General features: G+C 38.5%; 2 protein-coding genes and 1 long non-coding RNA gene across 3 annotated transcripts in view; 1 reads left to right on the top strand and 2 right to left on the bottom strand.

The window, feature by feature from the left end:
- The first annotated feature begins 51,166 nt into the window (after nucleotides 1–51,166).
- LOC147035735 (extracellular calcium-sensing receptor-like) lies at nucleotides 51,167–96,736 on the top strand. Its single transcript, XM_085869329.1, has 6 exons — nucleotides 51,167–51,529; nucleotides 52,519–52,893; nucleotides 53,063–53,290; nucleotides 89,117–89,240; nucleotides 93,834–94,220; nucleotides 96,272–96,736. Exons 1-6 carry the CDS (start codon nucleotides 51,167–51,169, stop codon nucleotides 96,733–96,735), a joined length of 1,941 nt encoding a protein of 646 aa, XP_085725455.1. The 3' UTR covers nucleotide 96,736.
- On the bottom strand, nucleotides 54,891–60,913 carry LOC147035736 (uncharacterized). Its single transcript, XM_085880581.1, has 3 exons — nucleotides 60,748–60,913; nucleotides 59,193–60,623; nucleotides 54,891–54,948 (listed from the first exon to the last, which is right to left on the bottom strand). The coding sequence occupies exons 2-3, from the start codon at nucleotides 60,518–60,520 to the stop codon at nucleotides 54,891–54,893; spliced, it is 1,386 nt and encodes a 461-aa protein (XP_085736707.1). The 5' UTR covers nucleotides 60,521–60,623; nucleotides 60,748–60,913.
- Nucleotides 96,737–117,971: 21,235 nt separating the features above from the next.
- LOC147035737 (uncharacterized) overlaps nucleotides 117,972–144,179 on the bottom strand; it is a 29,110-nt gene continuing 2,902 nt past the window's right edge. The window contains exons 2-3 of the long non-coding RNA XR_015062498.1: nucleotides 123,582–123,705; nucleotides 117,972–119,002 (exon numbers count right to left, since the gene is read on the bottom strand). This is a non-coding gene — a long non-coding RNA (uncharacterized LOC147035737). The remainder of the gene's footprint in view (nucleotides 119,003–123,581; nucleotides 123,706–144,179) is intronic.

The raw sequence follows: 144,179 nt of genomic DNA on the forward strand, positions 1-144,179 counted from the left end.
ATGGAATCACAGATAAGGTATTCTCATCGTGCTCCATTTGTTCGTCTGCCCATCTGTCCGTCTCCTATTTTGACTTCTCCGGCCAAACCAATGGGCCGATCTTGCTGAAATTTGGCAGCAAGGTTTCATTCCTGACCGGTAATGGGGATTTAAAAGCTCGTTCCAGTTACATGACTTTAAATAGGTAAAAATGGTGGAGAATCAATTCCTTCTAAAATATTTTCCAGATCCACCAGTCAGAATGCAACCAAATTTGAGTTACAACATTAGCACAGGGTACTGAAGTTAAATTCCTGAAGCCAACCCAATCATATGACGAAAACTCTGTCAAAATGGCGACTTAGTAAATTAATGGGAAAATATATAAATTATTTAAATAAAAATTTCTTTTCCAGACCCTCCTTAAGAATGCTACCAAATTTGGGTCACAACATTAGGCCAGGGCCCAGATAAGCTACAGATGCAGTGGTCCTATTTTTATAATGTTTTTTTTTTTCTGAGTGAATAAGTGTTTTTATTTTTTTGGAGTGTGGAGGAGAAAATAATTAAGCTGAGGGATCAGAAGTATCAATACCTGGGGAAAAAGGAGAAAGAACGAAGCAAGTGGGATAAAAAGTGGAGGCAGAAGCAACAACTTGACGAGCACTAGTAAGCTATACTTTACCAGGGACATGAACTTGACGATTGAACACAATAAGATGTGGATTGGCATTTAAAATTCAACGAAAAACATGACCAGCAAAACAGGAATTAAAATAAAACAGTAAAACACAACGTATCTGTTCCGGGAAACTTGACTTTGATGAAATGGAAGGATGAACTGCCGATCCGACATCCATGTTCAGCAAACCCTGAAGCAAAAGTTTTCAACTTCTATTTACGTAAAAGATAAAGGACAAGCAGTGCATGAAGAATACTCCCAAATAGCTGCAAACAGTAAAGCAACTGTTGATGACTGAGTCTTCTTCTCCCATCTCAAACTTTCTTACCCCTTAAGTATACACAAAGCAATTGGTTACAATCTGGAAGTACCCAGAAAATAATTAAACTCTTGATTTTTCCATACAGTTTAAAATTCCCAGAAAATAATTAAACTCTTGATTTTTCCATACAGTTTAAAATTCAACGACAACATTATAAATCTTCAACCTTTTATTCTCCTCAACTTTTAGAATCAACGTCTCGTCTGAACAAATATGAGGCAGTCATATACATCCGAAACAATTTGTTCTTCAATCTACATCAAGTCATCGGTGTGCAAGCATTAATATCTTACTGAACCAACACTGCCAAACAATTACACATTAGCAATTTGTGACATTGTACATGTTATCTTTATGTATTTGTTCCCTATTACTTTTGTATCATTCAAACATGCTTTGCTGATTCCATTCATCCCTTTACAAAGAGGATAACGGATATGTTACAAACAAGTCTGAAGACAAGAATGGTTCACGAGCGCTATTTGACGATGTAGATTGTTTCAGAAGTCAAGGATGAGACAATGTGATAATTTTTGACCAAGGTATAAAAATGATCAACATGATGTGGTATGGTGATAGGTTGTTAGCTGAAAAATGTCGAAAACCCGGTTTGGTTCAACAACTTTCAAAATTTGACCTTTGCATAACCTCTAAATGTCACAAAGCAATGTTGTGGACATTAAAATAAGGAAACAGGATACGTGCTATAGCTTATTGGAGTTCGTTCGTCGAAGAAGGTGGAAAACCCGGTTCGATTCCCACAACTTTGAAAAGTTGGCCTTTGTGGCCTTTAAAGGTCAAAGGTCAAGGATTATGACCTTTGGTGCAAAACTTCCTCTGGAACATTCCAGGGATAATATAAGGTCATATAGGCTATATGACATTTCGCTCTCCTCGGATTATCCATACTTTGATGAAATAAGCATAAAAACAAACTTGAAGGGGGCGCCACGTGTAAGGTGTTTGAGATAGAGCAAAATGATTCAAGACTTGAGGTGGGGAATGACCTCAAGATTATGCATAAAAAATATTGTCATCCTAGCTCTCAAAGTTTGGGCAGTCGTATGATTTTGGTTCACGAGAGCCAGCCAGAGTGACCCCTATATTTGTTATGTCTGTGTGTCTGTCTGTCTGTCTGTGTGTCTGTGTGTACAGAGCATAACTCCATGGATTTTGATTGAATCTTGATGAAACTTGGCTATTTGTTCGATATCAATGTCGAGTTTCGTTTTCCTGGATGAGGGCATGCTACGCCCATTGTGGGCGGAGCCACGCCAAAAAAATCGCCATTTTTCGGTGGAAGTCGGATTAAAAATCTATCTTCTCGGGAATTGAATGAATGGAAAGGGTTCTTCGGTATTTGAATAGCAAAATGAATTATCTAAAACCTGTCTTTGGCCGATTTTTCATTTTCATCCAAAGGTCAAGTTCACAAGGTCGAAAACTTAGTAAATTGCAAATTTTGACAAAAATAAATGAATTTTCACCCAGGAAATATATATATATATATATATATATATATATATATATATATATATATATATATATATATATATATATATATATATATGTATATATATATATATATATGTATATATATATATATATGTATGTATATATATGTATGTATATGTATATATGTATATATGTATATATATATATATATATATATATATATATATATATATATATATGTATATATATATATATATATATATATATATATATATATATATATATATATATGTATATATATATATATATTGCTATGTATAAGCCTGGTGTTGGCGCAATGGTTAGGGCAGCGGCTTGGGACCCAAAAGGTTCTGAGTTCACGCCCCGTTGGGCAACTGAATTAATACACCAGGGGGTTGACTCAGCCTGTCATCCTTCCGAGGTCGGCGAAATGAGTACCAGTGTACTGGGCCCAGTGTATGCCCCGGTTAGAATAGGTGTACCATATCCCTGTGTTGTAAGAGGCGACCAGGGTTGCGTCAGGAAGGGCATCCGGCGTAAAACATGTGCCAAATCATGATGTGGATCATACGGATGATCCGCTGTGGCGACCCCGAACGGGAGCAGCTGAAAGAAGAAGAAGATATATATATATATATATATATATATATATATATATATATATATATATATATATATATATATATATATATATATATATATATATATATATATATTGTTACGGCTGTGGAAATTGACAGAACACCATAAAGGTCCCAAGATCAGTTAGGCCGATAAGTCCGTGTCCAGATAGATTTCCTCACCATTGTTTAAAGGGAACTATTCATGTTAAATGGGCTGTGATCTTTGAGTTAGTCGTTATTCTTTGCTATCGTTATTTTGGACCAACCACATCCACCACCAACATCTTTCTCAACAACTGCTTTACAACAACCACCACCACCACCAACATCGCTGTCAACAACCGCTTCAGACCAACCGCCTTTCCCCACCACAACCACACCTGCCTCTCACCAAACCACTCCATCCTCACCACTTCGCCAGCAACCGTCAACATCTCCACACCACAAACATCGCTTCACCTTCGTCTCCGAAACGACGCCATCTTTGCACCAGCCGCGGTGAGTCAGCATCGAGCGGCGTCGCTGCAGGCCGACGCGGGACACTTGCTCGTCGGATCAAGGTTGGTAATCTCGTGCATGTCCGCTTTCCGCGCAGAGGTCAGAGGTCAGAGGTCGAGGATCGGAGGCCAAACCGCGTCTCACCAGCCCTATAAAAGGACGAGCAGAGCGTCAAGCTCCCGTTCGAGTTGGGTCACGTTCGAGTCGGGTCACGTCGAATCGAGTCGAGTCGAGTCGAGTCGGATCGCGTCGGGTCGCGTCGAGTCGAGTCGAGTCAGGTCGCGTCGAGTCGGGTCGCGTCGCGTCGGGTCGGGTCGCGTCGGGTCGAGTCGGGTCGGGTCGAGTCGAGCGCGGCGAGTCGAGTTGATCGGTCGGTTTGAGTCAGTCTGGAGAGGTCGGGGAGTCGGGAGGAAGCCAGAAGCCAAGGAGCTGCGTGGAAGTCCGGGCGTCGCGAAGGAGACGCGAGCTGGAGGCGCAGCCTTGCCTGCTGTGTCGCACAAACCGCGCGTTCGTGTGGAGAGAGCCGGAGAGAGCCACACGGAAGGCCCGAGCTCGACCGCGGCTATGCTAGCTGCCATGGGGAAGGAGCATCGCGGGTCGCCCAAGCGCGTTCGTGTGAAGAGAGCCGGAGAGAGCTCGCCTGCCACACGGAAGGCCCAAGCTCGACCGCGGCTACGCTAAATGCCATGAGGAAGGAGCATCGCGGGTCGCCCAAGCCAGACACCACGAGGGTACAGGTAACCTGCAACGGTTTCGTGGGACTCGTTCGGTCTGCCAAGTCCCACGCCATAAAGACCCAAGAGGTCCAGTCTGACCCCATTGCCTTTGATGGGGTCTTTTTCCTGCTTTTTCTTTCGAATGAATGTTGTGGCGCCGACTCCCGTAAGTAAAACTGTTAGTGACTGTACATTAATAATTATTATTAATTATAATTACTTATAGACGGTTGTGGCGCTTTGTCTTGCCCACGTGCCGTGCCGCATTCATTGCTTGTTCTGTATACGTGCATATTGGTGTTTTTGAATGATGCATGATTGTTCCTGAATACGTAGAGTGAATAAATGTGCTGGTTTAAATGTAAACCTGTTCGTCACGTCCATGCCCCCATTGACATGCCATCTTGTATTGCGGAATATTAGTTGGTTTTTAAATAGCCAGTAAAGTGATCGGGTCCAACGGGACTGCGCGATATTACCCCGCTCGGTTATCCCAAAAGGAAGCGGGCTGCTTAAGCGGCTCGTTTCCAAGCGGTCCCGTTGAGGTACAACCTCTCGATAACCTACCTGCACGAATAATTAGGTAAATCGAAGATTTGGCGATCGGATCCTGTAGCGCGTGGGTAGCGTACGGACAAGGTTGTGGTGGGATTGAAAACCCATCCGTGACTGCTTTCTGATGCCATTGCAGAAAGTCACGACTGGATTGCTCGTTCGGTGGGCGAAGCGGCCGCTATTGGTTCGACGCGGTCGTTCGCACGCCGGGCGGGCGCGAATACTACAACAATATATATATATATATATATATATATATATATATATATATATATATATATATATATATATATATATATATATATATATATATATATATATATATATATATCAGGGTGGTCCTTCGTTAGGGGGTAAATTTTCGAATTCATTTATTTAAAGCTCCAACCACCGGAATTCGTTGGAATAGTCGAGAAAACTCTTCTGGTGTTTTTATTTCAAATTCCAACAACACTTACCTCTCCCTCATCGACCTTGAAGTTTAGCCTCAGTTTCTCGGGGCGGTTGACATTAGAACGACGACGTATCGATCTGTGCTGAACTTTAAAACACTTCTGTAATGTCCAATTGTCTCTTTTGATGTGATATGTCGATCTGTGTGTTTGTGTAATGTGTATTACTCGTTATTCTCACCGCCCCCCGAACAATTTTTTTTTTTTCAGGGTGAAATTCCAAGGCCGATGAGGGAGGGGTCAATGTTGTCCGATTGGAAAAAAAAAGTTCACCAGGAGAGTTCTCTCGACTATTCCAATGAATCCCAGGGGTTGGAGCTTAGAAAATCCAAAGTTGAGAAATAAGGACCACCTTACTCCCCCATCCAACTTGACAGAGCTTGAGCAAATCTGCAAGGAAGATTGGGAGATAATCCCAAAATCCAGTTGTGTAAAGCTGATACAGACATACCCAAGAAGACTCTAAAGTAATCGCTGTCAAATGCAATTCCATAAAGTACTGACTCAGGGGGTTGAATACTTATTGATGCAAGACATTTAAGATTTACATTTTTCATTAGATTTGTAAAAAATTCTTAGACCATGTCTTCACTTTTTCATTATGGGGATTTTGTGTCGATCGGTGACAATTTTTTTAATTGCATCCATTTTAATTTCAGGTTTAACACATGAAAAGGTGACAAAAGTTAATGGGTGTGAATACTTTCTGAAGGCATTGGAAAACCACATGAACCAACAAGTACAGAGCTTCTGAGAGACAGATCCCTGCCATATCCTCTCACTCTCTTTGCTGAAGCATTATTTCAATGGGATCAACAAACAATGCAGAAATGAATGTGGAGTCATGTTAAAAAATCAACAAAATTTGAAATGTTCCAGGAAGCTCACCTGAGCTGTGGGTGATACCTTGAGATATTTTGTGACAGCTGAGTTTCTCCAATTCCAATACGACTGATATTTTGTGTGCAGCCTGTGAAACTAAATACATCATTGCTGGGAATGCATCTGTGCTCTGATGCAAAGCCCCTTGTTTCCAGTAACCTGGTATTCATTTTGCCGACCTAAGGAAGGATGACCGACTGAGTCAACCCACTTGGTGTTATTTATCGGAAGACGGGCTCAAACTCAAGAAACAGATCTTGAGCCAACACCAGGCTTTACAATTCCGAATAACAATTCTTTTTAAACACTGTATTCACAATATTAATATCTGAATCGTCGTTAATAGTCCGGGAGCAAAAGGCAGATATTTTAGTGAACCTGGTTTTGCCGGATAAAGTTTTTTTTTCTATGCTGTTTATTGTAGCCTTGGGGTAGCTCTTCATGATTCGGGGGGGGGGTGGGGGGGTGACCGTTCGTAACCCTTGGGCAATTTGCTATATTAACCCTTTTATGCTGGTTACACCCAAATGCGCCCCAAGTACTATTTTTGTGATATCTTGTAAATAGCTGTGACCAAAAGTCATCACATTTATTTTTCATCATTATTATTTACAAGGCAAGTATTTTACAGCAGATTTGGACACAATTTGTCCAAACTTGATGATTAATAACCCTTTCCTGGCATTCCTAGGGGATCATATATACCCCAAACGTAGGCCTACATTTCCTGCTTTGATCTCTTTATCACCCATGCATATTAAGATGAAGTATTGGCTGAGAGACTTCATTAGTTAGTTAAACTGACAAAAGGTGGCACCATTGCATTGTTTCAGATATTAGAAGCACATGGCTGGGCACCACTCCCACTCTGCTGTGCAGGTTTGTCATGGAATAGGCTACCACACTTCCAGTTGTCAAGCTTTATATGAATTAGTTAGTAAAATAGAATCTCCAGTTTAAAATACTAGACAAATTCAGATTGTATAAATTTAGTTTTTACAATGACAGTTATCAAAATGGGCATGACAGTTGTTGTTGGGTGCTGCCCTGTTTTAGCAGGGAACCGTACTAATAAATGTGAACCTTTGTACGGTACTAGTATTCCATCACAGTTATAAAATGCTTTCTCCCAGGTTAGAATCTAATTTTTCACTTATTTATTTTCAGGGTTGACATTTTATGGAGTCTGATCAGGAAAGATGTTTCTTCCAGTGGAAGTTTCGCTGTGAAACGAAGAGACCCATTAATCACCGCAAACACTGTTCAAATAAGTAATATCATCTGATGTTGCAAGATCTATGGTGATGGGAAGCATTTTGACCTTCAGGAAGCATTGAACCAGAATAGTGAACTTACTATAAAATGCCATAAAACCTGTATGTCTATATATACAAGCAGAAGACAAACAGATCGCTACAAACGGCAGAATGACAGAGAAGCAGACTCTGCAATACCTAGGAAAGTCACAAGACAGTCCCTGTCAAAACCTGGTCGTGAAACGTTCAACTTCAGACAGCACTCTCTATTGTGTGGGGATCATTGTGACATTGAAAAGGCCAAAAGGCACCAATCTAGGTGGAGAGCAGCATATTTATGTTGAGAAATTGACAACAAACAGTCTTTACTGGAGATATGTGAAAAGAGAAATGATGCTGCTGCAGGGTTGCTAAATACCTGAAGGACAGTGATGTCTACTTGATATTCGATAGGTACCAGGATTTCAGCATAAAGTCGGTCACAAGGGATGGGAGAGAAACAGGAGTAAGCCGCACCCACCAACGGCACCTGACAACACAGCTGCTAGCGCAAAAGGTTGTCTTGTCTTCGGTGGACAAGAAGAAGCAACGCATCAAAATAATCTGTGATGAACTGGCTCGAGATAGGTTGTTCCACACTATTAGCACCACCAATCACAAGTTGGCAATCACAGAAGACCCTTGCCAAGTTCAAGAGTCCATTGAAGACATAAGCAAAAGACATGACCTTGAGACATCCCACGAAAAGGCTGATATTATTGCACAACAGGCATTGAAATGTGCAAGCGTGACCGGCAAACTGTCAGTCGTGTCAGATGACATGGATGTCTTCGTGCTCCTTGTCCACTTTTACTAGAAGACCAATCTCACCCTCCAACTTACCATAGAATCCCCAAGTAAAGAGAAGACCATTGTGGACATAAAGCAGACGATGGTAAAACATGACAAAATCGTTAATGAACTTCTCCCTGCCCATACTCTTTCAAGATGTGACACAGTTGCTTGCTACTTTGGGCTAGGGAAGGGCTGTGTACTTAAAACACTGATGGCTGGCTATGAGTTATTGGCTGTAGGCGACATTGAAGCACCATTCACAGCTGTAATGGAACAGGCCACAACCTTCATCTCTGCATGCTATGGTAAGAAAAAGGCCAAAGACATGTCTGAGACAAGATTGTTTGTCTGGGGTAAAAATAATGGGAAGGGTCACACATCATCATCCAAACTGTGCACCCTGCCACCTACAAAGGAGGCTTTCACAGAAAATGTCAAGAGGGCTCACTATCAGGCAATCTTATGGCGAATGCTTGAAACTAGCCATCCACCGGCACTGAACAATGAGGAATATGGATGGATGAGAGATGTCAAGAACAAGTCGCTGTCACCAATTACAGTCCCAGATGATGTGAAACTGGCCCCAGAATATGTTCTTGAAATGATCAGGTGTGGTTGCAAAAGTGAAAGTCCCTGTAATTCGAGAAGGTGTGGTTGTCAAGTCAGAGGTCTTTCTTGCACAATTTTCTGTGCCTGTTATGCAGTTGGCTGCTCACGTGTGCAGTAGCAAGGTTTGAGGAGATTGGGGAAGCAACTAGTAGTAGCAGATTAATTGTTTGTTTCACGAATTTAATTGATCTTACGGTAGGTCAAAGTAAACACATTGAGTGTCTAACCCAGTCTATTTCGCATCAATGTCAGCAGGTCGGAAAGCAAGAGATTACATTAAAATCCCATGCCATAATTTTGGAGTGTTTTCTTGTGCAATAATGCGTCAATGACCCCTGTTGTCTATAGATGTTCAAATGTTTTGTGCTGGGTAAAATCAGTCAGGAAAGGGTTAATATTGAGTATTAAGTCATTATTCTATCTTTTAACTTGTTTTTGGTTACCTTATTTGTGACTAAAGTAAGGATGAGGTGGTTATTGTGCAATCATATGTTGTCTGTGTTCAAATTTTATGTCCTGGGTTAAAATAGCCTGGAAAGGGTTAATACTGAGTATTTCACAATTGTTTTATATCTTAAGTTGTTTTTGGTTACATAATTTGTGAATAAACTGACACAAGCAAATGTGATGATGCTGGTTGGGTTCATTGCAATAAATAGTGAAAAAAAACTGATTTTTTCATTATTTATGCGTTTACCGGCACAAAAGGGTTAATATAGCAAATTGCCCAAGGGTTGCAAACGGTCACCCCCCTGAATCATGAAGATCTACCCCAAGGTTATAAGAAACAGCAAAGAAAAAACCTTTATCCGGCAAATCCAGGTTCACCCCCACTTCTCCCAGACTATAATGAAAGCTTTAAACCCACATCAATGTATCTTTCTCACACAGGTAATTAGGCCAGAGAGTCAAGTAATTATGTGAATGCTTTGGTGATTTTGGGATCTGCTAATTCAGGTGGTGATAGTTTAATTTAAATTGAACATTGCCAAGGTGAATAACAAGGCAATTCAATCGGGAGTTTAAACTCAGTTAAAAACATCATGTGTGTTGGCACAGCTTTGGAGTCAAACATTTTACAATATTCACTGAAGAGAGAACACATTGTTACCTGAAAGTGACGTCTGTATTCAGCATTTCAGTATGTTTGTATTTGAAGGTACTTCATTCATCACACAATGTTTTAGATTCGTACTGTGTCTGTTCGTACCGTTTGTGAGCGGTAGGACGTGCATGCCTCGGACTCATGTTGAACGATATGGGATCGAACAACATGGAGATATCATGATTGGTGGACTTTTTCCAATTCATGGAACAATGGCAACACCTGAACATTCCTTCAGAGAACCTCCAGGAGATGTTCATTGCTTAAGGTATGGTGTGTTGTTTTTATTTCAAGTTCGAGTGAAGAAACCATTATTACTGACAAAATATTTCCCTCACTTCCATAATATCTCAAACATATTTTTTAAATGATTTGTAATACTTGCTTCATCACACATTATACATTTCAATCAAGAGAATTTGGTCCCAACACACACACACACACACACACACACACACACACACACACACACACACACACACACACACACACACACACACACACACACACACACACACACACACACACACACACACACACACACACACACACACACACACACAGTGAAACATGAGGACGAAGTTGTTTTTTTTTTCCCCAACTTTTTTTTTTTAAATCGTTCTCTCCAAGTGTTTCAGTAGTTCATAGAAGACAAACAAACAACCTACAAAAGACACACACACACACACACACAAAGCTATGACAAACCGATACAGTACTTCACTAATTATATAAAGAATGATTTTGTTTATCTTTCAAATTATCAATAATACAAGGGTTGTTTTCTTATCAAATAAAACAGAACACAAAGAAGGAAAGTCCCGGTCATGTCCATCTTGTTTACCCCGAGTACCCTGCCCCATCCCTCTCTCTTCCACAGATCTCCTGATGTCCCTGTTCCCAACAGTTGTGCTTCCCTCTCACGCCCTCTCTTGTCTCATCTCTATATATTCTGTGTAACAACTCTTATGTGATCCTTGACAAAGTAATCCAAAAAAAAGGAGGGAAAGGCACCTGCAGGGAATATTTTAAATTTATATATAATATTAACTATCTACCGGGCGTAGTGGCGTGCGCCTGTAATCCGGCTACTCGGAGGCTTGGGTTGAAGGATCGCTTGAGGACGGGGGCTCTGCACTGGGCAGGGTGTAGAGCAGCCCGGAATCATGGCGAAACACAAATCCTGATCCCTGTGTCGTAAGAGGCCACCAGGGTTGCATCAGGAAGGGCATCCGGCGTAAAACCTGTGCCAAATCAGTATGCGGATCATAACGTTCATAACATAACGCTCATCAATAATCATCTAAAAGTCACAATTTTAAACCGATCTTCTTCAAACTTCACCAAATGGTGGAGTTGGTGCTCCAACAAAATCATATTTATTTTTCATGTGAAAAGGTCAAAATTGGCCAAAAGGTAAACATCGGCCAAATTTCTAAAATCTTCAATTTTAATATGACTAAGTTGAAATTTGAAGAGCATTTGCATATCGGGTCACCAAATTCAACGAACAAGTATTTTTCAGGTCAACATAGACAAAAAGGTCGAAATCGATATTTCTAAAATTGTCAATTTTAATTCATTTGACTTGAAATTTGAAGAGGATTGTGTATTTTGTTATTTAATTCAACCACCAATTGTTTATTAAGGTCAAATTTGATTTTTGGGTTTCAGAAGAATCGTGCAATGCATGACGTCTTTTTTGTCTCTTTGTCTGTTTTTATGTTTATCGCCTCGAAGTCACAATTTTAAACCAATCTTCAGAAAACTTCACCACATGGAGGAGTTCGTCAAAAGCATGAAGCCTTTTATTTTTGTTGTCAAAAGGTCAACAAAGGCCAAAGATGAACAGCATTTTCAAATTTATAAAATCCTCAATTTGCTTCTCGTTCATGAGAAAGTTGAAGAAGATTTGCAGATGTGGTCACTGAATTCACCCACCAATTCTTTTTGAGGTCATCTTATGCCAAAAGTTCAACATAGACCAAATTTCGAAAATTGTCAATTTTCATGATTGATTTGTAATTTTAAGGGTAGTTATATATTTCGTCATTAAATTCAACAACCAGTTATTTTTGAGGTTAACATCGGCCAAAGGTCAACAACTTGGTGAGATTTCTAAAATCCTCAATTTTCATCCGATTGACTTGAAATTTGAAGAGGATTTATGTTTTAGGTCACTGAATTGAAACATTAATTAGTTTTGTGTCAACATAGGCCAAAGGTTCAACAACTAAGGTGGAATTTCTAAAATCCTCAATTTTCATTTCATTGATTTAAAATTTGAAGATTTGCACATCAGGATACTGAATTCAACGAACAAGTATTTTTGAGGTCAGCATATGCCAAAAGGTCAACATAGGCCAAAAAGTCAAAATAAACCTGATTTCTAAAATTGCCAATTTTCATCCATTTCACTTGAAATTTGAATTGTATTTGTGTATTTTGTCATTGAATGCAACTACCAATCATTTTTTAAAGGTGAAATTTGTTTTATGGATTTTGCAAGTAATGTGCAATGCATTGTATCTTTCTTGTTTGTTTGTGAACAAAATATCTCAAAAAGTTATTGTTGGATTTTGACAAAATTTTGTGGGTATGTGACAAGGACGAATGATTAGATTTTGTGATAATCCGATTCTGGATCTGGATCGGAGAATTTTTAAAGTCATTTTTCACAATTTTTCACAATTCACAAGTGATAGGGCTTATTGGATATCTCAGAAATAGGATATCTATAGAGCAGAATATCTCAAAAACTTATCTATGGATTTGGACGAAACTTGGGGGATGAGTTGGTTCGGTGATAAGAATAAGCTGATTAAATTTTAGTTCATGTCCAAATCCAGATGTGGCCTATTAGTAGGACACAATACGTAGACTATCAGCCTGTCAGAGGTGTACTCTCTTCTGAGTACCCTTCAAATTATTTAATTATTTGATCCATTCCCATTTCATGATTCTGTTGAAATTAATCCATGATTTTTATATCTCATAATAATCTCCTGAAATTATAATTGTGGATGTTTTTTTTTTTACAGCTTTATAAAATAACAAATAATTCTTGCTAAATTTTATTGTCAGTTTTTACTTCCACTGATTGCAGAGATGTGATTTTATTAAGTTGGAGAAATGTTATTTTCATTATGTTATTTAATCACAAATATATACCCCATTATGATTACAGAAATTAGCCTGGTGTTGGCTTACTGTGTCAGGTGGCTGTCTTGGGATTTCAGGGTACTGAGTTTGAGCCCTATCAGATGCTCATTTAACACAAGGTGGGGTTAACTTAGCCTGCCATTCTTCTGAGGTTAGTGAAATGAGTACCAGTGCACTGGTATTTGTGCACAGCATCAGTGGCATAGTTGCACAACATGAAAATCATAGCTACCCAGCAGCCAAGCTGCCAGACACAAGGAGATTACAGAATTTTTTTGTTAATTGGTGCATTTGCAATTCGCAATGATTTTGGGTTTGTGGGATAGGACAGTTGAGAGATAGATGTGCACACTGTCGAGCCTAGATTTGAATCGCTACCCCGCTTTAAAACTGACACCATGTTTTCTTTCCGGGGCAATACAATTTTTGTGTCATCCATCAGATATGCAATAAACTGTGGGCCAGTACACCAGTATGAATTGGAGGAACCCACTCATGAAGAGTCGGTGAGTTATCACCAGCACCCTGAGCAACTTCCAATTTCCTCCTCTGACCTGCAAGGGCACTGCATCAATGGCATAGCCACAATACATAGGGATGCTGTTAACCAGAACCTGGAAACTTAATCTGAAAGAATACTTTTTGTGCAATGCTTTTTTTTTAAGTTGTAAGTTTTTAACTTTTAACAAAAAAGAGTTGTACTCTTTTTTTTTTAAAATCCAAATCAGTCTTGTGATGAGACTGCCACAGTTCTTTTGAATTTGAGACTCACCTTCTTCTATTCTACTCCCTCCTGTTCTCCCTTCTGAACAACAAAGATAGAGGTGAAACAAGAGAAAATTACAATTCTAAATTTGTGTCTGCAGCTTGATCGGCTTGAGGAGCACTGCATAGGAAACCTAATTTTATTTGGCTTTTTTATTTTAGGTTTGATCAAAGGGGATTTCAATGGACCATGAGCATGATCTTTGCAATAAATGAAATCAATAAAAGTCAAATGTTACTTTCCAACATCACTCTTGGTTACGTCATCCATGACAATTGTTTCCGAATGCAAAAATCAATTGAAAATTCACTAAAGTACATCGAGCCAAGTTCAGAAAATGTGGATCCTTGTTTTTACCAAGTCGTGGTGACTGTATTGAGCTCTTCACAAACAGTGGCGATTGATCATCTGTTGGAGATTTTTCACACACCGCAGGTACTTTCGCATTCATCGTCAGATACAAAATTATAATTTACTTTTGGCAATAATAGCCCCAGACATTGTAATTGAAAGACAAATTAATGATAATTTGCACACTTCTGTCTCAAACAGTGATTAGCTTTAACGAAGCAGTTACATTAAATTATAATTTATTTGATCATTTTGGAAAAAAAAAATTAAAATAATACTTTTTGAGTCTCATCACCATGCAGTTATGCCATGTTCGTCCCTCAAAGTGGGATTAAGCAATAGGTTCACTCTGTTTATCTTTACACAGACAGACAGCCCGATGGCAGTCTTTGAATGAGGAACAACTTAAATTCAATTGAATTTTATTGTTTGAACAATGTATATCACAAATGAGAACATGAATCAGAATTTGAACTTGCAGTTTAGCAGTAGTTTTGCTCTGAATTGTAAAATTGTATTGAATTTATTCCTGAGTGCACACACACCAGAGTCGTAAGGTAATTGTTTTAGTCCATCTGTCTGTCTGGCAGCCAAATAATAATAATAAAAAAACATTCCAAACAGAAAACGCACTGTATTGGGGTTGTCAGAAAGGACCGAAAAATGCATAAAAATTAATGGAATTTGTTAAGTAAGTTGGTGTAAAAGACGGTGCATCAACGATCAACGATGGTTCTCCTAACCTCCGATGAAATGTTTTTTTTTCCCTACAGCCTTTTTTTTGGTATACATTATCGAGGATCGTATGAGTGCCAACACACAACGAAAAAAAGGGGGGGGGGAAATAGACAAGAGGGGTAGGAGAGAGAAGGACAAAACAGTGAGGAACAGACATTAGGAGATCTGTAGAAGGGAGAGGGATGGGGCGAGGTACACGGGGTATAAAAGATGGACACCACAGGGAGGTCCAGTACCTTACACGACAGGGAACTTTCGGGAAGGAAGGCAGGGAATTTGTAGGAAGTGTGGTTTGCGTTGATTAACAAGGGTAGAAAAGATCATGGTTTTGGATGGGGGAAGATAAGACGTGGTGGTGAACAGCTGTTTTGAAGACCTGGAGAGAAGAATGTTATTGAAAAGAGTGTGGGAGTTTGTCCCAAAGGTGGGGAAAAGGATGAATGAAAGAGTGAAGGTGAGCAGTGTTTCGTGATTTTGGTAGTTTTACCATAAGGGGGTTGCTGGCGGCACGTCTTCCTCGGCACGTCTTGCTCGAACCGGCTCACTCTACTGACTACGGTAGAGTTCCAACTTCCGACCACAAACTCCGGTTCGGGTGCAATCGAGTGGAACTGCCAAAGCCATGCCGGCAAGGATGAGCAGATTAACGGGAACAAAGACCCGGGTAAAACTCAGATCCGAACCATGCTTGACCAATGAAAGAAAGGACGGAAACTAAATGGGAACATTTCTACAATTGTTTAATTTACAGAAAGAAGGACACAGAGCAAGCTTATTGCGGATACACAGGAGATTTACAATCAACAAAAACACTTCTGCAGTTGTAGATAGCAGACAGTTGTAAAATCCAGGTGAATTCCAAGGAACCTCGCAGCCAGGAAGAGAGACGAACTGGGGTCGCGGCTCGAGTGGGCACCTGCACGTTGGAGGGAGGGGTTGCTCCGTGGTGCGGCACCTGCCAATGGTCGTGCAGCTCGGCCCACATTCACATGCGTGGGGCTCGTGTCCGCAGAGGAAATCGAGCAGAGCGGAGTGCCAGGGTGGCAATCAGGTTCGTGGACAGGAGTAGGGTGAATATACTGATTCTGGCTCACTTTTCCCCATGTAAATGAATGGGGGATTTTCAGCGATTCCCTTTTTTTTCCCTAAAAATAAACCCCCTTTTTATCCCAAGGTATATTTATTTGTCTCCCCTTTTAACCTGGAGGTTGAACCTCATTGAATTGAACACTGGGGGTTGAACAGCTCACTCATTGAACCTATAAAGATTTGTTCATTCTCAAATTCCTTCAATAGTTTAATTTTCTTTGCACAATAATCCCCATCTAAAATATTGACAAACAAAACATTTGAATCTTTATATTTTTTAAGATACCCCTTTTGTGCTATTACGAAATGATAAACTTCTCTTAATGCTCTTGTTTGACCACCTCCTGAGCCACATATCATTTTGAGATTATAGTAAATTGTTTTTTCATTGTTCAATTGATAACCATCAAAGTTTTCAGTCCATTCAAGGATATTCATTTTTTTCTTTACATCCTCTAACTTACTAGTTTTTAAATTGATTCGCTTATTTGTTTTATTTACCTTTGTTTTAGTTATTTTTTCAATAAGACTTATTTGATATTTTTCACATTCATTATGTTTTCCATTTATATATCAAGACTGAGATTTTCTCCACTCTTTAGTTTGATTAATACTTGGTTTAACCATTTATATATTGCGAAAAAACGCGGCGGTAGCCCTTAAAAAACCCTAACCCATCTTCCCATCGTTAAAACACAATCTATTCTATTCACTCTATCATACAATATCCATATGGAACACAATCTATTCCATTATCTAAAATAAATCTCTTATCATCAAAGGCTCCTAATGCCTTTTTATTTACTTCTTCACTATATATGTTATGTTTATAACTTCTTATTGTATTCATTTTCCTATATTCTTCTTTCTTATTCATCAAACAATTATAATAATTTCTAAAAGTTATTGATTTCTTCATTACATATTTCTTTATTCCCTTTAACCTCTTATCAATCTGATCACCATACTTATAAGCATATGCCTTTGCTCTCAATCCAATAAACTCACTCATTACTTTTCCACCCAACTCATCCTTAAACTTACCAATAACCTTTTCATTCTTTTTGGAAAATAACTCACTCTTCTTGCTGAAATTACTTGTATCATATACTCCAATATTTTTCTTCATATCTTCAGAAACATCATCAGTTTTTATATCTAGGATAAAACTATCAGTGTCCATATACAACAATGAAACATTTTCACCATACTCTTTCTTTAAGTCATTATACAAATAATCATACATCAATATCTTTGATAAATCAAGAACTGCTGTTCCAATATAAATAGGTTTATCCATTACAATACTTTCCTTTTTCATATGAATTGCAGAAAAGTTCTCTGAAAAAACCTCTTCTCTCTCAAAACTTGGTTTATTTATCAATCTCGAAGCTTCTTTCCAAGATGTTGCGAATCTAATGTTTTGCCTGTTTCTAACATTTTCCATAGTCTTTCCAAATACAGCATTATTCATTAATTTATAAAAGTCCCCTTCAAATTTTACTTTTGTATTTGCTCTCATATCTGTATTGAATTGAATATACTTTTTCACCCAAGGACTTTGTTTAAATTTTAAAACTCGATGAATTTTAGCTACTCTCAATCCTTCTCTCAAAAACTGTTTTAAGCTTCTCTGATGTAAAACATATCCCTCTTTATCATAGAATGTTGTTAATAACTTTTCTGTTGATTTGGCTTTAATATTAAAACTTTTATGATAATCACTGAACCATTCTTTCTTTGGGGTTTCTTTCTCACATGCAAAAGGAAGGTCTTTATGCTTATTATGAAGAACACTCGGGTACCTCAAATCAACTTCAAAATAATAACCTTCTTCTTCGTCATTCAATTCCTCTTGAGAAGAAATAACAATATTCATCAAAGCCTTTTCATAATCCTTTTCTTACACCCACTCTAATTTACCATAAGGCAGAGATTGAGACATTGCCCATCCATACAAATTATTAGCATCAAAATACATCAAATAATTACTATCTTTTTCACTATCATAATTTGGGAGATATTTATTATTTGCTTTCGCATATCTTTTTGAACATACTTGTGATATTCCACCTCTCTTGGACTTCTCAATCATCAAAAGCATATCAACATCACTGATTAAATCTATATCTTGTTTTGTCATTTTCAACATTGCACTCCAAGCTAAACCAGGAGCTGTGAAATAGTGGGTAGGATCTAATCCATAACAATTTTTATTATGACAGAGTGTTCTAAAAGCCTCAAAAACATCAGCTAACAATAACCATCTGTTTTTAGATATAAATCATGATATTCTCCAAGGTTCTTTATCTTAAATATTTTCCATATTTCTTGTGCGTGTTTATATTCCTTATCACTTATCTCTTCTTCATAAAGGTTATTATAGAAACTTTCTTTTGAAGGAAGTTGTGTTTCTTTAAATCTCATAAATGAATCCATATAATCATAAGGATAAATTCCCTTACTTGTAAGAATTTTCTCTTCACTTTGAATTTCATTCCTTGTTTGAATCTCCTCTCTTGTAAGAATTCCTTCTTTAATCAGAATTTCATCTTTAATCTGAATTTCCTCTTTAGTTAGAATTTCATTCATTGTTCGAATTTTCTTTATAATTAGAATTTCATCTTCAGTTAGAATTTCTTCATTAATTAGAGTTTCCTCTTTACTTTGAATTCTCTCTTTAATCTGAATTTCCTCTTTAGTGAGAATTTCCTCTTTTGGAAAGAATGAATTAAGATTTGGAAAAGAGTCCGTGGAGCTTAGATTTGATGCGAGGTAGGCTAGTGGTGTTCCCATTAACTTGTAAGAATCTAGAAACCTAATACGAGTTAAAGGTTTTGTGAATATCATTTTTGAAAATGAAATATACTTTTGACTTGTGTTTGTTATGACAGAAATATTCCCTGGTGTTTTTGAAAGTTCATTTATAAATAGATGTGTATCATAGTTGGCGCTGTTGTGAAGAAAGACTGGAATAAAAGAAGGTAATTTATAATTAAGATTACAACAGGAATGAGCGGGACCTCTATATTTACCAGTAAGATGACAATGGTCTCTAACTTTAGACTCCTTAATTTCCCCCTCACAAATATGACAGATATTGTTCATTTTAAATTCTAATTTTTCTTCTTTGGTTAATTTCATCGGTTCATTTGTTTCTTTCATTAATTTAGTGAGTCTTATACAATCGTTTTCTAATCGTTTTACAAACTCTTGTGAAGCATTTTTTCCACGATAATGTTCAAGTTTGTTATACTTTTCTCCAACAGATGATTTGATATAATAACAGAAACCACAAGGAATATGTTTTTGATATTTATTTGTATATGACTCTTTTGGATTAGGAGAAGCAGTATTTATCTTTTTAAGGATACATTCAAAATCAGCGTATATCACAAATGGGTGCATGATAGATTTATTATAATCTTCAAAATAAATCTTTTCACCAGGTTTAGGCATTGTAATTACAGCTGATTTATGATTACTACAATATTTTGAATGTTGTTCTCATCGTTCTTTTGTATGAAATGAATTAAGACATCGCTTACAAGGATATATTTTGTTTGCTGTACTGAATACCTGAGAAGAGATTAATCTTGATAAATTATTGATGTATGTGTAATGTGAATTCTTTCCAACACTAAAATATAAAAGGTCAATGTGTGTTTCTTCATTTTTATAGTTGTTTGAAATTTTTAATATTTGAACTTTGTTTGTATCCGTTAATCCATATACATTAATAGAAAGATTATTCTTTTTCTCAAATTTAGGAATATCTGTTAGTGGCATTGGGAATTTAAAATCTGTAATGTCCAAGGTATTCTCATATTTCATATATTGTTTTACTCTTTCTGAATTACATTTTGGTGGATGAAAGTGAGCAAGAACAGACCAGAGAAAACATTTATTATCATTGTTCTTAATATTAACAACTGCCTTCTTTCGTTTTATTTCTTTTGGTAATTCAATATAAGAAGAAGCTTTAAGAGGGTTTGATTTTAGAATGTGTATATCTAAAAAGATGATTTTTTTAATATTGAATCCACTTCCTACCACTGTATTATCAACATCCTCCTCTTGTCTTGATAGTTCTTCATAAACCCCACGATTCAAAAAATCTTGAAATGATGTTATAAAATGAAGACCTGTTCTCATATAAGGAGTATGTTCTTCATCTTGTCTTTTCATATTCATTTTCACTCCCATATAAAACTTTAAAGTTTTCATTTCTTTTAATGTCTTTTTAATAAATTTTTCAACATCGGGTTTCACTATTTCAATTGATTCAGCTATTGATGATGGACCGGGTTCTCCAAATTGAAAAATCCTTATTTTTATATGCCCTTTAAATACCCCATCAGTGTTTTCAATATAATAGTCTCCCTTTACTTTAAACTCATTTTTCTTGTGTTTTTGTGATTGAAGATGTTTATTATAACTACTCTTCAAAACATCCTTTGAACAGATATCACAATGTTTTCTTTCCAACTCAAGAGGAGATATTTGATGAAATAGATTAAATGTGTGTTTGTTGGTTCGGAGGTGTTTTCTATAATGTTTATATTCGTGATTACAAACATCGCAGTACGTTGTATTCACCATATTTATAGAATAAAACTTTGCTTAAACTAAAATTTTCTTGATGAAAATTTCGTTTAATTTATAGGTGAATCTGTGCTTAAAAACATTTTATCCTCCAACTTTTTCACTTAATAAATACAATGTTTCAAGACACAAAAGACAAGTTTCAATCAATCACTTCATCTGTTAAAGATACTGAGAAATATGTCAAGGATGTAAAATTGAACAAAGATAAATATAACAACTATTGGATAAAAACTATTATGGTAAATAATATGAGTTCTTCAATTTCCTTCAGTGGAAGGGCTTTTAGTATACCTGGTAGAACATCAATTAAAGTATCTCTAACAAAAGTTTCTCCTCTCCTTCTAGTAATATATTCAAAACTAGAAAAAGCAATGAAACAAGAAAAAGTATCAAAGAACAAAAACCTTATGGATGAAGCTTTAGAAAGAAAAGATAAGACCATCTGTAATATGCAAGGAGAAATTTGTATTTTTTTCAACAACCCTAAAGATGTAAATCCTGATGAAATAAAGGATGTTAATATATCAGGTGAAATGACATTTCGTTCAATAGTAGTTAACGATAATTTTAAAATTACCTTTAATATAAAAAATGTTGTCGTTGAATCTGATAATGAAAAAAAGTATATCGATATAGATGGTAATATACAACTGAAAGTATAGATGAATTTCAGTTTAAGTAAAGTTTTACTTTATAAATATGCTAGACTTTCCTGATTCTCCATATGACAAATTTGAGAATTGTCCTGCGTGTGAAAGATGGGGATTAAACACAGAGTCAAAAGCCTATAAACAATGTATATTCTGTGATTATCTTCTAATTAATGATAATAAAAAATATAAAAAGGAAAATAATTCTTTTAGATTTACACCAAAAATGAATTACTTTACAAGATTGATTAGAGAAATGAATGTAAAGTATGAGGGTGATAACACACCTTTCCTTACAAGGGAAGAAACTGAACGTATAAGAGAAATGTTCAAAGGATTGGTGTTATCTATTATTCATGGATGTAATTTTCAGGGAAATATCAACACAAGATATTGTATAAATAAAATAATGGATTATCTTGAAATTAAACCTGAACTTAGGATAAAATATAGAGTTTCTAAAAAAGCCAATAATAAATTAAATAACTTGTTTTCTAAATATATAAATGAATGATTTTTTACCTATTTGGGAAAATAAGATAAAATTTAACAACCATAAAAATCTCCCAAATTCATTAAGATGTCTCATAGTTGGTTCAAGTGGATGTGGAAAAACCTGCTTACTTTTAAAAATGCTCCTCACTCCCAACTTTTTAGATTATGATAATTTAATAATTTTCACAAAGTCGAGTTTTCAACCAGAGTATCAACTACTCTCACAAGGTTTTAGTGCTGGTCTTCAAAAAGAAGATATAATCGGTTTATTTAAACGTCAAAAAAACCTAAATGATTATAACATTGAAGATATAATTCAACTATTTTGTGATACACAGAGATGTAAAAAGAAATCAAATCCTATAACTTGTATTCTTGGTGATAATACGGATGATATACCGTCTCCCCAAGATTTGGATAAATCAAAAAAGAACCTCGTTATCTTTGATGATTGTGTTAATGAGAGAAACCAAACGGTAATGGACAGCTACTACACAAGAGGGAGACATTCTTCTTGTAATTGTATTTATCTTAGTCAATCGTACTTTCAACTTCCTCGTCGTTCCATCAGAAACAATGCTAATACTTTTATTTTATTCAAGTTAAATTCAATAGATATCAATAATTTTTGGAGAGATAATTGTTCTACATTATGTAGTAAAAAGAAATTTGAGGATTACATGAAGCACACGACTGAAAAATATAAATATATTGTTGTGAAACAAGATGAGATATTAAGGGATATATTTTTTGTTTTATAAACAATTACATATATAAATGACAACTATTATTATAAATCTTGTGGGTAAATCTGCTTCTGGAAAAAACTTTCATAAATCAAGGTTCTTGTGTAGTACAAATGAGAATATTGTAAATTTACTTAAAAAACACCCCGTGATACGCATTGTATCAACAACAACTAGAGCAATAAGACCTGGAGAAGTAAAAGGTGAAGATTATCACTATATTTCAGTGGAGGAAAATATGCGATTGAGGAATGAAGGACAAATATTTGAGGAGGTTTCTCTTGGTACAACAAAATATTCACATTGTAAGAGTGAGTTAAGGAAACTAAAATCTGGTGGTGTTGGGATATTAGAAACTAATCCAGAAGGAACGAGACAAATTATTAAATATCTGAGCGGGGTGAAGATTTTATCATTCGGTTTTGATGTTGATGAAGAAACTCAACGCAAACGTATGAAAAGCAGAGATGCAAGGATTAGTGAAGAAGAAGTTACAACTCGTATTAATGTTAATAAAGAATTTGATGAAATATTTAAAGAAAAGGATTTATTTGAACACATCTACTTGAATGATGAAGAAAAGGAAAATTTCCCTGTTAATCTTTACAATTCATTAAATGATATTTTACAATAAATAAATGGATACAAAAGAAAGAGCAAGAAGATTTAAGGAACATCAAGAGTTGGTTTCAAAAGTTGTAAAACAGCAGGAAGACATAAAGAAGAAACGCAGACAGAAACTAACGGGCGAAGAAGTATTTGAAAGAAAACAAGAGAAATTTTTTAAACCACTTTTAAAAACTTCCCAAGAAAAAATGAAAGATGTTTCCACAGTTCCCACAGTAGAATATACTCCCAGAAAGCTCCAAATGTTAAAAGATTCAGTCAAATGACGGAGGAAGAATTAGAGCATATTGGAGAATTAGAATATGATGAAGGTTTATTTCAACAACTGGAAGAGATTAATCAACCCCCTGATTATATTGTGAATGCTGTTCAAAACAATGAATATTCAGCGGATTCAAAAACCAAAGCAGGACTCATTCCAACAGAACAACCAGCAATATTTCATCTTGTTCAAGAAAAGGTATTGATATTAAATGATGAATTAAGGTTCTTAAGTTCTGCTCAACCCCCTGTAAAACTAACTCTGAGATTAATGTTTCTTCTCACAAAAGATGGAAGACAAGGTTCAACTGTGAGGGATGAATCAAAGTATATTGATAAACCAATGGATATGAAAAATAATGATGATAGAGTATATATTGATTTGCTGAACACTCTAAATTATAAGGTTATTCTTTCTGGTAAAAGTAGGAAGAATGAGAAGGAGAAACACATTATTCAGGCTTTAAGTATCCTTGGTTCAGGTCTTAGTTTTCTTCCAAATGACCCATCGCAATTAGTTAATAGACTGTTATTGTTGTTAGGCAGTAAGAAGGCTGGAAATAACAATTGTTTTAATGAAGCATCAGCCATTTTAGACCAGTTGATGAACATGAAAATAATTAATAAATCTCAATATAAAGACATTTTATCTCATATTAAATAAGATGAGAAGCACAATCCTGAGTTTTAATTTCACAACAAGCGACCACACATCTTCATTCCCATACCCACTACAACTTGACACAACAAAAGAATATGAGGCATCTTTATTGTCCATGGAAACTTATAATACCTTATTTAATATAACCGAGAAAAATGACAAGTTTAGTTATAATCCGGGAAGTGGATACAAAACGATAACAGTCTCACCCGGAGCATACGAGATTTCTCAAATATCTTCCGAAATTGCTCGTCTTATGAAAGAACAGGGTGATGAACCAAAAAATATTGTTATAAACATTCAAAAACATACTTCAAAATCAACGATTAAAGTTAAAAATAACTACAAGGTTGATTTCACAATTGATAATTCATTTAGAGAGTTATTGGGTTTCTCCTCAAAAAAGATTGAAACAAATGGGACGTTTTACAGTGATAATGTCATTCAAATATCCTCAGGAATAAATTCGGTGTTAATTCACTGTGATTTGATTGATGGTGCTTATAATGATGGAAAAAAAACAAATACAATATTTTCATTCAGCGCATACTCAACCCCAATTGGTTATAAATTCAATATGGAACCTAAAAATTTGGTTTATCTACCTGTGTCAGGAAAAACCATACACAGAGTAAATTTTAGGATAACCGACCAAGATAATCGTGTGATTTCTTTTAATGGAGAAGTTATATCTATCAGAATTCACCTTCATGAAGTTTTCCAATAAATAAATACGATGGTTATTGTGAGGAAACACGAGTTGGGAAAATATAAAATAATTACAGGGGATGCGATGTTCCTTTCCCCGTACTACAAGGGTGAAGGTATGTATCTTGGTAGAGGATACTATAAACCTAAGAGACAAAGGGGTGTCGGACATCAATTTAGAGGAGATGGGATAATTGATACTCTCATGGGTATTGGTTCAACTATTCTTAAACATAAAGACCTAATTGGTTCAACTGCTTCTGCTGTGGGAAATGTAGCAGGTGCTATAAAGAGTATAAAAGATGCTCAGAAGGAATCTCATAAATTACAAGCAATAAAAGAAATTAAGAAAGGTAAAACTCAGTTGTCCCCCCAAGAACGACAGAAAATAATTCAAATACTTGGATCAGGGTTTCAAAAGTTTTAACATCTTTTTTCCTAAATAAATACAAGTATGGAAGCAATTGATAGTATCTATGATTTGGATGATACTATTATTATCTCAAACTCCACTAAAAAAGATTACTTCAAGGTAAATGCAATAACTGGAACAGACTGGAATACAAATGGTACAAAAAGTTTTGAAATAAATAATCAACAAACCTATTTGAATCTCTCCGAAAGTTTCTTGTTGTGTAAATTTAAATTCACTAAGACTGGGAATAACACAAACGCTACACTTGTAAATGATTTCTTCTGGAAAATGTTTGATAGTGTGCGATTGTATATTGGAACACAAGAAGTTGAAGCGGTTGATTATGTCTCTGCTGTATCTGAAATGATGAAATTTACACTCTATACATTCAGTGATAGAATGGGAAAGGGGTCTGTCGAAGGTTTTATTCCTGATATGTCAACGGGAACAAACACAGACCCTGGATATATTCAAAGGAAAGCAATGTATAATGATGATACAAAAGCAGAAAATAGTTTTGCTGTGGCAGTTCCTCTTAAAGGTATATTTGGATTTTGTGATTATGATAAAGTTCTGTATGGTCTTAAAATTAGATTTCAACTACAAAAGGAATGATAATGAAAATAGATTGCTTTTTGGTGTTGGTAGTGCTTTTGGTGAACAGAATAAATTTGTAATTGAGGAGATGAGTTGGTATATCAGTGAATATACTCCTCATCTTAAAACAGAAGAGATGTTGAATCGAAGACTAAACTCAAAGAAACCACTCAGTGTATCATACCTCAAAAGAAGATGTCAACATGTTAAACTCAACCAAACTACTTACACGTGGAATTTGGGTGTTCTGGAAGGAAAGCCACGATATCTGTGGATCATTTTTAAAAAGCCAGATGGTGATACCGCGACTGATAAGAATAATGCATTGAGTGATAATGCTAAGGTGAAACAACTTCGCGTTTCTCTAGATGGAACATTTTATCCACGAGATAGATTGGAAATTAATTGGGAAAAAAATGATTTTGCTGAAGCATACAAGTCTTACCAAAAGGTGTGTGAAAGTAATGGAAATAAAGAACCTATTTTGGATATGACAGCATTTAAAAGTTTGTATACAATCTATGCGTTTGACCTGAGCGCTCAAAAGGAAACTATAAAGTCTAATCGAGTGGATACTTCCCTATACATTGAAAGAGGAGAGAGTGAAGAAGTTGATACATATTGTTTGCTTTTGGAAGAAACAGAATTGCAGATTAATACAGATAATGGTATGATGATTAGTCTCACATAATTTTTTGTTAAATAAATGAGTGGCAAAGTACCAACTGGGGTATATGTTAATCAAATCAATCTTCATAAACTATCATCTTGTGTTCAAAATCAAAAGCCTTGTACGATTAACGTTAATACAATTCAGAGAAAAGGAGCAGTAAGAATTGATGTTTTGCTCACAAGAGAACAGGTTAAAATCTTGAATGACACTGGCTCACTTAAAATTAAAATGACAAAACCAATGTTAAAAAAATATTCAATAAGAGAGATGAGTGGAGGATTTCTCCCATTTCTAATTCCTTTATTTGCTGTTTTAAGTGCGGTTGGAGCATTGACGGGTGGTATTTCAACAGCGGTGAAAACTGCCAACGAAAGGAAGGCTCAACTCCAGGCTCAAAAAGAATTGGAAAGACATAACAAAGAGTTGGAGAAACAAATTAGTGGAAGTGGTGTAATTGTAGATTTTGCTGAAAAACTTGAAGGTCTGCCTGATAAAGCGAGATTATTAGTTGGAGATATGCTTTCTTCTATTGCACAAGCAGGTGTAAAATTGACGAAAAGAGGTAATGGATTATATCTTTCTAATAAATAAATGAGCATTGATGAGTGGTTGGAAAAATTTGGAAAGAATACAACATCAAATTTACAACTTGACAAATATTGTAAGAAATTAAAAATTCATAATGTGGTTATTTGTATGAGAGATGAATTAACAAATGTGCTGAAACATACAAAGAATATTATTATGAACTTAGAAGATAATAATGGGAACGGTTCTCATTGGGTTTGTATTTTTAATAGTCAAGACAAATATTATTTTGATAGTTTTGGTCTTCCACCACCTGTTGAAGTTATAAAATTCTTACAGAATGGTGTTTATCAAACATTTCAAGTCCAAGAAATAAATTCCAAGTGTTGTGGTCAATTATGTCTATATGTGTTATTTCAACTCAACAAAAATAAAAATTTTTATGATATTATTTTTAATCTAATATAAATGACTTATGTTGGTAAAGATGGTTCTATCTTTGGTGTATCTCAAGAACTGGATATTGATTTATCAAATTATTACACAAAGGCACAGGCTGAACGACATAAATATAAGAAACCAAAAATATTAACATGAAAAATGCTTCTAAATTAAAAAATTATCCAACCCCAACTGAAGCGAATGACTTGGTGAGATTAAGTGATTTATCACAATATATATATATATATATATATATATATATATATATATATATATATATATATATATATATATATATATATATATATATATATATATATTTATATATACTTAAATAAAACGGCTGTGTATTCCAAAGATACATTAGTGTTGATATTATCTCCAGGTCATACAGAATTCACAGTTCGAATTAAAATAAATTTTTATAAAGAAGGGCGTATCGTTTGTATGAGAATAGAACAATGGGGGTATGATATGAATGATTTAGGGTATAATTGGTCATTTAAAATTAACCTTGAAGACCTGGAACAATTAAATCAGTCTCGTAAGGAAGAATATTATCCACTTGGTATCGAGAATGAGTTTTCTGGAGCCACGATTAGTAAACAACAAATAAAAGAATTTAATAAGGGTAAATATAATAATGGTTTTGCCCTTGTTTATCTCATGAAAACAGAAAAAACAGGATTATATATAATAAGTAAGGAAATACAAAATGATTTAACTATGGGAAGATGGGGAGGTGTTTCATGCCATAATATTAATCTAACATATATTTCTAATACATAAATGACAGCAAGAAGGCTTCAAGAAAATTATCATTTCTGTGTCCAAGCATACCTTCAAGAAAAGGGTATTCGGTATTTTAATAAATATGTTCTACAACATAAGAATGAGGTATTTTCAATAAAAGATTGGCATTATGCTGATGTTGACAAACCGACAACTTTAGATTTAATAAGAATGTTAAATAATGAAAAAATTATAAAGTTAAGAAAAGGTAAGGCTCTTTTAGAAATTCAAAAGAAATTTTATTGGTTTCCTGTTGTAAAAAAACTTATTTTGGATACAGGAATAACAAGAAATCCTGATGAATATATGTATAATATTCTATGGGGTGTAAGCGATTCAAGGATAGTAAGGGATGAGGAAGGAGTTAAAGAAGAGAGGGAAGAGGAGGAAAAGGAGAAGGAGGAGAGGGAGAAGAAAGAGAAGGAGGAAAAGGAGAAGAGAGAGAAGGAGGAAAGAGAGAATAGAGAGAGGGAGGAAAGAGAGAAGAGAGAGAGGGAGAAGAAAGAGAAGGAGGAAAAGGAGAAGAGAGAGAAGGAGGAAAAGGAGAAGAGAGAGAAGGAGGAAAGAGAGAAGAGAGAGAGGGAGGAAAGAGAGAGAATGAATAAATATCAAAATATGGAAACCAGTGAGATTCAAAAAAGATTGGTGGTATTACAGAAAATAACTCAACCCACCGAGGAGGAAAACAAAGAATTGACAAGTCTATTTGCAATACTTTCGACAAGACTATTGGCATCGAAAAGATATGGATTTTAATTCAAGTTTTTCATTTTTTTTTTCTTAAATAAATGGAGGAGAGAGTGAAGGCATTTCTAAGGATTCTTTATGTTTTAAAAATTAAGATTCAAATGTGCATGTTGGAAACTAAAAAGGTTTTTGCACTCTGCAGGAATTTTTCTCATAAATAAATGAGTTATTGTCTCAAATGTAAAAAGAAAACTAATACTAAAAATATTTCATATATTAAAAGTAAAAATAACAGGGTTATACAAAAAGGTATATGTTCGGTGTGTGGTTCAAAAAAAATCAATTTATCTCCAAACACAAACTCGGAGGAGATATACAAAAGTTTTTATCAGGAAGTAAATTTACAACTACTGGAATACCAGGGGAATTACATCTTCCAGGGTATTCTTTCTGTGGTCCAGGCACAAACTTGGATAAAAGATTAGATGAGGCAGACAATCCTAAATCCTGGAGTAAACCAATCAATAGAGTTGATGAAGTGTGCATGAGACACGATATTGATTATGGGAATACCACAACGTTGGAAGAAAAGCATGAAGCCGATAGAGAAATGTTGTATAATTTGTCTCTGATACAAAATCAAACCTTGAGAGAAAAAGTTGATAGGTTCATCGTGAAGAAGATGATTAGTGCTAAATTGAAACTTGGACTTGGAAATTCAAAAAACTTATAGGCTCTAATGATGCCATTAAGACTGAAGAGCAATTAGCTGATGAATTACATAAACCAATATTCACAAAGTTTCAGAGAAGGAAAGTTTATTCTAAGGAAGTTGATTATATCTGGTCTGCTGATTTGATTGAACTCAATAATGATAAGGGGTACAAGTATGCTTTAACCGTTATTGATTTGAGGAGTAGATATGCGTGGGTTGTCCCTTTAAAAACAAAACAGGTAATACTCTTATGTTAGCTTTTCAACAGATATTTAATAAAAGTAAGAGAAAACCTAAAAAATTGTGGACTGATGAGGGTAGAGAGTTTTATAACAAGACATTTATGAATTTTCTAAAAAATAACAGTATTACATTATACAGTACCTTTAATGAAGGGAAGGCAGTTGTTGTTGAACGTTTTAATCGGACCTTAAAAGAGAGACTATATAAAAAATTCACACAACTCGGTTCACAACAATGGTCATCTTTTATTCAGGATATTGTGGATAAGTATAATGACACGATTCACACGTCAACAAATATGAAACCATCAGAAACATTTACTAAATTAAAATATGAAAAAGAGATTAATGTCAGAAAACCTAAGTTCAAAGTTGGTGATATCGTAAGAATATATAGGTGGAAATCTCATTTTGAAAAGGGTTTTACTGAACGATGGACGAAAGAACTTTTTAAAATTGTTGATGTAATAGATACGGTTCCTTGGACTTATAAAATATATGATTTGGAAGGGGAAGAGATTTTAGGTTCATTTTATTCACAGGAATTACAAAAGACAAAACTAAGCAGATAATACACCTTTGTGGACACTAGAGGGACAAGTCCGAGGTGTATTACAGTATATAATGTGTGTCAAGGGGTGGACGTTCTTAGATCTGTGAACCCCAAACACAGAATCCTCAACTGAATAGTCAAGGTTTAACTTTTGTTTGTGTGTGTGTGTGTGCACTGGGAGCAATAGGTTGGCGCTTCACTCCCTCCTACTATACACCGTTGTGGACACTCGAGGGCCAAGTCCGAGGTGTATAACAGTATATAATGTGTGTCAAGGGGTGGACGTTCTTAGATCTGTGAACCCCAAACACAGAATCCTCAACTGAATAGTCAAGGCTTAACTTTTGTTTGTTGATGTGTATGTGTGTGTTTGTGTGTGTCCCAACCCTCACATTCAAAATCTCAACCCCAACCCTCATGTTCAAAATCTCAACCCCAACCCTCACATTCAAAATCTCAACCCCAACTCAATCCTCACCCAACACAATGTCTTTTTCAAAATGAGATTTCCACATATATATATATATATATATATATATATATATATATATATATATATATATATATATATATATATATATATATATATATATATATATATATATTTTACGTTTTTTTTTTTTTCTCTTCTTCCAATTCTGTCTTTTAAGGCTTTCAGGTTTGATGACATAGAAAGAGGGAGTAAGAACTTTCTTGATAGGTTTAAATCCCAAAGAGTGGTCGCATTTCAAGTCTTCAAAATAAACCCAACTTTCCAAGTCTCCAAGGTAGTTATTTAAACCATCAAGGCAGAACTCATTTACTGATTTTTTCAAAATTTGTGAGTCTCCAAGGTAGTTCCCATATTTAGAACCATCTTGGCAGAACCCTTTTCCTGAGTCTCCAAGGTAGTTATTTAAACCATCAAGGCAGAACTCATTTACTGATTTTTTCAAAATTTGTGAGTCTCCAAGGTAAAACTTGTATTCTGGCTCATCAACGTATAACTTGTTCAGTGGGTATTGTCTTGATAACTCACAATGAGTACTATTGCTGTAAAACTCTTTTTCAGGATTTTGCTGGTCTCCATGGTATAACTCTTTGGTTGGGTCATCAAGGACGAACTCGTTCTGTGGGTCTTGGTCGCTCATAAGGTCTTCAACCAAGCCAACAATTTCGCCCCAAGTTGTAGCAAAAGCAGTATTTTCATTTCGTATTTCAGACACAATTTCCTGTGAGAGAAAATAATAATGTATTAATTAAGTTATTTAATTATTAAATGAGTATGCTTCAATCAAAGTTTGAAAATAGGAAAATAAAAATCTTACCTCAACAGATAAGAGGTTTGAATCCAGTTCATCAACTTGAAGGTTTAGTTCCATACAAGACAGAGAGTTCCAGGCAAGCACACAGCACACCATTGTCAGCAAAAACAAATGTTTAAAATGGAGCCTGGGCTTGAAGCTTTTATAGGGAAAGACTGGTGGGTGTGGTTTCCTTTGGAAATTCCCTGGGCAAGCCTAGGCAAGCCTTCATTGGGAAATTTTTCAAAACCATAACATCCTGTAATTTTCTTGTGATTTCTTTGTGAGTCAGAGATGAACTGGAAATGATTTAAGAGTGGGCGGGGCTTAGCAAAAGTAGGCGGGGCTTAGAAAAAGTGGGCGCGGCTTAGAAAAACCCACATGAAAAGTGGACGGGGCTTAGCAAAGTGGGCGGGGTTTAAAAAAAGTGGGCGTGGCTTAAAAAAATACCTCACGAAAAGTGGGTGGAGCTTAGCAAAAGTGGGCGGGGCTTAAAGAAAAGTGGGCGGGGCTTATTGAATACCTTGTGGAAAGTGGGCGGGACTCAGCAAAAGTGGGCGGGACTTAAAGAAAAGCGGGCGGGGCTTAAAGAAAAGTGGGCGGGGCTTAACAAAAATAACCTGTGGCTCAGGAGGTGGTCAAACAAGAGCATTAAGAGAAGTTTATCATTTCGTAATGGCACAAAAGGGGTATCTTAAAAAATATAAAGATTCAAATGTTTTGTTTGTCAATATTTTAGATGGGGATTATTGTGCAAAGAAAATTAAACTATTGAAGGAATTTGAGAATGAACAAATCTTTATAGGTTCAATGAGTGAGCTGTTCAACCCCCAGTGTTCAATTCAATGAGGTTCAACCTCCAGGTTAAAAGGGGAGACAAATAAATATACCTTGGGATAAAAAGGGGGTTTATTTTTAGGGAAAAAAAAAGGGAATCGCTGAAAATCCCTCATTCATTTACATGGGGAAAAGTGAGCCAGAATCAGTATATTCACCCTACTGACAGGACCCAGCGAAAGACCCTGTCGAGGTCGGATGTCCTCGCTCATTATCAGAATCGACCAGATGGTCACTCCACCAACGAAGAACGACCATGCCCCACCACCCACAGAATCGTGAAAAAACTCTCAGTCAATCCTCCTCGTACACCGAACTCAAAACTCCAGCAAAGCTCCAACGAATGCCCCAGCGAATGCAGAACTGAACTGGGCCTTTTGACTGAACTCCAACAAACACGCATCTCAGAGGGTCCCTTCATAGCCAATCGACATCACTCAGTGGGGTGGGGCCTTGGACAAAACTGATGTCACTGTCCACCCTGATTGGACAGGGCCTACATGGGTCCGCCCCTTCTGGGTGGGGTTTTCAGCCATGCCGGGAGCCCGCCCCCTCCACGGGTGACTGCACTCGCCAAAAAAAGGTTACCTCACAAAGATTTCACCTCGGAAAGCGAGAAAAAGCTACTGTGGTTCAAATAAGAGGGGAAATAAAGATTTATTACCCAAACTAAAAAAACATCGCAACGCACCCCTTCGATTTCTCACGACACACAAAGAGGGATTCTGTCTACACATATACTTAAAGGCATAACTAACTTCGAGGCACCTGTATGTTTGAATGCATACGGTTCCTTGAACCATAACAATATATATATATATATATATATATATATATATATATATATATATATATATATATATATATATATATATATATATATATATATATATATATATATATATATATATATATATATTATATACAGTATATATATATATATATATATATATATATATATATATATATATATATATATATATATATGTATATATATATATATATATATATATATATATATATATATATATATATATATATATATATATATATATATATATATATATATATATATATATACTGTATATAATATATATTTGCATTTTAAAGACCTTATATCTATTTTCTGTCTTGAAAGATTATTATCAATCTGCCCAGTGTAGGTGTCCAAAGCAGATTGAGCTTTGAAGTAAACTTTCTTCATTATTCAGGAAAATGGAATTCCTTATTGTTTGAACTTATTCTGCTTACCAAGTGATTTTTATGAAATCATTAATATAAGGCACCGGCAAGTTTGGTTGGATATATTATTGTCGCTCAACTGGGATGTTGGTCTCAGGAAATATCCAGATTGGTTCTCGATGCGTTTGACAGCTTCACATTATATATCATTCCCTCTTCTGTTCAAAGCGGGCTGAACTTCTCCCCTTTGATACTATAGAACTTTGTGTAATCCAGTAACATACCGAAAGGACTGCAGTCTTAACATCATTCTATGCCAGGAGAGAATTCAAACATCTGGTGTCTGCAATTATCTGTTATAGCCCTGCAAAATTAAGCTGATTGCTGCACAAAAGCTGAAAGTAATTGCTTCCAAGAAACTTCACCCTGCCGACTATGGTGCCAGCATATGGGGAAAGAAAAATACACTTCATCTCACTGAACACTCTGTAAAAATTAAAAGTTTCTTTGCACTGCAGAATTGAAAGGAAGACTGTGCTGCATATTGAAATGTCTCTCCAATACTACGTATTGATATGTCCATGTTTGTTTGTGTTTGCTTATGATTGTTATTTAGAAATGCATCAAATGTACAGAAGGAATTGAGAATTTCTTCAGCAGTGATCTCCAGCATCCTTCCTGTTGTGCTTCCTCTGCCCCCTTTCTGTGCTCTGTTACCCCCCCCCCCCTTTTCCCTCCACTCTGATGTTTCCAATGTGCTTATGTCGTCCACCAGTATCCCGTTCTTGTGAAACTCAATAATCCAGAATAACTGCTCACCTCCTCCCATTTGTTTCTGTCTTTGTCTTCTTGTGGAGCCAACATCCTCAGTCTATTCAATCTCATTCTTCCCTCCAGCACTTCAACACTACTGTCGACCACCACCTTATATCATACTCAATCCAAAACAATGATCTTTTATACACCCATTAACCCTCCCCACCCCATATCTTTTTAAGTTTACAGTTTTACACTTCTGATAGTTTGCGGCTCTATTCATCTTGTTTACACCTTGTCCTCCCCGAGCCATCATTCTTCCCAACAATCCCATATTTATCCATATTTCACGATATTTTGTCCATAAACCCTACTGTCGGTGTGTTTCTCCTCTTTTTTTCAGGGTCTCCAAGCAGCCATCAAACTTCACGAATGATCTCCATTCACTACTTTCCCCATCATCAACTCATCCTGTTAATTCTTTCAAAGAAACTTGCTCTCCCTCATGCACAGATTTATCACCTCTCATCTTAAGTTGTCCTACCCTTCCTCCCACCCATGCATCACTGAATCTTATGGCGAGGCAGTTGTCCTGAAACAACTTACGTTTGCTTCATGGAAAGAAAACCCAACTGAGAGTAATCTCAGTTCCTTCTAAAAATCTCTGAACAAGTGTGTGTCTACCTTCAGGAGAGCCAGAAAACAACATTTTTCTAATCTCAAGTATCAACTCTCAAACCTCTCTCCCTCCTCCAAATCCTGTTGATGTCAAATCCAATCTGTTTCTGGTGTATGTTCCCCCTCGATCCCCTCCTTCCCTCAAATGACCACACTGCTGACACCGCATGTGAAAAGTCTGAATGCCGAAACACGATGTTTGCATCAAAATGTTGTGTCAGAAACCGATTGTTTTATGTTTCAACCTTACCCAGTCGCACCCAACTGTACCTGGATGTTGTGTCCTTTTCTTCTGACAAAGTGTGGAGTTTGCTGTCAAACCTAGACTCGGATTCTGCAACCGGTCCAGATGGCATCAGGCCATGTGTCCTAAAAACCTGCTCTTCTGCTGTTTCTCACCCTCTCTCTGTTCTATTCACCCTATCATTTGCTCAAGGTTATCTGCAATCTGCTTGGAAATCAGCAAACATAAATGCCCTGCATAAAAAATTGCAAAAACAGATTCTTGCAACGACAGACCAATCAGCCTTCTCCCAATCATCAGCAAGGTTATGGAATCCATCATCGCTTCAGAGATTAAATCCTTCCTCTTCTCCAATGGCCTGATTTCCGATCATCCATTTGGTTTCAGACCAGGTCACTCAACTCTGGATATGCTGCTTCTGCTCTCCCAAAATGGATGGAGGTACTCAATACCAGGCATGAAATCAGAGCCATATTGCAAGACATATCATGTGCTTTTGACATGGTCTGGCACCCTGACTTGCTCACCAAACTCTCTTCCAATGGTATACAATGCCATCTCAACTCATGGTTCACAGACTTCCTCTCCCGTCGCAGCCAACGTGTATCTCTAAAATGAGTTCTCTCATCCCTATACTATTCCTGTCCAGGCTGGAACTGATCAAGGCATGTTCCGGGCCCTGTTCTTTTTCTGATTTTCATCAATGATCTCTCTGACTGTGAAAAATCTTCTTTATCTCTGTTCTAATGACTCCACCCTCTGTTGTACCAACTTTCATCCCTAAGACCGGCAAGCCGCAGCTTCTTCGCTCTCGGCAAATCTGGATAAAATCACAAACTGGTCCAACACGTGGAACATTTCTTTCAATCCTGACAGATCTCACACTCTCACTTTGTCTCTCGAAAGGGACCAGTTAGAACACCCCCCCCACCCCCCCAAATCAACTTTCTCAACAATCTTCTGGAAGAATTCCTTTTATTCAAACTTCTGTGTATCACTATCTGCCTTGATCTTTCCTGGGAAAGCCACATTTCCTACCTGGCCTCCGAAGCCAGTCGCCGACTGGGAGTCCTCCGGAGTGAAAGTCCTTCCTCGGCCCAACTCGTCTCCTGACCACATCCAAAGCGTTCTTCCACAGCCTAAGGGAGTCCTGCTGTCCACTCTGGGCTGGTGATCCTGCATCTCACCTTTCTCGGCTGCATGCTATGGAAACCCAGGCACTTAATATCATTGGTAACTCCCACGATGATGCTTGGTCTATGGGTCTCTATTTCTCTCTATCACCAAATGCAGGTTGGTGATCTTTCTGTCTTCTACCGTCTCCTCTATGGTCTCACACTCTCCCCCCCACCCCCCCCCCCCCACCGTGTCTGCAATTTGTCCCCACCATATTTCCACAGGGCGCTCAAGGTTCTCCAACAAGACCCTTCTGGTAAAACTACCAAAATCCCGAATCACTACTCACCTTCAATCTTTCATTCCTCTTTTTGTCCTGCCTTTGGAATAAACTCCCACACTCTGTCCAATCCCATTCTTCCCTCCAGGCCTTCAAAACTGTTGTTCACCACCACCTCTTATCTTCCCCCATCCAAAGCCTCGATCTTTTCCACTCCTGTTAATACACCCCACACCCACCTCCTTCAAATTCCCTGCTTTGCTTGCTGAAAGTCCCTCTGATGTCCATCTTGTGTACCCCATGTTTCCTGCCCCATCCCTCTCCCTTCCACAGATCTCCTAACGTCTGTTCCCCACTGTGTTGTCCTTTCTTTTCCAACTCCACCTACCTCATGCTCCCCTTCCTGTGTTTTATGTGTCAGCTCTTATACGAAACTCGACATTGTATACAAAAAATATATATCACCATCCATAAACTGTCACTGTGGCACCCCTCACACACAGGGCACTAAATATTCCATATTCCATGAAGAACATGCATGGTTCAATGTGAATCTCTGGGAATATATGGTAATCACAAATGACTGTCAAAACCAAATTAGAAACCCAAGATACAATGATACAAGCAGCTGAAACCACCCACATTTCCACACAGATATTTCATTTAGTTTCTCACATCAAGACTATTGTCTGAAATAATCATAATTCTCCCATGCTCAAGAACAAAACACATCTGCATTTTCTTGTCCATGAAATTATTCAGCAGAACATCACTGATTATACTCTATGCTTTGTCAAAATGATGTTCACACATTTCATTTCTCTGACATTCATCACTGCCTTTCATAAACACTTTCCAATTTACCTCCTTGGCAGGTTTTCTTATTCACAATATACTTCTGACGCACACAAACTGATGCACACATGCACCCACACACACTGAAAAGTTGTACATCGACATTCAGAATCTTGACCCAAAATCACCACGAAACATCTACACATTATTCGAAGGCAAAACAATTTCAGGCACAATGAACAACTATACTTTAGAAGCAGTCACACATTCATACACAGTATATAACATTCAAATATTCCGATAGCAAAGCAAGGATCCTTAACAAATATATATATATATATATATATATATATATATATATATATATATATATATATATATATATATATATATATATATATATATATATATTTGGTCTGGTGTTGGAGCAGTGGTTCGGGCAGCGGCTTGGGATCCAAGAGGTCCTGAGTTCAAGCCCCGTTGGGCCACTGAATTAATACACCAGGGGGTTGACTCAGCCTGTCATCCTTCTGAGGTCGGCAAAATGAGTACCAGTGTACTGGGCCGGTGTATACCCCGGTTAAAATAGGTGTACCATATCCATGTGTCGTAAGAGGCGACCATGGTTGTGTCAGGAAGGGCATCCGGCATAAAACATGTGCCAAATCACTATGCGGATCATATGGATGATCCGCTGTGGCGACCCCTAACTGGAGCAGCCGAAAGAAGAAGAAGAGTAGGATATATATATATATATATATATATATATATATATATATATATATATATATATATATATATATATATATATATATATATATATATATATATATATATATATATATATATATATATATATATATATATATATATATATATATATATATATATATGTATATATATATATATATATATATATATTTATATCAACAAAAAAAAAATTTATATCAGCCCTCATAACTTAAATGATTTTAACCCGTGGGACTTTGACCAAGGGTCTCCGATCCTTACGAAACTAAATGATGTTCACAAGGGGGCCCTTAGAACTTTCCTGGCACAGTTCTACAACTGGCTTTTCTCCCGCCAAATAATTCAAATCAATTCCTCAACATTGCTTCACCCAGAGAGACACAGAGACAGGATGTATGGTTGCACAAATATGGAACACAACAAAAGGAGTGGGGAAGAGACCCTGTCATAGTTTCCCTTTACCTCTCTTTAAGTAGCTACCTGTGTTCACACCAGTCAGCCAGCACTGCTCCGGTTCACTCTCTCTGGGTTGTCGCAATCCCATCCTCGTTGCCAAATTGTTGTTTCTCCTCATTTTTAATGCTACTCCCTTTTTAGGGTTCCCAGCCACTTTAAAGATCAAACTCTCCTCCGTTACCTGTGTGGTCATTTGGAAATTTCCTCCCCAAACTCCAAATGGAGGGCAAGGTGTTATTAGTGGTAGCATTTTCTGCACATTTTGAGGGTGGCTTGCACATATTATAAGCTTCCCTTTATGCTTGCATTTTTTGATCACTCTTCCCTTCGGAGGCTCTCCTTGGCCCACCTACAGAAAATTTTCCAATCTCCAAAATTCCAACCTACAGAAAAATCTTTTTCTCTTTCCACTCGCTCTTTTCTTTGGTTTATTCAGCACATGTCCCACTCTTGGATGATTCACTGTCCTTAGGCTTCCTGAGGTTGTTTCCCATTTTCATACCTTATTTCACTCTTGCTTTGAATGCCAGGCAGTCCTCAGAAATCCAATTTTTCTTTGGCGTTCCTCCTGCTTAGCTCAGAGCAATGCTTCCCTTGGTACCTCCCCTGGCTTTCGTAACCTTGGTACCTCTACCCCACCTTTTCACTTGCCCTCGTTGAACCTCTGTTATCCATGTGCTTCACATGCAGGGTGACTCATCAATGTGTGCCATTTCTCAGATGGATTATAAACTGGCATCCCATCTGCCAGCATTAGTTGGTGGGCTTCAAAGTTCCGACAGTGTCATTCACAAAGAGTAGGTGAGCTATCAGTGTCAGGCAGAACAAATTATAAAGTCGTGCCGAAACCTTCGTCGAACGTCAGGCCTGGCCAGCCGGTTCATGAGAGACTTGGGCCAAACTTGCCCCAGCCAACCCCAGAAATATAAATATGAGTGCAAATAATGAATTTTTTGCAATAAAAAAGTGTGTGGGGGGGGGTACGGGGTAAGAGTTTGGTGAAAATCAAAAGAGGAATGTCATGCCAAAAACTTTGGTACCCACTTCTCTTGGTCATACTGTTAGCTCAGTTTATTTGCCCCCGTTGGTCTTCATACAAAATGGGGGCTTTTGCATTTGATCTCCATTTTCATGTCAGTGTGTGTGTCCACAACCATATCTGAGATATGTATTGACCGATTGATCTTATTTGGACTTGGCACAAAGAAAACACAGGATGGTCTACATCTGCACGTCATTTTTTTTCGACAACAAATCCAACATGGCCGACTGGCGGCCATCCTGATGTTGAATACATCCTCAACCATTTCTCGAACAAGCGTTTACCAATGTTGTTCAAACTTTGCAAACAGATAACGAATGATGGCTTACATAAGAAATTCATTGTTTTTTTCGAGATCAGATGGCGGACTGGTGACCAATTTGAGAAATGGTTGCGGACACATTTATGTAACAGATATGCATGGTCCGCTTTTGTTCAAACTTGATACAAGTGCAGTACTTCATGGCATACACGTGCCCCTCTCTTTATTTTGAGATCTGATCAAAGATGATTGACTCATAGACTCATAGAGGAAAGCACCAACAAACACAATGACTCATTGACTCATTGGACATTTAATATGTCAATTTAGTTGAACAAAAATATGGGCCAGCACTTTAACTCCACACAGCAAAAATTACTAAAACAATGGGGTCATGACATTTACATGTTTTTTTCATCTAAGTTCATTGAAATCATTTTGATCATCCAGATTAGTGGTGCTGCAGCATGCAAGTGTTTAAGTAAAAAGCAGACATTCCCTTATTTTATGAGAACTGTACCCAGTGATTTGCACCACGCCGAGGCCATCACCCACTTGGTGCTCCATTTTAAATGGGTGTTTGTTGGTGCTTTTGCTGTTGATGATGATTTTGGTCGAACAGGTTTAAATCAGATTCTGAATGAGGTTGAAAGCAAAGGAGTTTGCATTGCCTTCCATGAACTATTACCAATCGTGAAAACTCAGGAAACCTTTCAGCAACTTGGTAAGTTCTGCTTTCATGACTTGTTTCATATTTATTGGTTTTATAAGTTTGGACAGATTTTTGCCAACAGACTTGGTGTGCATACAGTTTGTCTGCAAATTACCATTCCAAATTAAAACAGTAATAAAACAATTCATTGGATACAATGTTGTGATTTGTTGCATGTGAAAAAACATCGCTGACAGATTAACTGCAAGATTTTTCAAGATCAGCATCCAAATCCGAATGGAATCATCAATAATGCACTTGAATGACTCAAGAAAATGTTCAACATCCTCACCACTTGTGTTTGGCTTTCATTTCCAGTTGCTCTGCAGGATGCTACCAGTGTCCATATGCTTTTTGTGCCACTCACAAATCAATTGTTTTTTTATCGATGGTGGCTGCCTTCCAGAGGTTGTTCTGAAGTTTTGTTCAATAGATGTAGCTGATTTTGTCTCTAAAAAGCAGGCATCACACTGCATATTTTCTTGAGGATATCCCACTAATGTGATGAATTGTCACAGGAGACACTAGGAAACAAAAACAAAGGCTACAAAACTTGGAGAAATGTCCAAATAATTATCACAAATGAAGGTTGTTCTATTTAGATACATCTCCAGCAGGCTAGCAACGTCCTCAGTTGTTAATTGGCTGTTCTGATATGCTCTTTTCCATTCCATAGAATGTTTCAACCAATCAAGCATTACAATCAACGCCATATCAACTTGTATTGGATATTGGTGAAGAGTGAAACCACATCAAAATATACCATAGCCTCACCTTTTTTGGATTACAACCTTTGTTATCTTTTTTAAAATTTTTACCTCTGTCACCGAAGGCAAAGGAGATTATATTTTCAAGCCTTTCTGTCTGTTTGTCTGTCTGTCTGTTTTTGTACAGGATATCTCAAAAGGTTGTGCACGGATTCAGACGAAACTAGGTGTATATGTTGGGTGTGTGACAATACAGAAGTGAGGCAATTTTGGTGATGATCCAAATCTGGATTTGCATCTGATATTTTCTCAGTGATTCTTCACCATTGAGAAATCTGGCAGAAATGACACACAGCACAATATCTGAAAAAGTTATGGACGGATTCGGACAAAACTTGTTGGACAGGTTCGGTGTGTTATGGAACTTTTAATATTCAAGGCATGAAGACCCTCAATATCAGACTTCGGATCAAGGCCGTCTCACTGGACATATCTTGAACTTTTGACACAGTCCAGCATCCTGTCTTGCTCAACAAACTGTATGCCGATGGAATCCGAGGTCAACTCCACTATTGGATTGCTGACCTCCTCCACTTTCGTAGCCAATGTGTGGCTCTCATCCAACCCTTTCATCTCCTCTCTCTGTCAAGGCTGCATTGTCCCAATGCAGTGTTCTCGGCCCCATCTTATTCCTAAACTTCATCAATGATCTCTCTGACTGTAAAGTCATCTTTATCTCTTTGCTGATACAGTAACTCCATTCTCTGCTATGACATCTGTCATCCTTCTGAAAGACTGCCTGTCTTTCTAAATGGAAGCAGCCTCTTCCTTCTCCTCTTCCCTCTTCTCACACCTTGACAAAATCACAAACTGGTCAAACACTTGGAATATGTCTTTCTTCCTGAGAAATTCCACATACTCACTCACTCTCTCTAAAAGGACCGTATCACAAATTCTACCATCTACTTTCTCAACAACCCTCTCAAAGAGGTTCAGTCACTAAAACTCTTGGGTCTTACTCTTTGCCATAATCTCTCTTGGGTAAGCAAGATAGCAAAGCTGGCCTTCCAAGCCAGACACTGACTGGGCATCATCTATGTGTTGCCATTTGAAGAGAGGTAAGGAAAGCATACACCTCAGACGGACTTGACAAGGCACCACCAGGTTTTAAAGGAGGGATACAAGTTTGAAAGTTCATACTTGAGATTGGACAGATGTTGTTTTCTGGCTCTCCTGAGAGTAAAGGCCCTGTCACACCTTGACAATTTAGCCAGCGTATGCCTGACGTCGGCAAAATTTGGCTAAAACGCTGGCACACGTCAAATACGTTATGGGTATGTTTGTATACGTTAAGAGCATGCTGGCATATGTCATAGTACGCTGGCATACGTCATAGTACGCTGAGGTGTTAGACAAATTTTCCATGCTTGAAATTTTTCGACGTATGCCGGCTTATGACTCACACGTTCCGCATAATGCTGGCCATAAGTTGTAGGCACGTTATGCGATCGTTGACACACATCGACACACGTTACTTGTAAGTTACCCGTATGTCGAAACACGTCGATGTAATGTTTAGCATACCCGAAACTTATTTCTAACATATGAGTAACGTGTTGTAGGCACGTTACACGATCGTTGACACATGTGGACACACGTAACTTGTACGTCACTCATAAGTCGAAACACGTCAATGTAATGGTTACCGTCAGTGTTCCAGACTCCCTGATTTTTTTTGATTTTTTTTTGGTATGACCGTGATGTTATCACTTCCATTTCTAGTGCGGTTATAATATAATATAATTAATAGGCTGCCGCTCAACGATTTAAATCAGAACCACACTATAAATCGAAGTGTCAACATCACCGTCATACCAAAGAAAAAAAACCAAAAAAAAAAACCAGGGAGTCTGGAACACTGACGCTAACCAGTACATTGACGTGGTTCAACTTATGAGTAACGTATGTAGACTTGTCTCAACCATCGCGTCACGTGCTTACAACTTATGCCAGCGTATGCGGAACGTGTGTCGTACGTTGAGAAATTTTCAACATGCTGAAAATTTCTCGACGTACTCGGCGTATGACGACGTATACCAGTGTATTACGACGTATGCCAGCATGCTATTAACGTACACAAAACTTACCCATAATGTATTCGATGTGTGCCAGCTTGGTTCGGCAATTTTTTCATATGTCGGCATACGCTGGCTAAAATTCAAGGTATGACAGTGGCTTCACACTTCAATGTCTCGTGCGGTTATTATTTGAATTGTCGAGCCGCAGCCTATGCCACGTGATCGTCGGCGATATGCTGCCGTGCGCTATGCATAAGTTAGACTATCATTGGGCATAGGTTGTGACTGCCGACAACACGCTCAGCATTCGTTGGTATAAGTGATCTATATGTGATTAAAACGTTCTGTGTACTTTACTAATACGTTATGCATATGTCCTACACGTTATTATACGCCCAAAACTTAAAAAAAAACAACTGTTCAGCGTACGCCAGCGTTTTACATACATTTTGAGATCTTGCCATATGCTGGCTAAAACGTCAAGGTGTGACAGGGCCTTAAGACACAAACTTTTTGCAGGCTTCTTGGAATGAACTGAGGTTGCCTTCAGTCGGATTTGCTTTCCAGCAGGGTAATGCAAGTTGTTGTATAGTGACTGCCTCACCACATGATTCAGATTATCAAGAGCAGGGGGATGGGTAAGATAAATGAAGGTGAGGTGGGATGAATCTTTGCATAAGAGCGAACAGATGTCTGTGGAAGAACTCCCAGGCTGAATTAGTATAGTCACACATTGTTTAATTGGGCACATTCGGTCTGTCTGTGGTCATTAATCCTTCTGGCCTAGCATATTACCTTCACCACATGGGACTGTGTCCATTCTCATATGCATGTTCATGGCATGAAGTGCAATGCTTTTCCTGGACATGGTGGGGTGCAGAACATCTCACAGGCAGGATGCAGTGCAGCACTGTTCATAGAAGGTTTGCGCACGAAGGAGGAGCTGGAGTGTGTCCGCGGAGTCTTTCGTGTGCCAAGGGCACAGTGAGGGCTGTGTTGAAAGTTCCCTCAGAAACAGTCATTTTACACAAGCTGCGCCGTGTACATGCTCTCATTGGATGTGGTCCAATGAGGAAGACGCTCGCACTAACTGAAACGGATAAAGCTATATGAGGAGGAAGAAGATAGCAGTTCACAGGAGAGAAATCCAGATTGAGAGAGGGAGAAGAAGCTGAGCCGTGGATCGACAGAGATGCCAAAAAGCTTGTCTGGCGAGGAGGTGAATGTGTGAAGAGAGGGAAGGAGCCAATAATGTGCAGGTGGGTAGTATAAAAAGCCCAGAATGCAGTTTGGTTTGTGGGGAGCTGCTGGACGTGGGGGCCCTACAGAAATGTAGTGAGCTACTTGTCATTGCATATCATGCACGCTATGGAGGACTTGCCTACTGGGTCTGAACACCTTTGAGATATGGCTGAAATGTCCTATTGCACCGCATTGCCACTGCCCATCTTTCCCATCCTTCCCTCCACCCCATTCCCTACTATATTCGGACTGAAGCAGCCACGTTGGGCTGTGTGAGGTGAGGGGAAAAAAGACTTGATCCTACTTTTCTTTTTTCTGTACTTTACTTTTTGTTTGTTCTCAAGTCTTCTTCTCTTCTTGTCTTCATCTCCCCTGATTGAATGATGGTCATGTGTCCTTTTTGTAAATATGATTCCATAAGAAAGATCCTGTGTTCCAGTAAAATCTGCTCTTTTGTACCTTATTTTTTTCTTGCCTACAAATATTCGCTTTAAAATTATTGCTTTCTCGTGTGTCTGAAGGAAATAATTGTTGGTTGTTATTTCCAATCTGCCTCGATGGTCCTTTCCTTCATTGGTCCAACCCAGTGTACAAGTATAGTTAGATGGGAAGTTGTACCCCACCTGAATTGCTCTGTAAGCCTGTGCTGTTCAGCAGAAGATCACCAGCTGTGGCACCAATAGCGAGGCCTTTGTGTAAATAAGGTTCTATAAGAAGGACTAAGTGTTACAGTTAAATCCAGTAAGTTTGTCAAGCTAACAGAAAGGTATCATGGAAACATCGAAGTGTAACCCTGCTCGGCTGGTTGTCTAAGTAAAGTGGTGATGGCTTTGTATGAACGACAACCCATTGGACCCCAGAATTATCTGTGCCTGGCAGCCTCAGGAATGGGTGTTTGGAGAGAATCGAGTGCTTCCCCTCATGGTGAGCCCTGATCCCTGGGCTGCAACGATATATGATATATATATATATATATATATATATATATATATATATATATATGTATATGTATATATATATATATATATATATATATATATATGTATATGTATATGTATATGTATATATATATATATATATATATATATATATATATATATATATATATATATATATATATATATATATATATATATATATTTCATATGATCCCTGTGTCACAAGAGGCGACCAGGGTTGCGTCAGGAAGGGCATACGGTGTAAAACATGTGCCAAATCACTATGCGGATCATATGGATGATCCGCTGTGGCGACCCCTAACGGGAGCAGCCGAAAGAAGAAGATATATATATATATATATATATATATATATATATATATATATATATATATATATATATATATATATATATATATATATATATATATATATATATATATTTGATATCATTTGATTTGAACATGAAATATATAAAGCTCATTCGAACCACTCAATGATTCAATGACTGACCGATATTAATGATCGGTACCTTCCGTGTGACGAAGAAAGCTGAAATTTTGCGTGACAATGGACTTTGAAGCCCCCGCACCAGGAAATATCAGAGAATTGTCAGAAAGCATCTGAAAATGAAAATATCCAAAAATACGTGCATCCTGTTGTCCTCGCTGCAGGTGAGCAACCCGAGACAATGTGTAAATAGAACAGTGGTAAATGTTGCGATGTATATAGCTATCAGAGAAATGTTAGTTTCTACATTTCTGTAACTGCACTCTGTGTTTGAAAGACAAACCTCAATTGATATCTAACATTTGAAAATAAGAATTTCTATAACTCTAAACTGAAAAATATAGCCCTCAATTGATATCATTCATGAGGTCGGTGATGCGTGCACATAATCATAACGGTTATAGATATTCTGTATCTATGTAAAAAGCATGGTTTGAAATTGCTTACAATGTGTAAGCATACCGCACCAGAATATATATATATATATATATATATATATATATATATATATATATATATATATATATATATATATATATATATATATATATATATATATATATATATATATATATATAACCAGGCGTAGTGGCGTGCGCCTGTACTCCGGCTACTCGGAGGCTTGGTTTGGAGGATCTTTTGAGGAAGGGAGCTCTGCGCTGGGCCGCGCTATGAGAGGGTGTAGAGCAGCCCGGAATCATGGCGAAACCCAATCCTTATCCCTGTGTCGTAAGAGGCGACCAGGGTTGCGTCAGGAAAGGCATCCGGCGTAAAACCTATGCAAAATCAGTATGCGGATCATTATGGATGATCCGCTGTGGCGACCCCTAACGGGAGCATCCGAAAGATGAACAACATATATATATATATATATATATATATATATATATATATATATATATATATATATATATTCATTGTCCCAACGGGGCTTGAACTCAGGACCTCTTGGGTCCCAGGCCACTGCCCTAACCACTGCGCCAACACCAGGCTTTTTTATATATATATATATATATATATATATATATATATATATATATATATATATATATATATATATATATATATATATATATATATATATATATATATATATATATATATATATATATATATATATATATATATATATATATATATATATATATATATATATATATATATATATATATATATATAGTTTGAGCTTGAGTGGTGAGAGTTGAACAGTCACAGGACCAGACAAGAGGTTTGGTCGAGGTCGTGTCAGTGGGGACCAGTAGGCTGGCCGTTGAGGTGAGACATAAGCAGAGCCAATCAGGTGGAAAACAATCGCAACAACTACTTCAATTTCCTTTTGCACTTCTCCTTCCAACGGCCTCCCACAGCAACAATAACCTCCCCATCCAACGATAACCTTCCCATTCAACTCAATACCTTCGCATCCAACAACTCTGACTGACTTCTTCCTTTCCAGCCAACCCAACTTCGGCCCAACTCTGAGGGTTGCTCCGTACTTTATAGATCACGGAGCTTGGGGAGGAGCCATGGCAAAACCGACGGCATCGTCCGATCCGAGCATCCCGATTGGACCTGGCCTTCACGTGGTCCGCCATTCTGGGCAGGGTTTCAGCAAGAGGATAGTTTTGCCCGCCCACGCCGTGCCTGTGTGGGTTTGGGGAGGCGGATGCCGATGAGGCTTCCATAGAGAACATCGGGATTTTTCCTCAGAAAACGAGACTCTGGCTACAGCGAGTAGACTGTGGTATGCTGTGGCCAGAGAAACGACGGGAGCAAGTCAGATGAATTTACCTCAGAAAAAAAGAGGGAATAAAATAAAAGGGGAATAATGATCGAATAACCTAACTATATCCCATCGCAACGCACCCCCGTGTCTTCCCACTCCACAAGGAAGGGATCTATCTACATGTATATTAATGGAATAACTGACTCAGGACAACTGTATGTTGTATGCCTACGGTTCCTAACACTGTAACAATATATTGTTACAGATCTGGAAACCATATGCATTCAAACATACAGATGTCCCAAAAGTCAGTTATTCCATTAAGTACATGTGAAGACAGGTCCCTTCCTTTTGTCTAGTGGGAGAATCAAAGGTGTGCATTGTGATGTTTTTTTTCGGTAGTTATTAAATCATTACATCCAACAACCATCCCATCCCCCATCACGATCCACTACCCACGCGCTGTCTACTCGCACCCTGACTTGCCGAGGCAAGATCTTGCAGCCATTCCTTTCCGCTTCCAGAAACGTTCCTTTTCAACGCTGTATCTCTAACACGACGACCTGTTCCACGTTGTAACTCTTGCACGATGACCTTTTCAACATTGTAACTCTTACGCGACGACATTTTCAACGTTGTAACTCTTGCTCGACGAGTGCAAACACACGTGGAAGGGGGGTGGGGGGGTTTCCACCAACAAGGCCGAGACCCCTCCCAGAAGGGGCGGATCCGTGGAGGACCTGTCCATTCAGGGCGAACAGTGACGTCTGTTCCAAGGAGTCCCCGCCCCATTCGGGGAAGTCCATAAAAAGACTACACCATCCTCAGTCTTGAGGGGTGTTTTTTGGAGGAGTGATTGTTTTTTTTTTTGTTTTTTTTTGTATACCTTGGTCGAGGCTCGTATGAGAGCGAACACACAACTCACAGCAAGGAGGCATGAGACAAGAGGGGCGGGAGTGGAAGGGACAAAACAGTGGGGAACAGACACATTAGGTGAACTGTGGAAGGGAGAGGGATGGGGATGGGACGGGGAACATGGCGAAGAGAAGATGGACATTTCAGGGACTTTCAGGAAGGAAAGTAGGAGAAATGAAGGAAGTGGGCTTGGGTGGATTATCGGGGGTAGAAAAGATCGAGGATTTGGATGGGGGGAGATAAGATGTGGTGGTGAACAGCTGTTTTGAAAGCCTGGAGGGAAGAATGGGAAAGAATAGAGTGAGGAAGTTTATTCCAAAGGCGGGAAAAAAGAGGAATGAAAGAGTGAAGATGAGCAGTGATTCGTGATTTTGGTAGTTTTACCAGAAGGGGGTTGTTGGCGGACCTTGAGCGCCCTGTGGAAATGTGGTGGGGACAAATCGCAGAGAGAGCAGGGGGGGCAAGGCTGGAGAGGAGTCTGTAGAAGACAGAAGACCACCGACCAACCTGCGGTGATTGAGTGAGAGGCCCAAAGACTCAGCTTCATTGCGGGAGATGCCGATGATCTTAAATGCCCTGGTTTCGACAGCATGAAGCCGAGAAAGGTGGGAGGCAGGAGCACCAGCCCAGAGGGGAGAGCAGTACTCCATCAGGCTATGGACAAAAGCTTTGTAAGTGGTCCGGAGCTCAAGAGGGCTGAGGAAGGACTTAGCACGACGGAGGATTCCCAGTCGGCGACTGGCTTTTGAGGCGAGGTTGGAAATGTGACTTTCCCAGGAAAGGTCATGGCAGATAGTGAGACCTAGAAGCTTGAAAGAAAAGACTTCTTCCAGAGGATTGTTGAGAAAGTGGATGGGGGGGTTTTGTAAACGGTCCTTTAGAAGAGACATAGTGAGAGTGTGAGATTTGTCTGGATTGAAAGACATGTTCCACGTGTTGGACCAGTTTGTGATTTTATGGTGTGTGGTTGGTGTGCATCGTGTGTTCTGAGCTGGAGTCTGAGTTCAGTTCACTTCAGAAGGAGTTCAGCTCTGCATGGGGCATTCAAGGGCATCCGTGGAGGGTTTATTGGAGACGGAGCATTCATTGCTGGAGGCTGGGCATTCGTGGAAGTTTTGCTGGGTCCTGTCCATGACCCTGACCCGCGCCCTGGAACTCTGACTACTCCTCAAGTTCCTCCGCAGACACAAGCCCCACTCATGTGACTGTGGGCCAGGCTGCACGGCCATTGGCAGGTGCCACACCACGGAGCACCCCCATCCCTCCAACATGCAGGTACACCACCGAACCGTGACCCCAGCTCGTCTCTCTCCCTGGCTACGGGGGTCCTAATAAAACACCTGGGTTTTATCCTCGTCTGTGTGTGTGTCTGCATGTGTGGCGCCATCTCTTAAGTAGAACTGCTTAAGTGTTTATTTCTGATTATTGTGAATTCTTTCTTGTATATTCTGGGACAAGTCTTGCTCTGTGTCCTTATGGTAAATAAACCTTTATTAGAAATGTTCCCAGTTCGTTTCCGTTCTTTCTTTCATTGGTCCAGCATGGTTCAGATCTGAGTTTAGCCGGGTTTTTATATCCGATAATTGGTTCATTCTTGCTGGCACGGCTTTGAAAGTTCTACTCGACTGCACCCGAACCAGAGTTGGTAGTCGGGAGTTGGGACTCCATCGCAGTTGGTAGGGTGACCCGGTTCGAGCAAGACGTGCCGAGGGCGTGGTTCCACCGTAGACGACACCGCGTGGTTAATTAGGTGAATTGGTTCTCGACAAAAAGACCCCACACTACGCGGTGGAAGTATTGTCGGGTTATTCTGTGATTATTTTTTTTTGTCTGGTGTTCCAGCTTTTTTGTCAATCGGCACACAAAATTTCAGCTTTCTTCATCACACAGAAGGGATTGATCCTTAATATCAGTGCTTGAGTTAGTGAGTGATTCAGTGGTTAGAAAGAGCTTTATAAAATAGATATATCTGTAACGTATGTAATGACTAATGTTAGAAAACAACAGCGTACACAGAGGACGTTTTTTTGAAAATAAATCATAACTTGCCACTTTTGAATGAAAGTAATTTGCTGAAATCAACACTCGATGGGATTAAGGGTGGCAATAGAGTCTCAACAATCAATGAACTTTAGTTTATTTTGTAAATTTATTAAAATGTAGGATGCATTTCAAAATAATTGACTTCCTCATTGTGCTTGTTTACAATGTTGTTTGTGGGAGTGAAGGCAAACATGTGGCTGAGACAAGTGCACATGTTATCATATTGTACTCAAATGAACAAGATGCCTTCCCTTTGATTGAGGAGGTTCTGTTGCACAATGTAACTGGGAAAACCTGGATAGCAACATCAAACTGGATTCGTTCAAAGCGGTATACAACCTCCCGATATTCACATATACTGCAGGGCACGATTGGATTTGTACAAGCACCAGGAGAAATTCCTGGATTGTACGAATTCCTGATAAAATTGAATCCACAACACCGATCATCTGTTCTCAAAACGATTTACATCGATGGTAATGAGGTAAACAATACATGACAACAATTTTGTAAACTAAAAAGTTTTCCTTGGCAGTTGCTTTTTTCAACCGAGTCATTGTATGATGTAACTTTTTTGTACTTTTTCATAACACCAAAGGAAGCCTCACGTTTTACACAAATAACAAGATTGTGTGCATTATACCTGTACATTATATGTGATAACTTGCAAAAGTATCCATCCCCAGTGAAGGTAAATGCAAACAAAAGTACCCGACTACTTTGAACCATACAACATGATTAGTCAGGCATGAGGAGCTCATTCTGTTCGTTTTCAAACAAACCCTCTTTAACAAATAACGTGATTCCACCTGATTTAATTTTAAAGTTTTTCCTATTGAGAGGGAACTATGTGGATCTTTCAATTTCAGGTAAATTAGTCATCTCGTTTGGACTTAATCACAACAGATATCATGCAAGTTTATATACAGGCAGTGCATATGGCATGACAATCTGACATACAGCCTCATGTTGGGTTTCTGAACTGATTTTGATAAGGGAGAGTTCAGTCTTTCAAACTCCATCAGGTTACTTTTTTGGAAATGCTCAGGCATCACGTGATCAGTGATGTCATCAAATGTTTTAAAATCAGAACAAAATCATCAATGACTTTGCATTGTTGAGCTACTTTGAAATAATAATTACACATTTAGACTCACTTTGACAAATTTGGAACTTTATCCTGAGCTTTGAAGGATAATCTATCAGTCAAAAATATTAGCGAGTTAGGCTAAAACAGGTCAATTCAATAAATTGCAACAAACTTGTGAATATGGCTTACCAAACGATGACATGGAAAAGACGAAAGAATACAAATGTGCAAAAAGCAAATATGCATTCAGTTACGTGATTTATTGAAAGAAATGTGTTCACTGTTATTTATGACTTTCGTAAAATGCATTAAACATGTTGTATTTTATTTGCGGTTCAATTGTTGTTTACAAAACGTTGTAAACCACGTGTTCTTATTGGCAGAAAAAGACAAAAATCATTTCTTTATCTCATGGAAATACTTCTGTTGAACTGAATAAAAAACTACCAGGAGAAGGAAACCCAATTTATTGGAATGAGAAATCATTAAATGATTATATTGCTGAGTTGTGGGAAGATGTTTTCAGATGCACCTGGGATGAAGAAAAAATTGAACTTCCACCATGTTCAGACCAAGAATCATTAAACAAAATTTACTCGCAGTTTACTGATGTTTCCAATCTGTTAGTTTCATCCAATGCGTACCAAGCAGTGTACGTTGTGGCATATGCCTTGATGGACATCCAATCATGTACATCACAAAATAGTCCATTACAAAATGGATCATGTGTACAGATATCTGATTTTGAACCATGGCAAGTAAGAAGTTGTTTGTCTATTTTTTTGCATAATTTATTTTTTAATGAGTGGGGGAGAAGCAAGCTTACGATTTGACATTTCAACCAAAATTGAAATAAAATATTGAGGATGAGGTTACACCATTCTCAACCGCTCCAGTGATGATAAATTTGCTTGTCATTTGTCTCAGCTGTTGTTTTATCTTCGGAATGTGCGATGGAAAACGACTTCGGGAACTACAATGTTTTTCGATGAAAATGGAGACCCACCTGCCCCATATGAACTCATAATATGGGAAAAAGATACAAATGGAGAAATATATTTTAAAGTCATCGGACATTTTAACTCCGATCGTTCACCTGACAAAAAGCTTTATGTGAATAATGGTGGATTTTACTGGAGTAGCGGGAGTACAAAGGTAAGCTTTCTTAATGAATTATTTCATGCAATTTTATGTTTTTTTTGTGCATGAAATGTGGTTTCAAGGAAGAGTGTGGTTACAGCGGGTAAAAAAAAAAAAGAATTGACACTGGGGTAAAGGGTTATAATGAAACGATGCCAGGGAATGGATGAAAAATGGGAGAAAAAAAAAGAGACGAATTAACATTCTTTTATTACAAAAGTATTGCCCCATCAGAGGCTCATAAACTTGATATGCCTCCACACTGGGGACCTAATGTCTCCACGAATAGCCGAACAATGTTTTACCGAAGGCCCACCACACTGTGGTGGTGAGCTCTGGTTGCGTTTTGACACTTAATGCATCACCAATTGGAAACAATGGCAATTGCAAGAATGCAGAAACCCAAAAGGTGGGAGATGCTTCTTATAATTAATATGGGTTATATTTTTAATTGATACCAGGAGAAATGTGGATAAGATGCTGTGGCTACAAGGAAAAACTAAGTGGTTTACAGAGACAAATACTGATGATTTGGGGAGAAGGGGCATGAAAGCTTATATACAACGAGAGAAATATTTAATCATAACGCCCTGGTCACCATATAAACCAGATTCTTACAAGGAAGAAAGGAGTCGGAGAGGTCTTGCATGGGCTGGTTTGCGTCCCAAGACAATGAAGAGACTGGAGCATCTCGAACTGTGAAGCCGACAAGCTGCGAAGGCGATAAGGGATGTTAAGCGAGGCGCGAGGTAAAATGTGCACGATGTCAAAGATTCAAAACAATGATCCCTATAGGTCAGGGTGGTGTGCCTGCTCTCCTGTGTAGTGCCGATTGCACCCTGTTGGCCCTGTGTCCTCATCCGCCTCATCCTCCTAGCATTTGGGATCACCTCTCCAGGTTGCAGGTCCCATCATTGCTTTCACTTTCACCCCACTCTCACCATCACGTCCCATGGAATGCGACCATAAAAAAAGTATTTTACCCCTTCTGGCTTTCTACGGTGCATCTCACCCCCAAAACTTACACACACATCCCAACTTTTTGTAATTACCCTTTGGAAAGAGCATTGTGCCCATGTATTTCTGTGCCCAATTCCTCACCTGGCCTTACCACTACAGGAGTTTTTACACCACAAAGTCTTATCCTCGCTATACTGTTTTTAAATTACATGTGCTGCCTCCTCGGTATCATGTTTTACAAGAGGACTTACTCTAAAATTTTGCATTTACAAGGATAGAGCTAGATTACATGAATCACACAAACCATAGAATTACTAAATGCTGTAGATACCCTGCCCCCACATTCCACATACCACAGCCCCTTCCAAGGAATCCAAGGCTCCTGCCAAATTCTCCTTTGGGAACCTAAGATTCCTGCAAGAACACTGTCACACACCTAATTTACGTACCCAATAATCAGAGAGGAATGTGGGAGGCGAACTGCAGCTGACCTTAAATATTCCTCTTACCAGTTGCATGCTGGGTGACTGGGGATGAGGAATGGGGAGGGGACACAGCGGTCACTCCTCCAGAGCTTCATCACCTGCAGACATGAAGGTACTTCACTTTCCCCACTCACAAACCTTACACACAATGATATCTCCCCAGCTGCCATTCATTTTCCATCTGCACCTCCAGTACATGCTGAAAGTTGTGCTTCCACCTTCCATGGCCTGCATTCAATCCAACAATCACAATAAAACAAGCACTCGTAAAAAAATATTTTATTGTGCACACACACGTTTAACCCTTTCCGCCCGGTCCATGTCCCTGGCTCTCATGGGCACTCTTTCCCGTCACCCATACCAATTCCCCAAATCACAGACATATTTCCAAAGGCAAAGCAAGGCAAGTCGTGACAAGAGCTAAAGGTAAATTTCACAGTCTAATTACCACTGGGGAGCCTGATAAACACATGCAGCACCTGCTGCAGCCAATATTCTCATTATCCCATACAAATTAAATCCAGCACTCTTCCCAAACTGAAATCCCATTAATCACATCAGATTAACTATGGATTGAAGGTTATACAGTCCTCTCTGGGCCTTTCCAAATCACTCCACAACTTTCCTCAGACTCCGCTGGTTGTCCTGTGGGCAGTACTCATACTTCTATCTGTTTGTCCTCTCGGCAGGAAATCAATCAGCCCAGAATGCCATGACTTCACACGCTGGCTGTCCCAGAGCCTCAGGGAGAGGCTGCTCAACCGCCTGCTTGAGCAGTCACCTCCTCAGGCCATTATTGCCCCAAAGTGGTATCGCCACCAACGTGCGACTCGCAACACCTCCCCTAGTTGTCCTTACAGTGCACCCTAACAGGTGTCCAGGAGAGAGCACCTCAGTCCCCCAGAAGTCTCGACCATCTCCTGAATCCGATGTCCCCACAGGACTGAGACACTTACTTGCCCCAATTTACAGGGGATGCCATGCTCCACCAAACTCCCAATGGGGCCTGTGTAATACCATACCACCCATGGTTTGATCCCAAATCCAAATTTTGGCAGTGCAACTCCACTGCCACTCGACGCAACCCAATCTCCAGGTGGGCAATTTCCCATGAGGCCTGTCCCATTAACCCCCTCTGGTCCAAAGAGAGCAGCCCCGGGAACAGTTCCCTCCAAGGTTGCTCTAAAATAAATAATAAAAAAAACTCAGGTCTTGCATGTCCAAATGTGGCTGCATCCAATTACCCTGTTAATTTCAGGACTTTTTGTCCCTCTCTGTATCCGCTGATGGCCTTGAGCATCTCGCTCTTTCAATCTTTCTCCATTGTCATGAGTTGCCAGTGGCTCACGAATCGCATTCCCCACTTTATCACAAAAACAAAAACATTTCAATTTAAATTGGGTTCATATCAACACAGGCTCACTTCGACCTGTCTCTTTCTTAGTGCCCTTCCACTAAACCTCTTCCTTCCCCTCCGCCCTGTGGCCGGAATCACTCACCCCATCTGTGGAAGTTGACACAACTCTGGGTGCTATGTCGACCCCCACAGGGTCAATGTGGAATAACCCGGGTCCTATATGACCCTCGTTAACAACTCACAACTCGACGGGTGAAATAAGAGCGAGAGATGAACCTTCAGAGTTTAGGCTTTATTCCATTTGATTGGAGCCGCTTCTGTGGACACACCAGGAAATACAGGTTCAGCTAGGAGTACATAAGCAGAAACGTATACATGTGCAGTTAACCATTGCAGACTAATCCGCGTAAGCACGGAGTTCGATATAATCTCCATTCTCACCAGTCAATGAGCACCTTCAGTTAACGAGCATCAAGTGGACAGCCGATGTCAATAGCAATGCCCCGGGGACAATCACTCGTGCCGCAGAGAGACCTCCCCTTATACGCGAGACGCACAACATGTGATCCCGCGTCATGTCCCTTGATTCACGTTAATTCACCACATTCTCCTCACCTTTAAAATGTAACTAGGGGCCCATCTTACACACCATGATTGCTTTAGCACTATCGGAGTATACATTTCAAGCAACGCGGACTAATTGATCTACAGAAGCATACATGCCAAGCAGTGATTATTTTGAGTTGTAGGAGCATGGAAATGAGCATCGATATATGATATAATGGGCATATAGGAGCATGAGCAGCGAGAATGCCGATAATCCCCTTTACAGATTGAGTCGTCGAGGGGGCCTTATTCGTCGACCTCTCCGGGAGTAAACGGCAGTTTCACTTGAGGGAGACTCCCGATCCTCTTGGTGAGCCTCGACTTGTGCCGGGGATGACTCCTCGATCGCTCTCGGGGGAACACGGCAGCCCCGTCGCCTGGCGGAGTTCCTGGGGGGGAAATGTCAGAAGGAGGAGAGCCAGGAGGTGGTGTACCGGCGGGAGGAGTACCGGCGGGAGCCAGATGGCGAACCGACACAGTGGTCTCCCTGCCATCCGGGAGCCTGACATGAGCATACTCTGGATTAGTGTCAATGAGTTCGACCCCCTCCACCAGCGGTTCATACTTGCTTTGTCGTACCGGGCGTTTCATGAACACTGTACCGGGGTGGGTCAGCCAGTTGGGCACCGTTTGACTGTCAACATAACGTCGTTGGTGAGTAAACATACGTTCGTGAGGAGTGGCATTTGTGGACGTGCAGAGCAAAGAGCGTATGGAATTCATTGCGTCAGGAAGAGCAACCTCCCATCGCTCGGGGCCCAGTCCTCTCGATTTCAGCGCCAGAGTTATGGCTTTCCAAATAACTCCATTATACCTTTCCACCTGCCCGTTTCCCTGTGGGTTGTAACCCGTCGTTCGACTAGTTGCTATGCCGTGCTCTAATAGGAATTGTTTTAGCCCGGCCGACATGAAACACGGCTCCTCTGTCTGAATGTATGTACGAAGGTCTCCCAAACATAGCGAAGACGTCAGAGAGACATTTTACGACAGTGCCCGAGGTCATATCCGAGCACGGAAACGCGAAAGGGAACCTTGAATATTCATCAACAACGGTGAATATGTATCTGTTGTCTGTCTCGGTGGGCAGGGGCCCTTTGAAGTCGATGTTTAGTCTCTCGAAGGGGGAAGTAGCCTTGATCAGTCTGCCAGATGCCGCGCCAAAGAATCTGGGTTTTAGTTCAGCACAAACAGGGCATGAAGCATTCATTTGTTTAATATCTTCAACAGAATAGGGAAGATTTTGTCTGCGTACGAAATGTGCCATCCTGGTTACCCCTGGGTGGCACAGAGACACATGGAGGTCTTGCAAAGCCTGACTGATTGTTGCCGAACTGTAGACCCGGGAGAAGGTATCTGCAGCAGGGTTTTCCTTCCCGGGCCGGTAAACAATGTCGTACCTGTAGCAGGCTAGGTCTATCCGCCATCTCATAATTTTTTCATTCTTAATTTTCCTGCGTTATTTTTCCCATCAAACATGAAAGCCACGGATCGTTGGTCCGTAACGAGCGTGAAGTGGTTTCCCAGTAAATAATGTCTCCATTTACGCAGCGCTTCGACGATGGCGTACGCCTCCTTCTCTATTGCCGAGTGTCTCTGCTCGCTTCTAGAGAGAGTTCTCGAGAAGAAAGCGACCGGCCGCCCAGACTGATTAAGTGTTGCAGCTATGGCGTGATTTGAAGCGTCGGTCTCCACCACGAAGGGCACCGAGCTGTCGATCGATAAAACCACGGACTTACTGATATCATCCTTGAGATCGTGGAAAGCTTTCACGACAGCGGCATCTGGTGGAAAGTTTTTGCAATGCACTAGGGGATGTATTTTCTCGGAGTATTGCGAAATCCATCTTGCATAGTAAGCGAACATCCCGATCACCCGGCGCATTGTCTGCAAGTCCTGAGGTGGTGGAAGCTCACGGAGCGGGCGCAATCGCTCAGGATCAGGCTTAATTGTGCCGTTGGCTATCGTGTAGCCGAGAAGGTCAATTGACCTTGCCGAGAATACGCATTTCTCGTAGTTGAGAGTCAGATTATATTTTCCAGCAATGCTCAAGAATCTGTCCAGATTCCTATCATGTTCCCTCTGATCCCTACCGCACACTGTGACATTATCCACGTAAACAAAAGTGTCTTCGAGGTTTTCATCTGAGATGATGTCATCCATAACCCGCTTGAAGCAAGCTACTCCATTCGTGACACCGAATGGTATCCTTCTGAACTGGTAGAGGCGCCGCCCTGCCTGGAATGCAGTGTACGGTTTGTCTTCCTCTCGGATGGGAATTTGATGATAGGCGCTTCGCAAGTCGATGGTACTGAATACCTTATAATTGGCCACGCGTTCGACCATCTCATCTATGCGCGGCAGGGGGTAGGCGTCGAGTTGGGTGAAGCGATTGACCGTTTGGGAATAATCGACAACCATCCGTCTCTTATGGTTCTGACTGCTGGTTACTAACACCTGTGCGCGCCATGGCGAATCGCTCGGTTCTATAATTCCCTCCTCCAGTAATCGCTTGGTTTCTGAAGTGATGAAATTCATGTCAGCAGTGGTATATCGCCATTTGATCGCTATCGGTTTGCAGACCGGCGACAAGTTAGCGAACAGCTGGGGGGACGTCACCTCCGCAGTGGTCAGCGCATTTAAAATTAGACGAGGCTTGCTTCCTCCAAAGGGTATTTCGATGCTCGTGTGCTGCTTGAGGACATTATGACCCAGAATTACGTCTGCGCACAAATCACGAAGCACCAGCACCTTTACATCCCGATGCGTGTACCCTTTTACGTCCAATTCAACATTGCAGTACCCTCGTACGCGGGATTGTAGTGAGGTGGCGGCCATGCATACCGTATTGTCAGTCGGGTGGATTACCCATTTCCTGCCCTTCACTAGCGAGCTGTTGACGAAACTTTCAGAGCTACCGGTATCAATCAGTGCCTCAGCCATATGCCCGTTAATTCGCACGTTGATGATAACCTTGGATAGATTCCCCGGGGAGGCTGCAGTCAATTTATTTTGCGAGTAGAGAGCCACAGAAGTGGGTTTATTCCTCCTTAGAGTAGATTTACATACCCTGGAATAATGCGCTTTCTTGTCGCAATTCATGCATGTGGCATCTCTGGCTGGACATTTTTGACGAGGATGCCTTTTGTACCCACAAAAGAAGCATTTACCGACCGGAGCAGTTGCTGAGGAGTTTGACGAGGTCTGGGTATCCGGCTCCTCGGGTGTTTCTCCATCCCTCATGTCTGGCTGTGTCTGTGCCAGTGGGGTTCCTTGGGTTCCCATCGTAGCAGCGTTCATGAGCAGCATCGGTGTCCCAAATGACTCAGATTGCTGCTGAGCCGTATCCATCGCTCGAGCCTGATCGACTACCTTGTCAAGAGTGGGTTGCGCTTTCTCTAGTAAGCGTTGCCGTATGTGGGCTGATCTGAGTCCTTGGATGAATGCCTCCCGTGTCGCTTCCTTTCGGTGTTCCTCGGCGCTTACGGCCCGGAAGCTGCAGTCTTTTCCCAGCTGATTCAGAGCTTGCAGGAACTGATCGATTGTCTCCCCGGCTGCTTGCTTGCGTGTGTTGAGAAGATGTCGTATGTATACCTCGTTCTTGGGCTTCACGTAGAGCGCCTGCAGTACGTCAATCGCTGCTTCGTAAGTGTCGCACCCCGAGAAGAGCCTGTACACGCCGGGCGAGACATGATTCACGAGAGCGGCAAATTTGTCAGCTCGCTCCGCGATGATGGTCAGATAGTGTGAGAAGGAGCAGAACCAATGTGACCATTTCATTTCTGCGTCAGTCGTGTTTGGGTCTGCGTCGAACCTCTCTGGTTTGTAGATCTTGTCCATCTTTGGTTGAGAGAGCCGAGAAAATCAAATGGAATAAATTGAAATAAGAGCGAGAGATGAACCTTCAGAGTTTAGGCTTTATTCCATTTGATTGGAGCCGCTTCTGTGGACACACCAGGAAATACAGGTTCAGCTAGGAGTACATAAGCAGAAACGTATACATGTGCAGTTAACCATTGCAGACTAATCCGCGTAAGCACGGAGTTCGATATAATCTCCATTCTCACCAGTCAATGAGCACCTTCAGTTAACGAGCATCAAGTGGACAGCCGATGTCAATAGCAATGCCCCGGGGACAATCACTCGTGCCGCAGAGAGACCTCCCCTTATACGCGAGACGCACAACATGTGATCCCGCGTCATGTCCCTTGATTCACGTTAATTCACCACAACGGGCATAGCCGTGCTCACCAGCGTAGGTCCAGCCACACTCACCGGTAGTACAATCTCATTCCCACACTGAGCAGGCTTGCCCGCCATCCCACACATCACAGTTTCAGAGACCTGGCTCGGAGGCTCAGGCTCAACTGCCTGCACATTCTCTAGTGCTGCCATTGGGTAGCACCCTACCAGTCCATGATATGCCAGAAGAACCCCTGCCGTGCATAACTGCACAACTATGAGCATCATACCACACACCATGGCAGTTGTTACACAATCCACAGGGCCTAACTTCTCCCCCTCTAAACTCTTTATCTGGCTCATCTCGTGGACGGCCTCTTCCATCCAGAGCAGGGCGACATCCACAATGACACGATGTCTTTCCAGGCCATGACCATTTACAAACGTCCAGATTGCATTTTCCTTTTTTGCTATCTCCCTAAACCGTGGGTCTGCAACCTGCAGCTCTTTAAGAGCATATGTGCGGCACTTGACTCTGAACAATCCAATCCACATTTTTCTTACTATTATAAATTTCGTAATATTATAATAATATTAGAAAAATTATATGTGAGTGTTGTGAATAGATAAAATAAAACTCGAACTTTGGCAATGATAAACATGCAATTACCAGCGAATTCTGTAAGCACTTCACATTACTTGAGCACCACCACAAGGATGGCAATATTATGACCATCTTGGCAGTGATAGCGTAGCCTCAACCTGTTAGCAGCCTCAACCTTTAGCCTCAGTTAAGAATTCAAACCGCCTTCTTAAAAGCCTGTGATGCCCTGATCCTCTCTGGGCAGGCAAGCGAGAATCCCAACAATTAACTTTCTTTTTTGTTAGGGTTAGGGTTAGGGTTTTTTGAGAAACTTTCTTTTTGAGAGGAGATAATGTCAAGTAAAACTTTTTCATAATGTTTTGCTTTAACCCATTTAAGTTTTCCATAAGGTAAAGATTGCGACATAGCCCACCCACACAAATTGTTAGCATCATAATACATCAGGTAAGAGTTGTCCTCATTCTTATTATAATCAGGAAGATATTTATTATTTGCTTTATCATATCTCTTGGAACATACTTGAGATATTCCTCCTCTTTTAGCCTTCTCTATCATTAAAAGCATATCTATATCACTGATTAATTACAAATTTTGTTTTGTCATTTTTTTCATAGAACTCCAAGACAAGCCCAGGGCTGTTTTATAGTGAACAGGATCTCAGTCATAAGAATTTTTATATGATGACAGACGGTTCTAAAACTTTCAAGCACATCAACCAATAACAACACATCAGTTGTGAGATACAAATCATGATATTCTCCAAGATTCTTTATATTAACCTTCTCCCAAACCCTTTTAGCTTGTGCATAATCGCTATCGGAAATATGAGTTTTATTTAACTTGACATAGAAACTTTCCCTTGAAGGAAGTTGTGTTTCTTTAAACTTCTCAAATGAATCCATATAGTCATACGGATATATTCCCTTTAGTGATAAGAGATCAATCTCTTCTTGATTTGAGAAATCTGATTTAAGATTTGGGAATTTTTAAATATTTGATACTAAGTTAGATAATGGAATTCACATAAACTTGTATGTGTCAACAAATCTGATATGGGTTATGGGGGATGTATGGATTGTTTTTGTGAATTAGATGTATTTTTATTCTGTGTTATGAATGGCTGAAATATCTCCAGATATCTTTGCAAGTTTATTTATAAAAGATGTGTCATCGTGGGTGTTGTTCTGAAGAAAGACAGGAATAAAATTTGGAGGCTTGAAATTAAGATTACAACGGGAATGAGCTGGACCTCGATATTTACCAGTAAGATAACAGTGATCCCTAACCTTGACGTCTCCCTCAATTTTCTCCTCACAAATATGACAGATACTGTTATATCTAAATTCGTATTTCTCTCCCTTTGTTAATGACATTGGTTTATAGGTTTTCACCATTATTTCCCTTAGTCTTATTCGGTCTTTTTCCAATCGTCTTACAAACTCCTCTGAGGCATCTTCTCCTCTATAAAGTTCTAACTTGTTGATTCATCACCAACAAATGATTTGATATAATAACAGAAACCACAAGGAGTATGTTTTTGATATTTATTTGTGTATGATTTATTTGGATTTGGAGAGACAGTATTTATCTTTTCAAGGATACTTTCAAAATCAGCATATATCACAAACGGATGTTTTATAGATTTGTTAAAATCTTTGAATGATATGTTTGAACCTGCTTTTGGTAAATTGATTACGGTTGATTTATGATTACTACAATATTTCGAATGTTGATTTAATTGTTCTTTTGAGTGAAAGGAGTTTACACATCTCTTACAAGGATACGTTTTACATTTTCTCTTATATAGTTGTGATTTGGTTAATCTTGAGAAATTTTTAATGAAAGCATAATGTGATTTTTTCCTTTGAAGTAAATGCAGAAGGTCAATGTGTGTTTCATCATATTTATAGTTGTTTGAAATTTTTAATATCTGAACTCTGTTTGTATCCATTAATCCATATACATTAACAGATAGATTATTCATTTTCTCAAATTTAGGAATATCTCTCAATGTCATTGGAAACTTTAAATCTTTAACATCGAATGTGTCCTCGTATTTCTTATAATGTTCACCCCTCTCAGGATTCCATTGTGGAGGATGAAAGTGACTAAGAACAGACCATAGAAAACATTTATTATCTTTGTTTTGAATATTAACAACCAGTGTCTTAAGTTTTATCTCTTTTGGTAAATCAATACAAGAAGAAGCTTGAAGTGGATCTGATTTTAATGCGTGTACATCTAAAAATATTATTTTTGTGATAGTAAATCCCCAACCTACTACAGTGTTTTCAACATCTTGTTCTTGTCTCTGGAGTTCATCGTAAACATCTCATCTTACAAAATCTTGAAATGAAAAGATAAAGCGAGGGTTGGTCCTCATATAGGGAGTAGTTTCATCGTCTTGTCTTACCATTTTCAATTTTATTCCCATATGAAACTTAAAAGTTTTCATTTCACTTAATGTGTTTTTAATAATAGTTTCAATACTGTGTTTAACCATATCAACAGCTTCCATGATTGAAGATGGTCCAGGGTCTTGAAAAGGAAACAATCTTATATTTGTATGTCCTTTAAATGCCCCATCAGTGTTTTCAATGGAGAATTTAGCTTCCCTTTCTTCATTGTTCTGGTGATTGCACGATTGAAGGTGTTTATTTAAAAAAAAATTTAAGAATATAATTATCACATCTCTCACAATGTTTTGTTTCTTGGTCAAGTGGAGATATTTGTCTGAAAAGATTGAATGTGTGTTTGTTGGTTTGAAGGTCTTTTTTTATAATATTTATATTCGTGATTACAAACATCGCAGTAGATTGTAATCACCTTATTTAAATAATAAAACTTTGCTTAAAATAAAATGTTCTTGATGAAAATTTCGTTTAATTTATGGGTGAATCTGTGCTTAAACATTTTATCCTACAACTTTTTTCACTTAACAAATACAATGTATCAAGACACAAAAGACAAGTTTCAATCAATCTCTTCATTTCTAAAAGATACTGAGAAATATGTCAAGGATGTAAAATTGAACAAAGATAAATATAACAACTATTGCATAAGAACATTTATGATGAATAATATGAGTTCTTCAATTTCCTTCAGTGGAAGGGCTTTCAGTATATCTGGAAGAACATAAATTGAAGTATCTCGAATAAAAGTTTCTCCTCTCCTTCTGGTAATATATTCAAAACTATAAAAAGTAATGAAACAAGAAAAAGTATTAAAAAAAACCTTTTGGATGAAGCTTTAGAAAGAAAAGATATGACTATCTGTGATATGCAAGGATAAATTTATATTTTTTTTCAACAACCCTAAAGATGTAAATCATGATGAAAAAATGGATTTTCTGATATCAGGTGAAATGACATTTCGATCAATAGCAGTTAAGGATCATTTTACAATGACCTTTAATATAAAAAATGGAGAAGTTTAATCTGTTAATGAAAAAAGTATATAGATATCGATGGTAATGTTTGTTTTTTACTCATTAAATATCAGTCATTATTCAACTGAAGATTTTGAAGATTTTGGAGTAATGACAGTTGTGAGACCAAGAGTTTGTGTTCAAGGGACATTTATGAGACAGAGTTTGTGTTCAAACGATAAATATGAAAGTAGTTTTATAGATGATTGTAAAAGTACTGAAGATGATCCCGAAGATGAATTTTTGTTCAAGTAAAGTTTTACTTTATAAATAGGCAAGATTTTGTGCCTCGAGAATTCCATGATTGTCAGTTTGACAAATTTGAGAATTGTCCTGCATGTGAAATACGGGGATTAAACGCAGTCAAAAGCCTATAAACAATTTATATTCTGTAATTATCTTCTAATTAATGAAAATAATAAATATAAAAAGGAAAATAATTATTTTAGACTTACAACAAAAATGAATTACTTTACAAGATTGATAAGGAAATGAATGTAAAGTATGAGGGTGATATCACATCTTTCCTTAAAATGGAAGAAACTGAACATATAAGAGAAATGTTCAAAAGATTGTTGTTACATATTATTCACGATTTTCATTTTCAGGGAAATATCAACACAAGATATTGCAAAAATAAAATAATGGATTATCTTGAAATTAAACCCGAACTTAGGATAAAATATAGTTTCTAAAAAAGCCAATAATAAATTAAATAACCTGTTTTCCAAATATATAAATGAATGATTTTTTTACCCATTTGGGAAAATAAGATAAAATTTAACAACCTTAAAAATCTTCCAAATTCATTAAGATGTCTCATAGTTGGTTAAAGCGGATGTGTAAAAACCTGCTTACTTTTAAAGATGCTCCTTACTCCCAACTCTTTTGATTATGATAACTTAATAATTTTAACAATGTCGAGTTTTTAACCTGAATATCAACTACTCTCACAAGGTTTTAATGCTGGTTTTCAAAAATAAGATATAATCATGTTTATTTAAACTTCAAAACAAACTAAATGATTACAACTTTGAAGATATAATACAACTATTTTGTGATGCGCAGAGCTATAAAAAGAAATCAAAACCAATAACTTGTATTCTTAGTGATAATACGGATGATATATCTTCTCCCCAAAATTTGGATGAATCAAAAAAGAACCTCGTTATCTTTGATGATTGTGTTAATGAGAGAAACAAAACGGTAATGGAGAGCTAATACACAAGAGGGAGACATTCTTCTTGTAATTGTATTTATCTTAGTCAATCATACTTTCAACTCCCTCATCGTTTCATAATAAACAATGCTAATACTTTTATTTTATTCAAGTTAAATTCAATAGATATAAACAATTTTTGCAGAGATAATTGTTCAACATTATGTAGTAAAAAGGAATTTGGGGATTACATGAAGCACTCGACTGAAAAATATAAATATATTGTTTATGAGATATTAAGGGATATATTTTTAATTTTATAAACAATTACATATATAAATGAAAACTACTATTATAAATCTTGTGGGTAAATCTCCTTTTGGAAAAAAACTTTCATAAATCAAGGTTTGTGTATAGTACAAATGAGAATATTGAAAATTTACTTAAAAAACTCCCCATGATACGCATTGTATCAACAACAACGAGAGCAATAAGACATGGTGAAGCAGAAGGTAAAGATTATTACTATATTTCAGTGGAGGAACATATGTGACTGAGGAATGAAGGTCGAATATTTGAGGAGGTTTCTCTTGTTACAACAAAGTATTCACATTGTAAGAGTGAGTTAAAGAAACTAAAATCTGGTGGTCTTTGGATATTAGAAACTAAACCAGAAGGAATGAGACAAGTTATTAAATATCATTTGGTTAATGAAGATATCATTAAAAGATTTTATCATTCGGTTTTGATGTTGATGAACAAACTCAATGCAAAAATATGAAAAGCAGAGATACAAGGATTAGTGAAGAAGAAATTACAACTCGTATTAATGTTTATAAAGAATTTCATGAAATAATTAAAGAAAAGGATTTATTTGAACACATCAACTTAAATGATGAAGAAAAGCAAAAATTCCCTGTTGATCATTACAATTCATTAAGTGATATTTTCCAATAAATAAATGGATGCGAAAGAAAGAGCAATAAGATTTAAGGAGCATCAAGAGTTGGTTTCAAAAGTTGCAAAACAAGAGGAAGACATAAAGAAGATGCACAGACAGAAACTAATGGGTGAAGATCCATTTTGACGATAACAAGAGAAATTTTTTAAAGCACTTTTAAAACTTCCCAAGAAAAAATTGTAGATGTTTCCACAGTTCCCACAAAAGAATATACTCCCAAAAAAACTTCAAATGTTAAAAGATTTCAGTCAAATGATGGAGGAAGAATTCGAGCATGAAGCAGAATTAGAATATGAATATGAAGGATTATTTCAACAACTGGAAGAGATTAATCAACCCCTGATTATATTGTGAATGCTCTTCAAACAATGAATATTCAGCGGATTCAAAAACCAAAGCAGGACTCATTTCAGCAGAACAACCAGAAATATTTCATCTTGTTCAAGAAAAGGTACTGATATTTAATTTTGAATTAAAGTTCTTGAGTTCTGCTCAAGCCCTGTTCAATTAACCCCCAGATTAATGTTTCTTCTCACAAAAGATGGAAGTCAAGTTCAACTCAGGTATGGGAGCATGTGCCAGAACAGCACGTCGCTGCATCCATTTTTCTGCCGGTACTCCAGGGGCCTCCGTCTGGCCATCCCCCAGGCAGATGCCAGGCCCATCCCCATCTCCTTGAGATGATGGTCAACCTGCTGCAACCACGAGGCATGTGGTCAGCCCACTGGCCTCCTCCACTCATGAGACTCCCTCGCTGAGACAATACTAGTGAGCAGGATCAGCGTCAGGAAAACGAGCCACATGTCCACACAGCAGCAACTGATGCTCGGACTATGCAGGTAACAAATCTCATCCGAATTTCTCTCAGCAACCGCTCGTTGGACACAAAATCCGACCAGCGATAGCCAAGGATTCTCCGAAGAGACCTGGTACCAAAGGAATTAAGTCTCCGTCTCAGATCCTTGGTCAGAGTCCAAGTCTCGTATCCATATAGCAAGACTGGAAGTACCAAGGACCTGAAGACTCGGACTTTCGTCCTCCCGCACAGGTACCGGCAGTGCCATACCCCATGATCCAGTGAATCCATAACTCCCCAGGCCCGACCCAGACGTCTATTGACCTCTGACTCGCAGCCAGCAGAGACATGAATATCACAGCCAAGGTAAGTGAATCTCTCCACGACCTCAACATCCTCACCACAAACAGACACAGACAGGACAGCAGTATCCAAGATGTCACCGAAAGCCTGATCTTAATTTTGACCCAAATAACCCTTAATCCCAGCGGCTCCGACTCCTCATTCAGCACCTCGAGGGCCCCCAAAAGGATGTCTAAAGTCTCCACAAAGATGACTGCATCATCTGCAAAAATCACGGTCCGAGATCTTGACATTCCCAAACGATGCACCGCTGCTAGATCTCTCCGACATCCTCCCTAAAATCCAGTCCATACAAGTGCTGAAAAGTGTGGGGCCAGTACACACCCCTGACGAACTCCAGTAACAACTGGAAAAGAGTCAGAGATGGTACCACCACACTTCACAGCACTCTCAGTACCAGAGTAGAGTTCAGACATCAGATCGTTCAGTTTTGGTGGCACCCCACGAAGACCAAGAATCCTCAAGAGGACATCCCGATTCACTGAATCGAACGCTTTACAGAGATGAACATAGGCTGCAAGCAGCCCCTGCCGAAACTCTTGTCTGCGTTCGGTGAGGACACGAAGGGCAAGGATACGGTCAATCATTGACCTCTTTGGTGTAAAGCCTGACTGCTCTGGACGCTGGTGCTCAAGCAGATGGTGGCAAACCCTATCAAGAATTATCCGAGCAAAGACCTTGCCCGGCACTGAGAGCAGCGTCACCCCTCGGGAGTTGATGCAGTCTTGGCGATCACCCTTCCCTTTCCAGAGAGGGACAACAAGGCCCCTCTTCCAGTCAGTTGGGATGATGCCTGTGTTCCAGGCAGAGCACAAAACTGCATGCAACGACATGAGTGCAGCATTTCCACCAGCCTTGAGAAGTTCAGCATGGATGCCACAGATCCCTGGAGCTTTGCGCCGTTTCAACTGGTTCACCGCAGCCCGTGTTTCCACAAGCGAAGGTGGACCACAGTTGATTCGAGGGTCAGCAACAGGGATTGTAACACCCTTGACGTCCAACTCGACAGCTGGGGGATCAGCCTGGTACAACCGCTCGAAGTAATCGGCCCAGCGGGTTCCTCTGTCAAGAGCCTACCACTCTCCGCTCGAACTGCAGTGCTCCGATGGATGGGCTTGGATGAACGCAATGCGCAAATTCCCCTGTAAGCGGGATGAGAATCACCTGTCCACAGGTGATGCTCTACCCCCTCACAGATTCCTCGCACATAGGCCTCCTTGTCCACCCTCAGTGCACGTACAGTTTTGCGCCTCAGCTCCCTGAACAGCTCAGCTCTGCCATTCAGCCTGGCCCTGTGACTCTGTTCAATGGTATCCAGTGTCACTTGAGAGACAAAATTCTTCTTTTCCCTGCAGTGAGCTCCAAGGCATCCACCGGCAACATCAAGGACGGTGGTCTTGAAGGCACTCCACAACTCTTCAGGAAACCGCAAAGCACCCAGACCCCCCAAGTGTCCATTCAGACTGTTCGCAAACTCCTCAGCTACTCTCTCATCCATGAGCTTGCCAACATCCAGCCTAGGCTGGGATGGTACCATTCTCCAGGATTTAAGGTGCAGCTTTAGAATTGCTACAACAAGCCTGTGGTCAGTATTGAGGAACTGAGCACTCCGGTAGACCCTGCAGTTCTGGATCATCCTCCAACGACCGTCAATGAGGACATGGTCAATCTCCTTTGCCACACCGCCAGCGTTGGAATACCAAGTCCATCGATGAGCTTGTGGGCGCTGAAACCATGAACCAGCCACCCTAAGTCCATGACTTCTTGCAAAGTCAAGGAACTTAGTGCTATTCTGGTTCATAGTTCCTGACCCATGGTGACCAACACACACCTCATAACCATCCCTATCAGTTCCAGTCGATGCATTGAAATCCCCCAAGACTAGAAGTGTATCTCGTTTGGGACACTGATCAACCACAGACTCGAGCGTGGCGTAGAATGCATCCTTCTCTGTGAGATCACTCGCCTCAGTCGGAGCATAAACAGAGACCAGGGAAATGCCACGAAGGAGTGACGAATCCTTAATCTCATAATACAATCATTGACCGTTGTTACCTCTATTATCATTGGGGTCAGCTTATTGGACACAGCTACAGCAACTCCTTGGGTATGGTAACCATCAGAGCGACCAGACCAATAGTAGGTGTAACCACCCACCATTATCTCGCCGCAATCCGCTCTCCGAACCTCAGAGAGAGCTGCAATCCTGATGTCCAAATGCTTCAGCTCAGATGATAACAGAGACAGGTGATCATCCTCTCTTAGGGATAGGACATTCCAGGCACCCACCCGAAGGGACCGCCTCATGTTAACCCAAGGAGACCGCCGTCTGGTGGACGACACCTCAGCACCACTCCGACTCGCTCTCCCGCAATCTGACCCAGGGATGTTACCCTGTGGTTTCCCTCCTATCATCAAAGATCGGGGGTCCCGAAGGCTTTGCCCCAATCTCGTCATCCGGTGAGCTGCCCTGCGTGGGGAAGCTGCACAGGAGGTACTCCCACGGAGTGGGTTTTCAGATTTTTTTGCGTTTTTGCGTTTTGCGGAATGAAGGGATTTACGGTGGCGGGAGTGCAACTCCTGCCACCTGTGTGAGTTCAACTGTGAGGGATGAATCAAAGTATTTTGATAAACCATTTGACATGGAAAATAATGATGGTGGAGCACATACTGATCTGCTGGACTCTCTTAAATATAGGGTTAGTCTTTCTGGTAAAAGTAGGAAAAATGAGAAGGAGAAACACATAATTCAGGCTTTAAGTATCCTTGGTTAAGGTGTTAGTTTTCTTACAAATGACCCATCACAATTCGTTAATAGACTGTTATTGTTGTTAGAGAGTAAGAAGGCTGGAAATAACAATTGTTGTAATGAAGCATCAGCCATTTTAGACCAGTTGATGAACACGAAAATAATTAATAAATGCCAATACAAAGACATTTTGTCTCATATTAAATAAGAAGAGAAGCACAATCCTTAGTTTTAATTTCACAACAAGAGACCACACATCTTCATTCGCATACCCACTACAACTTGCCACAACAAAATAATATGAGCCGTCTTTATTGTCCATGGAAACTTATCATACCTTATTTAATATAACCGAGAAAAATGACGTTTGTTTATAATCCAGAAAGTGAATACAAAACGATAACAATTTCACCCGGAGCATATGAGATTTCTCAAATATCTTCCGAAATTGTTCGTCTTATGAAAGAACAGGGTGATGAACCAAAAAATATTGTTATAGATATTCAAAAACATACTTCAAAATCAAGGATTAAATGAAAAATTACTGCAAGGTTGATTTCACAATTGATAATTCATTTTGAGAGTTATTGGGTTTCTCCTCAAAAAATATTGAAAGTAATGGGACATTTGAAACTGATAATGTCATTCAAATCTCCTCAGGAATAAATTCGGTATTAATTCACTGTGATTTGATTGATGTTGCTTATAATGATGGAATAAGAACATATACATATTTTCATTCAGCGCATACTCAACCCAATTGGTTATAAATTCTATATGGAACCCAAAAATCTGGTTTATCTACCTGTGTCAGGGAAAACCATATACAGAGTAAATTTTAGGATAACCGACCAAGAAAATCGCATGTTTTATATTCATGGAGAAACTATATATAACAGAATTCACCGACCTGAAGTTTTCCAACAAATAATTAAGATGGTAATTATGAGGAAACACGAGTTGAGAAAATATAAAATAATTACAGGGGATGGGATATTCCTTTCCCCATAGTACAAGGGTGAAGGTATGTATCCTGGTAGAGGATACTATAAACCCAAGAGACAAAGGTGTCAGACATCAATTTAGAGGAGATGGGATAATTGATACTCTAATGGATATCGGTTCAACTATTCTTAATCATATAGACCTAATTGGTTCAACTGCTTCTGCGGTGGGAAATGCACGGGTGCTATAAAGAGTATAATACATGCCCAAAAGGAATCTCATCAACTTCACCATAAAATAAATTAAGAAAGGCAAAACTCAGTTGTCTCCTCAAGAACGTCAGAAAATAATTCAAATACTTGGGTCAGGGTTTCAAAAGTTTTAGCATCTTTTTTCCGAAATAAATACAAGTATGGAAGCAATTGATAGTATATATGATTTGGATTATACCATTGTCATCTCAAACTCCACTAAAAAAGAAGATTGCTACAAGGTAAATGCAATAACTGGAACAGACCGGAATGCAAATGGTACAAAAAGTTTTCAAGTAAATAATCAACAAACTTATTTGAATCTATCCAAATGTTTTTGTTGAGTAAATTTACACTCACTAAGGCTGCGACTAACACAACCACGACACTCGTAAATGATTTCTTCTGGAAAATGTTTGATAGTGTTTGTTTGTACATTGGAAAACAAGAAGGTGATGCGATTGTTTATGTCTCTGCTGCATCTGAAATGATGTAACTTACACTATATTCATTCGGTGATAGAATGCGAAAGGGGGCTGTCGAAGGTTTTATTCCTGATATGTCAACAGGAACAAACACAGACCCTGGATATACTCAAATGAAACGAATGTATAAGGATGATTCAAAAGCAGATAATAGTTTTACTGTGGCAGTTCCTTTTAAAGGTATATTTGGATTTTGTGATCATGATAAAGTTCTGTATGGTCTTACAATTAGATTTCAACGACAAAGGAAGGATAATGAAAATAGATTACTTTTTCGTGTTGTTGATGCTTTTGATGTTCAGAATAAATTTGTAATTGATGAAATGAGTTGGTATATCAGTGAATATATTCCTAATCTTAAAACAGAAGAGATGTTGAATAGAAGACTTAACTCAAAGAAACAACTCACTGTGTCATACCTTAAAAGATGATGTCAACACGGTAAACTGAACCATACCACTTACACGTGGAATTTGGGTGTTCTGGAAGGAAAGCCACGATATCTGTGGATCATTTTTTTAAACTCGATGGTGATACCGCAACTGATAAGAATAATGCATTTAGTGATAATGCGAAGGTGAAACAACTTCATGTTTCTCTGGATGGAACATTTTATCCACGAGATAGATTTGAAATTAATTGGGGAAAAAATTATTATGCTGAAGCATACAAGTCTTACCAAAAGGTGTGTGAAAGCAATGGAAATAAAGAACCTACTTTGGATATGACAGCATTTAAAAGTTTGTATACAATCTATGCGTTAGACCTGAGTGCTCAAAAGGAAACTATAAAGTCTAATCGAGTGGATACTTAACTCGACATTGAAAGAGGAGAGAATGAAGAAGTTGATTCATATTGTTTGCTTTTGGAAGAAACAGAATTACAGATTAATACAGATAATGGTGTTATGTTTAGTCTAACATTTTTTTTTGGTTAAATAAATGAGTGCTAAATTAATAACTTGGGTATATGTTAATCAAATCAATCTTCAGAAGTTATCATCTTGTGTTCAAAATCAAAAGCCTTGCAATATTAACGTCAATACAATTCAGAAAAAAGGAGCAATGAAATTGAAGTTTTTCTCACAAGAGAACAGGTGAAAATCTTGATCGATACTGGCTCACTTAAAATTAAAATGTCAAATGCAATGTAGAAGAAATATTCAATAACAGAGACGAGTGGAGGATTTCTCCCATTTCTAATTCCTTTATTTCCTGGTTTAAGTGCGGCTGGAGCATTGACGGGTTGTATTTCAGCAGCGGAGAAAACTTCCAACGAAAGGAAGGCTCAACACCGGCTCAAAAATAATTGTAAAGACATGAAGAGTTGGAGAAACAAATTAGTGGAAATGGTGTAATTTTAGATTTTGCTGAAAAACTTGAAAGTCGACCTGTTAAAGTGAGATTGTTAGTTGGAGATATGCTTTCTTCTATCGCATAAGCAGGTGTAAAATTAATTAAAATGGGTAATGGATTCTAATAAATGAGCATTGACGAGTGGTTTGAAGAATTTGGAAAGAATACAACATCAAATATTAGAACTTGTCAAATATTGTAAGGAATTTAAAATTCATAATGTTTATTTGTATGAGAGATGAATTAACAAACATGTCAAAACATACAAAGAATATTATTATGAACTTCGAAGATAATAATGGTTCTCATTGGGTTTGTATTTTTAATAGTCAAGACAAATATTATTTTGATAGTTTTGGTCTTCCACCACCTGTTGATGTTCTAAAATTCTTACAGAATGGTGTTTATCAAACATTTTAAGTCCGAGAATTAATTTCCAAGTGTTGTCTACATGTCTACATGTCAATAATGTCTACATGTGTTATTTCAACTCAACAAAAATAAAAAAAAATTATGACATTATTTTTAATATAATATAAATGACTTATGTTGGTAAAGATGGTTCTGCTTTGGTGTATCCCAAGAACTGGATATTTATTTATCAAATTATTACACAAAGGCACAGGCTGAACGAAAGAAATATAGTATAACAAAAAATATTAATATGAAAAATGCACATAAATTAAAAAATTATCCAAGCCCGACTGACGCAAATGACTTGGTGAGATGAAGTGATTTATCACAATATATATATATATATATATATATATATATATATATATATATATATATATATATATATATATATATATATATATATATCCTTAAATAAAACGGCTGTGTGTTCCAAAGATACAGAAGTGTTGATTTTATCTCCAGGTCATACAGAATTCACAGTTCAAATTCATATAATTTTTTTATAAAGAAGGGCGTATTGTTTGTATGAGAATAGAACAATGGGGGTATGATATGAAAGATTTAGGGCATAATTGATCATTTAAAATTGACCTCGACGACCTGGAACAATTAAATCAGTCTCGAAAGGAAGAATATTATCCACTTGGTGCTGAGAAAGAGTTTTGTGGAAGCACGATTAGTAAACAACAAATAAAAGAATGTAATAAGGGTAAATTAAATAATGCTTTTGCCCTCGTTTATATCATGAAAACTCATAGAAAAGGATTATATTTAATAAGTAAGGAAATACAAAATGATTTATCTATGGGAAGATTGGGTGGTGTATCCTGTCATAATATTAATCTCTCATATATTTCTAATACATAAATGACAGCAAGAAGGCTTCAAGAAAATTATCATTTCTGTGTCCAAGCATCCCTTCAAGAAAAGGGTATTCAGTATTTTAATAATTATGTTCCACAACATAAGAATGAGGTATTTTCAATGAAAGATTGGTTTTATACTGATGTTAATAAACCAACAACTTTGGATTTAATTAAAATGTTAAATAATGAAAAAATTATAAAGTTAAGAAAACGCAAGGCTCTCTTAGAAACGCAGACGAAATTTTATTAATTTCCTGTTGTAAAAAAAAAAATAATTTGGATACAGGAATAACAAGAAATCCTGATGAATATATGTATGATATTCTATAGAGTGTAAGTGATTCAAGGATAGTAAGGGACGAGGAAGGAGTTGAAGAAACTGAGACAAAGGAGGAAAAGGAGAAGAGAGAGTAGGAGGAAAAGGAGGAAATAGAGAAGGAAAGAGAGGAGGAGGAAAGAGAGAAGAGAGAAGGGGAAAGAGAGAATAAATTAATATAAACATATGGAAACCAGTGAGATTAGAAAAAGATTTGGGGTATGACAGAAAAAAAAAATCTCAATGCACCGAGGAGGAAAAGAAAGAATTGACAAGTCTATTTGAAATATTTTCTTCAAGACTATTAACATCATTATCAGGGAGAAGGTATAAACGAGAAAGTGGAGATAAAGATTATATTATTTATGATGTTGGTGTGATTGGCATTAATTAAAGTTTTTCATTTTTTTTCTTAAATAAATTGAGGAGAGAGTGAAGACATTTCTGAGGATTCTTTATGTTTTAAAAATTAAGATTCAAGTGTACATGTTGGAAACTGAAATGGTTTTCGCACTCTGCAGGAATTGTTCTCATAAATAAATGAGTTATTGTCTCAAATGTAAAAAGAAAACTAATACTAAAATGATCTCATATTTTAAATGTAAAAATAATAGGGTTCTACAAAAAGGTACATGTTTAGTGTGTTGCACAAAAAAGAGTCAATTCCCAGAACACAAACATGGAGGAGATATTCAAAAGTTTTTATCAGGAAGTAAATTTACAACTACTGGAATACCAGGGGAATTGCGTCTACCAGGGTATTCTTTCTATGTTCCAGGAACAAACTTGGATAAAAGATTAGATGAGGCAGACAATCCTAAACCATGGAGTAAACCTATCAATAGGGTTTATGAAGTGTGCATGAGGCACGATATTGATAATGGGAATAGCACAACGTTGGAAGAAAAACATAACTCCAATTGAGATATGTTGTTTAATTTGTCTCTGGTACAAAATCCAACCTTGAGAGAAAAAGTTTATAGGTTCATCGTAAAGAAGATGATCCGTACTAAATTGAAACTTGGGCTTGGAAATTCAAAAAACTTATTGGCTCTCATGATGTCATTCAGACTGAAGAACAATTAGCTGATTAATTACATAAACCAATATTCACAAAGTTTCAGAGATGGAAGGTGTATTCCAAGGAAGTTGATTATATCTGGTCTGCTGATTTGAGTGAACTCAATAATGATGAGGGGTACAAGTATGCTTTCACCGTTATTGATTTGAGGCGTAGATATGCGTGGGTGGTCCCTTTAAAAAACAAAACAGGTAAAACTCTTATGTTAGCCTTTCAACAGATATTCAATAAAAGTAAGAGAAAACCTAAAAATTGCAGACTGATGAGGGTAAAGAGTTCTAAAACAGGACATTTATGAATTTTCCATAAAATAACAGCATTACATTATACAGTATTCAGGATATTGTAGATAAGTATAACGATACGATTCACACCTCCATGAATACCCAACCATCAGAAACATTTACAAAATTAGAATATGTAAAAGAGATTAATGTCAGAAAGCCGAAGTTCAAATTTGGTGATATAGTAAGAATATCTAGGTGGAAATCTCATTTTGAAAAAGGTTACACAAAGCGATGGACAAATGAGCTTTTTAAAATCGTTGATGTGATAGATACAGTTCCTTGGACTTATAAGGTATATGATTTAAAGCAGGAAGAAATTTTAGGTTCATTTTCTTCACAGGAATTACAAAAGACAGATAAATTGAATTTTTTTTGACTCCGCCCCTTTGTAACACCGCCCACACCCACACCTAAAAGCCCCTCCCATCCACACATAATCTCCACCCCACACAAGCTACACCCACACACACCCCACCCCACACAAGCTCCACCCACAAAAACCACATTCATCATATTCACATATTTATTGATTAGTTAATTCGTTAATTATTCCCCACACACAACATGTTTATTTAATTTTAAAAATTGCTCCACCCATCCACACAAGCTTCACCCATCTGATGTAGATTTTTCTCCTCAAACCTTGTCGTGATCGTTGTAGGATTCTTTCCTCGTAGCTCCTGACAAACCTCGTGAGACGATCGTTGTAGGATTCTTTAGGTTGTTGAGGGATCTTGTCCTCCTCGAGGGTTCAACGTTGAGCCGACTCGGTTTTGTTATGTATCGTGTTGAATAAATCAGAGAATCCAGTAAAATCAAATGTCCACAAGTAGTTCTTTCTTTTTGTACAATTTATTTCCAATCTATCCTCGAGTTCAGCTGTGATCCGCCGCTTCCCCTGCAATTTCTCTCATATATATATATATATATATATATATATATATATATATATATATATATATATATATATATATATATATATATATATATATATATATATATATATATATATATATATATATATATATATATATATATATATATATATATATATATATATACACACAAAAAAGCCTGGTGTTTGCACAGTGGCTTGGGATCCAAAAGGTCCTGGGTTCAAGCCCCGTTGGGCCACTGAATTATACACCAGGGGGTTGACTCAGCCTGTCATCCTTCTGAGGTCGGCGAAATGAGTACCAGTATACTGGGCCGGTGTATACCCCGTTTAAAATAGGTGTACCATATCCCTGTGTCGTAAGAGATGACCAGCGTTGCGTCAGGAAGGGCATCCGGCATAAAACATGTGCCAAATCTCTATGCGGATCATACGGATGATCCGCTGTGGTGACCCCTAATGGGGGCAGCCGAAAGAAGAAGATATATATATATATATATATATATATATATATATATATATATATATATATATATATATATATATATATATATATATATATATACCATTTGAGAGTAGAGAGGGCTTTTTTGATGGCAATGAACAGAAAGTACAGCTTATCAGCCCGCTCACCTTGTACTTGCAAAAGAACAAAACAATGGCCAAAGTGTCAAAGAAAGACAAGATTATAAGTCGGTGGTCGGCCTTAAGAATTAAATAATAGAACAGTAGAGAGTAAAAAAAAACAAACACTTTTACCTAGTCAGACTGAGGCAAGGGTTTCTTGTCTAAAGATTAATAATATCCCCAACACTCCCCCCTTGTTGTCTAAAAAGGCAACACAACTTCAGTTTAACTATTTCTGTCACTTGGAAATACATTTTCTCTTGCGTTTTAGTGTGCCCATTTTCTTGGGTAGTCACATCCCTCCTCGTTCACATCGTAGAGCTCAGTCCCTAAGCCTTTCCTGTCCCGCAAGCCAAGTGGATTCATGTGGTTGTACAGCTTTGGACCTGGTGGAGGTTTCAGTGGGCCCCTAGGCCAATAGACGATAAGGCTACCCTTTGGGCTGCACAGCTGATTTTCAACAACCTAATTTGTGGACAGAGCAGATGGCCAAAAGTGGAATAACAATTCCGGTGAATATTGAACACATTAATTGTGTTGACTAATGGATTTCCAAGTTCAGGTTCTATCTCATAAGAGTCGTTGGACTCAATTTCAAAACTCAATTGGAGGGTGGTGCTTGGGCCACCATCACCTTTTTTAGCAGTATTCCTCTTTAGACAAGAAACAATCAATGACGGCATTGCAATTGTTGCACATCTAACAAGCACCACTGCAATGATGATCCATAATAACCCAACGGAAATCCAATGCAATAGGGTAGTTCCCCAGCCTCCAAAAATCCCTTCAAACCAGTAATAAAGGCCGTTTTTCTTAAAATAATTGTGAAACTTGGCTCCTTCTTGCTTAATCTTATCAGCTATGTTTGTGATTTTCTCCGAGTTATCAGGGATATAAGTACAACACTCAGAGTTAATTACAGCACACGTTCCTCCTTAAGCCGCGAGGATGAGGTCGAGCGCAACTCGGTTTTGCATTGAAACTGCACGCAGGGCGACTACTTCTGAGTTGATATCAACCATGCCTCGAGCAGTTTTATTTTTCAATGATTCAAGCGAAGCAGCTAACTCTTCCAATCCCACAGACATTTGTCCTACACCGTAGTTTGGGAGTAGAATCATGAAAAACAATTCAGTTGACGTGAAACTCCGTTTACCCCGTTTCAAATGCTTAAAAGGTGACATAGATAGCAGGCGCATATGTGGCAAAATGAATGACAAGAAACAAGATCCACTCGAATTAACTGGAAGCCATGGGTATGCTCGATTTCCACACACGAAATAGGTATTATTTAAAGCGACTTGTGGTCCCATCGTGTGATTTTCATAAAACATAATTGCTGCATTCTGAATTTCCTAACCTTCTCTCTCCCAATGCCTCTTGCACCAAGCATAGTTCGGATTTTTCTGTTGCCTGTTCAACCGCAAAATGTGGAGGCATTTTACTTAAAGTTTGGCCAAAACCAGTTACTGAAATTTCGTTGGCGGAGGCAATTTCTATTTTCATTGGTAACGATGTGGTTGTCAAGGTCATTATCTTGTTTATCCCAGTTCTTTTCCTTTGCCCAGTAACCACACCACTCACTTAAATTGAATGGTATTGCCAACACAGGTATTCCAGTAACTGCTGAATGAGGTATCTTAGTACAAACCCAGAAATTGGTTTTATTGAAAGCCTTCGCATGTTAACGAGAAAGATAAGTGTTAACTTAACTCTGCTCGTTAAGCTTCTTCAGACTCTGAATGCCCAAGGCTTAGTTTGGTGGGCAGTCTGACAGGCCCATTTCCAAATAACATGCAAATAATGTTGGTCACAGACGGTACTTATCGGTTTAACAGACCAAGTACACATTGTACAACTTGCATTTAGTAGTACAAATAATCCTGCAATGGAAAGAATCATCAAAGTTATCAGGAAGCAATGTTCTCCTCGGGTTCTTTTTGGCCATGTGCTAGTTTGCAGTGTGTGGCATGGATCCATGTTGCGCTTCCTTTACACTTCACAGCTGTATGGGTAGTTAGCAGTATTAGAAACGGCCCACACCAACGTACTTGAAGAGAGTTCTTCCTTTTGTAAATTTTCACATAAACAAAGTCTCCGGGTTTGAAGTTGTGATGATCAGATGTGGTAGCTTCTGGCAGAGTTTGTTTCACCTGTGCATAAAAAGTTTTTATCGCACGATTCAGAGAGACACAGAACGTAAGCAACGTGTCATCTATTTGCTGCATGTTCATGTCTTTTATAGTCAAAGGAGGTGAGTTTGGTAATCTCATTGGTCTTCCCATAAGAATCTCATGCGGAGATAAGCCAGTGTTTTGATTTGCGGAAGATCCCATAGTCATGAGAGCAATTGGCAGAGCTTCTGGCCATTTTAATCCAGTTTGTTCACAAATCTTGGCCAGTTTGTTTTTTTTAGAAATCCATTTTGCCTCTCTACTGCCCGCCCGCAGATTGCGGACGGTACAGGCAGTCAAAATCTTGCTTGATTTGCAATACATGACACATCTCTTTCACCACTTCAGCTGTGAAATGAGTACGTTGGTCACTGGAGATCCTACAATGTATTCCAAACCTTCTGATGAAATTCTTCATCAACAGTTTAACCACAGTAATGGCATCTGCTTTCTGACAAGGGTAAGCTTCAACCCACTTGGAGAACAAATCGACGATGACTGAAGCAAATTCAAAACCGCAACATTTTGGTAACTGAACAAAATCCATCTGGATATGAACAAAAGGTCTGGATGGAATTGGATGACCCCCTGGGGCCATCTGCACCCCCCTTGCTGGGTTATGTTTTTGGCAAATATGACATGTCTTACAATACTGTTCTGCAATTGGACTAAACCCTTTGGCAAACCACTGTTTCCCAATTGAAGCACTCATGCCCCCCTTGGTAATATGCCCGGCCCCATGTGTCAATCGAGCGAGCCAAGGTAATAGAGCTCTTGGTGCCGCCACACGACAATCAGATGATCTCCATAATTTGGATTCATTTTCAAATTCACATCCAGCCAATATCCACAAATCTCGTTATTTAGCATGAACAGCTATCTGCAAAGTGTTTACATCATCAATGGTTGGTGTCGCCTCTTGTCTCAACACACATTGTGATATTAAAAGAGCTCTGGTGTGGGCAGCAGATTTTACAGCTACATATGCCCTGGCATTTCCCTGTGAGACGTCAACAGATCTTCCGGTGTGGGCTTCACATTTAACCACTGCAATTTGGTGAGGCAGAAGTATCGCTTCCAGCAGATACGCAATCCATGCTCCATTCCTTGACTGTGCACCTGATGATGATATAAAACCCCTTTCGTGCCAGAGGGCTCCGAATTCGTGTACAGCACCAAAGGCATAGCTGGAGTCAGTGCAGATTGTCAATATTAGGCCTTTGGCTAAATGGCATGCACGAGTGAGGACGAACAGTTCTGCCTGCTGCACGGAGCAGCTCTCAGCCAATCTCCCGCTTTCGATTACTTCGTGATCAGAGCAAACGGCACAGCCTCTTAATAGATATCCATCAGGTGCACGTGATGATGAACCGTCGACCTATGGAATCAATTCAGAATTTTGGATTGGTGTGTCTCTCAAATCAGGACGGGGTAGACACGTGTGGGCGATTATCTCCTCACAATCGTGAGGATCACCATCTTGTACTCCTGGCAGCAAACTAGAAGTGGTTCAGCAGTGTGCATCTTCTAATCATAATGTTCGTGGGTGCTGTGAGTGAGAGTTCGTATGTCGTTGCTCTTGAAGCCGACAAATGCTGTGTTTTTGTTTTGAACAGTACAGCTGTGACTGCATGCGGTATCAGGAGAATCAAAGTGTTTTCTGCGACGAGTGCTACTGTCGCCTGCACCAAGAGCAAAGCGGCTGCCTCTGCCTTTAGACAAGATGGGAATCCTTGTGCAACCGGATCCAATTTAGTCGTGTCATATGCAACAGGCCGCAATTTATTTCCGTGCTTCTGTGTCAGCACAGATTGTGCAAACTCCTGTCTCTCACATGCATACAAATGGAAAAGTTTTTCATAGTTTGGTAAACCCAGAGCGGGAGCCGAAGAAAGAGCCTGTTTTAACATTACAAAAGCTTTGTCTGCATTTTGTGTCCACGCAAGTGAGCTGGGCGCGTTCGCTGAACCAATGTCCACCATGGGGTGCACTAAGGCCGCATAATCTGTTATCCACTGTCTGCAATAGCCGGTCATTCCAAAGAAAGACCTCATCTGTTTTGCAGTAGTTGGCTTGGGCAGTTTTAATATTGCCACTATACATTCAGGTGAGATGCGTAGTGTATCTAAAAAAAAGATCTACTAAAAAAAGCTACTAAAAAAAGCTGAACAAAGATCCACAACATTAAAATAGGTAGTAGTACTTGGGATGCTTGATAGAATGGTAGTTGGATTTGCAATTACAGGAAAAGCTGGAATTGCCGCATCATTCACTACCCTCAAATCCTGTACGAATCTCCCTGTCGGCTTTCCGGGTTCTCTCACAGGTAGGATCGGTGAATTACATTCATTAACGATGGGAATGATTATCCCTTGTCTCAATAGCACTTCCACTACGGGAGCAATTCCTACTTCTGCCTCTGGAGACAAAGGGTATTGCGGTTTTCGAGGCAGTTTCTTTTCTGGATCTATATTGATCTTGATTGGGTGCATGCCTCTAATTCGGCCTACATCGTTAGGATGTGTTGCCCACAGACAAGTCGGGACTTGTTCGAGTAATTCAGGTAATTTTTCTGACCCATTTATTTCCGAGAGATTAGTCATCTGGAACACAGCTTTTACCGTTCTTTGACATTCTGTCCAACAGTATCCATCTGCTCCATCGTGGTGTTGACACAGTGGTTAGGGCAGTGGCTTGGGACCCAAAAGGTCCTCAGTTCAATCCCCGTTGGGACACTGAATTAATATATGTATGTATATATATATATATATATATATATATATATATATATATATATATATATATATATATATATATACATATATATATATATACCAAGTCAAAAACACCAGGGGGTTGACTCAGCCTGCCATCCTTCCGAGGTCGGCGAAATGAGTAGCAGTTGTACTGGGCCCGGTGTATGCCCCGGTTAGAATAGGTGTACCATATCCCTGTGTGTCATAAGAGGCGAACAGGGTTGCGTCAGGAAGGGCATCCGGCGTAAAAACCTATGCCAAATCATTATGCGGACAACAAAACAAATTGTCATACCAGATCGGTCGAGGCCCGGGTTAAAGAAATGGAGATGGTTGAACCGCTGTGGCGACCTTTAATGGGAGCTAGCCAAAAGAAGAAGAAGAGGAGTATCCATCTGCTCCAATCTTTCAAAGTCCTTTTACTTGGCTTGACTCCATCAAAGTCGCTTGTGATGCTTTCTTCAAAGAGGTTACCATGTGACCGATGTCAGTTTCTTGGTAACCTTCTGCAATCGCTTGAGTAATATGTGGTGTAACACTGGACGGTTGGTTCCACAATTTTAATTGTTCTCGCGTGAGATGCACCTCCAGGCCAATCCCTTGCTTTCCAATCCAAATTATACCCAACACTAATTCAAAGGTCTGCTGTAATTTCTAGAGTGTTTCACTCGCGTAGACGTTAATTTTTCCTTTGACGTTGTAATCTGCAATGCAATGTAGTCGAGTCTGTAAGTATCGTCTGTCCATGCCGTGTTTCCTCACCCAGTCGTTCACCTTGGGTACGATTCTCTCCAAATGTGACAAATATTCCTGCAAATAGTTAAATGCTTCAAAATTAATCACAGTCCATTCATATACAAGATTTTCTGTATTTTCCTGTAATAAATTCATCATAGTTATGTGCGATTCGTGAGGTATTTCTAAATATACTCCCCTAGGGGTATATTTAATTGTACAATTAAGCTTACATAACAGATCTCTCCCCAACGGATTAATTGGTATATCAGTTGCCATCGAAAATGCATGGTTTGCAGACAATGGTCCAATTTCCACCCGGAGCTGCTCTGTCAGTGGGATTGTGCAAGCAACTCCTGAAATTTCCACTACTTTTACTTGTTCTCGCGATAACGGGGCGTCCGGGAAATCGCTCTTTCTGAGCGCAGATTTGGTTTCCCCCATGTCGACTAAGAAAGGAATCTCTTGGCCTTCAATTTTCAAAGTCAATTTTGGTTCGTCACATGGTTTCAAAGTCAGGAAGGGTAACTCAGACGAAGTCGCTTCTTGTCTTTGTCATAAAACGAATGGGTTTTGGGGTTGAAATGAACCTTGAGATGGAGGAGGTAGAAATGAGGGTGGAGGAGGAGGATACGAGGCTGGGGGAGGAGGAGGGGAATTTGGTATGAGGTGCAGTGGGTTGGGGCTCCATCCACACAAGCTCCACCCATCCACACAAGCTCCACCCACACATCCACCCATCCACACAAGCTCCATCCACACAAGCCCCGTCCAAATAAGCCTCATCCACACAAGCCCCACCCACATAAACCCCACCAACGTAAACCCCACCCACAGAAGCCTCACACACATAAACCCTACCCACAGAAGCCCCACCAACAGAAGTTCCACCCACAAAAACCCGAACCACACAAATCTCACCCACAGAAACCCCCCCCACAGAAGCCGCACACACAAACCCAGCCTGCACAAGACCCACCCACCCCCCTTATCACCCCCTGTGCACCCCCCACTTTTGACCCACCACCCCCCCTATCCCACCCTCCACCCTTCCCCACACACACACAGACACACGGGGAGGGAGGGGGTGGGATGATGGGGGTGATGGGTCGTTGGGGGAGCGCACCTCCCCACCCCTCCTTTACATCTCCTTTATTCTTTTCTTGTAATTCAAAATCAGATAATTACAACGAAAGCATTTATAATTGAACAAAATTGAAAATATTGAACATTCACTTATAAAAATAGATGATCTTTTCCAGCAATCTGCTTCAGATGTCTTGAGTGCCAGGTCAGATTCCTGCAGACGATTAACTTGTGTGCTTAGTTCATCCAGACAGTTGTTTAAACTGAAAAATAAAATAAAAAATAATCATGAGTCAACACTCAAGGGAGATATAGACAGAGGGATAAACAGACAGACAAGACAAGCATATAGAGACAGATAGACAGAAAAATAGACAGAGACAAAGAGATAAACAGAGACAAACACACACACACACACACACACACACACACACACACACACACACACACACACACACAAACACAAACACACACACGCAAGTGTGCGTTTCTCACTTTGAAGTCGGCTCCTTCTCAATTAGAGGACAGGACAGTAATTCTTTCATTTCTCTTCTGAAAATTCGAATCTCTTGAATATAGTCCTTTATTTTTATCCATTCGTCGTGTAATTCAGATAATTCGTTCTCCACATCCATAATCAACGAAACCCTTATTGGAGATAACCTGTGAGAAAAACACATACTCTAATTATTGGTCGTACAGTGATTTAATTCTGTTTTAAATAATAAATAATAAATTTGGTTGAGAATCTCGCCTCTCATCTTGTGAAAAGCATTGATCCGTCGGGTTGTCGTAAGAATCGGAATGCTCCATTCTCTGAATGAAATATACTGGGCACACAAGTTGGTTTATATAATCACGTAATGATGTCATGGGAGATTACACAACAATGCTTTTCCAGGGTGTGTACCAGATCAGAAATAACGTGATTCGGGCGAGGCAGCTTGGGAAAGACATGTGCGATACGTTCTCAAGCAGTTGAACTGATTTTAAAACGAAAATGAAAATTATTTCAATGATTTTGATAAAACTTGCGCTTAAAAGCCTGTTAGTGTTCTGATTTAAAATATAACCATGAGGCCTTGTCTCTCACAGAATACTTACTCATTTTTTCACATCACGACTGTGTCCCAAAACACTTCCTCATTTTCACGGCACGAACGGAAAACATTCAAAACAAAACTTCCTTATTCACTCTTTGAGTGGAAGGAAGTGCTTTAATCATTCAGTCCAGTTTAACATGTGCTCAATGGGGCAGAGATCAGCCTCCTCTTTTGACTTGATGGGCCAAGAGTCAGAGGTGGTGGGGTGGGGGGGTTGGGGGGGGAGAGAAAATAATTCTCCTATTTTGTGTTTTGGGGCCTTGAGACAGTCTGAATTTAACATTAGCTTGTATGTGAACGGGGAGAAAATCCGTCTAAATTTAACATTAGTTTGTATGGGGGGAAATCAGTCTCAATTTAACATGTGCTTGTTTGGGAGAGGGAGAAAATCATTCTGTTTTGACCTGATGGGCCTCGAGTCAGAGATTTCCCCCTATTCATTTGTATGGGAGGGGGAGGAATCAGTCTCCTGTTTTGGGGTTTTCCGGGGTTGATTCAGAGAGTTTTTGTCCTTTTCCCCATTCATTTGCATGGATGCCTTAGAACCCCATTTATCCTCTACTCGGGTATATAGCGAGTTTAGCCTCGGAAGACAAATAATTTGCTTAAAGACACTCATTTTTACATCTGTAAGAGATACTAAAAGTGAAGATAAAAACACAATGTGTAAAAACAAGGCCTAGCCCTTGGAGTACATGTGATATTATCATAATATGGGGGTGGGGGGGGTCAGCCTTGGGCATTCAATAAAAATGTGGAAAATATTTTCAGTAACACCACAGAAAGGACACAATTCCGTGTTACTAGAACATATGCGATGAGACAAAACATTCGAGGGTAAAATGTAGTGCGCCAGCCGCCACTGCAAGTCTCCAGAGTGTTTGGCAATGTGCGCCTTATACATAACAAGCCATTGGATTTCAGTGGATGGAGTAACACGGAGCATCCTCTTCCATGCACTTGTGGTCCTGCAGGTCTCTCAGGAACAAGGGCTTTAACACACAAAAAATAAACAGTACGTTTTTCCATTGAGTTGAAAGTGAAGTAAAAGTGATGGAAAGGGGTGTTGGAGCGAAGGTGTGGAGTCCAGCTGTGGAGCCCATTTTAACCCGGACTGCTTGAAAAAGCATAGAATTACAGAGAACATTCTCCCTATGACTCGAATGGACCTAATTCCAGTGGCCCGAGCGACCTCGGCAGACGACTTCCATTTATAAGGAAAAGGAGTTCTAAAATGCTTAACCTTGGTGTATCCAGCATCAATAACGTTTTGCATAAAATTGTGATCACCACAAACACCATTAAAAAGAGTATTTATAAAAATGGGCTCGTTTAAAAACATTTTGAGGGAGTAGCTACTGTCATCACGCCGGACGGTGACTGCCTGCCACACCTCCAGCATGCTTCTGTAGAACAGGGGCACTGCTGTGATGTCAACTTTCTTGGTGTCCATGAGAAAGAGTTCCTGATCATAGACAAGTTTCCCTACCTGCCTAAGCAGGCAGTGCGCGAAGGCTTTCCAAGAAACATCCGTGTATAACAACCTGCACAATGAAAGGAGGTGAAAAGCCATCACTTTGCTGGTATCAGCAACCCGCCCGTGTCCTCCTTCGGCAATAGGCAGGCTAAGCACATCGGGCCGGAGCCAGTGCTCCCCTCGCCCCCAAAGGAAGTCAATAAAAATGGATTGTAGTTTTTCAAGAATGAAATCTTGGGGTTGCAGTGCCGTAAAAATATGCCAAAGCATTGACGCCACAACGTTATTAATAACAAGGGTTTGCCCCCAATATGAGATTTGACTAAGTAGTCTCTTCCATTTTCAGAACCGCCTCTCAGTTTTATCCATTAAAAATTCCCAATTCTTTAAAACGAAATTTTGAGTGTGAAGGAAGATGCCAAGATAAAAAAAAATTCCATCCCATGCCCATTCAACTTGCTTGGGCAGGTCGAAGGATTGGCATCATTTTGCGGACGAAGATAGGGAGCTTTACTCTTTTTCCACTTTACTTTGGTGGAGCTTGCCAAACTGAATTAATGGACATGGTGGACCAAGGCAGAGACATCCTCATCTGAATGGATAACCAAGAAAGATCATCCACATATAATAGGAAATTACTTTAACTGGGTTCGCCATTGTTTGGGGAAGAAAACCATGAAAATGTTCCCGCAACCGAATGAGCAAAGGCTCGATTACTAGGGAATAGAGAAGGCTGGACAAAGGGCAGCCTTGACGAATGTCTCTACTCGCTGGGAAAGGCTGACATAAAATAATGTTAACTTTGTCAAAAATATCTCAAAATTTCTCTCAAATTTCTTTCTCAAAATATCTCAAAAATTTGTGGACGGATTTTGACCAAACTTAGTGAACACGTTGCTTTTGTGAAAAGTAAACATTGGTTCACATTTGGTGAAGATCCAAATCCGAAGCTAGATCCGATATTTTTTTGTGATTCATCACCATTGAGATTGGGCGAAACCAATAAATATCACGATAGCTCAAAAAGTTTTGGACGGATTTGGGTGAAATTGGGTGGATACTTTGGGTGTGTGACCACGATAAATTGATTTGATTTTGGTGAAGATCCGAATCCGGATCTGGATACGAGAATTATTTAATATTTAAAGTGATTCTTCACCAAACGATATTTAGTTTGATATTTTAAAAATGTATTGGGCCAGATATTTTCTCATGTATCACGCATTACGTGGCGGCGGTATGTGCTCCATTGACTGCCCTTCTAGTTCCAAATGTTTTTGTGATTTGCACAACTGTAGATCGAATTTCTCCAGTGAATGAGAAGATGAATGATTCACAGGTCCCACAGTCGGTGTGCAGTGATCCATGTGCATCAGGTACGCGGAAGGTTATTCGCAAAGGGGAACCAAGCTGTTGCTTTGACTGCATCGTGTGTACGAGTCAAGAATACTCCAACAGAACGGGTTGGTTTTCACTCCTAATTTCACATCCAGGTTCATGTTAAAAATTGAAACTGACATTTATGTTTCTGTCTAAATTTGCACAGGATACTCACATTGTTGTTCATATATGCTTCCAAAACTTAGTTTTGTATGCCATTCCCCAGAGGTATTAACTACTCAATGTTAATTGTGTCAGAAGCAATAGTTGCAGTGGGTGGGCATGCTGAACATTGTTATTGATCAATTGAGATAAGTTACCTCCCTTTTTCTCTGTTTGAAGTAGCATGTAGACTAGATTATAATCGTGACAAAAGAATTAATACATCACCTGCAGAACCCGCGGAAATTCCTTCTAATGTTCAGTGTCAATCATAACATCCAATTTAAATCATAAGGCTGCGTAGCACATTACTGAGTGTTTCATCATGACGCAACCTGTTTTTGAACCTGTGACTTCCTCATGCTAGAACTTCACGATAGATGATGTTGTGGGTTACCACTTTGCCTTGCGACTCGGTGTCAAGAATTTTGATTCGAACATCCATAAGAGCCTTTCCTCAAGAAAATGACACATACAGCTGGCCATGGATGAAAGCTGCCAGATTTAAGTAAATGCCAACGTTAACAAAAGCATAGGGGAAACTGCGTTCTGGAAGTCAGTTTTGCTTCAACACAGTTTTGGTCCAGGTTGATGACAGTGCCAGATCAAGCCTCGGCTAGCCCTAAGGCACATTATGAAATTTTAGAGAATGGCCTGAAAATTTTTAATTAGATCTCGAGCTCATGGAAATGGACCCCAGACAAAAGATGAACTGATTAAAGAACAAAATATTTAATTCAAAAAAGACAAATATTTAATGTGAAAATAATTTTTGGCCAGAATTTTTGGCTGGCCCTAAGGCACATGCCTTGTCTGCCTAATGGTTAATCCAGCACTGGTTGATGACCTCTAATCTCGTACCATTGCACAGCCCCTGTTGCAAGGCAAGGTTGTGATGCAACGTGATGACACAACAATCTTTAGATTAAGGTGGTGAGGTGGCATCCCAAATGGTGTGAGGGAATTGATGAATTCCATTGGATAGTTCTGTGCCTCCTCAATGTTATCACACTTAACTGAATATGGGCTGACATAAGTGACTGTTTCACCTGCCAATGTCTTCATGACTTCTACATTCATGGCCAGACAGTTGCCGTTTTTAGGAGACAGGATGACATGGGTCCTCTGTCCTCTGTCCAGGATGAGGCACCTGTCCTCACTGGTTGTTTTCACGAAAACGTCCTTAAACAAGGAACCTCTAACAAGGCATACAGCAAGTACCTCTATGACATTTCTTTCACGTCGCCGTAAATCAGCCACATTGACGATGCAGTCATCTTGAGATATTTTCCTAGTCTGCATGATCGCACATGTTTTGAGTGAGCACCAATTGATGAAAATGTTTCCACAAATGTGAACATTTGATGCTTGTGTCAATAGCTATGGCTGGTCGGGATCGTGATACAATTTAAATAACTTTGCTGAAATCCCTGCTGAACAGAATAGCTTTGCCTTCTAAATGCTGTCTGATTGCAGTGATGTATTGCAAAAATCTGTCTACAGCATGAAGTGCATGGATGGGTATCACGGATGCTTCATCAGTCATGAACAGCATCTGGTTATGCAGGATATCAGCCTAATGTGAAGTCGTAGAAAGGAAAAATTGGTGCGATTTTGAACTTGCACAGACTGTTTTTGACTACCAGCATCGGAAGCTTGAACAAGCTGTGCACTGTTTTCCCCCCAATCATGAGCGCAGCTGCAATTCTAGTCCAGGCTGCAGTTGCAACCCGATGGCCATTGTAACGGAGGTGTCTCATCAACATTTTGAAAAAAGAATGTCTTCCCTGCACCTGCTGGGGCATTGATATAAAAGCCTAAAGCTTGTTGTGGGTCTTCTCTGGCAACACTGTGTGCAGCGTCAAGTACAGTTGTTGTCCGTTATTCAATTGATCAAAGTCAGCAGGTACTTCTGCAGTGACTGTCTTGTTCTTTGTGCTGTGGAAGATAAAGTGTGACACAGCTTGTTCCATTTTCTTGTAAAATGGAATTTATGCCATGTCGATCCATGTTTTCTGCATCCTCTAGTGAATGGTGCCACAGCAGGTCTTCCATCATGGCCTCTTTGTGACCATTCCACAGTCGCAAGGTGTCTGAATGTTGACAGGAAACACAAATGGTGGCGAACATGCTTCGCAGCTGTCGAGGCATATGGAACGTGGAAGCTTCTGCAAACGTGTTATGGTACTCTGTATCGTCTGATAGGAGATGTCGAATGCAAACTTTCCTGAAACTGCCAGCAACTGTACCAATGACTGTTAGTTCATCATAGCTTGAGGCTCCTCAACATGCAACAGGAGAAAATGCATATCAAACTTCTCTGGACTTGTTGTTTTGAAGAAGGGAATTTGTAATTTTAGAGCTATTCACACAGAAATAATTGAAAGAAATTTAACCTTCTAGAATAAACCACTGGACAGAATAACTTGAAAACTGGATGTTATTGCTAAATAATAAATGAAACTCTCAGAGTTTGTACAATTTATCCGGGAGAAAGAAAATACTATCTTTCCACTCCATTAAAGAGTGGGTGTTTCGAGTCGATTTTAATCGATAACCGCAGCAGATTTCATTCGATCAATGACGACGACGACTGTGACACAAAAATCTGAATATCATGCTACGTGGTGAGCAGGACCCTCCAATCTCTCGTGATGGGTTGTGGTGGGCGAAAGGCATTGGGGAGGGAGTATATTTTGGTTAACCGTGCACATCTCGCCGATTATAAAAAAAAAACCTTTCAAAACCATCGATAATGTTGATAAAAATACCTTTGCATTTGGTAAAGTGTGTTTTTTATATATTTTTTATTTTTTTTATTTTCTTGGATTTGCATTGTTTCTCAGACATCCTGCTTTGTCTAACACAGTAAAGTTATTTTCATCAAAATGATTTATTCAGTGGAGTGTCAAAATTGAAATATCTATGATGTTTTAGTCAAAAATTAAAGCCTGGTGTTGGCGTAGTGGTTAGGGTAGCGGCTTGGGATCCAAAAGGTCCTGAGTTCAATCCCCGTTGGCCACTTTAATTAATACACACCAGGAGGTTGACTCAGCCTGTCATCCATCCGAGGTCGGCAAAGTGAGTACCAGTGTACTGGGCCCGGTGTATGCCCCGTTTAGAATAGGTGTACCATTTCCCTGTGTCGTAAGAGGCGACCAGGGTTGCGTCAGGAATATCATCCGGCGTAAAACTACTGCCAAATCATTATGCGAATCATAATGAATGATCCGCTTTGGCGACCCCTAACGGGAGCAGCCGAAAGAAGAAGAAGAGTTTTAGTCAAAAATGATTTTGTCAAGTAATGGTCAAATTATAATTTCCCAATTTTACATTGAAACCAATGGAGAAATTTGAAACACTTATAGTGTGTGTGTGTGTGTGTGTGTGTGTGTGTGTGTGTGTGTGTGTGTGTGTGTGTGTGTGTGTGTGTGTGTGTGTGTGTGTGTGTGTGTGTGTGTGTGTGTGTGTGTGTTGGGGAGGACTTGATCAGAAAGATTTTTCTCTCAAATAACATTGAAGTTAAAGGGAATACGCGACGGCCCCAGACCTCTCGTTCTCTAACTGCCAGTGTTGGTGTTGTGCAGGAATGATGTCTCAAATCGCCTTGTCCTCCATAAAAGTTCCTTATTACAGCTATTCCTTATTTGTTATTAATCTTTCAGGAAGTGTTAGTGTGGCACTTTGGATCAGTCTCCATTCCAGTGAAGAGGTCCTCTTCTTTATGAACTTACAATCCTTTGAAATCTTTGGGGAGGGGTTGGTGGGGAATGCATTCCATGATGAAAATTGTCAGTATCTGCAAACCAAAAATGTTTATAGTATGACCATGTTTTGGCTCTGCAGTCAAGAACGTGTGCTTTTCATGACCATGAACTTTGTGCTTTGGGCCAAATTTCATAAGTATCAGCTTGAAAATATTTTTTTGACTTTGCACTTAGTTCTTTGGTTCAAAGTACATGTTCTTGTCTTTGTGATACTGTAATAGTGGATATAATTTTTATACTTTCTTGCATAAACATGGCAACCCAAATCAGGGATAACGGCCAAAGAGCTATAAATATCCGTGCATTGATTCTCTTCCCTTTCATACTCTCCTTTTTTAAATTCTCAATATGTTCCATGAGTTTATGATTCTCTCTGCATTGGGATGTAAATGAAGTGTCAAGAAAAGTGAATCTCTTTTGTTCTGCCAATCATATAATGATGTGAATTTATGAATGTGGTTCATGAGATCCAATTCCGCGACTCTTTTGACCAAACTTGTGATAATTATTTTGAGCATGACTCAAGACACCGGTGTTTTCATATGACACTATGCTCTTATCTTAATCTTATCTTTATAGAGTTTCATAGTTCTTTCCTCACAAAATCTACTTCAGTCCATTTTGTCCCAATCCAATCTTTCACTTTCTTTCTGAATTTATTTTCTTATTTTACTTTCCACCAAAATTGTGACAGTCGCATCATCACTAAAATTAACCTCTGCTTTTTAATTCCTTTTTTTTTTACAGATTCCCCAGAGTGCTTCCCCTGTCCCCTTCACTATTGGTCAAATGAAGATAAAAATGGCTGCGTGCCCATGCCTGATGATTACCTTGCATTCACGAACCCTTCAGCCTTGGTTATTGTAAGTTTAATTTTACTGGGCAATCTGATGATCGCGATTGTTGGAATTATCCTGTTTCAAGGTAGACATCTACCTGTGATAAAGAACGCTGATGGATGTGTCATTGTGCTTTTTCTTGTGGCCCTAACCTCTTCCCTGTTGAGCTCTTCGATCTCCATTGGAGCTCCAGATGATGTGAAATGCCCGATACGTGATCCACTTGTCTGTGTGTGTCTCACATTTGCTATTTCCTGTATATTCAGCATGTCCTGGAAACTGAATGCAGCTTTGGGTAAATACAAATGAAATCCTTTCACTTTGATCAGTCATGCAAAAAACGATTTTTGGATTATTTCATCATTCGTTGTGTTCCGTGCTCTCTGCAGAATGTCAGTTCTGCTGATAGAGTCTCATGCCTAGAGTTGAAGTACCGTCATCCCTCGCTATATAAGGCTGTCTGTTTTACATTTTCCACCATAACGGCTCTCTCTAATTGATACCATATTTCGTAAAGCGGCAGAAAAATGTTTGACGGTCTCGCGAGACCGCTTATAATGCCCGCTGCGCAATCTTAAATTCCTTGTGGTCTTGATGCATAAATAAATAAATCTCCTGCTTTGTATTACAAAAGCGTTTGCTGCCATATTATTAAAAACACATCAAAGCCATGTAATTCAAAACCACTCACGCTACACAATTAAAAGCATTTCACCACCAGGAAACATCTCTCAAAATAACTCGCCGCTCACCACGTATGATCAGGTGACTGAACGACATCTGTAGGGCCATTTACTAACATAATAACTGGACCTCTGCATCCCTGAAAAAATACCATTGGTTAATAACAGCCTCAAGAGGTCTGCTGAACGTCCACCTCAATTACTGACTGTACCACTGCATCTTCCACCTCCACTGCAATTTTAACCAGCCGTGCTTCCACTACTACTCTGCCTCTCAGCTGTTCATCAACCACCACCCCATCTACCACCACTCTGTCGTCATAGCCAGTGAATGTCGAGGAGGGCAGTGATGCTCGCAGAGAAGAGAGCGAGCAGATGGACAATCCTGTCCCTCTCTCTGAGTGAACCCCTGAGGTCATTGTGATAACAATATTTTATTATTTTATTTGTGCAGGCTGCGTTGCACTGTATTTATTGCTTAATCATTATAAAAACTATACAAATATGAAATTTTTTTGTGTTTGATTTCCTTTGGGTTTTCTTAAAATTTAAATAAATGTGCAAAAAAATCATCATGGTGAGCGATAACTACCCACCGCTGAAACACATTTTGCATAGGTGCAAATTGTTTGCTACACAAATAGCTGCTACACAGTTCGGTTTACTGGAATGCACCTGAGGCATTTAACCAGAGATGCCTGTCCTGAACACATTTACATTCCAACACAGAATACCTGACCGAGTGTGCAGAAATTTGAAATTTGGCCAAGACAGCTTGACTCTTCTTTCCTGAAGGACACTGTGGGACATTTAACATCCACAAAGTTATGCCAGCAGATGGCGTGCCCAGTTTGATGTCCATTTGAGGGACAGCACAGACAATGAAGAATCACCCTACCTGTGAAACACACGCATGACAGTTTATAATTGTTGAGATTCAAATACAGGCAAGATAGATTGGAGGTGAATTCACGCTGTCGAAACCAGGGCTTTTAAGATCATTGGCATCTCCCGCAATGAAGCTGAGTCTTTGGGCCTCTCACTCAATCACCGCAGGTTGGTCGGTGGTCTTTCTGTCTTCTACCGACTCCTCTCCAGCCTTGCCCCCCCTGCTCTCTCTGCGATTTGTCCCAACCACATTTCCACAGGGCGCTCAAGGTCCGCCAACAACCCCCTTCTGGTAAAACTACCAAAATCACGAATCACTGCTCATCTTCACTCTTTCATTCCTCTTTTTTCCCGCCTTTGGAATAAACTTCCTCACTCTATTCTTTCCCATTCTTCCCTTCAGGCTTTCAAAACAGCTGTTCACCACCACCTCTTATCTTCCCCCATCCAAATCCTCGATCTTTTCTACCCCCGATAATCCACCCAAGCCCACTTCCTTCAATTCTCCTGCTTTCCTTCCTGAAAGTCCCTTTAATGTCCATCTTCCCCTCGCCATGTTCCCCGTCCCATCCCCATCCCTCTCCCTTCCACAGTTCACCTGTGTCTGTTCCCCAATGTTTTGTCCCTTCCACTCCCGCCCCTCTTGTCTCATGCCTCCTTGCTGTGAGTTGTGTGTTAGCTCTCATACGAGCCTCGACCAAGGTATAAAAAAAAAAAAAAAAAAAAAAAAAGAATGTGCATACCTTGATATCAATATGCTTAATGTCATCCACAGATGGCACCTCATACGGATTTCAGATTATCGGTGATCAGTTTATGGTGATACTTTGCCTGATACCACAAATCGTATTTTGCCTTCTGTGGGCTTTTGTTGGGAAGCCAAGGCTTGTACGTAACACAGAGATCCGTCCCCATACAGTAACGTTAGAGTGTGGAGGGACATCAATGGCGTGGCCAGTTGGTTCACTTTCATATTTCATTTTTCTTGCCATTTCCTGCTACGCTCTTGCTTTCAAGGCAATGAAGTTTGATTTTGATCATAAGGAACCAAAGTTCATAACTTTCAGCATGACTGTTTGCCTACTCGTGTGCCTGGCCTTTGTTCCAGCTTACAATAGTACAAAAGGAACATTCAATCTCATTACAAAAATATTTACAATCATTGTAACATCGTTTGGACTGTTGGGATGTATCATGTTCCCAAAATGTTATGTTGTCTTGGTGAAAAATGTTAAATAAATGGAAATGGAACAATTTTTCTTTTTTTCTTTCTTCATACTAAGAATATCAGACACGATCAAGATGTTCATTGAACTATATCCTCACAGGACATGCCAGGGTTATTTTTAATTATCAATTGGAAGGATATTTACAAAGTAAGACTTTTTTGGTTACTCTTTATCCAGACTTTAATATTTAAAAGCTGGTAACATTTGGGCTGTTGTAGGTATCTCCTTTGTCCCACCATTTGAAAGTTCCACGCATCTTTCTTAACTTTTTTGTATACATAGTCGAGGCTTGTGTAAGAGCTAATATGAGTACACTAAATGGATCAGGATGCAACAGGAAAAATGGAACAGTTGTGCAAAAGGGAAAACATCAACAGTGTAGTTGAAGGCCAAAATAGAGGCATATTTGGACAAAGAAAGGTTGTGGGGAGGAATGAGGGGCAATAGAGGATGTGTTTGGTGGTCAAGATGGATACAGAAGGAAACTTTTTGGAGGGAAAACGGGAAAATTGAAAGGAGGTGGGATGAAGTGGGGTGTGGGGGGGGGATAACGAGAGTAGGGTGAATATACTGATTCTGGTTCACTTTCCCCCATGTTAATGAAAGGGGGATTCTCAGCGATTCATTTTTTTTCCCTAAAAAATAAACCCCCTTTTTATCCCAAGGTATATTTATTTGTCTCACCTTTTAACCGAGGGGCACTTTTTTTCAAATAACCAATGCATATTGTTTAGCTCACTCATTGAACCTATAAAGATTTGTTCATTCTCAAATTCCTTCAATAGTTTAATTTTCTTTGCACAATAATCCCCATCTAAAATATTTTAAAATAAAACATTTGAATCTTTATGATTTTTAAGATCCCCTTTTGTGCCATTACGATATGATAAACTTCTCTTAATGCTCTTGTTTGACCACCTCCTGAGCCACATCTCATTTTGAGATTATAGTAAATTGTTTTTTCAATTGTTCAATTGATAACCATCAAAGTTTTCAGTCCATTCAAGGATATTTTTTTTCTTTACTTTTTCTAATGTACTTGTTTTTAAATTGATTCGCTTATTTGTGATATTTTCCTTTGTTTTAGTGATTTTTTTCTAGAAGACTTATTTTATATTTTTCACATTCATTATGTTTTCCATGGAAATACCAAGACTGTGATTTTCTCTACTCTTTAGTTTGATTAATACTTGGTTTGACCATTTATATATTGTGAAAAAATGCGGCGGTAGCCATTAAAAACCTGAACCCATCTTACCATCATTAAAACACAATCTATTCTATACACTCTATCATACAATATTCATATGGAACACAATGTATTCCATGATCTAAAATGAATCTCTTATCATCAAAGGCTCCTAATGCCTTTTTATTTACTTCTTCACTATATATCTTATGTTTATAACTTCTTATTGTATTCATTTTCCAATATTCTTCTTTCTTATTCATCAAACAATTATAATAATTTCTAAAAGTTATTGATTTCTTTATTACATATTTCTTTATTCCCTTTAACCTCTTATCCATCTGATCACCATACTTATAAGCATATACCTTTGCTCTCAATACAATAAACTCACTCATTACTTTTCCACCCAACTCATCCTTAAACTTACCAATAACCTTTTCATTCTTTTTTGAAAATAACTCACTCTTCTTGCTAAAATTACTTGTATCATATACTCCAATATTTTTCTTCATATCTTTATAAACATCATCTGTTTTTGTATCTAGGATAAAACTATCAGTGTCCATATACAACAATGAAATATTTTCACCATTCTCTTTCTTTCAGCCATTATACAAATAATCATACATCAATATCATTGATAAATCAAGAACTGCTGTTCCAATATAAAGTGGATTATCCATGACAATACTTTCCTTTCCCATATGAATAGCAGAAAAGTTCTGTGAAAAAACCACTTCTCTCTTAAAACTTGGTTTATTTATCAATCCAGAAGCTTCTTTCCAATATGTTGTAAATCTAATGTTTTGCCTGTTTCTAACATTGTCCATTGTCTTTCCAAAGATAGCATTATTCATCAATTCATAGAATTCCCGTTCAAATTTTACTTTTGTGTTTGTTCTCATTTCTGAATTGAATTTAATACACTTTTTCATCCAAGGACTTTGTTTAAATTTTAAAACTCCATGAATTTTAGCTACTCTCAATCCTTCTCTCAAAAACTGTTTCAAGCTTCTCTGATGCAAAACATATCCCTCTTTACCATAGAATGTTGCTAATAACTCTTCTGTTGATTTGCCTTTGACATTAAAACTTTTATGATAATCACTTAACCATTCTTTCTCTGGGGTTTCTTTCTCACATGCAAAAGGATGGTCTTTATGCTTATTATGAAGATCACTCGGGTACCTCAAATCAACTTCAAAATAATAACCTTCTTCTTCCTCATTCAATTCATCTTGAGAAGAAATAACAATATTCATCAAAGACTTTTCATAATCCTTTTCTTCCACCCACTCTAATTAACCATAAGGCAGAGATTGAGACATTGCCCATCCACACAAATTATTAGCATCAAAATACATCAAATAATTACAATCTTTTTCACTATCATAATTTGGAAGATATTTACTATTTGCTTTAGCATATCTTTTTGAACATACTTTTGATATTCCACCTCTCTTAGACTTCTCAATCATCAAAAGCATATCTACATCACTGATTAAATCTATATCTTGTTTTGTCATTTTCAACATTGCACTCCAAGCTAAACCAGGAGCTGTGAAATAGTGGGCAGGATCTAATCCATAACAATTTTTATTTTGGCAGAGTGATCTTAAAGCTTCAAACACATCAGCGAACAATAAAACATCTGTTTTTAGATACAAATCATGATATTCTCCAAGGTTTATTATCTTTATTATTTTCCAAATTTCGTGTGTGTCTGTTTATATTCCTCATCACTTATCTCTTCTTCATAAAGGTTATAATATAAACTTTCTTTTGAAGGAAGTTGTGTTTCTTTAAATCACATAAATGAATCCATATAAACATAAGCATAAATTCCCTTACTTGTAAGAATTTTCTCTTTACTTTGAATTTCATTCCTTGTTTGAATTTCCTTTCGAGTTGGAATTCCCTCTTTAATCAGAATTTCATCTATAATCAGTATTTCCTCCTTAGTTAGAATTTCATTCATTGTTCGAATTTTCTTAATAATTAGAATTTCATCTTCAGTTAGAATTTTTTCATGAATTTCCTCATTAATTAGAATTTCCTCTTTACTTCGCATTCTCTCTTTAATCTGAATTTCTTTTTTATTGAGAATTTCCTCTTTTGGAAAGAATGAATTAAGACTTGGAAAAGACCCCGTGGAGCTTAGATTTGATGCGAGGTAGGCGAGTGGTGTTCCCATAAACTTGTAAGAATCTAGAAACCTAATACAAGTCAAAGGTTTTGTGAATATCATTTTTGAAAATGAAATATACTTTTGACTTGTGTTTGTTGTGGCAGAAATATTCCCTGGTGTTTTTGAAAGTTCATTTATAAATAAATGTGTATCAGAGTTGGCACTGTTGTGAAGAAAGACTGGAAACAAAGAAGGAAATTTATAATCAAGATTACAACAGGAATGAGCGGGAACCAAATATTTAGCAGTAAGATGACAATCATCCCTAACTTTGGACTCCTCAATTTCCTCCTCACAAATATGACAGATATTGTTCTTTCTAAATTCTAATTTTTATTCTTCGGTTAATTTCATTGGTTCATTTGTTTCTTTCATTAATTTAGTTCGTCTTATACAATCCTTTTCGAATCGTTTTCCAAACTCTTGTGAAGCTTTTTTCCTCTATAATGTTCAAGTTTATTATACTTTTCTCCAACAGATGATTTGATATAATAACAGAAATCACAAGGAATATATTTTTGATATTTATTTGTATATGATTCTTTTGGATTAGGAGAAGCAGTATTTATCTTTTTTAGGATACATTCAAAATCAGTGTATATCACAATTGGATGCATGATAGATTTATTATAATCTTCAAAAGAAATCTTTTCACCAGGTTTAGGCATTGTAATTACAGCTGATTTATGATTCCTTCAATATTTTGAATGCTGTTATAATCGTTCTTTTGTATGAAATGAATTAAGACATTGCTTGCATGGATATATTTTGTTTGCTGTTCTGAATACCTGAGAAGAGATTAATTTTGATAAATGATTGATGGATGTATAATGTGAATTCTTTCCAACACGAAAATATAAAAGAACAATGTGTGTTTCTTCATTTTTATCATTGTTTGAAATTTTTAATAACTGAACTTTGTTTGTATCCGTTATTACATATATGTTAATAGAAAGATTATTCTTTTTCTCAAATTGAGGATTTTCTGGTAGTTGCATTGGGAATTTAAAATCTTTAATGTCCAAGGTATTCTCATATTTCATTTCTTGTTTTACTCTTTCTGAATTACAATTTGGTGGATGTCAGTGAGCAAGAACAGACCAGAGAAAACATTTATTATCATTGTTCTTAATATTAACAACTGCCTTCCTTAGTTTTATTTCTTTTGGTAATTCAATATAAGAAGAAGCTTTAAGAAGGTTTCATTTTAGAATGTGTATATCTAAAAAGATGATTTTTTAAATATTAAATCCACTTCCTACCACTGTATTATTAACATCCTCCTATTGTCTTGATAGTTCTTCATAAACCCCACTATTCAAAAAATATTGAAATGATGTTATAAAATGAAAATCTGTTCTCATAGAAGGACTTTGTTCTTTATCTTGTCTTTTCACATTAATTTCACTCCCATGTAAAAATTTAAAGTTTTCATTTCTTTTAATGTCTTTTTAATAACTTTTTCAACATCAGGTTTCACTATTTCAATTGATTCAGCTCTTGATGATGGACTGGGTTCTCCAAATTAAAAAATCCTTATTTTTATTTGCCCTTTAAATGCCCCATCATAGTTTTCAATATCATAGTCTCCCTTTACTTTAAAATGCCTGGTGTTGGCACAGTGGTTAGGACAGCGGCTTGGGATCCAAAAGGTCCTGAGTTCAAGCCCTGTTGGGCCACTGAATTAATACACCAGGGGGTTCACTCAGCCTTTCATCCTCCGAGGTTGGCGAAATGAGTACCAGTGTACTGGGCCGGTGTATACCCCGGTTAAAATAGGTGTACCATATCCCTGTGTCGTAAGAGGTGACCAGGGTTGCGTCAGGAAGGGCATCCGGCGTAAAACATGTGCCAAATTACTATGCGGATCATACGGATGATCCGCTGTGGCGACCCCTAACGGGAGCAGCCGAAAGAAGAAGAAGAAGAAGTCTCCCTTTACTTTAAACTCATTTTTCTTGTGTTTTGTGATTGAAGGTGATTCTTATAACTACTCTTCCAAACATCCTTTGAGCAGATATCACAATGTTTTCTTTCCAACTCAAGAGGAGATATTTGATGAAATAGATTGAATGTTTGCTTGTTGGTTCGAAGGTGTTTTTTATAATGTTTATATTCGTGATTACAAACATCGCAGTACATTGTATTCACCATATTTATCAAATAAAACTTTGCTTAAACTAAAATTTTATTGATGAAAATTTTGTTTAATTTATCGGTGAATCTGTGCTGAAAGCCATTTTATCTTCCAACTTTTTTCACTTAATAAATACAATTTTTCAAGACACAAAAAACAAGTTTCAATCAATCTCTTCATTTGTAAAAGATACTGAGAAATATGTCAAGGATGTAAAATTGAACAAAGATAAATATAGCAACTATTGGAGAAAAAACAATTATGGTGGATAGGATGAGTTCTTCAATTTGCTTCAGTGGAAGGGCTTTTAGAATAGCTGGAACAACATCAATTAAAGTATCTCTAACAAAAATTTCTCCTCTCCTTCTGGTAAAATATTCAAAAAGAAAAAGCAATGAAACAAGAAAAAGTATCAAAAAATAAAAAACCTTATGGATGAAGCTTTAGAAAGAAAAGAGAAGACCATCTGCAATACGCAAGGAGAAAGTTGCATTTTTTTCAACAACCCTGAAGATGTAAATCCTGATGAAATAAAGGAAGTTAATATATCAGTTGAAATGACATTTCATTCAATAGTAGTTAAGGATCATTTTAAAATTACTTTCAATATAAAAAAATGTTGTAGTTGAATCTGGTAATGAAAAAAAGTATATAGATATCAATGGTAATGTTGTTTCTACGAATTAAATATGAGTCAATGTTCAACTGAAGATTTTAAAGATTATGAGAGTGATTAAGATAGTTTTATGGATGATTCTGAAGATGAACTTTCGTTTAAGTAAAGTTTTACTTTATAAATATGCTTGACTTCCCTGATTATCCATCTGACAAATGTGAGAATTGTCCTGCATGTGATAGAGTGGGATTAAACACAGAGTCAAAAGCCCATAAACAATGTATATTCTGTGATTATCTTCTCATTAATGACAAAAAAAATATCAAAAGGAAAACAATTCTTTTAGATTTACACCAAAAATGAATTACTTTACAAGATTGATTGGAGAAATGAATGTAAAGCATGAGGGTGATAACTTACCTTTCCTTACAAGGGAAGAAACTGAACGTATTAGAGAAATGTTCAAAGGATTGTTGTTATATATTATTTATGGATGTGATTTTCAGGGAAATATCAACACAAGATATAATATAAATTAAGTAATGGATTATCATTAAATTAAACCTGAACTTAGGATAAAATATCGAGTTTCTAAAAAAGCCAATAATAAATTAAATAACCTGTTTTCCAAATAAATTAATGAATGATTTTTTACCCATGTGGGAAAATAAGATAAAATTTAACAATCATAAAAATCTTCCAAACACATCAAGATGTCTCATAGTTGGTTCAAGCGGCTGCAGAAAAAGCTGCTTACTTTTGAAGATGCTCCTGACTCCCAACTTTTTAGATTATGATGATTTAATAATTTTCACAAAGTCGAGGTTTCAACCTGAGTATCAACTCCTCTCACAAGGTTTTAATGCTGGTCTTCAAAAAGAAGACATAATCGCTTTATTTAAACTTCAAAAAAACCTAAATGATTATAACATTGAAGATATAATACAACTATTTTGTGATACACAGAGATATAAAAAGAAATCAAAACCAATAACTTGGATTCTTCGTGATAATAAGGATGATATACCATCTCCCCAAGATTGGCATAAATTAAAAAAGCACATCGTTATCTTTGATAATCGTGTTAATGAGAGAAACCAAACAGTAATGCACAGCTACTAAACGAGAGGGAGACATTCTTTTTGTAATGGTATTTATATTAGTCAGTCGTACTTTCAACTTCCTCATCATTCCATCAGAAACAATGCCAATACTTTTATTTTATTCAAGTTAAATTCAATGGATATAAACTATTTTTGGAGAGATAATTGTTCTACATTATGTAGCAAAAATGAATTTGGGGATGACATGAAGCACTCGACTGAAATATATATATATATATATATATATATATATATATATATATATATATATATATATATATATATATATATTGTTGTGAAACAAGATGAGACTATTAGATGAGATTAATAGGCGACTATTAGAAAATATTAGAAAATAGAAAATAGCGACTGCTATTAGAAAAACGTGGTCGATCGCACGCCTGTGGGCGCAAATTCGTAACAATATATATATATATATATATATATATATATATATATATATATATATATATATATATATATATATATATATATATATATATATATATATATATATATATATATATATATATATATATATATATATATATATATATATATATTGTTGTGAAACAAGATGAGATATTAAATGATATTTTCCAATAAATAAATGGATGCGAAAGAAAGAGCAAGAAGATTTAAGGACCATCAAGAGTTGGTTTCAAAAGTTGTAAAACAACAGGAAGACATAAAGAAGAATCGCAGTCAGAAACTAACGGGTGAAGAAGCATTTGAAAGAAAACAAGATAAATTTTTTAAACCACTTTTAACAACTTCCAAAGAAAAAATTGGAGATGTTTCCACAGTTCCCACAATATAATATATTCCTAAAAAACTTCAAATGATAAAAGATTTCAGTCAAATGAGGGAGGAAGAATTATAGCATATAGTAGAATTGGATTATGATGCTGAGGGATTATTTCAAGAAATGGAAGAGAAAAATCAACGCCCTGATTATATTGTGAAAGCTCTTCAAAACAATCAATATTCAGCAGAATCAAAAACCAAAGCAGGACTCATTCCAACAGAACACCCAACAATATTTCATCTTGTTCAAGAAAAGGTATTGATATTTAATGATGAATTAAGGTTCTTGAGTTATGCTCAAACCCCTGTTAAATTAACCCCCAGATTAATGTTTCTTCTCACAAAAGATGGAAGACATGCTGCAACAGTGAGAGGTGAATCAAAGTATTTTGATAAACCATTGGATAAGAAAAATAATGATGATAGAGTATATATTGATCTGCTGAACTCTGTTAATTATAGGGTTCATCTTTCTGGTAAACGTAGCAAGAATGAGAAGGAGAAACACATTATTCAGCCTTAAAGTATCCTTGGTTCAGGTGTTAGTTTTCTTCCAAATGACCCATCACAATTAGTTAATAGACTGCTATTGTTGTTCGGTAGTAAGATGGCTGGAAATAACAATTGTTTTAAAGAAGCATCAGCCATTTCAGATCAGTTGATGAACATGAAAATAATTAATAAACATCAATAGAAAAGACATTTTACCTCATATTAAAAAAAGATGAGAATCACAATCCTGAGTTTTAATTTCACAACAAGCGAACACACATCTTCATTCCCATAACCACTAAAATTGACCAAACAAAAGAATATGAGGCAGGGATATTGTCCATGGAAACTTCTTCTTCTTCTTCTTCTTTCGGCTGCTCCCGTTAGGGGTCGCCACAGAGAATCATCCGTATGATCGCATAGTTATTTGGCACAGGTTTTATGGCGGATCCCCTTCCTGACGCAACCCCAGTCGCCTCTTATGACATAGGGATATGGTACACCTATTTTTACCCGGGGCATACACCGGGCCCAGTATATTGGTACTTACTTCGCTGACCTCAGAAGGATGACAGGCCGAGTCAACCTCCTGGTGTATTAATTCAGTGGCCCAACGGGACTTGAACTCAAGACCTTTTGGATCCCAAGCTGCTGCCCTAACCACTGCGCCAACACCAGGCTCTGTCCATGGAAACTTAAAATTCCTTATTTAATACAACTGAGAAAAATGACAAGTTTAGTTTTAATCCGGGAAGTGGAAAGAAAACGAAAACAGTCTCACCCGGAGAATATGAGATTTCTCAAATATCTTCCGAAATTGATCGTCTTATTTAAGAACAGGGTGATGAACCAAAAATATTGTTATAGATATTCAAAAACATGTTTCAAAATCAACGATTAAACTTAAAAATAACAACAAGGTTGATTTCACAATTGATAATTAATTTAGAGAATTATTGGGTTTCTCCTCAAAAAAGATTGAAACTAATGGGACGTTTTGCAGTGATAATATCAGTCAAATATCCTCAGGAATAAATTCGGTATTAATTCACTGTGATTTGATTGATGGTGCTTATAATGAGGGAATAAAAACAAATACAATATTTTCATTCAGCACAAACTCAAACCCAATTGGTTATAAATTCAATATGGAACACAAAAATTTGGTTTATCTCCCTGTGTCAGGAAAAACCATACACAGAGTAAATTTTAGGACAACCGACCAAGATAATCGTATGATTTATTTTAATGGAGAAGTTATATCCATCAGAATTCACCAACGTGAATTTTTCCAATAAATAAATGTGATGGTTATTGTGAGGAAACACGAGTTGGGAAAATATAAAATAATTACAGTGGATGGGAACTTTCTTTCCCCATACTACAAGGGTGAAGGTATGTATCTTGGTAGAGGATACAATAAATCTAAGAGACAAAGGGGTGTTGGACATCAATTTAGAGGAGATGGGATAATTGATACTCTAATGGGTATCGGTTCAACTATTCTGAAACCTAAAGACCGAATTAGTTCAAATGCTTCTGCTGTGGGAAATGTAGCAGGTGCTGTAATGAGCATAAGAGATGCCCAAAAGGAATCTCATAAATTACAAGCAACAAAAGAAATTAAGAAAGGCAAAACGCAGTTGTCTCCCCAAGAACAACAGAAAATAATTCAAATACTTGGGTCAGGGTTTCAAAAGTTTTAACATCATTTTTCCTCAATAAATACAAGTATGGAAGCAATTGATAATATCTATGATTTGGATGATACCATTATCATCTCAATCTCCACTAAAAAAGAAGATTACATCAAGGTAAATGTAATAACTGGAACAGACTGTAATGCAAATGGAACAAAAAGTTTTGAAATAAATAATCAACAAACCTATTTGAATCTATCCGAAAGTTTCTTGTTGTGTAAATTTAAATTCACTAAGGATGGGAATAACACAAACGCTACACTCGTAAATGATTTCTTCTGGAAAATGTTTGATAGTGTTCGTTTGTACATTGGATCACAAGAAGTTGAAGCGGTTGATTGTGTCTCTGCAGTATCTGAAATGATGAAATTTACACGATATACATTCAGCGATAGAATGGGAAAGGGGGCTGTCAAAGGTTTTATTCCTGATATGTCAACGGGAACAACCACAGACGCTGGATATATTCAAAGGAAATGAACGTACACTGACGAAAGAAAAGCAGTTAATAGTTTTACTGTGGCAGTTCCTCTTAAAGGTATATTTGGATTTTGTGATCATGATAAAGTTCTGTATGGTCTTAAAATTAGATTTCAACTCCAAAGAAATGATAATGAAAATAGATTACTTTTTGGTGTTGGTATTGCTTTTGGTGATCAGAATAAATTTGTAATTGATGAAATGAGTTGGTCTATTAGTGAATGTACTCCTAATCTTAAAACAGAACAGATGTTGAAATGAAGACTTAACTCAAAGAAACCACTCTGTGTATCATACCTCAAAAGAAAAGGTCAACACGTGAAACTAAACCAAACCACTTACACGTGGAATTTTGGTGTTCTGGAAGGAAAGCCACGATATCTGTGGATCATTTTTTAAAAAGCCAGATGGCGATACTGCAACTGATAAGGATAATGCATTGAGTGATAATGCAAAGGTGAAACAACTTCGTGTTTATCAACATGGAACATTTCATCCACGAAATAGATTGGAAATTAATTTAGAAAAAAATGATTATGCTGAAGCATACAAGTCTCACCAAAAGGTGTGTGAAAGTAATAAAAATAAAGAACCTATTTTGGATATGACAGCATTTAAAAGTTTGTATACCATCTATGCGTTTGACCTGAGTGCTCAAAAGGAAACAACAAAGTCAAATCGAGTGGATACTTCCCGATACATTGAAAGAGGAGAGAGTGAAGAAGTTGATGCATATTGTTTGCCTTTGGAAGAAACAGAATAACAGATTTATACAGATAATGGTGTTATGATTAGTCTCACATATTTTTTTATTAAATAAATGAGTGGCAAAGTACCAACTGGGGTATATGTTAATAAAATCAATCTTCATAAACTATCTTCTTGTGTTCAAATTCAAAAGCCTTGAAAGATTAACATTAATACAATTCAGAGAAAAGGAGCAGTAAGAATTGATGTTCTGCTCACAAGAGAACAGGTTAAAATCTTGAACGATACTGGCTCACTTAACATTAAAATGACAAAACCAATGTTGAAAAAATATTCAATAAGAGAGACGAGTGGAGGATTTCTCCCATTTCTAATTCCTTTATTTGCTGGTTTAAATGCGGTTGGAGCATTGAAGGGTGGTATTTCAACAGCGGTGAAAACTGCCAACGAAAGGAAGGCTCAACTCAGGGCTCAAAAATAATTGGAATGACACAACAAATACTTGGAGAAACAAATTAGTGGAAGTGGTGTAATTGTAGGTTTTGGTGAAAAACTTGAAGGTTTGTTCGTTTTTGGATAAAAGCGAAGATTTTTGGATGAAGATAAAGCGAGATTGTTAGTTGGAGATATGCTTTCTTCTATCGCACAAGCAGGTGTAAAATTAACTAAAAGAGGAAATGGATTTTATCTTTCTAATAAATAAATGAGCATTGATAAGTGGTTTAAAGAATTTGGAAAGAATACAACATCAAATTGACAACTTGTCAAATATTGTAAGAAATTAAAAATTCATAATTTGGTTATTTGTATGAGAGATGAATTAACAAACGAGCCTAAACATACAAAGGATATTGTTATGAACTTAGAAGATAATAATGGGAACGGTTCTCATTGGGTTTGTATTTTTAATAGTCAAGACAAATATTATTTTGATAGTTTTGGTCTTCCACCACCTGTTGAAGTCATAAAATTCTTACAGAATGGTGCTTATCAAACATCTCAAGTCCAAGAATTAAATTCCAAGCGTTGTAATGAATTATGTCTGTATGTTTTATTTCAACTCCACAAAAATAAAAAAAATTATGACGTTATTTTTAATCTAATATAAATGACGTGTTGTTAAAGATGGTTCTATCTTTGGTGTATCCCAAGAACTGGATATTGATTTATCAAATTATTACACAAAGGCACAGGCTGATAGACAGAATTATAGTATAATAAAAAATCTTTAGAAGAAAAATACTTATAAGTTAAAAAATTATCCAATCCCGACTGACGCGAATGACTTGGTGAGATAATGCGATTTATCACAATATATATCCTTAAATAAAACGGCCGTGTATTCCAAAGATACAGAAGTGTTGATTTTATGTCCAGGTCATACAGAATTCAGAGTTCGAATTAAAATATTTTTTTTATAAAGAAGGGCGTATCTTTTGTTTGAGAATAGAACAATGGGGGTATGATATGAATGATTTAGGGTAAATTGGTCATTTAAAATTGACCTAGAAGACCTGGAACAATTAAATCAGTCTCATAAGGAAGAATATTTTCCATGTGGTATTGAGAATGAATTTTGTGGAAGCACGATTAGTAAACAACAAATAAAATAATTTAATAAGGGTAAATATAATAATGGTTTTGCCCTAGTTTTTATGATGAAAACAGAAAAAACAGGATTATGAATAATAAGTAAGGAAATACAAAATTATTTAACTATGGGAAGATGGGGAGGTGTTTCATGTCATAATATTATTCTGTCTTATATTTCTAATTCATAAATGACAGCAAGAAGGCTTCAAGAAAAATATCATTTCTGTGTCCAAGCATACCTTCAAGAAAAGGGTATTCGGTATTTTAATAAATATGTTCTACAACATTAGAATGAGGTATTTTAAATAAAAGATTGGCTTTATGCTGATGCTGATAAACCAACAACTTTGGATTGAATTAATCTGTTAAATAATGAAAATATTATAACGTTAAGAAAACGTAAGGCTCTTTTAGAAATTCAAAAGAAACTTTATTGGTTTCCTGTTGTAAAAAAAAATATTTTGGATGCAAGTATAACAAGAAATCCCGATGAATATATGTATGATATTATATGGGGTGTAAGTGATTCAAAGATAGAAAGGGACAAGTAAGCAGTTGAAGAAACTGAGACAAAGGAGGGAAAAGAGAAGAGAGAGAAGGAGGAAAGAGAGAAGAAAGAGAAGGAGGAGAGGGACAAGAGAGAGAGAAGGAGGAGAGGGACGGGAGGGAGGGAAGAGTGAGAATGAATAAATATGAAAATATGGAAACCAGTGAGATTAAAAAAAGTTTGGAGGTATTATAGAAAATAAATAAATCTAATCTCACCGAGGAGGAAAACAAAGAATTGACAAGTCTATTTGCAATATTTTCGACAAGACGATTGACATCGTTTTCAAGGACATGATATTGACTTTAATTAAAGTTTTTCATTTTTTTCTTAAATAAACAGAGGAGAGAGTAAAGACATTTCTAAGGATTCTTTATGTTTTAAAAATTAAGATTCAAATGTGCATGTTGTAAACTAAAAAGGTTTTTGCACTCTGTAGGAATTTTTCTCATAAATAAATGAGATATTGTCTCAAATGTGAAAAGAAGACTAACACTGAAAATATTTCATATTTTAAAAGTAAAAATAACAGGGTTATACAAAAAGGTATAGGTTCTGTGTGTGATTCAAAAAAGTGTCAATTTATCTCCAAACACAAACGTGGAGGAGGTATAAAAAAGTTTTAATCAGAAAGTAAATTTACAACTACTGGAATACCAGGGGAATTACATGTACCGAGATATTCTTTCTGTAGTCCAGGCACAAACTTGGATAAAAGATTAGATGAGGCAGACAATCCTAAATCATGGAGTAAGCCCATCAATAAGGTTCATGAAGTGTGTATGAAACACGATATTGATTTTGGGAATACCACAACTTTGGAAGAAAAGCATGAAGCCAAAAGAGAAATGTTGTATAATTTGTCTCTGATGCGGAATCCAACGCAAAGAGAAAAAGTTGATAGGTTCATTGTGAAGAAGATGATCAGTGCTAAATTGAAACTTGGGCTTTGAAATTCAAAAAAAACTTATCGGCTCTAATGATATAATTAAGACTGAAGTGCAATTAGCTGATGAATTACATAAAAAAATTTTCACATGGTTTCGTAGAAGGAACGTTTATTCCAAGGAAGTTGATTATATCTGGTCTGCTGATTTGATTGAACTCAATAATGATAAGTGGTACAAGTATGCTCTAACCGTTATTGATTTTAGGAGTAGATACGCATGGGTTGTCCCTTTAAAAAACAAAACAGGTAATACTCTTCTGATAGCCTTTCAACAGATATTTAATAAAAGAAGAGAAAACCTCAAAAAATTGTGGACTGATGAGGGTGGAGAGTTTTACAACAAGACATCTATGAATTTTCTAAAAAATAACAGCATTACATTATACATTAACTTTAATGAAGGAAAAGCCATTGTTATTGAATGTTTTAATCGTACCTTAAAAGAGAGACTATATAAAAAATTCACACAACTCGGTGCACAACAATGGTCATCTTTTCTTCAGGATATTGTTGATAAATATAATGACATGATTCACACGTGAACGAATATGTAACCATCAGAAACATTTACAAAATTAAAATATGAAAAAGAGATTAATGTCAGAAAACATAAGTTCAAAGTTGGTGATATCTTAAGAATATATAGATGGAAATCTCATTTTGAAAAGGGTTACAGTAATCCTCCTTTTCTCGCGGGGGTTCCGTTCCAAACCTCCCCCCCCACACTAAGTGAAAATCCTCGATGAATGGATGCCTCCCCATAAAATCGGCTCGTCTGGTCTGGTCGGTTTGGCAGTGATTAGGTTTGAGGTGCCGGAGATCGACTTATCTGGTCTGTTCGGTTTGGCAGTGATTGAGTTTGAGATGCCGGAGATCGACTCGTCTGGTCTGGTCGGTTTGGCAATGATTGGATAAGTGGTGCCGGAGATTGACTCGTCTGGTCTGTTCGGTTTGGCAGCGATTGGGCTTGAGGTGCCGGAGATCGACTCGTCTGGTCTGGTCGGTTTGGCAGTGATTGGGTTTGAGGTGCCAGTGATTGGCTCGTCTGGTCTTGTCGGTTTGGCAGTGATTGGGTTTGAGGTGCCGGAGAGCGACTCGTCTGGTCTGGTAGGTTTTGACGTGCTGTGTACGAGCAGTGCTCGTCCAACGACAGCAAACCTTTTTCCTTGCCGAAGCATATACGAGCACCTTAACCTTCTCCTGGAGTGTCCCAGGACCTTCCTCTGGCACTTCGGTTCCTTGCCAGAAGCCTTAGAAGGTGCAGGGCATTTGGGCGGCATCGTGGGGCTTGGAGATAAAAAAGTAGAAAATATTCGAAGTTCACAAGCGAAACTTTGTCTCGTGCATTGTGTGACTGGTCGAGCACCACGCGTTATAATTTATTGCTTGAATAATTTATATTTTATATTTTATTAGCACGATGTACCGGGGGAATCCACAGAAAAAATTAGTTACGTTCCAAGGGAAAACCCGCGATGAACCCGGGGCGCGATAAGTGAACCGCGATGAAGCGGGGGTTGACTGTATACTAAATGATGGACAAACTAACTTGTTAAAATTGTTGATGTAATAGAAACGGTTCCTTGGACTTGTAAGATATATGATTTAGAAGGGGAAGAGATTTTAGGTTCATTTTATTCATAGGAATTACAAAAGACAAAACTAAGCAGATAATACCCATGGGAGCAATGGGTTGGCGCTTCACTCCCCCCCCCCCCACTACACACCGTTGTGGACACTCGAGGGCCAAGTCCGAGCTGTATAACAGGTGACATCTGCCGCATAAAATGTATGTGTCAAGGGGGGACGTTATTTGATCTGTAAACCCAAAACACAGAATCCTCAACTGAAGAGTCAAGGCTTAACTTTTGTTTGTTGATGTGTGTGTGTGTGTGTGTGTGTGTGTGTGTGTGTGTGTGTGTGTGTGTGTGTGTGTGTGTGTGTATGTGTGTGTGTGTGTCCCAACCCTCACATTCAAAATATCAACCCCAACCCTCACATTCAAAATCTCAACCCCCCACCCCAACTCTCACATTCAAAATCTCAACCCCAACCCTCACATTCAAAATCTCAACCCCAACCCTCATTCAAAATATCAACCCCCACCCCAACCTTCACATTCAAAATCCCAACCCTCACATTCAAAATCCCAACCCACACCCCAACCCTCACATTCAAAATCTCAACCCCAACCCAACCCTCGCCCAACACAATTTGTTTTTTTTCAATACGTATTTCAACAATATATATTTTTATGTCTTTTTTTCTCTTCTTCCAATTCTGTCTTTTAAGACTTTCAGGTTTGATGAAGTAGAAAGGTAGAGTAAGAACCTTCCTGCACTTTCTTCCCAGAACTAACAATATATATTTTTTATGTTTTTTTCTCTTCTTCCAATTCTGTCTTTTAAGGCTTCCATGTTTGATAAAGTAGAAAGGGGAAGTAAGAACTTTCCTGCACTTTCTTCCCAGAACTTTCTTGATATTGCTCTCATCAAGCACCATCCAACAAAGAAATACATCGATAGGTTTTGATCCCAAAGAGTGGTAGAAACCACATTTCAAGTCTCCAAAATAAACCCAACTTTCCAAGTCTCCAAGGTATAACCACATTCCTGTTGAGTTTCCAAGATATGTATCACATTGTGAGTTAGCAAGCCAGAACCCACATTTCAAGTCTCCAAAAATATAACCATCTATCCAAGACTCCAAGGTAGAATCACAATTTTCAGAAATATTGTGGGTTTCAGTCATAGATCTCACATAGTATAACTGTGGATCATCAAGGAAAACTCATTTTTTTTCGAATATTTATGGGTTTCGCTTATTGGTCTCACATAGTATAACTTTGGATCATCAAGGAAAACTCCATTTTTCCAATTTATATGGGTTTCGGCGATTGATCTCACATAGTATAACTGTGGATAATCAAGGAAATCTCCATTTTTCAAAATGTCTAAAATTTGTGAGTCTCCAAGGTAGTTTCCATATTTAGAACCATCTTGGCAGAACCCTTTTGCCAAGTCTCCAAGGTAGTTATTTAAACCATCAAGGCAGAACACATTTACTGATTTTTTTCAAAATTTGTGAGTCTCGAAGGTAAAACTTGTATTCTGGCTCATCAAGGTATAACTTGTTCAGTTGGTATTGAGTTGATAACTCACAATGAGTACTGTTGCTGTAAAACTCTTTTTCAGGATTTTGCTGGTCTCCAAGGTATAACTCTTTGGTTGGGTCATCAAGGTCGAGCTCGTTCTGTGGGTCTTGGTCGCTCACAAGGTCTTCAACCAAATCAATAATTTCGTCCCAAGTTGTGGCAAAAGCATTATTTTCATTTCGTATTTCAGATACAATTTCCTGTGAGAGAAAACAATGTATTAATTATGTGATTTAAGTATTAAATGAGTTTATGCTTCAATCAAACTTTGAAAATAGGAAAATAAAATCTTACCTCAATAGATAAGAGGTTTGAATCCAGTTCAACAACTTGAAGGTTTAGTTTCATACAAGTAGTAGAACTCCAAGGAACTCCAAAGTCATCCCACTCAAGCTCGTTCTGTGGGTCTTGGTCGCTCATAAGGTCTTCAACCAAACCGACGATTTCGTCCCAAGTTGTGGCAAAAGCAGTATTTTAATTTCGTATTTCAGATACAATTTCCTGTGAGAGAAAATAATAAAGTATTAATTAAGTGATTTAAATGTTAAATGATTATATGCTTAAATCTCTGTCTCTGTTCTCTGTTCCCCACTATTTGTTCCCCACTCTGTTCCCCACTTTTCCCCACTATTCTCCAAATGTCTCTGTTCCCCACTATTTTGTCCTTCCCACTCCCTCCCCTCCTGTCTCATGTCCCCCTTGATGTGCGTTGTGTGTTAGCTCTCATACGAGCCTCGACAAGGTATACAAAAAAAAAAATCAAACTCTGTAAATTGGAAAATAAAAGCTTACCTCAATAGTTAAGAGGTTTGAATCCAGTTTATCAACTTGAAGGTTTAGTTCCATACCAGTGGTAGAACTCCAAGGAACTCCAAAGTCAACACAGCACTCCATTCTCAGTGAAAGTAAAAAAAAATGTTTAAAATGGAGTCTGGGCTTCAACCTTTTATACAGAAACACTGGTTTCCCTGGGCAACCCAGGCAAGTCCAGGCAAGCCTTGTGAGACAGATGTAATGTTGTTTTGTGCGTTCAGATGCTGCAATGTTGTTACAGTGGAGATTTTTTTTTTAAATGGAGGATTCTTTGAAAATTCCCTGAGCAAGCCCAAGCAAGCCTTGTGAGTCAGATGTTGTAATGTTTTTAGAATGGAGAATTTTTTTTTAAAATGGAGGATTCTTTGAAAATTCCTTGTGCAAGTCCAGGCAAGCCTTCGTTGGGAAATTTTTCAAAACCATAACATTCTAGAATTTTCTAGTGAATTCTTTGTGAGTCGGAGATGAACTGGAAATGATGTAAGAGTAGGCGGAGCTTAGTAAAAGTGGGCGTAGCTTATGAAAAGTGGGCGTGGCTTATAAAAATATATCGTGGAAAGTGGGTGGGGCTTATGAAAAGAGGGAGGGGGTTATGAAAAGTGGGCGTGGCTTATTCTAAAAATAATCTGAGGGTCAGGAGGTAGTCAGACGAGAACATTAAGAGAAGTTTATCATTTCATAATGGCACAAAAGGGGTATCTTAAAAAATATAAAGATTCAAATTTTTATTTTTAAATATTTAAATGGGGATTATTGTGCAAAGAAAATTAAACTATTGAAGGAATTTGAGAATGAACAAATCTTTATTTGTTTTATGAGTGAGCTAAACAATATGCATTGGTTATTTGAAAAAAGTGCCCCAAGGTTAAAAGGGGAGACAAATAAGTATACCTTGGGATAAAAAGGGGATTTATTTTTTAGGGAAAAATATGAATCGCTGAGAATCCCTCATTCATTAACATGGGGGAAAGTGAGCCAGAATCAGTATATTCACCCTACTCTCGTTATCCCCCCCCCCCCACACACCCCACTTCATCCCACCTCCTTTCAATTTTCCAGTTTTCCCTCCGAAAAGTTTCCTTCTGTATCCATCTTGTCCACCAAGCACATCCCCTATTGCCCCTCATTCCTCCCCACACCCTTTCTTTGTCCAAATATGCCTCTATTTTGGCCTTCAACTCCACTGTTGATGTTTTCCCTTTTGCACAACTGTTCCATTTTCCCTGTTGCATCCAGATCCATTCAGTGTACTCATATTAGCTCTTACACAAGCCTCGAATATGTATACAAAAAAATTAATAAAGATGCGTGGAACTTTCAAATGGTGGGACAAAGGAGATACTCTCAACAGCCCAAATGTTACCAGCTTTTAAATAATAAAGTCTGGATAAAGAGTAACCAAAAAAGTCTTACTTTGCAAATATCCTTCCAATTGATAATTAAAAATAACCCTGGCATGTCCTGTGAGGATATAGTTCAATGAACATCTTGATCGTGTCTAATATTCTTAGTATGAAGAAAGAAAAAAAGAAAAATTGTTCCATTTCCATTTATTTAACATTTTTCACCAAGACAACATAACATTTTGGGAACATGATGCATCCCAACAGTCCAAACGATGTTACAATAATTGTAAATATTTTTGTAATGAGATTGAATGTTCCTTTTGTACTATTGTAAGCTGGAACAAAGGCCAGGCACACGAGTAGGCAAACAGTCATGCTGAAAGTTATGAACTTTGGTTCCTTATGAACAAAATCCAACTTCAGTGCCTTGAATGCAAGAGCGTAGCAGGAAATGGCAAGAAAAATGAAATATGAAAGTGAACCAACTGGCCACGCCGTTGATGTCCCTCCACACTCTAAAGTTACCGTATGGGGACGGATCTCTGTGTTACGTACGAGCCTTGGCTTCCCAACAAAAGCCCACAGAAGGCAAAATACGATTTGTGGTATCAGGCAAAGTATCACCATGAACTGATCACCGATAATCTGAAATCCGTATGAGGTGCCATCTGTGGATGACATTCCGCATATTGAAATCTAGGTATGCACATTCACCTCCAATCTATCTTGCCTGTATTTGAATCTCAACAATTATAAACTGTCATGCGGGTGTTTCACAGGTAGGGTGATTCTTCATTGTCTGTGCTGTCCCTCAAATGGACATCAAACTGGGCACGCCATCTGCTGGCTTAACTTTGTGGATGTTAAATGTCCCACAGTGTCTTTCAGGAAAGAGTAGGCGAGCTGTCTTGGCCAAATTTCAAATTTCTGCACACTCGGTCAGGTATTCTTTGTTGGAATGTAAATGTGTTCAGAACAGGCATCTCTCGTTAAATGCCTCAGGTGCATTCCAGTAAACCGACTGTGTAGCAGATACTTGTGTAGCAAACAATTTGCACCTATGCGAAATGTGTTTCAGGGGTGGGTGGTTATCGCTAACCATGATGATTTTTTTGGACATTTATTTGAATTTCAAAAACCCAAAGGAAATTAAACACAAAAAATGACATATTTGTATAGTTTTCATAATGATTAAACAATAAATACAGTGCAATGCAGCCTGCACAAATAAAATAATAAAATGCATATTGTTATCGCAATGACCTCAGGGGTTCACTCAGAGAGAGGGACAGGATTGTCCAACTGCTCGCTCTCTTCTCTGCGAGCATCACTGCCCTCCTCGACATTCACTGGCTATGTCGACGGAGTGGTGGTAGATGGGGTGGTGGTTGATGAACAGTTGATAGGCAGAGTAGTGGTGGAAGCACGGCTGGTTAAAATTGCAGTGGAGGTGGAAGATGCAGTGGTACAGTCAGTAATTGAGGTGGACATTCAGCAGACCTCTTGAGGCTGTTATTAACCAATGGTATTTTTTCAGGGATGCAGACGTCCAGTTATTATGTTAGTAAATGGCCCTACAGATGTCGTTCAGTCACCTGATCATACGTGGCGAGCGGCGAGTTATTTTGAGAGATGTTCCTGCTGGTGAAATGCTTTTAATTGTGTAGCGTGAGAGGTTTTGAATTACATGGCTTTGATGTGTTTTTAATAATGTGGCAGCAAACGCTTTTGTAATACAAAGCAGGAGATGTATTTATTTATGCATCAAGACCATAAGTATTTTAAGATTGCGCAATGGGCATTCTAAGCGGTCTAGCGAGACCATCAAACATTTTTTTGCCGCTTTACGAAATATGGTATCAATTGGAGAGAGCTGTTATGGTGGAAAAATGTAAAACAGACAGCCTTATATAGCGAGGGATGCCGGTACTTCAACTCTAGGCATGAGACTCCATCAGCAGAACTGACATTCTGCAGAGAGCACGGAACACAACGAATGATGAAATAATCCAAAAATCGTTTTTTGCATGACTGATCAAAGTGAAAGGATTTCATTTGTATTTACCCAAAGCTGCATTCAGTTTCCAGGACATGCTGAATATACAGGAAATAGCAAATGTGAGACACACACAGACAAGTGGATCACGTATCGGGCATTTCACATCATCTGGAGCTCCAATGGAGATCGAAGAGCTCAACAGGGAAGAGGTTAGGGCCACAAGAAAAAGCACAATGACACATCCATCAGTGTTCTTTATCACAGGTAGATGTCTACCTTGAAACAGGATAATTCCAACAATCGCGATCATCAGATTGCCCAGTAAAATTAAGCTCACAATAACCAAGGCTGAAGGGTTCGTGAATGCAAGGTAATCATCAGGCATGGGCACGCAGCCATTTTTATCTTCATTTGACCAATAGTGAAGGGGACAGGGGAAGCACTCTGGGGAATCTGTAAAAAAAGAAAAATTAAAAAGTAGAGGTTAATTTAAGTGATGATGCGACTGTCACAATTTTGGTGGAAAGTAAAATAAGAAAATAAATTCAGAAAGAAAGTGAAAGATTGGATTGGGACAAAATGGACTGAAGCAGATTTTATGAGGAAAGAACTATGAAACTCTATAAAGATAAGATTAAGGAAGGGAAAGGAGCATAGTGTCATATGAAAACACCAGTGTCTTTAGTCATGCTCAAAATAATTATCAGAGGTACAAGTTTGGTCAAAAGAGTAGCGGAATTGGATCTCCTGAACAACATTCATAAATTCACATCATTATATGATTGGCAGAACTCTAAAAAGAGATTCACTTTTCTTGACACTTCATTTACATCCCAATACAGAGAGAATCATAAACTCATGGAACATATTGAGAATTAAAAAAGGAGAGTATGAAAGGGAAGGGAATCAATGCACGGATATTTATGGCTCTTTGGCCATTATCCCTGTTTTGGGTTGCCATGTTTATACAAGAAAGTATAAAAATGATATCCACTATTACAGTATCACAAAGATAAGAACATGTACTTTGAAGCAAAGACCTAAGTGTAAAGTCAAAAAAATATTTTCAAGCTGATACTTATGAAATTTGGCCCAAAGCACAAAATTCATGGTCATGAAAAGCACACGTTCTTGACTGCAGAGCCAAAACATGGTCATACTATAAACATTTTTGGTTTGCAGATACTGACAATTTTCATCATGGAATGCATTCCCCACCACCCCCTCCCCAAAGATTTCAAAGGATTGTAAGTTCATAAAGAAGAGGACCTCTTCAGTGGAATGGAGACTGATCTAAAGTGCCACACTAACACTTCCTTAAAGATTAATAACAAATAAGGAATAGCTGCAATAAGGAACTTTTATGGAGGACAAGGCTATTCGGGACATCATTCCTGCACAACACCAACACTGGCAGTTAGAGAACGAGAGGTCTGGGGCCATCGCGTATTCCCTTTAACTTCAATGTTATTTGAGAGAAAAATCTTTCTGATCAAGTCCACCCCAACACAGACACACACACACACACACACACACACACACACACACACACACACACACACACACACACACACACACACACACACACACACACACACAATATTAGTGTTTCAAATTTCTCCATTGGTTTCAATGTAAAATTGGGAAATTATAATATAACCATTACTTGACAAAATCATTTTTGACTAAAACTCTTCTTCTTCTTTCGGCTGCTCCCATTAGGGGTCGCCACAGCGGATCATCCATTATGATTCGCATAATGATTTGGCATTAGTTTTATGCAGCATGCCCTTCCTGACGCAACCCTGGTCGCCTCTTACGACACAGGGAAATGGTACACCTATTTTAAACGGGGCATACACCGGGCCCAGTACACTGGTACTCACTTTGCCGACCTCGGATGGATGACAGGCTGAGTCAACCTCCTGGTGTGTATTAATTCAAGTGGCCAACAGGGATTGAACTCAGAACCTTTTGGATCCCAAGCCGCTACCCTAACCACTACGCCAACACCAGGCTTTAATTTTTGACTAAAACATCATAGATATTTAAATTTTGGCACTCCACTGAATAAATAATTTTGATGAAAATAACTTTTCTGTGTTAGACAAATCAGGATGGCTGAGAAACAATGCAAATCCAAGAAACTAAAAAAAAAACAAAAAAAAAAAAAACACACTTTACCAAATGCAAAGGTATTTTTATCAACATTATCAATGGTTTTGAAAGGTTTTTTTTTATAATCGGCGAGATGTGCACGGTTAACCAAAATATACTCCCTCCCCAATGCCTTTTGCCCACCACAACCCATCACGATGGATTGGAGGGTCCTGCTCGCCACGTCGCATGATATTCAGATTTTTGTGTCACAGTCGTCGTCGTCATTGATCGACTGAAATCTGCTGCGGTTGTCGATTAAAATCGACTCGAAACACCCACTCTTTAATGGAGTGGAAAGGGAGTATTTTCTTTCTCCCGGACAAATTGTACAAACTCTGAGAGTTTCATTCATTATTTAGCAATAACATCCAGTTTTCAAGTTATTCTGTCCAGTGGGTTATTCTAGAAGGTTAAATTTCTTTCAATTATTTCTGTGTGAATAGCTCTAAAATTACAAATTCCCTTCTTCAAAACAACAAGTCCAGAGAAGTTTGATCTGCATTTTCTCCTGTTGCATGTCCCAGGAACCTCAAGCTATGATGAACTAACAGTCATTGGTACAGTTGCCGGCAGTTTCAGGAAAGTTTGCATTCGACATCTAGTATCAGACGATACAGAGTGCCATAACACGTTTGCAGAAGCTTCTACGTTCCATATGCCTCGACAGCTGCGAAGCAAGTTCGCCACCATTTGTGTTTCCTGTCAACATTCAGACACCTTGCGACTGTGGAATGGTCACAAAGAGGCCATGATGGAAGACCTGCTGTGGCACCATTCACTGGAGGATGCAGAAAACATGGATCTACATGGCATAAATTCCATTTTACAAGAAAATGGAACAAGCTGTGTCACACTTTATCTTCCACAGCACAAAGAACAAGACAGTCACTGCAGAAGTACCTGCTGACTTTGATCAACTGAATAACGGACAACAAGTGTACTTGAAGCTGCACACAGTGTTGCCAGAGAAGACCCACAACAAGCTTTAGGCTTTTATATCAATGCCCCAGCAGGTACAGGGAAGACATTCTTTTACAAAATGTTGATGAGAAACCTCCAACACAATGGCCATCGGGTTGCAAGTGCAGCCTGGAATAGAATTGCAGCTGCGCTCATGATTGGGGGGAAAACAGTGCACAGCTTGATCAAGCTTCCGATGCTGGTCGTCAAAAACAGTCCATGCAAGTTCAAAATCGCACCAATTTTTCCTTTCTATGACTTCACATTAGGCTGATATCCTGCATAACCAGATGCTGTTCATGACGAATGAAGCATCCGTGATACCCATCCATGCACTTCTTGCTGAAGACAGATTTTTGCAATACATCACTGCAATCAGACAGCGATTTGGAGGCAAAGCTATTCTGTTGATCAGGGATTTCAGCGAAGTGATATCAATTGTACCACGATCCCGACCAGCCATAGCTATTGACACAAGCATCAAATGTTCACATTTGTGGAAACATTTTCATCAATTGGTGCTCAGTCAAAACATGTGCGATCATGCAGACTAGGAAAATATCTCAAGATGACTGCATCGTCAATGTGGCTGATTTACGTCGACGTGAAAGAAATGTCATAGAGGTACTTTCTGTATGCCTTCTTAGAGGTTCCTTGTTTAAGGACGTTTTTGCCAAAACAACCAGTGAGGAAAGGTGCACCCATGTCATCCTGTCTCCCAAAAACGGCAACTGTCAGGCCATGAATGAAGAAGTCATGAAGACATTGGCAGGTGAAACAGTCACTTATGTCAGCCCATATTCAGTTAAGTGTGATAACATTGAGGAGGCACAGAACTTTCCAATGGAATTCATCAATTCCCTCACACCATTTGGGATGCCACCTCATCAACTTAATCTAAAGATTGTTGTGTCATCACGTTGCATCACAACCTTGCCTTGCAACAGGGGCTGTGCAATGGTACGAGATGAGAGGTCATCAACCAGTGCTGGATTAACCATTAGGAAGACAAGGCATGTGCCTTCGGGCCAGCCAAAAATTCGGGCCAAAAATTATTTTCACATTAAATATTTGTCTTTTTTATATTAAATATTTTGTTCTTTAATCAGTTCATCTTTTGTCTGGGGTCCATTTCCATGAGCTCGAGATCTAATTAAAAATTTTCAGGCCATTCTCTAAAATTTCAAAATGTGCCTTAGGGCTAGCCGAGGCTTAATCTGGCACTGTCATCAACCTGGACCAAAACTGTGTTGAAACAAAACTGACTTCCAGAACGCAGTTTCCCCTATGCTTTTGTTAACGTTGGCATTTACTTACATCCGGCAGCCTTCATCCATGGCCAGCTGTATGTGTCATTTTCTTGAAGAAAGGCTCTTACGGATGTTCGAGTCAAAATTCTTGACACCGAGTCCCAAGGCAAATGCCAAGGCAAAGTGGTAACCCACAACATCATCTATCGTGAAGTTCTCGCATGAGGAAGTCACAGGTTAAAAAACAGGTTGCGTCATGATGAAACACTCGGTAATGTGCCACGCAGCATTATGATTTAAATTGGATGTTATGATTGACACTGAACATTCCAAGGAATTTCCGCGGGTTCTTCAGGTGATGTATTAATTGTTTTGTCACGATTATAATCTAGTCTACATGCTACTTCAAACAGAGAAAAAGGGAGGTTACTTATCTCAATTGATCAATAACAATGTTCAGCATGCCCACCCACTGCAACTATTGCTTCTGACACAATTAACATTGAGTAGTTAATACCTCTGGGGAATGGCATACAAAACTAAGTTTTGGAAGCATATATCAACAACAATGTGAGTATGCTGTGCAAATTGAGACAGAAACATAAATGCCAGTTTCAATTTTTAACATGAACCTGGATGTGAAATTATGAGTGAAAACCAACCCGTTCCGTTGGAGTATTCTTGACTCGTACACACGATGCAGTCAAAGCAACAGCTTGGTTCCCCTTTACGAATAACCTTCCGCGAACCTGATGCACATGGATCACTGCACACCGACTGTGGGACCTGTGAATCATTCATCTTCTCATTCACTGGAGAAATTCGTTCTCCAGTTGTGCAAATCACAAAAACATTTGGAACTAGAAGGGCAGTCAATGGAGCACATACCGGCGCCATGTAATGCGTGATCCATGAGAAAATATCTGGCCCAATACATTTTTGAAATATCATACTAAATATCGTTTGGTGAAGAATCACTTTAAAATTAAATAATTCTAGTATCCAGATCCGGATTTGGATCTTCACCAAAATCAAATCAATTTATCGTAGTCACACACCCAAAGTATCCACCCAATTTCACCCAAATCCGTCCAAAAACTTTTTGAGCTATCGTGATATTTATTGGTTTCGCCCAATCTCAATGGTGATGAATCACAAAAAAATATCGGATCTGGCTCCGCATTCGGATCTTCACCAAATGTGAACCAATGTTTACTTTTTACAAAAGCAACGAGTTCACTAAGTTTGATCAAAATCCGTCCACAAATTTTTGAGATATTTTGAGAAAGAAATTTGAGAGAAATTTTGAGATATTTTTGACAAAGTTAACAATATTTTATGTCAGCCTTTCCCAGCGAGTAGAGACATTCGTCAAGGCTGCCCTTTGTCCACCCTTCTCTATTCCCTAGTAATCGAGCCTTTGCTCATTCGGTTGCGGGAACATTTTCATGGTTTTTTTCCCCAAACAATGGCTAACCCAGTTAAAGTAATTTCCCATGTGGATGATCTTTGTGTGGTTATCCATTCAGATGAGGATGTCTCTGCCTTGGTCCACCGTGTCCATTAATTCAGTTTGGCAAGCTCCACCAAAGTAAACTGGAAAAAGAGTAAAGCTTTCTATCTTCGTCCGCAAAATGGTGCCAATCCTACAACCTGCCCAAGCAAGTTGAATGGGCATGGGATGGAATTTTTTTTTATCTTGGCATCTTCCTTCACACTCAAGATTTCGTTTTAAAGAATTGGGAATTTTTAATGGATAAAACTGAGAGGCGGTTCTGAAAATGGAAGGGACTACTTAGTCAAATCTCATATTGGGGGCAAACCCTTGTTATTAATAACGTTGTGGCATCAATGCTTTGGTATATTTTTACGGCACTGCAACCCCAAGATTTCATTCTTGAAAAACTGCAATCCATTTTTATTGACTTGCTTTGGGGGCGAGGGGAGCACTGGCTCCGGCCCGGTGTGCTTAGCCTGCCTATTGCCGAAGTAGGACAGGGGCGGGTTGCTGATACCAGCAAAGTGATGGCTTTTCGTCTCCTTTTATTGCGCAGGTTGTTATACACGGATGTTTCTTGGAAAGCCTTCGCGCACTGCCTGCTTAGGCAGGTAGGGAAACTTGTCTATGATCAGGAACTCTTTCTCATGGACACCAAGAAAGTTGAAATCACAGCAGTGCCCCTGTTCTAAAGAAGCATGCTGGAGGTGTGGCAGGCAGTCACCGTCCGGCGTGATGACAGTAGCTACTCTCTCAAAATGTTTTTAAACGAGCCCATTTTTATAAATACTCTTTTTCATGGTGTTTGTGGTGATCACAATTTTATGCAAAACGTTATAGATGCTGGATACACCAAGGTTAAGCATTTTAGAACTCTTTTTCCTTATAAATGGAAGTCGGCTGCTGAGGTCGCTGGGGCCACTGGAATTAGGTCCATTCGAATCATAGGGAGAATTTTCTCTGTAATTCTATGCTTTTTCAAGCAGTCCGGGTTAAAATGGGCTCCACAGCTGGACTCCACACCTTCGCTCCAACACCCCTTTCCATCACTTTTACTTCACTTTCAACTCAATGGAAAAACGTTCTGTTTATTTTTTGTGTGTTAAAGCCCTTGTTCCTGAGAGACCTGCAGGACCACAAGTGCATGGAAGAGGATGCTCCGTGTTACTCCATCCACTGAAATCCAATGGCTTGTTATGTATAAGGCGCACATTGCCAAACACTCTGGAGACTTGCAGTGGCGGCTGGCGCACTACATTTTACCCTCGAATGTTTTGTCTCATCGCATATGTTCTAGTAACACGGAATTGTGTCCTTTCTGTGGTGTTACTGAAATATTTTCCACATTTTTAATGAATGCCCAAGGCTGCCCCCCCCACCATATTATGATGTTATCACATGTATGCCAATGGCTAGGCCTTGTTTTTACACATTGTGTTTTTATCTTCACTTTTATAATCTCCTACCGATGCAAAAATGAGTGTCTTTCAGCAAATTAGGTTCAGGTCAGGTTCTTCTGTCAGGTCAGGTTCGATCTGTGACCTGCTACAGGTACCATGTAAACCTGTACTAACCTGTTCCATGGTCGGGTTGTCGGCGACAAAACCGTCTCCCCACCAGGTTTTCTGGTCAGGAGGGTGTTTAGATATGGACACCCAGCAGGATTAAAAACAAAACCTGTCAAAGGGCGGAGGAGCTCCTTGTGAGCCAACAGCCATCCATATCTAGTGCCCAACTGTGTCTGCGGACGTCCTCCTGCGGTTGGGTTACTTCTTATTAGGAGGTTGGTGGCAGGATTTGCACTCTGGCCACCGTAAAACCATTCATTCCGCAAAACGCAAAAACGCAAAAAAATCTGAAAACCCACTCCGTGGGAGTACCTCCTGTGCAGCTTCCCTTCGCAGGGCAGCACACCGGATGACGGTATTGGGGCAAAGCCTTCGGGACCCCCAATCTTTGATGATCGGAGGGAAACCACGGGGTAACATCCCTGGGTCAGATTGCGGGAGAGTTTGTCGAAGTGGTGCTGAGGTGTAGTCCACCAGATGGCGGTCTCCTTGGGTTAACCTGAGGCGGTCCCTTCGGGTGGGTGCCTGGAATGTCCTACCCCTAAGAGAGGATGATCATCTGTCTCTGTTATCATCTGAGCTCAAGCGTTTGGACATCGGGATTGCAGCTCTCTCTGAGGTTCGGAGACCGGATTGCGGCGAGATAATGGTGTGTTGTTACACCTACTATTGGTCTGGTCGCTCTGATGGTGACCATACCCAAGGAGTTGCTGTAGCTGTGTCCAATAAGCTGAACCCAATGATAATTGAGGTAACACCGGTCAACGAGCGTATTATGAGATTAAGGATTCGTCACTCCTGAGGTGTCATTTCCCTGGTCTCTGTTTATGCTCCGACTGAGGCGAGTGATCTCACCGTGAAGGATGCATTCTACGCCACACTCGAGTCTGTGGTTGATCAGTTCCCCAGACGAGATACACTTCTAGTCTTGGGGGATTTCATTGCATCGACTGGAACTGATAGGGATGGTTATGAGGTGTGTGTTGGTCCCCATGGGTCGGGAACTATGAACAAGAATAGCACTAAGTTCCTTGACTTTGCAAGAAGTCATGGACTTAGGGTGGCTGGTTCATGGTTTCAGCACCCACAAGCTCATCGCTGGACTTGGTATTCCAACCCTGGCGGTGTGGCAAAGGAGATTGACCATGTCCTCATTGACGGTCGTTGGAGGATGATCCAGAACTGCAGGGTCTGCCGGAGTGCTCAGTTCCTCAATACTGACCACAGGCGTGTTATAGCAACTCTAAAGCTGCACCTTAAATCCTGGAGAAGGGTACCATCCCAGCCTAGGCTGGATGTTGGCAAGCTCAGGGATGAGAGAGTATCTGAGGAGTTTGCGAACAGTGGACACTTGGGGTGTCTGGGTGCTTTGGGGGGTCCTGAAGAGTTGTGGAGTACCTTCAAGACCACCATCCTTTATGTTGCCGGTGGATGTCTTGGAACTCGCCACAGGGCAAAGAAGAATTCTGTCTCTCAAGGGACACTGGATATCATTGACCAGAGTCGCAGTGCCAGGCTGAATGGCAGAGCTGAGCTGTTCAGGGAGCTGAGGCGTAAAACTGTACATGCACTGATTGTGGACAAGGAGGCCTATGTGCGAGGAATCTGTGAGGGGGTAGAGCATCACTGTGGACAGGTGATTCTCGTCCTGCTTACAGGGGAATTCGCGCATTACGTTCATCCAAGCCCATCCCTTGGAGCGCTGCAGTTTGAGCAGAGAGTGGTAGGCTCTTGACAGAGGAGTCTGAAGTTAAGGCCCGCTGGGCCAGTTACTTTGAGCGGTTGTACCAGGCTGATCCCCCAGCTGTCGAGTTGGACGTCAAGGGTGTTACAATCCCTGTTGCTGACCCTCGAATCAACTGTGGTCCACCTTCGCTTGTGGAAACACGGGCTGCGGTGAACCAGTTGAAAAGGGGCAAAGCTCCAGGGATCTGTGGCATCCATGCCGAACTTCTCAAGGCTGGTGGAAATGCTGCACTCATGTCGTTGCATGCAGTTTTGTGCTCTGCCTGGAACACAGGCATCATCCCAACTGACTGGAATAGGGGCCTTGTTGTCCCTCTCTGGAAAGGGAAGGGTGATCGCCAAGACTGCAACAACTACCGAGGGGTGACGCTGCTCTCAGTGCCGGGCAAGGTCTTTGCTCGGATAATTCTTGATCGGGTTCGCCACCATCTGGTTGAGCACCAGCGTCCATAGCAGTCAGGCTTTACACCCAAGAGGTCAACGATTGACCGTATCCTTGCCCTTCGTGTCCTCACCGAATGCAGATGAGAGTTTCGGCAGGGGCTGCTTGCAGCCTATGTTGATCTCTGTAAAATGTTCGATTCAGTGAATCGGGATGTCCTCTGGAGGATTCTTGGTCTTCGGGGGGTGCCACCAAAACTGATCGATCTGATGTCTGAACTCTACTCTGGTACTGAGAGTGCTGTGAAGTGTGGTGGTACCATCTCTGACTTATTTCCAGTTGTTACTGGAGTTCGTCAGGGATGTGTACTGGCCCCCACACTTTTCAGCACTTGTATGGACTGGATTTTAGGGAGGATGTCGGAGAGATCAAGTTGCGGTGCATCGTTTGGGAATGTCAAGATCTCAGACCTCGATTTTGCAGCTGATGCAGTCATCTTTGCGGAGACTTTAGACATCCTTTTGGGGGCCCTCGAGGTGCTGAATGAGGAGTCGGAGCCGCTGGGATTACGGGTTTCTTGGGTCAAAACTAAGATCCAGGCTTTCGGTGACATCTTGGATGCTGCTGTCCTGTCTGTGTCTCTTTGTGGTGAGGATGTTGAGGTCGTGGAGAGATTCACTTACCTTGGCAATGATATTCATGTCTCTGCTGGCTGCGAGTCAGAGGTCAATAGACGTCTGGGTCGGGCCTGGGGAGTCATTGATTCACTCGATCATGGGGTGTGGTGCTGCCGGTACCTGTGCGGGAGTACGAAAGTCCGAGTCTTCAGGTCCTTGGTACTTCCAGTCTTGCTCTATGGATGCGAGACTTGGACTGTGACTAAGTATCTTAGACGGAGACTTAATTCCTTTGGTACCAGGTCTCTTCGGAGAATCCTTGGCTATCGCTGGTCGGATTTTGTGTCCAACGAGCGGTTGCTGAGAGAGACTCGGATGAGATTTGTTACCTGCATAGTCCGTTAGCGTTAGTTGCGGCTGTATGGACATGTGGCTCGTTTTCCTGATGCTGATCCTGCTCACCAGATTCTCTCAGCGAGGGAGTCTCATGAGTGGAGGAGGCGATTGGGCCGACCACGTGCCTCTTGGTTGCAGCAGCTTGACCACCATCTCAAGGAGATGGGGATAGGCCTGGCATCTGCCTGGGGGATGGCCAGACGGAGGCCCCTGGAGTACCGACAGAAAGTGGAAGCAGCGACGTGCTGTTCTGGCACATGCTCCCATACCTGACCTGACCTTCAGCAAATTATTTGTCTTCCGAGGCTAAACTCGCTATATACCCGAGTAGAGGATAAATGGGGTTCCAAGGCATCCTTACAAATGAATGGGGAAAAGGACAAAAACTCTCTGAATCAACCCCGGAAAACCCCAAAACAGGAGACTGATTCCTCCCTCTCTCATACAAATGAATAGGGGGAAATCTCTGACTCGAGGCCCATCGGGTCAAAACAGAATGATTTTCTCCCTCTCCCAAACAAGCACATGTTAAATTGAGACTGATTTTCCCCCATACAAACTAATGTTAAATTTAGACGGATTTCCTCCCCCTTCACATACAAGCTCATGTTAAATTCAGACTGTCTCAAGGCCCCAAAAACGCAAAATAGGAGAATGATTTTCTCTCCCCCCCCAACCCCCCCACCCCACCCCCTCTGACTCAGCCCATCAAGTCAAAAGAGGAGGCTGATCTCTGCCCCATTGAGTACATGTTAAACTGGACTGACTGATTAAAGCACTTCCTTCCACTCAAAGAGTGAATAGGGAAGTTTTGTTTTAAATGTTTTCCGTTCGTGCCGTGAAAATGAGGAAGTGTTTTGGGACACAGTCGTGATGCGAAAAAATGAGTAAGTATTCTGTGAGAGACAAGGCCTCATGGTTATATTTTAAATCAGAACACTAACAGGCTTTTAAAGGCAAGTTTTATCAAAATCATTGAAATAATTTTCATTTTCGTGTTAAAATCAGTTCAACTGCTTGAGAACGTATCGCACATGTCTTTCCCAAGCTGCCTCGCCCGAATCAAGTTATTTCTGATCTGGTACACACCCTGGAAAAGCATTGTTGTGTAATCTCCCATTACATCATTACGTGATTATATAAACCAACCTGTGTGCCCAGTATGTTTCATTCAGAGAATGGAGCATTCCGATTCTTAGGACAACCCGACGGATCAATGCTTTTCACAAGATGAGAGGCGAGATTCTCAACTCAATTTATTATTTATTATTTAAAACAGAATTAAATCACTGTACGACCAATAATTAGAGTATGTGTTTTTCTCATAGGTTATCTCCTATAAGGGTTTCGTTGATTATGGATGTGGAGAACGAATTATCTGAATTACACGACGAATGGCTAAAAATAAAGGACTATATTCAAGAGATTCAAATTTTCAGAAGAGAAATGAAAGAATTACTGTCCTGTCCTCTAATTGAGAAAGAGCCGACTTCAAGGTGAGAAACGCACACTTGTATGTGTGTATTTGTGTTTGTGTGTGTGTGTGTGTGTGTGTGTGTGTGTGTGTGTGTGTGTGTGTGTGTGTGTGTGTGTGTGTGTGTGTGTGTGTCTGTTTATCTCTTTGTCTCTGTATATCTATTTGTCTCTCTGTTCATTTGTCTGTCTATCTGTCTCTATCTGTCTGTCTATCTGTCTCTGTGTATCTATCTGTCTGTATATATGTCTATCTGTCCATTTGTCTCTCTGTCTGTCTATCTGTCTCTCTATGCTTGTCTTGTCTGTCTGTTTATCCCTCTGTCTATATCTCCCTTGAGTGTTGACTCATGATTATTTTTTATTTTATTTTTCAGTTTAAACAACTGTCTGGATGAACCAAGCACACAAGTTAATCGTCTGCAGGAATCTGACCTGGCACTCAAGACATCTGCAGCAGATCGCTGGAAAAGATCATCTATTTTTATAAGTGAATGTTCAATATTTTCAATTTTGTTTAATTATAAATGCTTTCCTTGTAATTATCTGATTTTGAATTACAAGAAAAGAATAAAGGAGATGTAAAGGAGGGGTAGGAGGTGCGCTCCCACAACGACCCATCACCCCCATCATCCCACACCCTCCCCTCCCCGTGTGTGTGTATGTGGGGAAGGGTGGAGGGTGGGATAAGGGGGGTGGTGGGTCAAAAGTGGGGGGTGCACAGGGGGTGGGTGGGTCTTGTGCAGGCTGGGTTTGTGTGTGCGGCTTCTGTGGGTGGGGTTTCTGTGGGTGAGGTTTGTTTGGTTTGGGTTTTTGTGGGTGGAGCTTCTGTTGGTGGGGCTTCTGTGGGTGGGTTTATGTGTGTGAGGCTTCTGTGGGTGGGGTTTGCGTTGGTGGGGTTTATGTGGGCGGGGCTTGTGTGGATGAGGCTTCTTTGGATGGGGCTTGTGTGGATGGAGCTTGTGTGGATGGGTGGATGGGTGGATGGGTGGATGTATGGATGGAGCTTGTGTGGATGGGTGGATGTGTGGGTGGAGCTTGCGTGGATGGGTGGAGCTTGTGTGGATGGGTGGATCTTGTGTGGATGGAGCCCCAACCCAATGCACCTCATACCAAATTCCATCCTCCTCCCCCAGCATCGTACCCTCCCCCTCCACCCTCATTTCTACCTCCTCCATCTCAAGGTTCATTTCAACCCCAAAACCCATTCGTTTTATGACAAAGACAAGAAGCGACTTCGTCTGAGTTACCCTTCCTGACTTTGAAACCATGTGACGAACCGAAATTGACTTTGAAAATTGAAGGCCAAGAGATTCCTTTCTTCGTCGACACGGGGGAAAACCAAATCTGCGCTCAGAAAGAGTGATTTCCCGGACGCCCCATTATCGCGAGAACAAGTAAAAGTAGTGGAAATGTCAGGAGTTGCTTGCACGATCCCACTGACAGAGCAGCTACGGGTGGAAATTGGACCATTGTCTGCAAACCATGCATTTTCGATGGCAACTGATATACCAATTAATCAGTTGGGGAGAGATCTGTTATGTAAGCTTAATTGTACAGTTAAATATACCCCTGGGGGAGTATATTTAGAAATACCTCACGAATCACACATAACTATGATGAATTTATTACAGGAAAATACAGAAAATCTTGGATATGAATGGACTGTGATTAATTTTGAAGCATTTAACGATTTGCAGGAATATTTGTCACATTTGGAGAAAATCGTATCCGAGATGTACGTCTGGGTGAGTAAACACGGCATGGACAGACGATACTTGCAGACTCGACTACATTGCATTGCAGATTACAACGTAAAATGAAGAAATAACGTCTATGCGAGTGAAACACTCGAAATTACAGCAGACCTTTGAATTAGTGTTGGGTATAATTTGGATTGGAAAGCAAGGGATTGGCCTGGAGGTGCATCTCACGTGAGAACAATTAAAATTGTGGAACCAACCGTCCAGTGTTACACCACATATTACTCAAGCGATTGCAGAAGGTTACCAAGAAACGGGCATCGGTCACATGGTAACCTCTTTGAAGAAAGCATCACAAGAGACTTTGATGGAGTCGAGCCAAGTAAACGGACTTTGGAAGATTGGAGCAGATGGATACTCCTCTTCTTCTTATTTTGGCTAGCTCCCATTAGGGGTCACCACAGCGGTTCAACCGTCTCTATTTCTCTAACCCGGGCCTCGACCGATCTGGTATGACAATTTGTTTTGTTGTCTGCATAATGATTTGGCATCGGTTTTTACGCCGGATGCCCTTCCTGACGCAACCCTGGTCGCCTCTTACGACACACAGGGATATGGTACACCTATTCTAACTGGGGCATACACCGGGCCCAGTACAACTGCTACTCATTTCGCCGACCTTGGAAGGATGGCAGGCTGAGTCAACCCCTGGTGTTTTTGACTTGGTATATATATGTATAGATATATATATATATATATATATATATATATATCTATATATATATATATATATATGTATATATATATATATATATATATATATATATACTTATACATATTCATATACATATATACATATATACATATGTATACATATATACATATATATATATATATATATATATATATATATATATATATATATATATATATATATATATATATATATATATATATACATATACAGATAATAATTCATTGTCCCAACGGGGCTTGAACTCAGGAACTTTTGGGTCCCAAGCCACTGCCCTAACCACTGCGCCAACAACACGATGGAGCAGATGGATACTGTTGGTCAGAATGTCAAAGAACGGTAAAAGCTGTGTTCCTGATGACTGATCTCTCGGAAATAAATGGGTCAGAAAAATTACCTGAATTACTCGAACAAGTCCCGACTTGTCTGTGGGCAACACATCCTAACGATGTAGGCCGAATTAGAGGCATGCAGCCAATCAAGATCAATATAGATCCAGAAAAGAAACTGCCTCAAAAACCGCAATACCCTTTGTCTCCAGAGGCAGAAGTAGGAATTGCTCCCGTAGTGGAAGCGCTATAGAGACAAGGGATAATCTTTCCCATCGTGAATGAATGTAATACACCGATCCTACCTGTGAGAGATCCCCGCAAGCTGACATTGAGATTCGTACAGGATTTGAGGGTAGTGAATGATGCGGCAATTCCAGCTTTTTCTGTAATTGCAAATCCAACTACCATTCTATCAAGCAGCCCAAGTACTACTACCTATTTTAGTGTTGTGGATCTTTGTTCAGCTTTTTTTAGTATACCGATAGCCCAAGAAGTACAGTTTCTGTTTGCATTCACCTACCAGGGAAGGCAATACACTTGGACTGTATTGCCTCAGGCAAATTGTGAAAGTCCAACATTATTCTCGAAGGTTCTCAAAGACGACTTGGATGATGTAGTTTTCCCTTGTGGATCCACACTGATTCAAGATGTTGACGACCTGCTGATCTGTTCAGCGTCAAAAGACGCATGTGAACGAGATACATTGACACTGTTGAGGGCTTCAGCCAGAAAAGGACACAAAGCATCTAGAGCCAAATTGCAGTTTTGCCAAGAAGAAGTGAAATATTTGGGGCATATTCTGAAAGGAGATACACGACGCATCTGACCTGAATGTGAAGTGGCAATATTAAAACTGCCCAAGCCAACTACTGCTAAACAGATGAGGTGTTTCTTCGGATTGACCGGCTATTGCAGACAGTGGATACCAGATTATGCGGCCTTAGTGCGCCCCATGGTGGACATTGGTTCGGCGAACACGCCCAGCTCACTTGTGTGGACACAAAATGCAGACAAGGCTTTTGTATCGTTAAAACAGGCTCTTTCTTCGGCTCCTGCTCTGGGTTTACCAAACTATGAAAAACCTTTCCATTTGTATGCATGTGAGAGACAGGGGTTTGCACAATCTGTGGATTGTGGATCTAAATTGGATCCGGTAGCACAAGGATTCCCATCTTGTCGAAAGGCAGTAGCAGCCGCTTTGCTCTCGGTGCAGGTGACAGAAGCACTTGTCGCAGGAAACACTTTGATTCTCCTGATACCGCATGCAGTCACAGCTGTACTGTTCAAAACAAAAACACAGCATTTGTCGTTTTCAAGAGCAACGACATACGAACTCTCACTCACAGCACCCACGAACATTATGATTAGAAGATGCACACTGCTGAACCACTTCTAGTTTGCTGCCAGGAGTACAAGATGGTTATCCTCACAATTGTGAGGAGATAATCGCCCACACTTGTCTCCTCACAATTGTGAGGAGATAATCGCCCACACTTGTCTACCCCATCCTGATTTGAGAGACACACCAATCCAAAATTCTGCATTGATTCCTAGGTCGACGGTTCATCATCACGTGCACCTGATGGATATCTATTAAGAGGCTATGCTGTTTGCTCTGATCACGAAGTAATCGAAAGCAGGAGATTGGCTGAGAGCTGCTCCGTGCAGCAGGCAGAACTGTTCGTTCTCACTCGTGCATGCCATTTAGGCAAAGGCCATATAGTGACAATCTGCACTGACTCCAGCTTTGCCTTTGGTGCTGTACACGAATTCGGAGCCTTCTGGCACGAAAGGGGGTTTATAACATCATCATGTGCGCAAGTGAGGAATGGAGCATGGATTGCGTATCTGCTGGAAGTGATACTTCTGCCTCACCAAATTGCAGTGGTTAAATGTGAAGCCGACACCGGAAGATCTGATGACGTCTCACAGGGAAATGCCAGGGCAGATGTAGCTGTAAAATCTGCTGCCCACACCAGAGCTCTTTTAATATCACAATGTGTATTGAGACAAGAGGCGACACCTACCATTGACGATGTAAACACTTTGCAGATAGCTGTTAGTGCTAAATAACGAGATTTGTGGATATTGGCAGGATGTGAATTTGAAAATAAATCCAAATTATGGAGATCATCTGATGGTCGTGTGGTGGCGCCAAGAGCTCTATTACCTTGGCTCGCTCGATTGGCACATGGGGCCGGGCATACTAGCAAGGGGGCATGAGTGCTTCAATTGGGAGACAGTGGTTTGCCCAAGGGTTTAGTCCAATTGCAGAACAGTATTGTAAGACATGTCATATTTGCCAAAAACATAACCCAGCAAGGGGGGTGCAGATGGCCCCAGGGGGTCATCCAATTCCATCCGGACCTTTTTTTCATATCCAGATGGATTTTGTTCAGTTACCACAATGTTGCGGTTTTGAATTTGCTTTAGTCATCGTCGATTTGTTCTCCAAAGGGTTGAGGCTTACCCTTGTCGGAAAGCAGATGCCATTACTGTGGTTAAACTGTTGATGAAGAATTTCATCTGTAGGTTTGGAATACCTTGTAGGATCTCCAGTGACCAAGGTACTCATTTCACAGCTGAAGTGGTGAAAGAGATGTGTCGCTTATTGCAAATCAAGCAACATTTTGACTGCCTGTACCGTCCGTAATCGGCGGGCAGTCAGTAGAGAGGCAAAATGGATTTCTAAAAATTAAACTGGCCAAGATTTGTGAATAAACTGGATTAAAATGACGAGATGCTCTGCCAATTGCTCTCATGACTATGAGATCTACCGCAAATCAAAACACTGGCTTATCTCCGCATGAGATTCTGATGGGAAGACCAATGAGATTACCGAACTCACCTCCTTTGACTATAAAAGACATGAACATGCAGCAAATGGACGACACGTTGCTTACGTTCTGTGTCTCTCTGAATCATGCGATAAAAACTTTTTATGCACAGGTGAAACAAGCTCTGCCAGAAGCAACCATATCTGATCATCACAACTTCAAACCTGGAGACTTTGTTTTTGTGAAAATTTACAAAATGAAGAACTTTCTTCAAGCACGTTGGTGTGGGCCGTTTCTAATACTGAAAACTACCAATACAGCTGTGAAGTGTAAAGGAAGACCAACATGGATCCATGCCACACACTGCAAACTAGCACACGGCCAAAAATAACCTGAGGAGAACACTGCTTCCTGATAACTTTGATGATTCTTTCCATTGCAGGATTATTTGAACTACTAAATGCAAGTTGTACAATGTGTACTTGGTCTGTTAAACCGATAAGTACTGTCTGTGACCAACGTTATTTGCATGTTCTTTGGAAATGGGCCTGTCAGACTGCCCACCAAACTAAGCCTTGGGCATTCAGAGTCTGAAGAAGCTTAACGAGCAGAGTGGGTTCACCACATGGAATAAACACTTATCTGGCTCTTTCTCGTTAACATGCGAAGGCTTTTAATAAAACCAATTGCTGGGTTTGTACTAAGATACCTCATTCAGCAGTTACTGGAATACCTGTGTTGGCAATACCATTCAATTTAAGTGAGTGGTGTGGTTACTGGGCAAAGGAAAAGAACTGGGATAAACAAGATAATGACCTTGACAACCACATCGTTACCAATGAAAATGTTATTTTCTATTTCTATTACCAATGAAAATGTTACCAAAAGTAATCTATTTTCATTATCATTCCTTTGTCATTGAAATCTAATTTTAAGACCATACAGAACTTTATCATGATCAGAAAATCCAAATATACCTTTAAAAGGAACTGCCGCAGTAAAACTATTATCTTCTTTTGAATCATCCTTATACATTCCTTTCATTTGAGTATATCCAGGGTCTGTGTTTGTTCCCGTTGACATATCAGGAATAAAACCTTCAACAGCCCCCTTTCGCATTCTATCACCGAATGAATATAGTGTAAGTTACATCATTTCAGATGCAGCAGAGACATAAACAACCGCATCACCTTCTTGTTTTCCAATGTACAAACAAACACTATCAAACATTTTCCATTAGAAATCATTTACAAGTGTCGTGGTTGTGTTAGTCGCAGCCTTAGTGAGTGTAAATTTACTCAACAAAAACTTTTGGATAGATTCAAATAAGTTTGTTGATTATTTACTTCAAAACTTTTTGTACCATTTGCATTCCAGTCTGTTCCAGTTATTGCATTTACCTTGAAGCAATCTTGTTTTTTAGTGGAGTTTGAGATGCCAATGGTATAATCCAAATCATAGATACTATCAATTGCTTCCATACTTGTATTTATTTCGGAAAAAGATGTTAAAACTTTTGAAACCCTGACCCAAGTATTTGAATTATTTTCTGATGTTCTTGAGGAGACAACTGAGTTTTGCCTTTCTTAATTTCTTTTATGGTGTAGTTGATGAGATTCCTTTTGGGCATGTTTTATACTCTTTAGAGCACCCGTGCATTTCCCACAGCAGAAGCAGTTGAACCAATTAGGTCTATATGATTAAGAATAGTTGAACCTATACCCATGAGAGTATCAATTATCCCATCACCTCTAAATTGATGTCTGACACCTCTTTGTCTCTTGGGTTTATAGTATCCTCTACCAAGATACATACCTTCACCCTTGTAGTATAGGGAAAGGAATATCCCATCCCCTGTAATTATTTTATATTTTCCCAACACGTGTTTCCGCATAACAACCATCTTATTTATTTGTTGGAAAACTTCACGTCAGTGAATTCTGTTATATATAGTTTCTCCATGAATATAAAACATACGATTTTCTTGGTCGGTTATCCTAAAATTTACTCTGTATATGGTTTTCCCTGACACAGTAAGATAAACCAGATTTTTGGGTTCCATATAGAATTTATAACCAATTGGGGTTGAGTATGCGCTGAATGAAAATATTGTATATGTTCTTATTCCATCATTCTAAGCACCATCAATCAAATCACAGTGAATTAATACCGAATTTATTCTTGAGGAGATTTGAATGACATTATCACTGTCAAATGTCCCATTACTTTCAATCTTTTTTGAGGAGAAACCCAATAACTCTCGAAATGAATTATCAATTGTGAAATCAACCTTGTAGTAATTTTTCATTTAATCCTTGATTTTGAAGTATGTTTTTGAATATCTATAACAATATTTTTGGTTCATCACCCTGTTCTTTCATACGACGAACAATTTCGGAAGATATTTGAGAAATCTCATATGCTCCGGGTGAAATTGTTATCGTTTTGTATTCACTTTCTGGATTGTAAACAAACGTCATTTTTCTCGGTTATATTAAATAAGGTATGATAAGTTTCCATGGACAGAGCCTGGTATTCTTTTGTTGTGTCAAGTTGTACTGGGTATGGGAATGAAGATGTGTGGTCTCTTGTTGTGAAATTAAAACTAAGGATTGTGCTTCTCATCTTATTTAACATGAGATAAAATGTGTTTGTATTGGCATTTATTAATTATTTTCGTGTTCATCAACTGGTCTAAAATGGCTGATGCTTCATTAAAATAATTGTTATTTCCAGCCTTCATGCTGTCTCACAACAATAACAGTCTATTAACGAATTGTGATGGGTCATTTGTAAGAAAACTAACACCTTAACCAAGGATACTTAAAGCCTGAATTATGTGTTTCTCCTTCTCATTCTTCCTACTTTTACCAGAAAGACTAACCCTATATTTAAGAGAGTCCAGCAGATCAGTATGTGCTCCACCATCATTATTTTCCATGTCAAATGGTTTATCAAAATACTTTGATTCATCCCTCACAGTTGAACTTGTCTTCCATCTTTTGTGAGAAGAAACATTAATCTGGGGGTTAATTGAACAGGGGTTGAGCAGAACTCAAGAAATTTAATTCAAAATTAAATATCAATACCTTTTCTTGAACAAGATGAAATATTGCTGGTTGTTCTGTTGAAATGAGTCCTGCTTTGGTTTTTGAATCTGCTGAATATTCATTGTTTGAAGAGCATTCACAATATAATCAGGGGTTGATTAATCTCTTCCAGTTGTTGAAATAATCCTTCATCATCATATTCTAATTCTCCTTCATGCTCGAATTCTTCCTCCATCATTTGACTGAAATCTTTTAACATTTGAAGTTTTTTTGGAGTATATTCTTTTGTGGGAACTGTGGAAACATCTACAATTTTTTCTTGGGAAGTTTTAAAAGTGCTTTAAAAAATTTATCTTGTTATCCTTAAAATGGATCTTCACCCATTAGTTTCTGTCTGTGCATCTTCTTTATGTCTTCCTGTTGTTTTGCAACTTTTGAAACCAACTCTTGATGCTCCTTAAATCTTATTGCTCTTTCTTTCGCATCCATTTATTTATTGGAAAATATCTTTTAATGAATTGTAAAGATCAACAGGGAATTTTTCCTTTTCTTCATCATTTAAGTTGATGTGTTCAAATAAATCCTTTTCTTTAAGTATTTCATGAAATTCTTTCTTAACATTAATACGAGTTGTAATTTCTTCTTCACTAATTCTTGTATCTCTGCTTTTCATATGTTTGCATTGAGTTTGTTCATCAACATCAAAACCGAATGATAAAATCTTAACCCCGCTCAGATATTTAATAACTTGTCTCATTCCTTCTGGATTAGTTTCTAATATCCGAAGACCACCAGATTTTAGTTTCTTTAACTCACTCTTACAATGTGAATACTTTGTTGTAACAAGAGAAACCTCCTCAAATATTTGACCCTCATTCCTCAGTCACATATGTTCCTCCACTGAAATATAGTAATAATCTTTACCCTCTGCTTCACCATGTCTTATTGCTCTCGTTGTTGTTGATTCAATGCGTATCATGGGGTGTTTTTTTAAGTAAATTTTCAATATTCTCATTTGTACCATAAACAAACCTTGATTTATGAAAGTTTTTTCCAAAAGCAGATTTACCCACAAGATTTATAATAATAGTTTTCATTTATATATGTAATTGTTTATAAAATTAAAAATATATCCCTTAATACCTCATCTTGTTTCACAACAATATATTTATATTTTTCAGTCGAGTGCTTCATGTAATCCCCAAATTCCTTTTTACAACATAATGTAGAACAATTATCTCTGCAAAAATTGTTTATATCTATTGAATTTAACTTGAATAAAATAAAAGTATTAGCATTGTTTATTATGAAACGATGAGGGAGTTGAAAGTATGATTGACTAAGATAAATACAATTACAAGAAGAATGTCTCCCTCTTGTGTAGTAGCTGTCCATTACCATTTTGTTTCTCTCATTAACACAATCATCAAAGTTAACGAGGTTCTTTTTTGATTCATCCAAATTTTGGGGAGAAGGTATATCATCCGTATTATCACTAATAATACAAGTTATCGGTTTTGATTTCTTTTTATAGCTCTCCGCATCACAAAATAGTTGTATTATATCTTCAAAGTTGTAATCATTTTGTTTGTTTTGAAGTTTAAATAAACGGATTATATCTTATTTTTGAAAACCAGCATTAAAACCTTGTGAGAGTAGTTGATATCCAGGTTGAAAACTCGACATTGTTAAAATTATTAAGTTATCATAATCGAAAAAGTTGGGAGTAAGGAGCATCTTTAAAAGTAAGCAGGTTTTTACACATCCGCTTTAACCAACTATGAGACATCTTAATGAATTAGGAAGATTTTTAAGGTTGTTAAATTTTATCTTATTTTCCCAAATGGGTAAAAAAATCATTAATTTATATATTTGGAAAACAGGTTATTTAATTTATTATTGGCTTTTTTAGAAACTCTATATTTTATCCTAAGTTCGGGTTTAATTTCAAGATAATTCATTATGTTATTTATGCAATATCTTGTGTTGATATTTCCCTGAAAATGAAAATCATGAATAATATGTAACAACAATCCTTTCAATATTTCTCTTATATGTTCAGTTTCTTCCATTGTAAGGAAAGGTGTGTTATCACCCTCATACTTTACATTCATTTCATTATCAATCTTGTTAAGTAATTCATTTTTGTTGGAAGTCTAAAATAATTATTTTCCTTTTTATATTTTTTTATTTTAATTAATTAGAAGATAATTACAGAATATAAATTGTTTATAGGCTTTTGACTGTGTTTAATCCCATGATTTCACACGCAGGACAATTCTCAAATTTGTCAAACTGACAATCAGGGAATTCAAGAGGCTCAAAATCTTGCCTATTTATAAAGTAAAACTTTACTTGAACTAAAATTCATCTTCGGGATCATCTTCAGTACTTTCCCAATCATCTATAAAACTACTTTCATATCTATCGTTTGAACACAAACTGTCAGTCTCATAACTGTCCCTTGAACACAAACTCTCGGTCTCACAACTGTCATTACTCTCAAAATCTTCAAAATCTTCAGTTGAATAATGACTCATATTTAATGAGTTAAAAACAAACATTACCATCGATATCTATATACTTTTTTTCATTAACAGATTAAACTTCTCCATTTTTTATATTAAAGGTCATTTTAAAATGATCCTTAACTACTATTGAACGAAATGTCATTTCACCTGATATCAGAAAATCCATTTTTTCATCATGATTTACATCTTTAGGGTTGTTGAAAAAATATAAATGTTTCCTTGCATATCACAGATAGTCATATCTTTTCTTTCGAAAGCTTCATCCAAAAGGTTTTTTTTTTCATACTTTTTCTTGTTTCATTACTTTTTCTAGTTTTGAATATATTACCAGAAGGAGAGGAGAAACTTTTATTAGAGATACTTTAATTGATGTGCTTCCAGATATACTGAAAGCCCTTCCACTGAAGGAAATTGAAGAACTCATATTATTCATCATAATTGTTCTTATGCAATAGTTGTTATATTTATCTTTTTTCAATTTTACATCCTTGACATATTTCTCAGTATCTTTTAGAAATGAAGAGATTGATTGAAACTTGTCTTTTCTGTCTTAATACATTGTATTTGTTAAGTGAAAAAAGTTGTAGGATAAAATGTTTTAAGCACAGATTCACCCATAAATTAAACGAAATTTTCATCAAGAACATTTTATTTTAAGCAAAGTTTTATTATTTAAATAACGTGATTACAATCTACTGTGATGTTTATAATCACGAATATAAATATTATAAAAAAGACCTTCAAACCAACAAACACACATTCAATCTTTTCAGACAAATATCTCCACTTGACCAAGAAACAAAACATTGTGATAGATGTGATAATTATATTCTTAAATTTTTTTTAAATAAACACCTTCAATCATGCAATCACCAGAACAATGAAGAAAGGGAAGCTAAATTCTCCATTGAAAACACTGATGGGGAATTTAAAGGACGTACAAAAATAAGATAAAAGATTGTTTCCTTTTCAAGACCCTGCACCATCTTCAATCATGGAAGATGTTGATATGGTTAAACACAGTATTGAAACTATAATTAAAAACACATTAAGTGAAATGAAAACTTATAAGTTTTATATGGGAATAAAATTGAAAATGGTAAGACAAGACGATGAACCTCGTCCCTATATGAGGACAAACCCTCGCTTTATCTTTTCATTTCAAGATTTTGTATAATGAGATGTTTACGATAAACTCCAGAGACAAGAACAAGATGTTGAAAACACTGTAGTAGGTCGGGGATTTACTATCACAAAAATAATATTTTTAGATGTACACACATTAAAATCAGATCCTCTTCAAGCTTCTTCTTGTATTGATTTACCAAAAGAGATAAAACTTAAGAAAGCGGTTGTTAATATTCAAAACAAAGATAATAAATGTTTTTCTATGGTCTGTTCTTATTCACTTACATCCTCCACAATGGAATCCTGAAAGGGGTGAACATTATAAGAAATACGAGGATACATTACATGTTAAAGATTTGAAGTTTCCAATGACATTGAGAGATATTCCTAAATTTGAGAAAATGAATAATCTATCTGTTAATGTATATGGATTAATGGATACAAACAAAGTTCAGATATTAAAAATTTCAAACAACGATAAAAATGATGAAACACACATTGACCTTCTGCATTTTACTTCAAAGGAAAAATCACATTACGCTTTCATTAAAAATTTCTCAAGATTAACCAAATCACAACTATATAAGATAAAATGTAAAACGTATCCTTGTAAGAGATGTGTCAACTCCTTTCACACAAAAGAACGATTAAATCAACATTCGAAATATTGTAGTAATCATAAATCAACCGTAATCAATTTACCAAAAGCAGGTTCAAACATATCATTCAAAGATTTTAACAAATATATAAAACATCCGTTTGTGATAGATGCTGATTTTGAAAGTATCCTTGAAAAGATAGATACTGTCTCTCCAAATCCAAATAAATCATACACTGATAAATATCAAAAACATACTCCTTGTGGTTTCTGTTATTATTTCAAATCATTTGTTGGTGAAGAATCAACAAGTTCGAACTTTATAGAGGAGAAGAAATCTCAGAGGAATTTGTAAGACGATTGGAAAAAGACCGTATAAGACTAAGGGAAATAATGGTGAAAACCTATAAACCAATGTCATTAACAAAGGGAGAGAAATACGAATTTAGATAGAACAGTATCTGTCATATTTGTGAGGAGAAAATTGAGGGAGACATCAAGGTTAGGGATCACTGTTATTTTACTGGTAAATATCGAGGTCCAGCTCATTCCCGTTGTAATCTTAATTTCAAGCCTCCAAATTTTATTCCTGTCTTTCTTCAGAACAACACCCACGATGACACATCTTTTTATAAATAAACTTTCAAAGATATCTGGAGATATTTCAGCCATTCCTCACACAGAATAAAAATACATCTCATTCAAAA

The sequence above is a fragment of the Eptatretus burgeri genome, chromosome 1, assembly GCF_056783735.1.
Source record: "Eptatretus burgeri isolate ZD-2024b chromosome 1, Ebu_testis_v1, whole genome shotgun sequence".
Lineage (NCBI taxonomy): Eukaryota > Metazoa > Chordata > Myxini > Myxiniformes > Myxinidae > Eptatretus > Eptatretus burgeri.

Coding starts and splice junctions, on each gene's coding strand:
- LOC147035735 (XM_085869329.1), top strand. CDS start 51,167: ATGCATTTCAAAATAATTGACTTCCTCATTGTGCTTGTTTACAATGTT. Junction 51,530..52,518: donor TTTACATCGATGGTAATGAG/GTAAACAATACA, acceptor TCTTATTGGCAG/AAAAAGACAAAAATCATTTC. Junction 89,241..93,833: donor AGAATACTCCAACAGAACGG/GTTGGTTTTCAC, acceptor TTTTTTTTACAG/ATTCCCCAGAGTGCTTCCCC.
- LOC147035736 (XM_085880581.1), bottom strand. CDS start 60,520: ATGGACAAGATCTACAAACCAGAGAGGTTCGACGCAGACCCAAACACG. Junction 54,949..59,192: donor TTCATCACTTCAGAAACCAA/GCGATTACTGGA, acceptor GATTGAATGCAG/GCCATGGAAGGTGGAAGCAC.